Below are 121,896 nucleotides of genomic sequence, written 5' to 3'. Positions count from 1 at the left end.
TTGGAGCTGCCAGTTAAATCCTAACCTGAGGTGTCTGAAGGGATCAAACGTATACAGCACAATCATCATAGAAGCTATTGGGGAACATTTCAAAATCAATGATATTATTCTTGCTGATGGTAGCTACAAGCTAGGTAGTTGTAAAAATGATGTGACCTTATCATATTGAAACCCCATCGTGCACGTTTAACGCATAAGATGCTCACAGCTCTTGTACGTTTGAGAAGCGATATGTTGTTGCAGTGTGGAATGTCCAAATCATAGATATCATACTTAGTGTTACATAGTGGTGTGTGCATATTATCTTTAGCTACATTGTGAGTATGATAAATGTTTGTCAAGTAAAGTTTGTTAAATAAAAAAGCATTGTAAAGAAATTTCTGTATTATTTTATGCATATTCTTTGGATCCAGAGCCAATATTAAATATGTTCAATAGGATACAGTCATGCTACAATTAAATAAATCATTACTGCAGTATGTGGTGGAGGTGTGTTTCTGTTACCATTGTGTTTGACAAACCATTTATTACTTAGCTGAAAATATTTCTTCTTTAAAATATAAATATTTATAAATTATTTAAAATTAATGTGAAAATTTTAGGTATTTCTTTAGTCTTCAGTTTATGGGTTTTGAATTCTGATTCATAGTCAAGAATTGAACTTGTGCTTTTCTGTACTCAGATTTGAACATGGATTCGAGCATAAAACTGTTAAACACCAGTCAGCCATAACATTAAAACCAATGGTAGGTGAAGTGAATAACATTGATTATCTCATTACAGTGGAACCTCTCAAGGATGCTATTACACATTAGGCAAGTGAGCAGTCAGTTCTTGAGGTCATGCATTGGATGCAGGAAAAATGGGTACTCGTAAGAATCTGAGTGATTTTGACAAGAGCCAAATTGTGACGGCCAGACAACTGGATCAGAGCATCTCCAAACTGCCAGGTCTTGTGGGGTGTCCCCGGTATGCTGTAGACTTGTCAGAATGCATATACTGACCCCTGTCCACCACTGAAAGTGCCTCCAATGGGCACTTGAGCATCAGAACTGGACCATGGTTCAATGTAAGAAGGTGGCCTGGTTTGATTAGTCACATTTTCTGTCACATTATGTGGACGGCCATGTGTGTGTGCATCATCTATCTGGGGAGGAGATGGCACCAGGATGCACTACGGGAAGAAGGCAAGCTGGCGGAGGCATTGTGATGCTCTGGGCAATGTTCTGCTGGGAAACCTTGGGTCCTGGCATTCATATTGATGTTAATTTGACACATGCCACCTACCTAAAATGATGTCATGGAACTGGAAAGGATGGTGCATGAGATTGGAAAGTATGGTGGATGAGACTGGAAAGGATGGTGGACGTGGTATAAACAAATACGTTCGCCAGACTGCATTCAGGAAGAAACTTTAAAATAAATTTCACTACTGTGTCAAACAACCACTAGGTGGCGATAACTAACGTAAGATACTGTTCACTTTCGACATAATGTGTCACGTGAAAAATGCAATTTGATCTATGCAGCGTGGGTCTTGGTTTGTGTTCTTTGTATATGAAATAGAATATGTAACTCAAAACCCATTTTTTAAAACACTTTTGTATTGATCCTTATTAAGTTAATAGAAACTAATCTACATTTTTAACAGGTTTCCAATTATAGGTCTATTATTAACCAAGCTGTTTACTACCAGTGGGTTTATTGCACAACAGTTTATCCTTCAATAGGAATCCTGGGAGCTCCAGTAGGGGATACACTTTTCTATTTTGTTTTCTTTAAGTGAGAACAAGTCCTTGTCAGACATAAAAGTATGCTTGGAATAAAGCATTGTCACCCAATGACGATGTTATATTGGCCTAATATGGGTACTTCTCTCCTTGGGAACTGGATACTGCAGCCGCCCTGCCCTTTCTCTGTGCAAATGTCATAAGAACATAAGAAATTTAAAGCGAGAGGAGGCCATTCGGCCCATCAAGTTCGTTTGGGGAGAACTTAACTAATAGCTCAGAGTTGTTAAATCTTATCTAGCTCTGATTTAAAGGAACCCAGGGTTTTAGCTTGCTCTACACTAGCAGGAAAATTATTCCATACTCTAACTACACGCTGTGTAAAGAAGTGCTTTCTTAAGTTCAGTTTAAAATGTTCTCCCGCTAATTTCCATTTATGGCCACGAGTTCTAGTATATAAACTAATACTGAAGTAGCCATTTGGCTGAACAGCATCCAGACCTGTTAGAATCTTATATACCTGGATCATGTCCACCCTTAGTCTCCTTTGCTCGAGGCTAAACTGATTCAGCTCAGCTAACCTCTCCTCATAAGACATTCCTCATAAGACCAGGAATCATTTTCGTAGCCCTACATTGAACCTTTTCCAAGGCAGAAATGATATATATACATATATATATATATATATATATATATATATATATATATATATATATACACACAGTAAAACCTTGGATTGCGACCATAATTCGTTCTGAAAACGTGCTCATAATCCAAAGCACTTGTATATCAAAGCGAATTTTCCCATTATAAATAATGGAAATTCAGACGATTCGTTCCACAACCCAAAAATATTCATAAAAAAATTAATACAAAATATAAAGTAAAAATACATAAAATAAATTAACCTGCACTTTACCTTTGGAATGAATAGTGGATGGTGTGAGGGAGATGAGAGACAGAAGAGAAGGGTTATTCTGTAGGACGACTATCACAATAATTTACGGAATCACTACTATCTGTTGGCTCACTGGAATCTTTTTCTTTTTGTGTGACTTTAACAAGGAACTTATCCAATGACAGCCGCTTTTGCCTCCTTTTCGATTCCCCTGAAATGTGGATATTGCACCATCGTTAAAAGGTTTCACCGCTCGCAATGCTACGGCCTTATTCGGGTGGTGCCTTTCTACTAAATTTTGACTATATGAGTGAGGGACGCCGACTGAGACCCACTGTCGCCAACTCCTCAGCAAGGAAAGTCGCTATTGCCTGTCCCAAAAGTCGCTAAATGACGCCATTGCCTCATTTGCATATTGTGCATATAATTGTAATGGACATTGTAGGAAAGAATAATGTCGTGGGAGATACAAAAAGTGGTTAAAAAAACCATAAATACGTTTAGGACTACAAATGAACTTTATTCTGTTTTTTTTCTTGTTTATAAACAATTCCACTCTGGCTGAGCTTTTTATTATTATTTTTATTAATGCTACACTAGATATAAACATTTTACAAGCACATTTTAGGATATAGTTCACTATGTGTATCACAATATGATGTCATGGACTCCGGTAGTTCGGGCACGATGCGTCATGCAGGCGGAAATGAAAATGTGGACGACCCACTTGCGGCTCACTGGACAAACGGTTTATTAACTGAACTAAAAACACACGCACAAAACACTAGAAAACAAAGGAACCACGCGGGGTCAAAAGTAAATGGGAAAAACAAAGACTAATTATAACAAGTGGCAGGTGAGCAGGCAGGTAATAAAGAACAAAGCAAGATATAAAACAAACATCAATGACTCCAGCAAGAAGAGAACAGGATCAGGAACTTAAATACAAAACTAAACCGGGTAACGACACAACAGGAGTGAGAGACAATTAACCAATCCGGGAAGGAGAAAGAGCAACGAGCAATCAGGCAAACACAGAAGGGCAGGCACAAAAACAGGCAACAGCTGAAACTAATAATTAAACTCAGGGAACTCTAACAAAGAAACTAAGAAACAGAATCTACACTAGGGGAACAACAGATAGGAAAAAATAAGCACGGGGCACAAAACATAAAGCCAAAACCAAATACAATTCGTAAGACACAGAAACAAGAAAACTCATACAATGAAACACCAGGGAACAAAATCCAAAAACAGAGGAAGTGGGACTCGAACACGGGACAGAAGGGTTCACAGCCAACCGCATGCTCAATAAGGTGAGCTATGCAGTCCGCAAGCAGCGGGAGAAAACACAAAGACTGACAACACGAGGGACGGAATGACCAGCAACGCCTGCTGGCCAAACAGGGAAGGAACAGAGTGGGACAACAGGAGCTGACCTTGACAACGGAAGAAGAGAACTAAAACAATAACGACTGTGTTTATGTAATTACATCCAAAAGAACAAGACACATTTATATCTCTTTTAAATTTGGCAATCTTACAATTCACTGGATAACAACGGTGAAGAATCATTAAAGTTACCTCTCGCACCTTATTCGAAATAATGAAAGTCCTAGGTAACATCCAAGTACATTCTCAATCTATGTCACCGAACAGATTATTCCAGTAAAATACTGCAGCTGGCAAGAAACAATATACCTCTGAATTATATGTCTAGTGCTTTTGTTGGTCACTTCTTTGCTCAGAAGACACATGTTGCGTATAAACAGATCCTCAGGAACTAGATGAGGGAGAATGCAGTTTCTGCCCTTTACAGCCGATGATAGCAGGAGGACTGCCCCACTATATATCGCGTCAAAAACCATACAATATTCTTTAGTAGAAACAGGAATATACTCAGACAAAAACCTTTCATATGTAAACAACAGACGATCTTCATTCAATAATTGATTAAAATAAAATCATTTTCAATCCATCTTTCAATATAAAGTGTTTTGTGTTTGTAAGTTATGTCTTGATTACTCTGGCGGAGTTTCTTATTTTTGACAGCCAGGGCAGGATCAGCCACCGGAGGGTTCGCGCATGCGCGGTTCATTTGCAGTTGGACGTTGAGGGGTGACTCCTGCTCTGATTGCAGATGGGCGGGGCTGCTGCGCGACGACTGGCCGTCTATGAGCGTTTTGGGACGGGAGGGGAGACCACGGCAGCACCCGCTGTTCGGTGAGAAGAGAGAACGATACGTACTTTCACGTCAGAGTCTCCAAAAGTCTCCAATAACATAAGAAAAGGTCGCTAGATTTTTCGCTAGTCGCTTTTTTGAAAACGAGTCGTTAGATAGGTCTAAAAATTCTCTAAATATAGCGACAGAGTCGCTAAGTTGGCAACACTGCTGAGACCAAGCGTGGGAGACGCTGACTGATACCGAGCATGGGAGACGATTACCCACAATCCTGCAGCGAGGGAGAACCATCGGCTCAGTTGTGATCACGTGACGCTAGGCAGACAAAGCGTATACATAATACTAGTATTGCAAGACCTCGTTCGTTCATCAAGTTAAAATTCATTTAAAAAAAATTGCTCGTATTGCAAAATACTTGCAAACCAAGGTACTCGCAGTCCGGGGTTTGACTAGATATGAAAAATATAATCGCTTATAATGAACATCACAGAGCCTATTCATAATCTAGCTCATACTTTCTGGGAGTGTCGCCCGGTCATTTAACTCTGCTTGGTAAAGGCAGACAGTAAGCGGACACTTTCCGTAATTTACGGGAATCCGCAGTCATTCTGCGCCAGGCTCTCACGCTGCCTGATTAACCCGCCTGGTTAGGGTTAGTTGCCTGGTTTATGGATTAAACTACGACAGTGTTATTAAAGCATTACCATCTTTGCCCGTACATAACTGCAGTCGATACCCTACACTGATCGCGTTAACGCTACATCAACAAAGACGTTATGATGTAACGCTTCTGTTTGGGCGTGTTTCTGTTTTGTTGTTTTTCCATAAATACATTAAAAATGTAACAGTAGCGAATCGGCGCTCTGGTTTCATCGACATCTCAGTATATCGCACGCTGCTGTTGTGAAATGTTCAGTCACACGGGATCCTGGGGCGGAGCCGCTCAGTAGCTGTAGGGTTGCAGGCTTTATTGCACGTTAACAGCTTCTAAAGCGTCGATCTCTGCTAATATCAAGAGGCGATACTCTACTAAGCAAACAAGACAAGGAATAGAATAGTATAATGGGCAACTGCCACACCGTGGGACCAAATGAAGCCCTTGTCGTTTCAGGTACAGTGATTTGCCTCTTATTACTTGGCAGCTCCGTAACAAAGATGGCTCTTAACGGCGGAGAAGGCTTTCGGAGGGGCTCCGCATTAACAGGGATATATGTCCTACAACGCGAGCCGATCCAAAGAGATGCCCCGCACTTCCTCACAGTATAGTGCTTTTTTCATAATTTAATCTCGGCTAAATGCATGCGATTTGCGTGCAGTTAATCTCTTGCATGAAAAAAAACATTTATTTTGATGGTTTTAAATTGGGAACAAAATATGCCATCAGTTTCGTAATGCTTGCAAGATGCGCTCCTTTTACTGTATCGGTTAATGTGATTTTTTTTTTGTAGCCCGCTTCAGACTTATTTTTGCCAGCCACATTTTAATCGTAATTGTACGATGGGTCCGTGCGCAGTCGTCTTCCATTTGGGTGTGTATCATTGTCTCAGGAAATGGATAAATTAGTTCACCTAACGTGAATGAGGAGTGAATACGATAACCCAACACTACATGGATATTGCAGAATTTCCTAACACCATGACAGTAGCCTCACCGAAGGTGAAACGGCCAAGTCCCACTTTTTTATTGCGATTTATACGATTAAATGCAGCATCCCTCCTCGCTATGACGGGAGATTCTGTACTGGTTTATGGTGGAGGGATCAGGGATCCCATCCCCCCGTTGCTGGGGTCTCCTCGTACTTCCGCAGTCACATAAACCCATAGTTACCCCCCCCCCCCATTCACTTCACCGCACGGAAGGGAGAGCATGTGTGCCTACAACTAGCGATGAATTTTATACTCTGTATACCAGCGAGTGATATTTATTTTCGCTGAAAGTGAGCTTATATCCACGGCTCTGTTTAGGGTGGGCAGAGAGGACGCCCCTTTCTTCGCCCCTTTCTCGGCTGGCTGACGCCCTCCGTGCAGCGGGCGAACTTTCCCGTCGAAAGGGCAGCTTTTCCAAAGTCGTAGCAGAAAATTAAGACGAAGGTGAAAACATTTTTTGTAGATAAACTCAAACCAAAATCCAATCACTTAATACAGACACCAAGGTATGCATAAACACAGGCATACCGAACTGCACCTAAAGGTTAATCAATTAATATTGAAAATCGATTTAGAAAATAATCTCTGAATCCAAAGAACAGGATTACTGTTATTTATAATTGTCAAACGCAAATGTCATTAGTATGTAAAACTGAATAATAAATAAACAAAAATAATTTCTTGGCAACTGCTCTGACTCCAGTATATATATATATATGCTTTGATGCTGATATGCACATTATGATTATTTAACGATCGTTGTGTTTTTTTCCATCATTGCGTTGAGATTTCCTCTTCACAAACGGAAGCTTTCCAGCCGTTTCCCCAATATTAGATTTAGCTTTCACCCACATAATACAAGGAAGCACTTAAACATTCGAGCTTAGTGCTGGTGCAGTGAGGATATTCTAGATATCACAGGAATGTAGGCCTGTTTGTTTTTAGGATATAAACACATTAATCCTTAAACGGTAACTGAAAGTGTGTCAGTGTTAAAAAAAGTCCCAGTTTTTGTCTTTAGGTTTAGTTTAAGGGTTTAGAATTCATTCATTCAGAATTATAAATCTTTATCATTCATGATCTTTATCATTCATATATATATGAATGATAACAAAGCTATAAAGAGAAAATATGTTGTTATGCTGGCTCTAATACGATATATGGGCTCTTTAGATCAGCAGACAAGCCCCGTTACCACTAGTTTGTTACTGCCAGTAATGAAATTCCAGCATCCCCTGCTCTTCAGAGTGTGATATTCAGTTTTTCAGGGCATTTTTTTCAACAATAAATGCCTAGGAATGACCGCGGAAGTTCCTTAAGTAAAATGTATCGAGGTTTTTATTGAGGAAAAAAAAAACAGGAATGTGTGAAGAGCAGCTGCACCAGTAGGGCTGGCTGAAAATGACATCTCTCTTCCATCTAGGTTTAAATGCTGAGAGAATATGCACATACCTCTTTCGTGGTGGAGAAATCCTAAGTGAAAGTCTTTGCTAGAGATGGTTTATATACTTTAGGAATCACAAGACGACCAACATCCTGCAGTCAGAAAGTAGGGTTTATAAGGTGTATAAGAAATGCACAGGAACTGAACAGAGGAAGCTAAAACTCTGTTGTTTCATTTGCATTCTTTATGCATTCTCTGTTTTCCACTGGGTACACCACAGCGGTTTAGGGTTGTCGGTAGCTCAGCAACGGTGAAACTGTGATGGCTGACTGGTTAGTGAAAGATGCTTCTGGCCTTATTAAACCGGCGTGCTGCAGAAACGCAGCGGAGTCACTATACATGAGATTAGATGAGATCATACATTAAATAAGATTAGACGTCATTAGACTTGCTACCTGAGTACCTTCCATTAAGCTCATAATGCTCACTGACTGATGTTTAGTGGCAAATTAATTAAATGTGTAATAACATACATACAAACATATATCCGGAGCCTATCCCGGAAGCACGATGGCAGGAAACAACCCAGGATGGGGGGGCTAGCCCATTTCAGGGCACACTCACACACCATTGACCCACGCATGCACACCTATGGGCAATTTAGTGACTCCAATTAGCCTCAGCATGTTTTTGAACTGTGGGGGGAAACCAGACTTTTATTTATATATATATATATATATATATATATATATATATATATATATATATATATATATATATATATATATATATATATATATATATATATATATATAAAAATAAAAATAATATAGGTGATAGCTTTCAGGGGCAAAGTGTGTGATTTTCACTTGTTCTGTCCAGCACTGGAATACTGTCTGCCATGCATTCAAGCCTCTCCTCTGCTCCCTCAGGCGGCTGCTGTGGCTCAGACCAGAAGACCTACGTGGTGGGAGGTTGGGCTTGGGCCTGGTGGCTAATTTCGGACATTAAAAAGTAAGGCTCTCCCTGCCTGGCCTGCAGCTGGTCAGGTGACCTGGTGACGTGTCCACAGATTACCCCTGTTCACTCCGAGCTGCATGAGCATTACGACTGTATGAGTGTGGTGCTTATAACTGTGTAGTCCCTTTAGGTTATGAGTGGTCATTATGTCCATGTAGCCCTTTTTTGTTGTTACTGTGTGGGCTTTATGTCCTTCTATTGTCCTATTTAGACGTATAAGTGTGATCATTATGTTCATGTAGTCCTTTCCAGGCAAATTAGTGTAGTCTTTATGTGCATGTAGACCTTTTTTGTTGCATGAATGTGGTCTTTCTGTCCATCTAATCCTTTTTAGGAATATCATTGTGGTCCATATGTCCATGTTTTTTGTCATATAAATGTGGCCCTTATGTCCATGAAGTCCTCTTTTGTTTTTACAGTCTGAGCTTTAAGTCCACATAGAGTCCTATTTAGGTGTTCCAGCATGGCCCTTATGTCCTTGTAGTTCTGTTTAGGCATATCAGTGTTTTAGGGTTGGGTGATGATGGACCAAAAATCATATCTCGATATTTTTTAGCAAAACAGCAATATATGATATACATCTTGATATTTTTCCCCCATGGAGTAATGAGAAAAAGGCAGTTCCAAGTCAGAGCCAAATGTTCCCAATGTCACACAGCCAGTTTTATTAACAGGCAGCTGTACATGTACGTGAAAAAATAGCTCAGAAATAGACTACCAGCATATATAATTTTACCAACCAGCTGCTGCTCTTCGCTAGCTTGCCTTGTGTCTGTGTCTGTCTCCATGTTGTTGCTGCATGCAGGACTTGTGCGTGGGGGGGGGGGGGGGGGGAGGGAAGGGTGCACTTGTGCTAGAGACAGGAAGAAGAGAAATAGGCGAACTGGTGGCTCTAGGGGTATAATTTCAAAGCAATATAAACTATATTGATTTAAATAATATTGTCTCATCCTGTATCTCGTATGAAAATTTATCGATATATCTTAAAAACTCAATACATCCCAACAATGTGGTCATTATGTCCATGTAGTCCTTTTTGTTGCATGAGTGCGGTCCTTATATTCATGTAATCCTTTTTAGTCATATGAGTCCATGTAGTCCATTTTAGGCATACCAGTGTGGTCCCTATGTCCATGTAGTTCTTTGTTGGCATATCAGTGTGATCGTTATGTCCATGTAGTCCCTTTTTGTTATTTGAGTGTGATCCTTATGTCCATGTAGTCCTTTGTTGTTGCACGAGCGTTGTCCTTATATTCATGTAGTCTTGTGAGTTTCATGTGAGTGTGGTTCTTATGTCCATATACACTTTTTCAGTTGTATGTGTGATTTCTAACCTTCTGGAGAACACTACTAACACATTTTGGTGTATAGCATCATCCATGTGGTTTCTGTCAGACCTTTTACCCCCCCCCCCCCTCCACAAATGTTGCTTGTCGGGTCTCAAGCTGACGCATGTCTGTCACACTGCTTGGTGTTTTAAGGTGGTTGTACCCTTCAAATGATGTCCGGACAAAATGAAATCGAACACGTCAGCACAAACAATCGGTACCATATTTAAAATGATGCTGCTACCTTCTTTGTATTATGTGATGCCACAATCCTACAGGGCGCAGAGTTTTTATGATGCAGCAGACCCACATACAGAGTAAAAGTAAACATATTGTGGTGAGTACGTGAATCTATAAAGGGGATGACAGCTCTTTTAAAATGGAAGCTGCTCTCTTTATTAACAGCCTCTATTGATCTAATACTAGCAGCAACACAGACAGGGAAGCTACCAATTTATGTTCCACTCATGGTTACACTCTAACAAAACACGTTCATGGCAAACATTACACAGTTACAACATTTTATATTAACAGAAATGCACATATACACATTAATTTACACTATTTAGAGTAAGGTGCAGTGCACAGCATATTGGTAGTTGCATAATTAGTCCTGCTGACCAACCCTGCGGTGTCACATTTATGTCAGCCAATCATGGACAGCAGGCGGTATCAGAAGAAATGGAAAAGTTTACCTTGGGGACCCCACACTGGCGGTGCACAGGAACAGTGGTCACCACGGTGATTACAGCTCATACGACGTCATCCTGCTAAAACAACGTCATTCCATTGATTTCATTTGAAGTATATGGCCACCTTTAACTTCAGGTCTCGAACCCAAGGCACATTGCTGTTACTGGTGATGTGTAGAAGTCATTGCGCACTACAGACCGATAACTCACATATGTAATGGGGAGCTACAGTGGCATGCAAAAGTTTGGGCACCCTTGCTTGAAATGTCTGTCACTATGAATAGTTAAGTGAGCAGAAGATGAACTAATCATCAAAAGGTATAGTTAGAGATGACACATTTCTTTAATATTTCAAACAAGATTTCATTTTCATTTCCATCATTCACAGTTAAAAAAAATACCAAAAAATTAAAAGGAACTGAAACAAAAGTTTGGGCACCCATCATGGTCAGTACTTATTAACAGCCGCTGTGGCAGGTATCACAGCTTGTGAATGATTTTTGTAGCCAGCTAAGAGTCTTTCAATTCTTGCTTGGGGAATTTTTGCCCATTCCTCCTTGCAAAAGAGGAAATTCTGCAAGATTGTTGCGCCGTTTTGCATACACTGCTCTTTTGAGATCTATCCACAGATTTCCAATGATGTTTAGGTCAGGGGACCGTGAGGGCAACAGCAAAACCAGTGACATGTTCCCTGTGCCACTGGCTGTAACTCAAGCCCATGGCATGATCATTCCACCCCCTGCTTAATAGTTGTCCTTTTCCTGGAATTCACCCTTTTTTTCCAAAACAGACCTGTGAACATTTTGGCCAAAAAGTTTGATTTTGACTTCATCAGTCCACAAGACTTGTTTCCAAAATGCACCAGGCTTGTTTAGATGTTCATTTGCAAACTTCTGGCGCTGAATTTTGTGGCTAGGATGCAGGAAAGGTTTTCTTCTGCTTACTCAACCATGAACGTCATGTTTGTTCAGCTTTCATCTGGAGTTTCCTAACCATGATTGTGAACCAGCCATTGTCTTGAGGAGCAAATGAATGTCTTCGGACCTTGGTAATTGCCATCTGAGAGCTCAGATATCTTAGGGTGCTCAAATTTTTGCTTTCATTGTTTTGATATTTTGTACATATGAATGATGGAAATAAAAATGTAATCTTGCTTAAAATATTAAATAAAATAGTCTTTGACTATGAGAAGAAGATCACCAAAAGACACTTAACTATTCACAGTAATGGGCATTTTAAGCAAGGGTGCCCAAACGTTTGTATGCCACTCTGTTTTTCTGGATATTTAATCATAGATTTTTGATTTTCTTTTTCTGGCTGTAATAAAGCCTTGATGCTTGATAGATGAGTTTGTTTGTTTGAAGGAAAGCTAATTTACAGGTGGGTTATGCTCTGTATTCCCTATAATCCGAACAGCATGGGCAATTTATCTTGTATGTCGCTCTGCGATGGCAGTTTCCGTGGGGGGGCATAGCTTATTTGCACCGTCCCTTACGTCTTCTCCGCTTTGCAGCTGAGCTGTGAGGAGGCCCTGAGGAGAGGCCCTGCCCTTCAGAGCCTTTTCTGTATCTGTGGCTCGGGGGACCTCACGGGAGCCCCCCCCCCCCCCCACACATCCAGGCCGCCATGGCAGCAGTTCAGCGTAGGGCCGGTCAGTTTGTTCAGCTGCCTCTGTGCACAGTGGCTGTCCAAGATAAATGGGTGTGGCATCTGTTGCCTCGCTGGTGTCAGCTGTTGCTTCTGTGGCTGACGATTGACTGTGGGGTGTGGGGGGGCTGAAAGTTCCTGCAGCCCATAACTGGGTCTTGTTTTGGGCCTTGGATCTTTCCTCTACCCCATGGGGTATCTGCAAACCACTCAGATGTTTCTGCTCTGACTGTAAGACTGGAAAACTTGTACTGCCAAGGCCCTGGTGGCTATTTGATTTGGGGGACAGGTCCCAGTAAAAAACGAACAAAGATGGAACCGGATTGTTTATCAGCAGCTGTTCGTCAAGAGTCCCTGGTTAAAAGTTGCCATTATTTGCATAACACGACTTACCATCCATGATTTCTGGTCAACAGGGATGACCAAAAGGCTTATGAACTTTGAAATGGAGTCATGAATATTTCACTAATTTAGAGAGTAGATAATACGTGAGGCTTTAGAATAAAGTGCTTTTGCTATGCCCTGGGGACTGGTCGCTCTCAGAGAAAGATCAGAACAGCAGTAATACCAACAATAACACTCCTGGCTTTGAGATGGGGTGTAGTGTTTTGTTGAGTGGGATGTGTCATAGGTGATAGTCACTGATACTTATCGTAATACCACCACCGCTGCTTACTGAGTAGGAACCTCGCCTGCGTGCTGGGAACATCCGCTGGCCTGCACGGCCTCATGGGCCGTCTGCTTCCTTCTGAATGTGCGCCGTGCTCCCTTTCTATGTGACTAACAAAAGGCTTTATACGTCTGCTGTCCTGCCCCTTTTACGCCATCCCCTGCTGCGTAGACTCTCTCTGGAAGTTATGACCATCCTCTGTCGCTGCGAGAATATCGAAACGTCGGAGGGTGTCCCCTTGGACGTGACGGGGGTCGCTCAGGTAATGCACCGCTTTAGGACACACCTGGGGGGTCCGACACACACCGATCAGGACTCTAACCGTGTGCCTCTTCTTCCCCTCCCTTCTGTAGCAAAGGATTCTGGGAAATGCAGTCCCCTTCTCGCTCTGGCGCTGTCTGAGTGCTTTGGCAATAGGTCCCGTAATGACTGTTAAACTAATCCATGGTAAAAGGAAAGCGGAAAAAAATATGTGTCTGCTGGACTCTATCTGTCTGCTCCTGCATGTTAATTCCAACTAACAGATAATATCCAGCTGAGTATCCTAACTCTCAACAGCATTACATCACGCACTGTTGCCAACGCACTGGGAAGGTTGGGCTTCATTTTTGTTGGTGTTTGGGGTTACTTTGACCCCCCCCTCACCTTTTTTTTTCATTGCTTACCAAGAACGTGCCAAATTGTTTACGTTTTCCACAGGATTACCCTTGAGATTATGACCCTGCAGCCCAAGTGTGAGGATGTAGAGACAGCGGAGGGTGTAGCTCTTACTGTCACTGGGGTTGCACAGGTAAATGCTCACCTCCGGAGAATGCCTCTTCAGCTCACTTTTGGTCCAGCTTCACCCAGACCTCCAGGGATGTGCAGACGTGCAGCGAGTGAACAGAGTCACTCCACAAGCTATGTTGAAGGCCAGTCGCTCTCTTTGAAGTGTCTACACCCCCACTAGCTTTCCTGTTCCTTTCCACATATACCACACATACAGGCAGCCATTTTTAAGTAACCATTACATTTGTTAATTCCGAGATCCTATTCTAATTTTGAGAAGTAGTATATTGAAACAAAATTTTTCAAACCTAGACTCTACCTGATGTGGGGGGTGTATTCATTTCGCAGGGAATGATTGACCTTTAAAAAAAGAACAACATGTTTATCTTAATGTTTTGCTGTTTTACCTGAAATGCTAATCTGCATCCATACCTTCCCTTTCTGTAAGTTTTCTTATTTTGTTCTCTCTGTACAAAGATTAACAGTGTGTTTGCAATATTAGATGCTGTCAATGAAAGTTTGAAAATCACAGTCTTTCCTTCTTACAATCTTGGCCCATTGGTTCACCATAGCAAAACTGCAAAAACTTCTCTCCTCACTCATAGGTAATTCAGTAAAGCATCTGCTCTCGCCTGCAGCCAATCAGAAAAATTTCCATAGTGATCATACTCATTTGAACCTTGACTCGGTTACCAGTGTTTGGCTTCCCTTTTGGAGTGGCCCCTTTTAAAAATAACTTTGCTGTCCAGCCTCCCTGTGCTCGACCTCTGACGGGCCTATACTCCAGCCTCTGGGTTTTTATGGGCGGCATGTTTGTCCACCTGTAACAATTGTAAAGGCAGATTTGCGGGGTACAGCCTAAGCACTTCAAAGCCATACAGATGCATGGATTCACTTCTCATCCTCAGTGTCGATGGAGAAGATGTCATCTCCTCACCATGAATGTTGCCAGAGCACGCTATTTCAGTGCAGTTAGAACATATACCCTCCCCCGCACTTGCTTGGAAAGCTGACCTTGAGACCCTCAGCTGTTTGGGTGTACATTTCCTGTGCGCCACCCAGTCGTTGCCCTGGGAAATCATAGCCCCCCTGTGTGTGGGCGGGGCTGACGCAGCTATTGTCCCTCCTTAGGCAGCACCACCTGTGAACCCCCACTGCTGTCATTCTGTGGTGGCCCCCCTGCTATAGATGAATGTAATATGGTTTACGCACATTAAGTGTTCCTGAATTTATACGGGCCATGGGGCATGTAAAAAAAATTTGTTGCTGACTGGAAAGCTATGGTCAACGTATTTTGTTATCCAGAATTAGAGGTGGGCTCCACGTTTCAGAAGAGCATTGCATTGGTGGGATGTTGGTGTGGCAGTCCTGCTTTGGGGGGGCGGGGGGTTGCATTTTCAATCATCCTGAAACTTTCTGGCTGTGTGGCGAACGACTTTGTGGGCACAAACTTAATAGAGATGAAGAGGGACACATCTTCATCTTACTCATGCAGAGTAAGAATATATTTAGCAAGTGGTTTGCTAGCTAGCTAGCCTCAAAGACAACTCTGTTGCTTTAATGCTTGTTTGTCATTGTGGGCTACCAGAATGTGTATGCTAACTGAATGTGTCACATGGGAGTGTACAGCAAGGATCTTTGTTTAGTGTCCTTTGTCAGACCGGAGCCTCACAATGACAGAAACCTTCATTAATTGAAATGAGGGTGTCCTTAAATTTCTAAGGCTGTTTGTAACTAGATATCTAACTAAGTATACATTTTTAAGGCAAAATAAGCCAAAAGAGGCTTGGATTGTACTACATTTGGAAAGATCCTGAAATTGCTTTCATTAAACAATGACAAAGTATGAGGCTCCCATCTGACTCTTGGAATCACTGTCTCACTATGAGGAGGTTCAGGCACATTATACAGCTACACAGTGCTCTGATTATTGCTCTGATTCTTTCTGAACTGCTCTTTCTTAATCTTTTTGAAGCCTGCACTGAAGACCCCGGGATTTCCTGACATACTTCTCTGGATCGTCTCATTAATGCTGTTTTTTCTTCTTGCTAGGTGAAAGTCATGACTGAGAATGAGCTGCTGGCTGTAGCTTGTGAGCAGTTTTTGGGAAAGTCTGTGGTGGAGATCAAAAGCGTTGTACTGCAGACGTTAGAAGGCCACCTACGCTCCATTTTGGGTATGACTTGGTGGCGAATGGAGACATTTGCATGATTTTCGTACTGAAGCCCTGCCTTGGAGCACATTACAGGCGTCATTCCCAGTGACCCATGACCTTTCATTGCCAGGCACGCTGACCGTGGAGCAGATCTACCAGGATAGAGACCAGTTTGCCAAACTGGTGCGTGAGGTGGCCGCTCCTGACGTTGGTCGCATGGGCATTGAGATCCTCAGCTTCACAATCAAGGTCAGTAGGGCGGCTGGGCTTTCCTCGTCAAGCTTTGATGAAATTTGCTCTGCCTGCACTTTCCCTTGTTACATGACACGGACGTGTCAAACCCTTTGAGGTCTTCTCCCACAGGATGTCTATGACAAGGTGGACTATCTGAGCTCCTTGGGAAAGACCCAGACTGCCGCTGTGCAGAGAGATGCAGACATCGGTGTGGCGGAGGCTGAGAGAGATGCTGGGATCAGAGTAAGTTCACCAAGATATCCTTGCTGTGGTCGATATGGAGAAACAGCTGTTTCATGCAGTGATGCCTTTCTCTGGAGTGGTGTGATGAGGATTCGTTTTTCAGGAAGCCGAGTGCAAGAAGGAGATGATGGATGTCAAGTTCCAGGCTGACACTAAGATGGCGTATTCCAAGCGAGAGCTGGAGATGCAAAAGGCAGATTTCAACCAGGAAGTGAACACTAAGGTACCCGAGCCAGGCCCAATAAGGCTGAGACAGCAATGTGCCGCACTTGGGATGTTATTCTTGCTACTCATGTTGTTATTGATGGTGTTATTTTATTGCGCATGGCCCTTACCAAGATACGCAATTGGAGAATGGATGGATGATATTTTTATTATGTTCTGCATCTTCGCAGACATTCTCCATATTATGTATTGTGAATGTCAGTGTTGTAATGCCTAGAAACACACCGTATATTAGTTGCTGCAGTTACAGCATTGAATCTGAAACCCAGTGCATCGGGTACAATGTTTCCCGCGTTCAGAAAGCGGAGGCCCAGCTGGCGTATGAGCTGCAGGCCGCAAAGGAACAGCAGAAGATCCGGCTGGAGGAGATAGAGATTCAGGTGGTCCAGCGGAAGAAGCAGATCACTATTGAGGAGAAGGAGATTTCCAGGATGGACAAAGAGCTCATCGCTACGGTTAAGAGGCCCGCTGAGGCTGAGGCCTATAAAATGCAGCAGCTGGCAGAGGGACACAAGTAAGGTCACTTTTTCAGAAGATGTTCATGTCTGTGATTTCACTAACTGTCCCGCCTGTTCATGGCTTTCTGTTAGGCTGTTACCGATGAAGTTGCTCTTAGCGTTGGGCAGGTTCAGGTTAAATGGCGATCCAATTGAAGAACTCACAACTTCCCCATCCCACACCCAACAGGGTTAAGAAGGTGCTGACAGCCCAGGCTGAGGCTGAGAAGATCCGGCGGATAGGGGAGGCAGAGGCTGCCTCCATCGAGGCTGTGGGGAAGGCTGAGGCTGAGAAGATGAGGCTGAAGGCGGAAGCGTACCAGCAGTACGGAGATGCAGCGAAGACTGCCCTTGTGCTGGAGGCTCTTCCCAAGGTGAGAGCACAGCTTACCTAAAAATGGCAACGAAAGTACATCTGTACATCAGCTTTCTGTGCTGAGACATGAAATACACATCACCAAACACCTAATGTTTGAAACAGACAGATGCAAAAGGCCTTTTGTTCCAACTTCTTAAATAAGCCAGTTATGATCATCTGTAGGGGTGGCATGGTGGTGCAGTGGTTAGCACTGTTTCCTCACACCTCTGGGACCCAGGTTCGAGTCTCCGCCTGGGTCACATGTGTGCGGAGTTTGCATGTTCTCCCCATGTCGTCGTGGGGTTTCCTCCGGGTACTCCGGTTTCCCCCCATAGTCCAAAAACATGCTGAGGCTAATTGGAGTTGCCAAATTGCCCATAGGAGTGCATGTGTGAGTGAATGGTGTGTGAGTGTGCCCTGTGATGGGCTCGCCTCCCATACTGGGTTGTTCCCTGCCTCGTGCCCATTGCTTCCAGGATAGGCTCCGGACCCCCCGTGACCCAGTAGGATAAGCGGTTTGGAAAATGGTTGGATGGATGATCATCTGTTGGAGGAGATTAAAGCTATGAGCCTTGAGAGTAGCCAGACCACTGGTCCTGAGCCCCCTTCCGCAGAGAGCCACTTAAAGCCACACTTTTGCGTGTCCAGATTGCAGGGAAGGTAGCTGCCCCCCTCGCCCGGACCAATGAGATCGTGATCCTGAGCGGGGAGGGGAGCCGTGTGACTGGGGAGGTGAACCGCCTGCTGGCAGAGTTGCCCGTGACTGTGAACGCGCTGACGGGCGTGGACCTGTCGAAGGTGAGCAGGAAGAGGACTCATTCCGTGTCCTATCACTGACATACCCACGCAAACACGAATGCACCTTCATATCATCTGCCAGTCTGCCCATTATAGCTCATATTAAAAGGTGCACGTCAAACCCTTCTTAGTGATGATGATAATGTTGATGAGGCTTGTTTTGCCTTTTGCACTTGTATGAGTACAGATACATTGTGAAGCTTCTGTTTACATCTTAACATCTTAAACCCCACACACAAAAAACAAACAAACCAGCAAAGATCAGGAAGCTCTGAAAAACAGATTCTCAAACAAAATAAAGATTTGAAGGTGCGTGAGAAAAGGTGATGGCTTTGAGGGCACGCTGCTGCCCTTTACTACTTTAGAAACAACAAAGTTCATAGTCACACAGACAGTCACAGATGTGGTAATTCTTTCATGGTATGATGCAGAAGAATAAAAGGGTAAGTGAAAATGAAACGTATTACCACTTATTACTACCAGAATTCCCCTTTGCGCAAGGCGGAGTTGCGGATAGTTGACATCCTGCTCCGAGTTTAACATGCGTGTTTCCCTTTTTGCTCTACAGCTCCCTCTGCTGCAGAAGATGTCAAGCGCTCAGGCGTGAAAGCAGTTACAGAGACCTGAAAAAGTCTCTCTTATGCACTCATGTCGACTGCCTTCAAATGCAAACACTTGAAAGTTTTTTTTTAATTTTTTAATTTTTTTAAAAAAAGAAAAATGAGTGGATTTTTTTAAACCTCTGGTGCCTTAGTACAGTAGGACCAGATGACCACCTCTGTGTATCACCTCTCCTTTTAAATTTTATTTTATTATGAAGCCGGAATGAAAGACCATTTTCAATGCAGTGTGGAGTGCCTATATACTGTCATTTCATAATGCAATTCAATTGTTTTTCTTTTTACTTTTTTCTGTAAAATTATACATATTCGTAGGCCTTTAGAATCTTTTTGTGTTTTAAGTCCATACTATTTCTCTTACATATTTGTTGGGCAGCCTTGATTAAAGCTGGCCTTTGTTGTCTCATAGTTGCATGTGGTGAATCACCTGTATCCATCTGTTCCTGTGATTTAGACATTGTTAGACTGCTCTAGGCTGGAGTCGAGCCGTCGTTTCAGGTACAGTTGAAGGCGTCTGTGTTGATTTGTAGGATTGCATACTAAAGTGTAAGAATGGCTGTAGTGATTAGAGCTGTACTTCCCTCACTGCTGTGTGTTCACTCTTGCTTCCTCCAACTTCCATCCATGTGGCACATTTTTAAGGCATGCCAGATTCTGCGGCCCGGCATGTTTTAAATAGTCACCCCCTTTATCTTCGAAGGCATGGTGTTTGCTGAGATAGCCAGTCGCCACATGGCCCATCAGGAAGAAGGAATGACCAGGAGTTGCTGTTCTAGCACTCCACTCTGTTACATAGTGCCTACGTTGCGTCTAAATGATCGATCTGAACGGGGCGTCTCAGTACTGCTGTGAGGCGGGTCTGCCACTGTGTGTCCTCCTCTTGGTTTATTCCAGAAGTTTTGTGCTCTCGTCCGCCTCACCTATGATGCTCGACTCCGGGACCAGACCCTGTGTGCCAGCATGCAGAAGGCTCCGGTCAGTGACATAAAGAATGCAGAAACATGTGTGATCTTTATGTTTGTCCTGATTGTCTGAACATGGAAGTTATAAACATGACAGTTAGTGTCTGTAGTCCATGAATGTGCATTACTGTGTTTGTGCATCTCTTTGTACATATATACTGAGTCAAATGTAAACTTGTGCATGGATACATACCAACAAATTTTGCCGTTTAGAAATTAGCTATTACTGGATACTGTCACTCCTCCTAAGGCAGATAGGTTCCTCACGATGTATGCAATGGACTCATCATTTGCGAGACCAAAGATCTGACAACTGTAGATATTTACGCTCTGTATATTTGCACGGTTTTAGTCTAAGCTTTCCGTAGGTATCTGGGTCACTATGCTGTGATATCAATGTGAAAGTGCAACTTGAGTTTTTCACTTTGGGCTGGAAACATTTTCAGATGTTGTTTGCCATGCCGAGGTCAGTCATATGTGAAGAAGAGGTTCTTGTTGTTTTTTGTGTTGTTTTTATTTTTACACTTCTTGGCCAAAGTTTTGCTCATGTTTTCGTATAACCCAGGTTACTCTGAATGAGCTTAGTGATTTTGAAATCATTTTTGTATGTCTTTGTCAATGGGATATTTTAGCACCTGACCTATAATTTTTTTTTCCAACAAATAACATCAACTTAATACCTTATAAGAATAATAAGCTAATAGGAATATGCATGTTATAATGGCCAGCACGGCAGAAAGAAAATCCTTAAAGTAACACTTAATTTACACCTGTGCCTACAAGCATTTTGTTTCGTACATAGATGTACTCTTATACTGAAGTCAGATTTATTCTTGCTTGGAATACGCATCTTTTACGTTTGATCGGTGCAAATTTTTTTGTATTTTGTTAATGTATGATAATATGAATATTTCAATATTAATGTTTGCATTTATTTGATCAGTTCAGATTTCACTTCATCTTAAAGTTACACCTGTTTATAAATAAAAAAATATTTAAAAAGTGTCTATTTAAGATTACTGGGTGTAAATGAAATCCATATATCTGCACCGGACACTACTACTTGTGATGCTGTTTCATGAGGGCTGTCACATGTCCGGTGTGCCCATTCTTCTGGTTATCTCTGCGTCACTGTCGGCTGTGTCCTGAGGGCTGTCCCATGTCCCGTGAGCATGCTGCTGGGGTGGTGGTTTTGGGTGGGGGAGGGCCTTAAGTATATTTGATCAAGTAAATATATATATATGTGTGTGTGTGTGTGTGTGTGTGTGTGTGTGTGTGTGTGTGCGTGTGTGGGGGGGGGGGGGTTTACAGGGTGTGAGCCCAGGGCTGTACCCACTGTGCTGTTCTGCTGTTCTCCATCGAGGCACTCTGTGTTAGTAATAGTGTAATTGTGTGTGTGTGTGTGTGTGTGTGTGTGTACGTATATATATGTATATATGTATAACCCCGGAGGTCATAGGCTTCTGAACTCGTCATATTCGATCTTCGTCATCTTCGTCAACGACTGACAAGAAAATTTTGAATCGGAGTTCGTCCAGCTGCAGACGCCTGTAGAATGGACCTCCACCGGAAATACGTCACCTTGTATTAGGATTAATTCGCGGATGATTACGTCACCCACGTGGCATGGAATCAATCCTTTTACTGTAATATTATGGGAAATTGTGATTTTGTCGATTAATTCTGATCGTGTATGGACTAATCATCCTGAAATTCAGATACATCGCCCATGATTCACCCAGAATATTATTGAACTGCACAAACATATTATTTATATCAATCACCTGTACAACCTATTATTTTCACAAATAACTTGTGTCTCATAAAAAAACGGAATGCTTATCTTGTTTCAGGAGAGAGGGTCAGATCGGTGTACGGAATGTTTATCTCGTCCTCAGGGCAAGGGGTGGATCGGTATGCGGGACGTTTATCTTGCCTTCAGGAGGACGGGGAGGCATTGCGCAAGGACCAATTATCTTATTATTTCTATTATATTTCGCAAGCAGCATTACTCGGACAAAAGTGGGAATTGCAGAACACATTGCCCGAGGGAAGGGGTGTGCCTGGCTCATCCCCTGCCCGCACACAGCGCTAAATTTAGTATGAAGGAAGGGGGGATCCGGGCACTGACCGGAGCTCAGCCGTGGGACAGAGCGCGCATCGCCCGGCATTTCTCGGGACTCACGTGTTGATCTCCTGCCAGGACTGAAAAGGACTCCCCAGTCCGTGTGTGAAGGTGGGTGATGAGGGCACGTCTGAGTGTAAATAGTTTTGCAGCTGCTTATGCGTTTCATTGATTATGGGGATTATTTATCACCGCTCGTGATAATTCGCATTTTCTATATTTTACTGTTTCTTTTCTATATATATTTGTTCGTATGATATATTCTATTCAATATCCCTTGTAGTACAAGGTTATTTTGCATTGCTTTCGATATGGTGTATCTTGGTATTGATGTTAATGCGAGATTATTTTTTATCACTTATTAAAGTGTTTTTGAGTGAACCTAAGCGTGCCTGTTTGTTCCTTCGAGAGCTCTACATTCCTCTCACATCATTTCAATACACACCTCCACAGGTCACCTATTTCCGGTGGAACTCCACTCTACGGGCGTCTGCAGCTAGACCCTCTTGCGTAATTTCCTTTGTAAACAGTTGGCGTCTCACACGTTGCGTGAGTGTTGTGATCGCATTTTATAGTTTTTTGTGGCTTTTATAAGCTTTTTTGCTAATAAACATGGGTCCAAAGAAACCCAGTGCAGAGACGGCGAAAAGGAAATCAGTGCGAACCACAATTGAACTTGAAAAGCAGATTATTGAAGTTTGAAAGCAGCAGTATGAAGTGTGATTGATTTAGCCGCTCAGTATGAGATGCCCAGAACCACTATAAGTACATTTATAAGGCATAAAGAGGCAATTAAAAGTGCTCGTGTTGCTAAAGTGGTTACGAGTTTGAGAAAACAGAGGCCTTCAATTGTATAGATGAAATAGATAAATTGTCGTTAGAGGAGAAACGAAAAAGAGTTAGGTGGTGATTCTGATTGTCCTGACAGTGTTTCTGGGTTAATTTTCTTAACTTTTAATGTTCTGTTTCTTACTTAAATTATGTTATTTAACTCTGAACTTATTTAATTGTAATATCAGTTTAATGTTTTTGTATAAAAAGGCAAGGTTGGGGAAGGGATCGAAACGGGTCAATCTGTTTTCTGTTATTTCTTATGGGGAAAAAAAGATTCGGTGTTCATCAGATTCGCATATAGTCACTCCATCTGGAACGAATTACCGACGAACTACGGGGTTCTACTGTATATATAAAAACACAAGTGACTAGCTTTTTAAAGATCGAAGTCCAATTGCCGAAGTACAGACTTATTGGCTCTATTATTGGGGACATTAACAAGGTATCCCTCAGATGGACACACTCACTAAACTTTGTTTTAATTATGTCTCACTGTGTGCAATCGAGTAGCAGTTGAACAGCTGTGAGCATGGTCCACCCTGCAGACTACAGATGGGGACCTGCATCATGGTCCACCCCGTAGATTGCAATTGAGGATCTGCACCATGGTCCCCCGTAGACTGCGCTTGGGGATCTGCACCATGGTCCCCCGTAGACTGCGCTTGGGGATCTGCACCATGGTCCATCCCGTAGACTGCGCTTGGGGATCTGCCCTATGGTCCACCCCGTAGACTGCGCATGCTGAGACCCTGGGTTGAGGTTTTCCCCAGATTCCTTAGTGTGCTTTCAGACAGCTGGAGCCAGAGTGTAGTCCCGCAGCTGCTTGCTGCGTGGCTGCCTGCTACTCGGCGGTTTGATGCACGGCTACCTGCTGTGCAGTTGCATCGAAGTCCTGGAGTGGTGGGGGTTTGTTGCTGGAGGACAGGTGTGACTCAGTGATCCTACTGCTCTGGTTAAAGATGTCCTAATGGAGCTGCGGGAAGCTTTCACACCCCATAATCTTGGAAAAGGACTGTCCCATCTGGAGAGGGGTGCGGCCATGTTTGGGTTGCTGGAAGAACAGGCATCACAGAAAGAGCAGGACGCTCAGTGGGTTCAGCTGAAGTGTATAGCAGCGTGTGGACTGTTAGCTCTGTGATCTGTAACAATAACTGCAGTACAATATGAATGTGAAATGTCAAAAATAATTGATGGTAATTTACTAAACTAAAATGTCTTCCCGGTTGAGAAATTTGTGTCGATTTGGTTTCTTGAGAGGGGGGCGGCATGGTGGTGCAGTGGTTAGCACTGTTGCCTCACACCTCTGGGACCCGGGTTCGAGTCTCCGCCTGGGTCACATGTGTGTGGAGTTTGCATGTTCTCCCCGTGTCGTCGTGGGGTTTCCTCCGCGTACTCTGGTTTCCCCCCCCAGTCCAAAAACATGCTGAGGCTAATTGGAGTCGCTAAATTGTCCATAGGAGTGCATGTGTGAGTGCATGGTGTGTCAGTGTGCCCTGCGATGGGCTGGCCCCCCATCCTGGGTTATTCCCTGCCTCGTGCCCATTGCTTCCGGGATAGGCTCCGGACCCCCCGCGACCCAATAGGATAAGAGGTTTGGAAAATGGATGGATGGATAGTTGCTTGAGAAGTTGCCAGTGGTATCAGCAAGTCCCAGGTTCATGAATGGTGAGACCAGGGTGCCCTCTTGCCTGCATTTGATGGCAGTACTGGACACAGCCACTCTAGTGCCCACGTTCACCATGTCCAACACCGGGATTCAGCGGGCTGGTGTGGCAGGGTACATCTACCCATTTTGCTCAATTTCCCAAAACATGTCTCGACTGCTAGATTCCTGCTTGAGATATCCATCCATCCATTTTCCAAACCGCTTATCCTACTGGGTTGCGAGGGGTCCTGAGCCTATCCCGGAAGCAATGGGCATGAGGCAGGGAACCACCCAGGATGGGGGGCCAGCCCATCGCAGGGCACACTCACACACCATTCACTCACACCTACGGACAACTTAGCAACCTCAATTAGCCTCAGCATGTTTTTGGGCTGTGGGGAGAAACTGGAGTACCCGGAGGAAACCCCACGACGACATGGGAAGAACATGCAAACTCCACACACATGTAACCCAGGCGGAGACTCGAACCCTGGTCCCAGAGGTATGAGGCAACAGTGCTAACCACTGCACCACCATGCTGCCCCCTGCTTGAGATATGGATATAGATATTGATTTACTGTAAATACATGGTTAACATATGATTAATGTGATAACTACTTATACACTTGTACTACTGCATAACATATTACTTATGGCTTACTGCGATTACTACTACATCTCTCTGTGCACCAGTTGGGGCAGCTTCGAATCCCTTCCTGCAGGTGGCTCCCCCCCCCTTCTCTGCTGCCAGTCTCTCTAAGGTCTTCAGGGATTGCGGAACTAACCACGTGCAGGATACCGTGTGACGAGGACACACAGTATTCAAAACAATCTCTTTGTGCCTAAGGCCTATGACATTACAGACCCAATATGCCTCCCCTCCCAGGCCTATCGATGTCCAATTTTCTTTCCACACACCATTCGCCACAACTGTCCAAGGTATTAAATGTTATTGCATGCTACCCCACTTAGGCCATCACTTCATTTTAGTTTCAATTTCTGTTTCAGTTAAATCTATTCAAGCTACTTTTCATGTTTTATATTATCATTTTGCAGCAAGGACTATTATCACAGTTGGGAAGAATTTTTTACATCCATGCATGTATTTCTGTGTTGTACAGGTGGGGTTATTTAAACATTATTTAAATAATGACTGACAAAATTCGGCGAGTAATTCTGCCTGAAATGTCCATTCCTACTACAAATGAGACAGGCAGCTGTGCAGAGACGCTAACACAGTGTGTATGGAGGGGGAGTATGAGAGGGGCCATTCGATGTCACCCAGCAGTCACCTTTCATGGGCCGCTTGCAGGCTGATTTCCTTTTGCTCTGTACCTGCAGGCACAGAAAAGACGTTTTGATGTTGATCACTTAAACAGGAAAAAAGAACAACAGTGTACTTCAATAGAAAGCTGCTATTTCGTTACTTTGTTCCCATTATGCTTTAAATCAGCACCTCTATGTATCATTTCACATATTTGCCATAATTTCACCTTTTGTTGTCTAGCTCTTGATCTCGAAAGCTCTTGGCAAAAGGATTATAGTGTATCTTGAGTCTTTTTTTCATCTGTGAAAGACAAAAATACATTAAACCATTCAAAATTAAGTACACTGGAGGCAATAGTTTAATAGCGCAACACATTTTTAAAAATCCATTTAAATATTTGGCCACTAGATGGAAGTATAACACAACAAAATGCAAAGTTTGCTACTTGTGAAATCTTAACTACAAACTGTATAGATTTTTGTGCTGGAGCATTTGCAAATGCCAGGAGAGTGCTTGTTTCTGAGATTCTTGAAACGCCACGTTTTAAATTGCTCAGACCAGGTATCTGAGCCATTGTAACGTTCAGGCAAACCACGCGACCCTATCTGTATGTATTCATGTGCCCTCATGGTTCGCTTGTTAGGAGGGGTAGGCGCAGAGTGTATGAGCATAAGTGGACAAGAACATATAGGACACTGAATGAGGAGGAAGGTGACAGTTTCTGAGGTGGGTGAAGGGTGCCGGGTCGCGGCGGCCATGAAGGCGACTTCCGGGAACGTCACCCGTGCGTTCCCCCACGCTGAGTGTCTGGGTAACTCAGGACCACCTGGTGGACAGACATAGGCTGTGAGTAGGGGCCCAAACAGGCGGCACTGCTGGCCGCATGGCCACCACCTGTCTGTAATTCATCAGGTTCTTTATCATGATGATAAAGGAGTGGAGAGAGCCTGTAGGGTTGGGGTGGGGGGGGGGGGGGGGTTAATTAGAGGTGTGGAGGTGTGGCCAGGGCACACGCGAGTGCAGGTGTGGCTGCTGACCTCATCACGCCAAGTGGAGAGAGCCTGCAGGGTTGGGGGGAGTAAACAGTGTGGGGGTGTGGCGATTTGTTTTGTTGTGGCTGCAGGGGTCGCAAGGGACAGGAGCGTCACCGTGCATGTAGTACAGTGAAGTGCAGTAAAGCACAGTGAAGTGCAGTAAAGCACAGATCCCTCTTGGCTGCTCTGCTCGCCACCCTCTGCGGAGCTATGACAACCCAGACAGCCCAGCCTGGGCGAGCAGGAAGCCGGCGTGACAGACGCTGGCCCTCGGAACGCGCTCAGCCTTCTGTGACCTTGACATTTAGATTTACATGTCCTCCAAGATGGCATTTGAGCTGGTCTTCAGGAAGCCCACATGCCGCTTTGCCTTTGCCAAACCAACAGCAAGTTTGTGTCAGTTTCGGGTGGTGTTGATGGGGGTCTTATTTTGCTCACCGGGCCACTGCTGTTGAGGGTGTTATTGGTCATCTTGAGCTTGTGGAAGAATATCGGATACAGCAGCAGGAAAATAGAGGTGGATGCAGAAATGTTTGGGGGGAGGGTGTGGCTCTGCTATGCCAATCACCTCCCATCTGTCCTTGTTCCACTGCGGGACAACAAGAGCAAGGAGAGGCCAGAGAGACAGGGATCAGACATAAACGCTCCAGTCTAAAGCCGAAAACTCAAACATCACGTGTTACTACTGCCTCTCCTACTTGTACCTTAAGCCGTGTAGAACTTTGAATTTCAATCAGTACATGTGCCCTGCTCATTTTTCTAAGTTACTTAAATTTTAATTTCAGTACACAACGTGATGTTGACGAATATATAATTTAAATTGACTGAAGAAAATCGGAATGTTAATTAGAAAAAAACGTATTCACATTAAGACTCTTCAAGGATTTACCCTATTAAATAGAGGAAAAGCGCATTTGATTATGTTGTTTCTGGATATCTATCCATCACGTTCATGCGATATTTTTAGTGGTTTGTCACAACATGCATTAATCAGTGGCAGCTAAACTGAAATGATCCTGCCACGGGATTGTCACTGTGACGGATGCGAAGCCAAGGCGCTTAGGGGCGCTTAATTTATGCAGTTATTTATATGTATTTTACTTTGTATTTGCTGTCATCGAAAGACACCCTGTCCACAGCAGCACGTTCTTGACCTTGTGGTTCAGACCCGTGACGCTGACTTTGCAGCACTGAAACATCCCCCTGGGAAACACAGACATAAAGTGCCAATAAACATATTTAACGAAGGCAGACAGCAAATGCACACCTGGGTATATAAGTGGGATCATTTTAAAAGCGTTATTAACAATTTCCAAGGGAATTTTCTGTATTAACTATACTGTATATAAGAGTCCAGAACAGAAGCTGTATACTAGCGGATATTACTCACACAGCACCTGCAATTTTAATTTAATGCTACAGGCATCGTTTTTTTAAATCCATATGCGTTATATAATTGCTATAAATTATACAATTGTCCATCTACTTTTAAATAGAGTGCTACAATCCATACTAATAGCTTTTCTTTAACCAGATCGGGTCATTTTCCTTCATCCCCGCAGCTTACCTGCCGGATCTGGTAATCATCGTCTGGCAATCATCGTAATTTTGCCGGAAATTGTCCCGCAGTTCGCGCTTATGCAGCGAAGCCCGGACCTGCGGGCCTCTGGTTGCGGGCCCCGGCTCCATCCCGAGGAGGCGTCGCTCCACTCTGCCCCGCGGCACACAAATGGTGTTTTTAATGCCCACACCGTTTTAGCATCTATTACATAAGCAATTCCACCACAATATATAATTATATAAAACGATTATGCTGAAAACATATTTTTTTTGCAATCCATTACAGGACACAATATTGCCTTTACGAAGGAATAATGTAAAGAGATGAAGTGGTGCTTAAGGTCTGTTACTCATAATCCATACTTTGTAAAATGACATAACCATCCATGACAATGTTAATTAAATTAGAGAATGTGAAATACCTCTGTGTCCATTGGACACTATGTAGAGTCCTTTAGCTGAGCTCTTATGGGAAAGGGGTAGTTACTTTATGCCCTTTCCTGGGATAAAAACAAGGAGTGGCGCTTTCCTGCTGCGGATTATTAATTTCCACTTGGCATCTGATGGATGCAGGGATATGCTTAATCCCGTAAACCTTCTCTGGTGATGTGGGGGTGTGTGGGGGGGTGGGGGGGGGGGGGTGGGGGGGTGGGGGGGGGGGTGAGGTGATGCTGGTGTGGGAAGCTGGTCGGGGCGGCTGGCCTTCCTTTGATGCTCCGTTCCTGTTTCTCACAGTCTGGGATTGACTCGGGTCACATCAGAGACACTGCTGCACTTAAAAACCTCTCCTGTAGGCCTTAATCATCACCTGAGCAGCTGTCCTGCCATTACTACAGGAATCCGGGGTCTCAGACTGCTTTCCTGGCAGAGTTCACGTCTCTCCCTCAATGGAAGACTACTGCCTCATTTTATCAGTCCTGCTGGCCTGTTCCAGTCGATCGTAGCTCTTTCTGGCATGGGGTGATGGTGCTTCCCGATCTGGGATCTCCTCTGGGAAGGAGGAAGTGGAAATAAACAAGTGAATTCATTTCCTAAACCGCACCTAGCATATTGCTATACATACTATATACCATGGGTGTCGCCGCCATTAAATCTGAGGGGGACATGTCCCCCTCACATTTCATAATTATTCAGTTGGACCCCCCCGCATTTAACATAAAATATTAGTTTTATGCCAGTGTGTCCCCCCCACATTCAAAATGCTTCTGACGCCCCTGCTATATACATACATGCTATACAGGCAACTATGCTTAGAACAGGTCATTAAGCACACACTACCTTGGACTGACTGACATTGTACATTGTACTCAGATACTCATACTGTAATAGGATGGCTGTCTCTCTTTTTTTGTGTTGTTCTTATTTCTTATTTATTACTTATGTTTAGCAACTTACGTTATTAAACAGAGAGCTGCTAAACTGTTTTTCACTGTTTTTGTAATAGTGACAATAAAGATCTTTCTAATCTATCTAATCTAATATACATAATGATGCATTTTCTACTCGCTGAAATTTGCAGCTACATATCATGTTTAATTGCTATTCCCACATGATTCTCTAGGATTAACAGAAAGAATAATCGCATGTAGTAAAGTGGCTACCTGCTTAGCATCGGGGAGGTCCGCTATCAATCAGCACACACAGTTGTTTTCAGTAGAATATGCAGTGAAATGCATTTTTTTCTAGTTCAAGACTATGGGACAGGACTATAAAGGGACAGGACTATAAAGAGACATAACAATAGATATAAAACATTAAATTCTAATCAGAAATTGCTATAAATAGTGCACAGTTAGCATTTCAGTGTATTCTTTTATACATCAAAGACTTTACACTTCATCTGCCTGAGCTACAATGGGAATTAAAAAGTATGTTGCTAAATACTCTGAGGAATAGAAAGTGCACTTTGTCTGTTGGGATGGCGCCTTGGGTGTAGGAGAGGTCTTGAACGGCTGCTTTTAACTAGGGAGATCTACCAGCTGCGCTGCAGTTTGTGGTCATGCTTCAGATTCCAGTACGAAATGGAGAATTTCACCAGGAGAATTTCTGTACATTAACATGTAAATGGGCCATTTCAGGATAAGGTCTTGCTTTACTAAAAGTGCAGGAACAAGCCTGTTATGTCTCTCTGCCGTAATTTACGGCAGTTTCATTAAAAAGAATTAATGTGGATATTTTCTGCATTACATTTTTTTATATTTATCCATCTGTAGCAGTTTATATGTTTGTTGTGGATACCAAGAAATAAAATAATAATGATAAATAACATGGACAGCATTCAATCTCTCCCTCAAGTCTCACACTCAGACTCCCCACCCATGGCTGTGTCCTGTGCCCTTTGCTGTACTCCCTTTATACTGACAACGAGTAGGCCGACCTGGAGGAGGTGAAGAAGCTGTCACTTTGGTGCCAGGAAAACAGCCGCCTCCTCAATGAGAACAAGATAAAAGAGCTTGTTGTGGCCTTCTGGAAGAAACAGCAGAGGGACTACCATCACAACAGGGACTATGCTGCTTTAGTGTGAGAGTGGGCAGCTTCAGAGAGTCCGGTGTTCACATAGTCGAGGACCTGACCTGGTCCCTGCACACTGACTCCTCAGTCAGGAAGGCTCACTGACTCCTCTACCACCTTATGCATCTCAGGGACTTCAGGCTGCCCCCCTCAGTACTAAGAAACAGCACATACTGTAGCAGGACCACAGGGCTCAGAAGAGGTTTGTGCGGTCAGCCGAACACACAATCGGACATCACTCAACAGCTTCCGAACATTTACATAAAACTATGCAGAACCAGGGCCAAGAAGATAATTAAGGATCCCAGCCACGCCAGCATTGGCCTCTTCTCTGTGCCGAGGGTGGGGAAGTGCTACTGCCCCCTATAGGTCAGCAGAGGAAGAGCTTCATTCTGCAGGGAACTCTGGTCCTGAATGAACACGGTGTAGATCATTGCACTACCTGCCACTTTACTGCCAATTGCCCACAGCAGATATTAATGATAATTAATGTTTATTGTTTATTGTCTAATGTCAGGTCTCTTTATTTGTATGTCCCTTTCATTCTTATGTCCCTGATACGTATTTTCCCTCTTCACAGCCTGGAGTTCAGTACATAAGAACATAAGAACTATACAAACGAGAGGAGGCCATTCGGCCCATCAAGCTCGCTTGGGGAGAACTTAACTAATAGCTCAGAGTTGTTAAAATCTTATCTAGCTCTGATTTAAAGGAACCCAAGGATTCAGCTTGCACTACGTTATCAGGAAGACTATTCCATACTCTGACTACTCGCTGTGTAAAGAAGTGCTTCCTTAAATCCAGTTTGAAATGTTCTCCCGCTAATTTCCACCTATGGCCACGAGTTCGTGTATTTGAACTAATGCTGAAGTAACTATTTGGTTGAACAGCATCCAAACCTGTTAGAATCTTATATACCTGGATCATGTCCCCCTCAGTCTCCTTTGCTTGAGACTGAACAGATTTAGCTCAAGTAACCGTTCCTCGTATGACATTCCTCTAAGACCAGGAGTCATTTTTGTGGCCCTACGCTGCACCTTTTCTAAGGCCACAATGTCCTTTTTAAGATATGGTGACGAAACCTGCACACAATATTCTAGGTGAGGTCTCACCAAGGAATTGTATAATCTTAGCATTACCTCCCTTGACTTATACTCCACACACCTGGAGATATACCCCAACATCCTATTGGCCTTTTTTATTGCTTCCCCACACTGGCGAGAATGGGACATGGAAGCATCAACATACACACCAAGGTATTTTTCATGATCAGCTACCTTTATTTCAGTGGGACCCATAAAATACCTGTACTTTATATTTCTGCTCCCTACATAGAGTACCTTACATTTATCGACGTTAAATTTCATCTGGCAGGTATCGGCCCAGTCACTAATTAAATCAAGATCCCGCTGTAGCTGCTGAGCCGCTAATTCAGTATCTGCTACACCACCCACCTTGGTGTCATCTGCAAATTTCACCAGTTTACTGTATATATTGGTATCTATATCATTTATTAATTAGAAACATTAGTGGTCCTAAAATCGAACCCTGCGGTACCCCACTATGGATGAAGGCCCACTGTGATATTGTGCCTCTTATAACTACTCGCTGTTTCCTATCTGTTAACCAGTTATCAATCCAGGTCGCTACAGTACCTGAAATACCTGTCGCTTTGAGTTTAAGTAGGAGCCTCTTGTGGGGGACAACATCAAAAGCCTTTTGGAAATCTAAGTAGATGACATCATAGGCCTTCTTATCATCAACTTCCTGAGTAGCTTCCTCAAAAAACTCCAACAGATTCGTTAAACAGGATCTACCTCTCCTAAATCCATGCTGGCTATCCCGCAAAATGTTATTGGAGTCCAGGTAATCTACCATTTTCTCTTTGATTATAGCCTCCATAACTTTACCAGTTATACAAGTTAGACTGATTGGCCTATAGTTTGACAAATTACTTCTATCCCCTTTTTTGAAAATGGGCGTTATGTTGGCATGCTTCCAATCAGAAGGTACCACACCTTCAGATAAGGATTTTTGAAACAGTAAAGTTAACGGTCGGCAAATAATATCCCTCATCTTTTTTAACACTATAGGTAAGATGCCATCAGGGCCCTGTGATTTATTTATTTTGAGCTTAGCTAGGCTTTGCAAAACATCAGCTTCAGTTATATATATATTAGTTATAGACGATGCTGGATCAGTAATAAGAACTGGTAAATTACTAATGTCCTCAACAGTGAATACCCTTGCAAAACTATCATTGAACTCATTTACTATATCAATGTCGTTTACTATTATAAGACCCTTACTATCCTGCAGATTAGTAATTTCAGGTTTTAGAGCTCTTTTAGAGTTAAAATACTGGAAGAAACTTTTAACGTCATCCTTAGCTTCCAATGCAATCTTCCTTTCGAGCTTCCTTTTAGCTCGTCTAATATCATTTTTTAACTCAGCCTGTAGACTTAGATATTCCTGCTCCATTCTGTCATCATCAGTTATTTTCCATTGCTGGAACAAAGCCCTTTTCCTCCTTACTTTATACATTATTTCCCTAGTAAACCACCTAGGTTGCAATTTCCTAGATTTATTCTTGCTGGAAGCAGGAATGAAGTCCTCTTGCACTTGCAATAATGTGCTTTTAAAAAATTCCCAGGCCTCTTCAACAGTTTTGTTATTTAACTCCATCCAGTTCACAGTTTCTAGTTTTAGTCTCATACACTTAAAGTCAGCCTTCCTAACATTATATATTTTTGATTTGGACTTTGAACACTAAACTTAACCTCAAATTTGACCATGTTATGATCGCTACTGTCAAGTGGTTCTAAAACGTCTAATTTACCAATCCTGTCCTGGTTATTAGAGAGAACAAGATCAAGAATGGCATCTCCCCTGGTAGGGGTGTTAACAAACTGAGTAAAAAAACAATCCTGTACTAATTCCACCATCTCCAGTTCATTTTCAGAAGAGCCAGTGACAATGTCCCACTGCATCCCTGGTAGATTAAAATCTCCCATAACTACCACATCATTTTTATTGCTCATAATCCTAATATCACTGTATAAGAATCTGCTTTCCTCAGCAGCTACATTAGGTGTTCTGTAACAAACACCGACAATTAGGCTGTTTGAGTTTTTAGCATCTAATTTTACCCATATTGCTTCCGTAGTTTTATTTATATCAGTAAGTTCCCTTGCCTGCAAGTTTTCCTTTACATATACTGCAACACCACCTCCCTTTTTACCTATACGATTTTTACGGAACAACGTGTAACCATCCATATTATATTCTTGTCCATCCTTTTCTCTCAACCACGTTTCAGTTATTCCTATAATATCATAAGAGTCCGATGAGATAAAAGCCTCTAAATCATGAATTTTATTCCTAATACTCCTAGCGTTTAAATACAGACAACAAAGGGTAGGCCTGTTACGGTGCCCACTTACAATATGATTATTTGGGGCTTTCCCTTTCCCCCCAAAATTCACTTAGTAGTAACGCATTTCGCTGCACACTGTATAACTGCAGCTGTATAACTGCATATGTGACAAAGAACACTTTCGAAAAAATATTACAATGCAATACATTGCTTATTAGCTGCTCGTAAATGTGTCTGCTGGCGTAATGTGACTTGTGTTTAAATTTTGTTAAACAGGTCAGTCTCTGGCCTATTAAAACATAAGGTTATAGCCTCTGCTGCTCCGTCAAGTCAATCTATTTCAAAGTCAATATCCTTTATTTCAAGTCAAGTGAGAATGTTCCGGGGAGTTTGTGGGAAGCAATAATCCTAGGACTGTTGTTTTATTACTGTAATTTTAAACATAATACAATTCTAAACCTGCAGGTTAGTTTTATTGTGAATCTTCACTAAATTGTAGATCTTTGTTTTATGCGTAGTTTTTTTTTTTGTTCTATTTTAAATTCACGCAGTCTGCGTTTTCAGAGTCCTACTTCCCCGTATGTGACCTACGTTTCCCAGAACTTTCCATTTGGCTGTGATGCTGATAATGAAGCAGCGTGGCGTGCCCCTGCCGCGCGGCGCCCCCAGATAGCAGCACCTCCTCATTATCAGCAGACCCAACCCCAGCACCCGTGGGCCTGGTGCCGTCCCCACCCTGTCCAGAGAGCCTGTCTCCACGGCAACTGGAGAAGCCACGTTTGCATCATCTGCTTAAGCTGCACAGTTTGGGAATTTCATTTGTGGCTGCACAAACAAACAAACAACTTGATCCTTTTCGGGCTGTTTTATGGCCATTTACAGACAATCCGCATACGCTTACGGAACCGGCCCATGCAATTTCCTGGTCACAACAAAAACCATTGCGAAAAATCGTGTGACAGAGTCAGCTACAGATAAAATTTCTGTGAGCTGTTTTTAAATGCAGGTTGATTTTTAAACAAAACAAATGCTGCTGTTGATGCCTGTAAAATCTGATCTGTACTAAAAGTCTTGAAATATTGACATTCATAAATAGAGCAATTTAATATATGGACATGATACAAGTGAGTGCAAAGTTTTTTTAGTCTACCAGCATGCATTTCAGTGTGTATTGTTCAACATTTTAAATTCAAATATAAGAGCAAGATCATTCAAAATTCACTTAGATTTTATCCAAAGAAATCTACTAACAGTCATTCTCCTGTAACTATTCACAGTCTTCTGCAGCCTGCAATTACTAAGGTTTGAGATGTAATTGGCTGCTAGTGAATTGTATGTATACAGTAACAATATAATTTGGTGTATTTTTCTTAAGTTTATTTAAGTATTTATGTAAAATTTGATGATGGGTCAGCAGTTATAAACTGAAACCATTCAGAATTTGGCAGTCTTTCAAGTTTGTGTTAATCATCATGATAATGATGCTGTGTAGCTGTTTACTGTTTGATACTGGAAGGTAGTTTTATTGGCTAAGAAAAAATGTTTCAAGAGTGTTAGGAAAAACAGCTGTGAGGTCATCACAGTATGCAAATGAGGCATGGCCATTAAAAGCAGCGTTGGGAGAGACCTGCAGTCTCTCAGGGGACCGCAAGTGGCATGAAGACGTGGGACAATAAGGAGGCGTCATTAAACCTGTAATTAACACTTTCTCCCTGCGGAGTGCAGCCAGAAAGGTGAGCACTTGAAGCAATGAATTTTGCTTCTGAAACAGTCACAGGCTAGTATGAATATCTCTGTCATTTAGTCAGGATCTCTGCAAACATGGATGTAATTAATTCATTTATATTACTGTTAAAATCTAGATACATACATTTGTGAATTGTGATGAGTATAAATTCATCTGCTTGGAAAGGATGGTATATTGTCATGAATTGTAAATATTTAAACAAACATTATGTATGAAATTGCCTTGGCGTAACCTTTTGCATTTTTACAATTCCACATCCTTGACCTTTAAAAATCCTTCTGTTCCCTAAAAATTGTACAAGCGCCTCATTTTTACCAGAAAATGTGTTTAGTCTGGTTCTTGCATTCAAGCTACCACTATATGCATAGCAAACGTTCAAACATATGGATGTGATGCTATACAATGCTACGATGATTTTCTAATTTTCTAATATTTCTAATATTTTGTTCACAGTGTGGATCAGACGGAGAAATGCTCTCTTTGTAATATCTTGAGCCCTGGACAGGATATCATCATATACTGTAAGTTCGTTATAGAGACACTACAGTATAGATGATGTACTATCCAGGGTGTCAGTCAGCCGCCAGACTCAGGTCGACACGCAAAGACCCCCCCAGGGATTCCGTCTGAGGGTGGCGATTAAACCGTTACCATTACTGAGTTTTAGTAATGGTAAGGGTTCTACCGCTTCTCTTCACTGCCGTCTGCAGCTGATAAAAGCCCCCCCAGGCAAGCAGTGACTTGCAAAACTGGAAAGTGTGGAGAAAAAGACTTCTGAAAATTACGGACAATCAAGATTCGGTTGTGTAACCTTTAGTTTACAGTAAACAAATAAAAACATAAAACTCAGGAAAAAGAAGGAGACAATTTTGTAATTTTTTGGCATTTAGTAAAGTGTTTAGAATGGTGATTAAGCTGTATAATTTAACTCATAATATAAATATGAGTTTTGAGCTTTCTAAAATATAGCATTTAAAATATATTTTTATGTATTATATATATATGTATTTTATATTATTTTATTTATATTGTACAACACAACACGCAACATTAAAAAAAGGAACATTAAATGATGAATGAGCATATGGTTTTGGAAACGTTTGGAAATAAAAGATTCCATGTTCAACTGTTCGCTTCAAAGTTACTGACCAGCTTATGGGGGAGGGGGGCTGGGTGGGTTGGGGGAGACCACCTCTTCTCTGTGTTCCCTGTGTTTTGGGCATGCCTTGTCAAAGAGACTTGCAGAAAATAAAGCCTTGAGATAAAAGATGCCTTTCATATCACATTCAAGTACCATTTTCAAAGTTTACACCTAGGAAGGTCTTAACAGACAATATTATATTCTGGGGATCCAAGGTGATGTGGGGTTACAGCTGGGTGGTATGACTTAGTGGATGGACAGAGAAGGCACTGTGCCCACTGACTGGCAGCCCTGCTCGGGTGTGGTTACAGCTGGGTGGTATGACTGAGGGGATGGAGAAAGGAGAAGACACTGTGCCCACAGAATGGCAGCCCTGCTCGGGTGTGGTTACAGCTGGGTGGTATGACTGAGGGGATGGAGAAAGGAGAAGACACTGTGCCCACAGAATGGCAGCCCTGCTCGGGTGAGGTTACAGCTGGGTGGGATGACTGTGCTTCAGCCATCCATGTGTTTCAGGTGAATGTCCTGGGGTTCAGGTGCATCCCCATCTCCTTGTGGGGTTTCCTCGAGGTTCTCTAGTTTCTCCCCACAGTCCAAAAACATGCTAAAGTTAGTTGGAGCCAAATTCCTCAAAAGCCAAAATCGTGTGTGCCCTGTGATGGAGCGGCGCCTCATCCTGGGTAATTGCCATACAATTTTGATCAATCCACCAGGTCTGAAATATGATCCCAAGGCAATGTGACTGTGAAGTCTGTCTTAACTTTAGTCAGTCCGTCCGCATGTAGACCAGCAACTTGTTTTAATTAATTTGCACAAGAATGTACCTAGATTAAGCATGAAGAGCTGAAACTGAAATGAGCTGAAATGGTCTGAAATGGCAGTGGGAGTCTTGAATTCTGTTTGAGAGGAGGGTGGGATGAAGGGAAAATGCATCAGAAACTTCACTAAAAAGAAAGAGGGAAGCTGATCAACACCAAATGAGGCATCTGTCTGCCTCCACTTTCATACAGCTAAACTTGCGAATAAACAAACAATAAAAGCTCATGACTATTAGCCTCCAGTGCAATGCAATTACTCGCATGTCATTTTCCTGTTGTTTCAGGAAACAGACATGCAGTTTCAGACCTAACCACCCAGTCCTTGATAAGTACAGCTGTGAAATCATTCATGCGAAATTTCTCAACACTCCTTTTTTGATAATTCACCAGTCTCAGCAAAATCTAAGCAATGACATTAATTTAGTTTTTAAAAATTTAAATATAAAAGCCTCCCACCCCCATCTTTGACAGCAGGCTGCACTGGTCTGCCTTCAGTGGGAAGGGCGGTAGCTGTTAGAAATCAGCAGCCAACAGAGGTGGATAGTTCAGGTCCAGAAAGTAAAAATCCAGTCTGGGATTTTGTTTCAACCAATTCTTTATACTCAACTGGCTAAGTGACATTGCTAATGTCACAAAAGTTAAAACATGACCAATAAGGCACACAAACTAAAGCATTAAGAATGGGCACAGATATGTCTCAAGACAATTTTATAAAGAAAAGATGAGAGTGACTCGATGCAGCAGATGGATGGGACCATGGATGGACACCTTCTTCAAGCACCAACAAGGTGGTGGAGAAGTGATGATGGGCTGCAATTATCAGTGATGAACATGTCAGACCTTTGCGATTTGCTGATGGTGCAAAAATTAAGATCTACTGCCAATTTCTAGAAGATAGCTTCTTCAAACACTGAAAAGTCATAATATTCATACAGGACGATGTCCCTTGCCACACATCAAAGTATTCCATAGATTGGCCAGGAAGGGCCTGAAAATTGATTGAATTATGACCTGCCTCCTTCTTCACCTGACTTAACCCCCATAGAGAACTCCAGGGCCTTAATGAAGTGTGAGATTTACCAAAGTGGCAAGCAGTAAACTTCTCAGAGTAATGTCTGGGAGGGGGTCCTCGCTGCTTCAGCTAATATAGGATATAATCAAATGAAAAACTTGACTGGTTCAATGGACGAAAGGCTCATGATGGCCACTGAGAAGAAAGGTGGCTTTGCAGGACATTAAACTTGGTAAAGGGGGCTGCATAGAACAACCAGTAGTTTGTTATTCCTTATGTAGACGGCACAAAACTTTTTTATAACTTCTGTTATAAAAGAGAGAATAATTCTGATTGGCTAATAAGTGTGCACAGTGATAATCAAGTGTTTTGCTCTTATTTTTGTTCGTGACAGTCTAATGTAAAATTTCCTCTCTATATAAATTTACTTGGAATAAAAGAAAATTCACATTTATAAGTCTGGTCAACTTTTCCGCCGTCAATAGTACTTGGCTAATTATTCTGCAATGAATAGATACGCGGGGGGGGGGACAGTTTCAGCCCCCATTCGTTTATCTTCTGGGGTCCATGTTAGCAAGACCCTACTGCTAATGGGCTGATTCCAGACTGCATAGACAGATAAAAGCCACCTTTTCCACCCCCAGCACCCCCACGGCTCCTGGTGCTGCCCCGCCCTCTCTGCCCCCCCCTTCAAGCGGCTCCAGACTCACACCCCAGAGAGACGCAGCTTGATCTGCTGCCCCTCCCCCAGAGACAGTCAGTTTAGATGCATCTTTGCTGGTCGTCTGAACTCCAAGGATGAAAAAATTAATCAATGAGTCAATTATTTTAATACTGAACATGTCACAATGCTCCCACATAAAGTTCCATTATCTGTAAAGAGACAGGAGGCTGGGTTACTGCCCCCCCAGGTCTGGAATGACACCCTGGGGGGGAGCAGAGCTGGCAGCCCCACCCAGGTTCCAAGTGCAGGACGAGACATTCACCACGGCGCCCACAGCGCCTGCCAATCTGCCGTTGCTCTCCCCACATCCCTTCATTTCTTCACTTTTTCCATTTTCACAGAGAGCTTCAGCTTGACGACACGCTGGAACACATCCATCAGATCGTCAGCGGCCTCGTGAGCGATCCTGGCGATCATGTGACCTCCTTGGCCAATCAGCATTTTCTGTCAAGGGAAACACAAAACATTACTTCTCCTCCTTCTCCTGGTAACTCCCAGGGGATGACTTCTTGAGGGCATTTGTGAGACCCCCCCCAGGTAGGGTGAGTGATATAAAATATTAAAAAAGAAAATGAGAAACTATGATAAGCTTTTGACAAGTTACATTGATTGATAGCACAAATCGGCCTATCACATCACAGAAACAAATGTAATTCTAACCAATCAAAGGCAGTCAGACTATGCCTAAGAAACACAGAGCAAGGTTGGTCGAGTTAGCAAACCACAGCACATGCTACTGTTTATTTAATATCATGGAAAAGATTAACACTCCCTCAGAGTTAACTCTGGTGTCAGTGAAGAAATCCATAACCTCTTTTTAAAAAGGAGATTGTGGATAAACATAGTAAAAGGACGTCAGTGGTGCAGCAGTACTTTAGACCACGACACACGACAGACTGGTGCTGTGCGCTATAAACTCTGCCAAAAACATGTTCCACATAAAAATGGAAATAGAGTCACCCCCTCACATTTGCGAGACTTGGAGGTGGAAGCTCCCCATGAATGAGAAAATCTGCAAATAACACTTGGGTTTATTATTAAAAAGGAAAAGTTTAAAAGTTTAAAGAAAAGCTAGATTCCATGGTCACAGAGACAGCCATCGCATGAGTGAGGCTGGTTTCTGAGATAAAGATCAGTTTACACCCAAGCCGAGATCCCACTAGTCAGTTTTTTTCTTATTTTACCAAAGATACTATCAAATATCACGACACCATTAACTAACACTAATAATTATATATACACGATGATTTTATGTAGTCCAAATCATTTTGAGTATTGTTTATATATTTTTGGCTTGGAAGAAATATATGATTAACCGCATCCTGTACTGGTTAAAAATGGGAGTGTTTTATTTTTCATTAACTCTACTAGCAATGACAAACCTGGAACAAGCATCAAGTCAGTCAGAGAAATAAAACCCAGCAACAAATTATATTGCTGGCTCATCCTACTGTTACCGTCTGCGACAAAAATGTTTATTCTTGTTTGATTTATTTAATAATATTAGACTGCATTTTGCAGTCTATTGAATTTGTCATCTTTCATGTTCTTGATCTGTTTAAGGGAAAATCCTAAGGGAATTTTAAGCAGAAATTGAGCCTCGTCAACCAGCCCTATTCCCATCAGTATTTACTTTCAGTCATAAATGTTTAAAAAGTTTTTCAAATGTTTAAAACAAAACCATTGTGCTTCTGGTCATAAAATGCAGACCCTAAGTACATCCTCAGCCCAGCCGGTGAAACGGATGAAGTGGGTGTTGGTGACACAAAGCGAACTTGACTGTACAGTTTTATTGTTATAGTCCATCCTGAATTTGGAGGGGGACTGGTGACTGAAGGACAGAGCTGAGAGTGACTCTCGGGGCTTGTGTGTCGTTAGCTTTCAGGCATCACTGTTGTCAGTCAGTCAGTCAGTCAGTCAGTCAGACAGACAGACAGACAGACAGACAGACAATTAATCTGCAACTTTACTTTAGTATGGTGTTTTGAGAGGGTTTTTTAGAGTGCAATAAACAGTAACAATAAATAATAAATTACAAAAAAGGATCCCCGGTGTCCCCATCAGGGGCCTTGCTGCCATCTCGGCCTCCTAACTGCAAATGGGTGCCCAAACGGCGGTAGCTCCCTCACCATGTAGTTCTCTTTCCTGACACAGAGTTTGACGATGATGTCCAGTTCACCGGCCTCTGTCTCGTGCCACATCTCGATTGTCTGCAAATTTAACAGATGTGCTAGATTTACACATCCATCCTGTTATCACATCCATTTTCTGTATCCACTTGTCTTATTCATAGTTGCTGGAGATTTACACATTTACTTTTTTAATTAGCAAATCAAATTGACACTTTGGATAAAAGTGACATGCATTTTTTTTTTTTTATGAAAGCAGGGTCCGCTAGTCCCTGGAAAAATTGGGGATTAGTGCCCCTGACTGGAAGGTCGCTGGTTTAAATCAGAGTGCAGAGTGGTTTCAGTGTTGGGCCCTTGAGTAAAGCCCTTAACCCCCAATTGCTATAGGGTCTGACTGACCTGGTTTTCTCAAAATGTACTTCAATTTGGATTAAAGCATCTACTAATTAAATAAAAATGTTACTGTAATGTTAAGGTACTTGCATTCTTCCTACAGACCACCTGACCAAATAAATACAGCACAATAAATTTCCCCGTGTTGGGCAAATCTCATCTCACCTGGGATATGTTGTAAGGCACTTCCTGGGGCAGGTATTCCAGAAGCTTCTCCCTGATGGCATTGGTGCACATCTCCTCTGGGCTCTGGTCAGTGAGCACTCCGCTGTGGAACTGCCACGAACCGGGCTTGGCCCCCATCACCAAGTACCTCTACAGGACACAGAGGGAAATCCACCTGACCATTAGTGCCCCGCTGCCACAATGGCCCTACATTCCGTGAGGATCAGCAGAAAAGGCACCCAAACCTGTATGGAGCTGAAATGAAACTACCAAGGGAGACAAGGGATACACAGAGGCTATGGGGGCTGCAGACAAAGGGCAGAGAGGTATGTGGTTTGTAGTGATACCTTCAGTGCTTCCACTTCCTCCGAGACAATGGCGGAAAGCATGAACACGTCCTGGAAATGCGGCCAGCCCTGCCGGGTACGGAGTCTCCTCAGCTCCTCAACACCAAGCTGCCCCTTGGAGGTTCTGGACAGGCCGCTGGCGGGAACTCCATCCACCTGTTCTCTAGCCGGCTCCACCTCCGGGGTCCCGCTCCTCAGCTCTGACGGTGCTCTGACTGTGGGTCTGACTTGGAGTTTCTTACCATTGACGATTCCCTCCGTCAGTCCGGCCGTGATGTCCAACAACGTCGTCTTCTCCTTCACCAGATCCACCTGGAAAACAATGGCAATGTTGCTGCCAGCTTCTCCAAACCTTAGACTCCTGTTTTCATAGGCACAGCACAGCACAACACGGGGGGTAACCGCGAGCATGACAAGCCGTCAAGGATGGATGTAGGAACAAAAAGACACAGCGGCCTTATGGGAAAATGGGCAACTCTGATTTTCTGGTACCTTATTGAGGACGAGGACAGCAGGGATGTCTGGGTTGCAGGCAAGACATTTCAACACCTCAAAGCCCAGTTTACTACGAGCCCATTTGTCCGACACGTCCACGACAACCAGGACTGTCAAAAAATTAGAAAGCATGGTAAACCTCCCTGGTGTGATTCTGCTTAAATCAAGGCTATTGTGTTCTTCTGCTGGGAGGCAGTGGGAAACATACCCAGGTCAGCCTCATGAACAGAGCTGCTGGGGTCCACGAGGAGTGATTTCTCCAGGCGGTGCCTGCGGAGTATAGGAAACAGGCTCTTTTTTTTTTAGCATGCCCTGTCTTATGGCTTAAACATCAAGTCATGCGGTGCTCTGAACTGAACGCAACCTTATTGCTCAAATGACCTTTTCGCTTTTGACGGAGTGGTGAGCCCAGGAGTGTCCAAAATGACCTAGAGACAAGGATGAAAAAAAGGCAGAAATTAGACAGCACCTCGAGAAGCTTCTTATGAATTAGGAAAATTACAGGGCAACGCTCCATTTAACAAACTGCCATGCTCGTTTGATACACTGTTCAGGTACAACACATATAGCACATGATATTAAACGAAGCACTTACAATCTGGGCAGCATCTTCGATAAGGAGGCCTTGTGCGCGAGACCTAGTTGTGTGTACTTTCTTTGATACTGCAAATACCTATAAAATTCATTATTAATTTTGGTCAATTTCCCCATCACTTTAATTGTAGCATAATCTGATATGTAGCATATACAGCATAGAGTGACCAGTACCTTTCTGCCGATGATCTGATTGGACAAAGATGACTTCCCTGCGTTTGGAGCACCAATGATGGCCACTTTCAATATTTTGGAGTTTTCAGGTTGATCGGGATCTCTGACTAATACAGACACGTGCTCATCTGAAAGAAACGTCAACAATACAAATTTTCCATGCAAAATCACGTTAAGTACTTGTAGATTTTCATTACTACAATATATACAAAAAAAACTGCACAGCGTATTTTGATTTGCTAAACTATATTTTACTATTACAATATCAATTCTAAATCAAGATAACGAGAAAAAAAACTTTTAGCGAAAATGGGAAAAAGACAACTGAAAAAATAAAGGGGAAAGCAGAGGCAGCAGCAGCGGAGCTTATCGTTCTCGCTTTGAATAGGCCGAGATTACCGCTGTTAGGGTGAACAGGGGCCGCATAATGACAAGGGCCGTCATGTGTTTCTGTCGTTTTCCCTTTTGCTAGCCCCCTCAAAGGCGCCTTTGGAGCAATAAAGGAGGCAGGAGCGAAGCACGCAGCGGTCTGTCCACTGGCCTTGGGACAGCGGACATCACCTGAAACGAGGCATTGCAGACGGTGGTGCTGATGACAGGTATCTGCGGAAGCCATCCTAGCAGAAAACTGTTATTTATGCATTGTTTTAGAAGATAGCTGGCTAACTGAATGGCGTTAATGTAAGACATTTATTTTTCTCAGTTCGGGAAGTTGGCAAATATTAGGCGGTTAGCAGTCTGCATATGTCCCAGAAAATAAATTATAAGGCCAGATTACCAGAATGCTAACTGTAATGAGATTGTATGATACTGAAGCAAATTAATTTTAGTAGTTAGTAGCTTATGTTATACCAGCTGTATCGCTTGTATATCGGTATATAGCTTTGTTTCGTCGTGAATTTCTATATCGTCCGGCTACATTGTTCAGCTGGATCATTATTAGAGTCGAACCATTTTATTGAAAATCGTCGTATTCAGATTTTCAGACGCATTATGCTGTTTAATACAGCAGCATACGAACCCGTTTCGAGAAAGGGTGACGCAGTTTGAAACGCCACAGTCAGACGAGCACTTCCAGAAAAACACCGAGATTTTGCCAAAAACGACCTGCAGATTCGCAGAGCCATGACGGACGGTCTGCTATATGGAGTTTGCGGCGGCTTTGCCTTTATGCACATTAACCTCAGTTACCATGCACAAGGTTACAGCAGACCGTCTGTTTATTTACATGCACATTTTCCACAGGGCGCAGACATGATGCTTCTGCTAAGGAAAGCAAGGCTCGGCCAAGAGTGTCCCTGAAGGCTTTAAAGTGCAGATCGAATCTCTGCTGACACCCAGAGGACGAGCTGTGAATTGCACAATCTAACCGCCCCTTTTGCAGGTCTTATAACTACGCCTAGTTACTAATACAGCGGAGTTCAAAGTCTCCGACATGGAAAAGCATTGCATGGAGGGAGGGATGGATAACGGAGTGGAGTTATTTGTAAAAGGTTTTCTCTAATGATTCAATATTTTCATTTAAAGTGATAACAGGAGGCGATTTTATGGTTACCACATGACTGGTTAATCAAGAAGTTTCAAATTAGCCGGTTTTGGAATTACAATAGGTTACGCAATAGCTTAATTCCAACCCCAAAATGGAAAACAATAGAGTTTGCGTCCTTTTAGCCAGGTTAAAAATACGGAAGTGACCTGGCTAGGGTGCTGGGTAAACAAAGTATTAATTTAAATGTATTAAATTCATATATATATATTTTTTTTTAAATGCACCATTCCATCGGCAATAATTGTGACCTTGTCTTCAAACAATAATAAGTCAAATAAGATTTCAAGTATTTGCATATACTTAACCTGGCCTGAATGTTAGGAACATCAAAATATAACGCGAACATAATGTAACAAAAAGATTTACTCTTGGGAGGTATTTATTTCGAACTGTAAAACTTAGGTCTGTTTGTACCTTATTTAAATTGAATTCGTGATTGCCCAAGAGCGTTTATTGTATAACAGTAAACGATGTTTAACTAGGCCGCCTATCTGGGAAAATAAAATATTCGGATAGGGCAGGACACATGATGCATAGGCAACTTTACTCCGTTCCACAGCAAAATTCATCTAAAAAGGTTTGCCGCTAATACCAGACACAGCACTTATGTACATACCGTGGTAAGAAACAGTTGATTAGTCAGCTAAGTTTTTCTTTGCCTCAAACATCTGTGATGAACTACTTAATCAAACTAATGGCTTTTATGCTGCTGGCACAGACTCACTTAGAACAGGGTTGACAACGCGCATTTCCCTGCTTGGAGGTTCGGGAAGCTACGGGGAGGTTCGGCACTATGCGGTCCGGCTCCCCACTGACAGCCTGCAAACCGCCTTCGGCAGGATGGGCTTAGTGCTGAAAAGGCACCGGGGAGAAGATGCCAGCAAAATACGTTTAAAAGCATTAAGTGACAGTTCACTTTCATTTGGGAACAATTTCTAACCTTTATCACTTAACTCCATGTTTAGGAGTATGTACGCCGTTTCCGGGTTAGATATGTAGGCCTATAACCCCCATACATGATACCATATTTCCATTCACGGAAGTTAGTTGAGAGCGGCTTGTGAATGGTGAAGTACAATGGAGACCCCGTTAAATGGATGTCCAAAAATAATTAGAAAATAGCCTACATTTATATAACGCATCAATACAAATTATCGGTCATGTCGTATAGTTCACCAAAACTTGCTGAACCGATATATTTATAAGCACTAGGCTAATAAGTCGGCAAGTAGAACAGAACACCTCCACGTACAGCGCTGATGCCCTGGGGGGTCAGTACAGGTGCGTCTCTGACTCCAGCCTGGAAACTGCGGACAAGCACACGATCCATGCTGGGAAAACACGGACTTTGCCGGTCGAGATAAACAGCGATATGGGAAAACAAACAAACCAGAAAGTTTTAGTGTAGCGTAAAAAGGATAAGCGGCAGATGTTTCTCCCCGAGCGTCCCTGCGGCCCCGAACTCAGCCGGCGGGGATCAGGCGGCGGCCGCAGAGCACATCCGAAACAAACCTATCCAGTTAACTGGCTTTAAAATATCACTGAAAATAAGGTACAGAATAAAGGACACTTAAATGGATTTTAAGACTCTGGGATGTAGCTTTAAGAAATATAAAACTATATTTAACCTGAATAATTAGGGAATCGACCGGAAGATGCGGCGGTGGAACACTTAATCAGCCCGTTTTATTCCTAGAGCACATGAAGGAGTCGGATTAAAAATACTTAACAAAAAAGCCACGCCCAGTCGTGTTCCTGACTATAGAATGAATTTAAGCTCTTAAAAGTCATGCTGCAGTATTGCTCAAATTAAGTAAAAGAGCATCTCAGGATTTCTTATGATAAAATGAAAACTTGTGGCACGCCTTAAAACGATTACCGGTGGCATTCCCTTTGTGCGGAGCATGTTGGTACTCTCCAGAACATGTCAGGCCTCTTTTTCAGCAATCCTTATATGACCAAACAGCTGCCGCTGCATCATATCAACCCCGCCGGCGCGGAATAACAAAGTTAATCAAATGATAAGGTCTGGACATGAGGATGGCAGACACGGGTAGTTATTCTACACAGGACACTCGTTAATCTATAACAGACGACTGCTTCTCATAACACACACCGTACAGCGGTACATCCTTTACCATGTCTACAGAAAAAGGTTTTTTTTTTAAGAAGGAGAAGCAGACAAAGGGGGAAAATGCACAGCACACATTTGTCATGCTGATTCTCAGCCCCCCCATCAGAAAATAAAAGGGGGAGTTATGCTCAATCCAGTCATGCAATCAATATGACTTGTCTGTGAAGTGGATCAATAATGCTTTCCTCTAAAATCATCCATCACGGCCGCGTTGAATATAAAAAGCATAATTAGGAACGCTGTTCTTAAACATCCCGTATTGACTTCTTTCAGGGATGAAGAAAGACGCCATTCTGCATCATTAACTTTGTATTATTGCCTGATGGAGCCGCTGCAGTGCACTTCCCCTGGTTTCCCTTATGCTCTGATTGGCATTTCAGGCTGATTTTCTTTTTCTTTTCACGTAGAGGAGGTCAAATGATGCTCAGAGATACAATATGACTCCAGGCTCTTTTTAAAGAGCTTGGTTTGGAGCAAAGCCACAACGTGGCTTATTTAGTGAGGTGCATATATCCATGGGGACCAGGATTATACACACATGTGCCTAGTGTCACTTAGCATCGTTGATATTAAATATTTAAAGTGAGGCAGACTAAAGTATACTCAGATATAACTGCATGAATTGAAACCGTGTTCCTATATGAGCTTGTACAATACTATGCCTGATGTTTCAGATGTGTAGTAAATCAGTTAAAGAAAACTATGCTCAACTTTCCATCACACTCCATATTTCTGTTCTTCAGAGTGGATGGCAAAAATGTTAATGAATTATTCTAGATGTGATGTATGGAACAGTGATGCAGATGAATTTCAGATTATTAATTTGCTATACATAGACGTACATTTTAGAAAGAACTGTAATAATTGTTTTAAAATAATTTTAAGTTTTCCTTTTCGCAAAGCATTTTAATAATGTTCAGTATCCCGGTAGATTGATAAAGTATAACATTAAATGATAGGCTAATTCTATGAAACAGAGACAATTCTAACAATTTGATCCCTCTGCTCAGCCCAAGCAGGGTCTAGAATCACCCACAAGTATGAAGCAGGCATATAGCCACATAGTAAAAGTAGCCAGGTAGAAGGTCTGAACCCCCCTCCAAACCTATGGCTCAGGTTGCCAGACAACTTCCAAAATTTATTTATAGCCATGGGCCTGGTATAAGGTACAAAGTCGTTATTGCTGATAAAAGACCTGGTAACTGGACTTAACATCTCAGTCTCCCATGACAGCAACATGTACTTAGTCAAAGGCAGTAGACTGCTATAAAAAGCATCCCAGGAAAAGCATTCAGTCTTCATACCTTCATATACATTCCACTCTTTTCATAACAGTTATTTAGATAAAGCAAAACACAGTCCTGTGGAATGCTGAATTTATTCCACCTACACATTTCAGCTACAGAATTAATCAATACAGAGAAAGGAGCAGGTGTGTTGTTGTAATCGTGTCATTTATATTGGTTGTCAGAAAAACATAAATAGTTGACCAGATATAGGTAGATCAGACTCTACAATCGAGCACTGAATCAAATTACGTGTCCTAGGATAGTATTGAATTCAGTCTGATCTGAGACAGACACTACAAAGTGAAACTGGATAATGATTTATTTCAGACTTTATTACTTAGAAAGTCACATAATGAATTATACATTGGGGTTGCGCATTCTAGAACAGTCATAAATGCTCTCCAATGGTGTTCAATTAATTTTACCGAAGTGGCAACTTCTTTCTACTGATTTTGTAGAACAATGTCAAATTAATACCGTGTTGACTGGAAACAAACTTATGAAGTTCAGTCAGGTGCGCGCACACACGCACACACACACACACACACACACACACACATATATATATATATATACATATATATATATATATATATACACATATATACACACACACACACATATATATATATATACACATATACACACACACACACACACATATATATATATATATATATATATATGATTCATTTATATATATATAAATGAAGAAAAAAAAACACTCTAAGGGTTACTGTTGTTACGGCGACTGTACTTGTGCATATCGTTTTGATTTTTTCAAAGGTTCTTCAGTTTGTTGAAGTAGTAATAAAATAACATTCAATTAACCTTCTTAATCAGCTAAATAAGCACGGTTCTGGTGATATAGTGTGAAACCGCATAATAATTTTAGTATCGATACTTTAATATGAATTAATCTAATACAATGTGACACATTCTCAGTAATACAGATAGAAATATCACTCACTCATAGTTGGTAACTGCACATTTAAATCGTTATTTTCCTGGAAGCAGCAGACAGTGTATGGGATTTATTTAGTTGCCTACAGAAAATGATAAATAGCTCATTGCATAATGTATGAGGCACTAATTTAAAGATTGAATGCCAAGCTCAATTAGTTATTTTCAATCAGGCGTTGTATAGACGCCTCGTTTTTCTGGGGGAGGCCTACCTCGTGCCTGACTCTTTCTGCACTTGTTTTGACTACGCATGCGCCGGAAGTTGCTGCCGCAGACAGCAGCAGTGATTCGGCGACTGATAGCAGCGAAGCTAAAAATACAGCGTCTAAATAACAAATCATAATGCAGCTGTAAGAATTGTCTGTCGCCGAGCTTTATGGAGAGTAAGTGTGTTCCTTCAGGATGTAATTAATAGCATTGCTTTTAGATACGATTGTCACTTCCAATTGTAAAGCTGCTGATACAACAAAGAGGGGGATCCAACCCTTCGGTATTAACTAGGTCCCTAGCGAACATAATGGCAACTTCAGCCATGCAGTTAGCTATGTTAACTACTGCTGTTTTTCCTTATTTAAAACGAACTGGCTTCAATACCAGTAACTGCTGCTTTTACGTTAGAAAATTCGTGCATATTTTATGTGGAAATTTATTGCTGTATACGTTTTTTAATCGGGTAATATACAGCTGTATAAGTAAGATCCTTAAATCGAATATATTTGCAGAATTCTGCTGTTCGTCCAAAACACGCGTTTTCTGGTTTATGGAGTACGGAACGGAGCATAATGCAATTGTTTTGACAGCTTATTGGATAGTTAAACTTGGCTGACTTACAAACGGATGAATTATTGTTTTGGTTAAATGTTTTTTTATATATATATATATATTCTTTGCGTTGTTTCCTTTTATGTAATGTTTTTTTGTCAAATGTGTTACTGATTAATTACCACTGAAACTCATTCATGTATGGTTATGTTCATGATCTTAGTGGGCTTCTGCAGCAGCCTATTTTAAATGTGAGGAAGATGTAACGCAGTGTTGCAACCCAACTTTATTGCAGTCAAGTTTGCTATAAGCGTGAAGCATTTGGAAGTGTCCATTCTTGTGTTTGGGAAATACGGACTTTTTATAAGATCTCGTTGACAGCAGTGCATCAGTGGTTTGACATTTGCAAAATGTTGCACTGTAACTGTCTTAGGTCGAATGTGTACAGTTCTGTTGAAAAGGCTTGATTTACGGTTGAAAGGGTCGCAGAAATGTTTATGCTTTGGTTTTTGACCGGCAACATTTAATCAACTTTAATTATAGATAATTATTTCAATGAATGGCCTGACAGGGTAATTTCTTCCAATTAATGCGAGTACATGGTTTCGTGTATTTGTTGTGACTTCTGAGATTTTAAAGATGATCTATGCCTTGCCTGTCTGCATTATGAACTAATTATTTAGTTTTTTCTTCCATTTGAAAACAAGTATTACAGATATGTCTAATGATATCGAAAAGATGCACATGCAGGTTGAGATTTATATGCATTATTAAATAATGGCATGTATTTAAATGCAGATGTTGTGCGTTTGCGCAAATGCTCTACAGTCGTTCCTGTTAATTTCTTTAGAAACCTCTCCTACAAACTCCATTGAGAGGGTCGGCAAGGTAACAAAGGGGTGACGTCATTCTGTATATCCGGCTTTGTGACCTCGTGTGCAGAATCCCCGCCTCTTTCACTCGGGCTTGGCTTATTGATAGGTGACTATTTTCCCGATGACGCTTCCGGTTCCATAAGGAGCCAATCGAAAAATGTTTAGGTGGAACTTCCGGGTCGATTTATTTATTTATTTTTTTAAATGTGGGCTGAGTCTTTTGGCTGTGGGAGGAGTAAAGGGCTTCGGGTAGTGTGGCTGGAGCGGGGTAGGTCCGCTGGCTGCGTTTCTCTTCGGGTGGATTTCTAATGTGGCTGAGATACTGAAAAACTGGAACCATGTATTTTTGTAAGCTAGAGGGTCACTGATAATTGCGCCCCTTTCTGGGAAGAGCCCCAATGCAGCATTTATTTAAAGCAGCAACCTGGGGTAAGGATGCACAGTATTTTCCTGCCTAATGCTTTTTGACATTGTATTCCTCTGTACTGTATCCCAGAAAGAAAATGCAACTCGCTTTTATACGCTTTTCTTGTTCACGTCTTCTTAATGTGCGTCTTTAGTTTTAAGTTCGCTCCTGTTTGAAATTTCCGACAAGGAAAAGATTTTTTTATCGACATGTCTAGGTAATTAGCCGTTGTATAACGTGCATACATTTTGATTATATATATATTTGCGTATCGTAATTAAATTGTAAAAAATATTATATATATATCTTACACGTTTCCGCTTCTGTATTTTTTTCTAAATGGGATTGACTAGTCGCCTGTACGGTATATATAAATATACAGATATATATACATTGCGCCTTCCAGCTGCCTGGTAAACATTGCGTATGAGTGTGGATGTTTTTTTGTGGCCTTTCTTGTGCTGCTTTTGCTGTGGACGTGGTTTTCCTGTGCTGAAAAGGGCCCTGACCCTTTTCCCCAGATAAAGAGCAGCCTCTCTGTTATTTGGCTGTAATAGTTGTCATATGCCAGTTTGTAAACGGGAAGCGCTGATTCATGTTATGTATGTTCCACGTATTAACAAAGACCCGATAATAAAATTTACTTCGGCTCTCATTCCCAGTACTTTTATCGGCGATCGCATTTCCCCCCTCTGGACCTAACAGCGAGATTTAACGATGAAATTGCTAAAAGGACTTTAAACTGTTTCTGAATGAGCAGCTTAATACCTTACGCCTTCCCCGCTATTGTAATGTAGCGAATGCCGGTGTATTTTCCATTCGATTTCTATAAAGCCTGATGTTTTTTGTTGCGATTTACTTTTCAGATTCCATGTGTGTGGAGAAGTGCTATGTATCTAAATATACCTCTGTGGCTGGGGTGGACTGGAGATTATTAGTTTGGCACCTTGTCTAGTATAACTTTAGTTATGTATTTGCTAATTAACTCAGTGGGATTCCGTCTGAAGGCAAAGGGGGTTGCAGAAGGGGGAGGGGGGTGAGGATCTCCTCGCCTTAACGCTTGTTAATAACGCCGCTCCTCTCATTATAACAGGAGATGACGGGTAACTTTGCAGGAATGCGGTAGATACAATAGCGGCTTGAATATTTGCCCTTTATCCTGCAAATAATCTGTCTAAAGAGAGGAGTGCCGGTGTGGTTGGGGCCAGAGGACAAGCACGCTAAACATGCCTCGCTCAGCCTTGGGTCTGCTGTGCGCTAATTAGCTACTGTTCAGATTATAAGGTCCTTACTGTTTAGAGTTCCGCTTATGCTTCATTGATTATCAATAGCAAAGTAACATTATAGCTAAACGCAAATGAAAGCATAATAGCAGTATGCATTTCATTAATATCTTTTGTATGTATTATAGGGTTAGGATGGTAGTGTGTGGTTTCAGAGAATAGTGATTGTGTGTGTGTGTGTACATAGTACACCGCTTCTGAGAAGGTCGTTGTGACAACGTAATAGTTATGCGTGTCAGAATCAATAAGCCTTTGTGTTATAATGTCACCCCCCATGACACAGACAGGACTGTCATTGCCTTTTGACAGCGACTGGTGATAATCGGCGGTCGTGCATACAGGCCGTCAGTAGCACTGGATTCCTTCATTCGTACCAGGGTGGCTCTGATCTCACTGGCAGCTTTTTGCTCCCTGGCTCGTCTTGCAAGTACAGGTTACTGCTAATAATTTAGCACCTTGGGAACTGACTTCAAATCACAAAGTCAAATGAAAGAAGCTGTGAGGGGAGGCGCGGAAGCCCTTACACTTCTGATGCTCTGCAGTGATTCAGAATCACAATTCGCTGAGTTAATCTAATAGCAGCTTTTTCAAATTATTGACTGTTTCACCCTTTGAATGGGGGAAAAGGTTGCTGCCTGAAAATAAAGCTACAGAACTTGAACTCTGAGCAGCTGCTCAGTGCTGGTTCCGATCCTGATCTGTCATCCCGTCCCTCATTCGTGATGCCACAGGTCTTGCTGAAAGCCGAGTTGTTTGCTGTCCCGTGAAGCCGTTTTGTTTTGGCTGACTGTACGCCCCCCATATTATGCAAATGTCTGGCATACCTTCTCTTTATCAGATCACCTGTGTGGCTTTCTGGGGGCGCACCGCCTGCTTGGTGACTGGCGCATCGTTACGTCGGAGGCCCCAGTGTCGTTTACTGCCGTCATAGATGGTGGGATTAAAAAACGTGGCTTAGTGGTGGACAGTGTGTTTGCTATGTTGAAGCCAACCTGGAAGAGCATTCAGGCCCGATGGTATCATTCATTAGTCTGTGCTGTTTTCATCCCACACAGTCCATCCTGGAGTGTCTGGAGCAGAGCACAGCAGAGACTTCTCTGTTTCTGATGTGTGGTAAGGGGCCTAGACAGATGCCCCTCGGGGGCTCCCTTGTGGTCCCCATTTGATGAAAGGCTGCACTCTAAGCAGTCCGGCCTCTTAGGCTTGCAGGAATTAGGGGTTTGAGGTGGTGGGGGGTGGGATGGCGGGCAAAGCAGTGCTGAAATAGCACTTGTACTACTGAAATGGTACGTGTAGAGCTGGTTCAACTGGGGGCCCAATCAGCCTCAGTACCCTGGGTCTCGGGACCACTGTTCTACACAGTTATGCTCTCTCATAGACCAGCTGATATGGGATCCAGAACTCCTTTGTCCTGGGTGTTAGACACTCTGTTATCTCACAGCACGGCGGGGAACCGCTGCTGTTAGGAAATGGCTGCACTGCCGGATACGCCGCCGACCCGTTTCCGAAAGGTGAAGAATCAATCATTCATGACGCGCGTTCCCTGCCCAGCCTGGGCGTCCCGAAATGGAAGAATGACCACGAATAATTTAGCGGCTGACCTGAGTGAGTCAGTGCAGCACTGACCGAGTCCGTATCCGCATGCGGCCTTTTGCAATTGACCCCCCCCCCCTTGTGGAGTTGTGGTGAAAGGTCACTTACGTGGAGTGTCAGGACGGTCCGCTGTATTATTAACCTCCACCCCTTTGCTAGTTGGATCTGCGTTGGGAATGGCATCCCCTTGTGTTTGTGTGTGGCAGGGGTGCATACGATTAATCATTTTTTATGGGGATGTGGGATATGGTCGCATGTTTATAGTGGGGCTACCTGCTGGAGTTTGATGGCTGTTTCGGGGAGGGGAAGATGTGTCCACCTGATTTCGCTGCATTGAAACACCCTAAGAGGTTAAACACTGCTTCAGTGATGAGTGTTCCGACTGTCAAATATAATTTGATCACACAAGAAGGTACAGTTTTATTTATGCTTGGTGTTTAAAAATGTAATTTGCATATCTTCCTGTCAGGAAGGGTGTGAATCTTCACGGGATGCTGTCAGAATATCGCTTTTCTCCCTCCCCTGCCTTTGAGGGTCTGCTATCATTTTCAGGGCCTAAATGCATACTATTTCACCTCTTATTTCCAGCCTTCTGTCTGGTCACACTAAAGAAGCACGTGCTTGACCCAAAGTGCCAGGAAGCGATCAGGCGGGGGTGGGTGGGGGGGGATTTAAGCCGGCTGGTCTTTCTGACAAATGCAGCTGTTTGCTTCCTGGGTGTTTCTCTGCCTCTTTTCCTGTACAGGGTGCTATTCATACATTGACTTGAGGTGTTTTGGTTCCAATTATTTGGCATAAAGACTTTAGTCGGCCAAGAGTTCCAAACAGAATGAATAAATTGCAAGTCTTGCCCATTACATAACTGTAAGTGGGCCTACTCCTTTTGCTGTCTAAGCCCGATTTGTAGATGTTCATAGGCTCCATGCAAAGCCTGCATCATATGCAAGTGGCCTGCACCATTGCGAGCATTTATACATGTACACTGGTGTACAGTGGTAACATTTTTGGGGAGGGTACGTGGCTACACCATACAATAATGTGTGCAATAACGAAGAGGAGAGCTACTTCAAAGATAATCCACCCTCCCTAGACACAAGTCCTGTAGATCGGTGGAAAATCAAATCAACGCAACAAGATTTCTGAGGCTGGTAAAATTGACACGCTGCTATTAGTGCGCACCTCGGACATCGGTACTGGCTGAATAGGTATATTTGCAGCTGGACTTGCAGTAATTAGGTTGCAAATACGCCTGACCCCACTGCGTGTAGATATGTTGATCTTTTGATTTAACAGCTGTTGTGTTTTAATTTTATATCGGAATTGGTGTGTTGCCTAAATAGCCAATTAGAGTAATCTTCACAAGCAAGATATTATGTAAGCCTATTGCCAAATTATGCATGTAGGTGTACAAACATGATCATTGTTTATATGCTTAAAAGTTTTATCGAAAAACATTTGTTCAATAAAGTCCTTTATTGAGGAATGAACAACTTGTTGATTCAGTACCAAAATCTTGTGTGTGTGCGTCTGGTGTCGGGGCTTAATGAATAACTGGTTGATTGTCTATTATATGTTAGTGACTGTCGATCAAGAAACGCCAGCTGTAGTTGAAATTTCCGTCCAAATACCCCTTATAAATTTGACTCAGGCTTGGTCCCGTGGCAAAGATCCAAACTGGTGCGAGTTTCCACTGATCGCTGCCGTCTCTGACACCACTTTTCTTGTTTTCCTGCTCTCTGAAGCTGGTATCCTTTCCTTTCTTTTTTGTAAAAGATAAGAGCTCTGGAAAGTTCACCGCAGATGGAAGACAAGCGTACTGCCTGCCAGCCTATCTGTCTGTTGAGACACTGGAGTGTTTGTCCTGTTTTCAGTCTTTTATTTTCTTTTGAATGTTAGTGCTGTTATCTGAGACGACTGAGCTGCATTGTTTCGGGGTGTGCTGGTTGTGGGGGTGGAGGGTGTTTGGGTGCTGCTGAGGTGAGCCCTACTGTTTGGCCGCTGGTCTTTCTGACCTGGTCTGTCTGTCTCTGTCTGTCTCCCTCCTCGCACCAAGCCCCGTCCTTGCTGATTGTCTTTGCCGTCTGCCGTCTTCAGGCAGAACCCACCTTCTGCCCCCACAATGGGGCATTCCAAGGTTGGACACCCAGGGCTCTGGCTGCCCTGATTGTGACTGGAAGCCCATCACCTGCTTCTGTGCCTCCCTACCCTTTTGTCACTCCCCACGGCGGTCTCCCAGCTGTATGTGGAGTGCCCCCACTCTGCTGGCTGAAGTGTGAGCTGTGGGCTTATAAACAAGGACACATGACTTTCTGAAACTGCCTGTCTCCTTCCATCCCATGCAGACGAGGTGGTGTAGCTGCCTTGTTTGCGTTATCGCTTAAAGATCGCTGTTTGTTTAGTGTCAGGCACACAGGTGTCTTACTGGGCTGCTTTTAAGGCAGTCTGGGATTTTAGCCACATCTCTCCCCCCCGCCCCCACCCTGTCTGCTGCTCCCGTCAGACACCCCTCCCCCACCCTGCTGCGGCACCTACCACGTGGATGTGGGACCCGTTGATATTCTGTTTGACCGGGGCTCCCTTACATGCGATGGCTGTTACAAGATCTCTGGCTTCCCTTTGTGACACCATAAAGGCCTCGTTTACGGGGGAGAATGTCAGCCTTTATCTTGCAGGCCACTGTCCCGTATCGCTTGCTGAACAAATGTGTCCCTGATGTGCTGTGCTGGGGGAGGGGGGTTTTGTACCAGACAATCCCGTGCAGATTGTGGCTGCGAGAGTCCCCTGGTGGTCACACAGGGGGTGGTGTATGGATGCTGCTGGGTCTCCTCAGGACGTGCCTGCTGGGGAGGGGGGAATTATAGCCTGATATTACCCCCTGGATGAAAATGAATCTGCTGTCACCCTCTGTTTGGCTTCTCCTGCCTCCTTACTCTAGTTACGACTCTCCTCCTGTTCCCCTGGCGTGATTATTGCTTGGCTCGAACCTGGGTGGTAGAAGTACTGTCAGCGTAACCTCTACTCCGAGGCCTCGTTGGATGACAACGATTCTGAGATTCAATCGTTCAGCAGCTGTAGTTGTAATCATGGTGCACGGCTGCGTTTCTCTGCAGGAACCTATGGATCGGCACTGGCTCCCATCCTCGGCTATGCACACAGAGCTTTATGTACAGCATGATGTGTTGCTTTCTTAGGTCCCTGTGCCTTGTGATGGGCAGCCAGATTGTCTCTCAAACAATGTATAGGATTCAAATGGGACTGGGCTTTAATACATTAAGCTGTAGATCCAGGATGGTTGTGAAAGGAAATGAAATGCATAAGCATGACCAGGGTCTGGTGTTCGGGGGAGTTGCTCCTGTGAGATGGAGCTGCATACAGACAGGTGAGGCCTTTTTCACCATGTGGCATGATGGCAGGTCACCCGAAGGGGAACATCCTAGAATGCTTCAGTTGGTAGTGGGGTTTCCTCAGGTACTCACAAAGTGACATTGCTGATAGAGACAGGGAGGCAGTGCCAGTATGGACCTACCTCAAGTGCAGACTTTGGCAAGACCCTGCCAAGTGCCACAGAGAGTCCTCACTGAGACCTTCTCCAAAACTGGTCCAAGCTCTGTTTGTGGATGGGATGGGACCGGCTCTGTTTAATTGAGAACAGGATGTATTTGAATTTAATCTGAGACAGACACGTAGAATCAGTATACTTTGTTGTAGGGCCAGTCAGTCTTATTTGTAACACAGGTGGCCTCCTCGGACACCAATGTCTGCGGGGCGCCGACTTGGTACACAGCCACATTCACTAGGGGGCAGTGTGCACAGTCTGAGATAGTGAAATTAGCTGGTTGTCAGTGCGCCCTGCAGTGCTGGCACAGAACAGCCACACGATGTGTGGGGCACCTAGACGTACTCGCACTTAGGGTTAGGCATCGCTCATATTTTGAAAGATTACGCTCACATTTCAAAAAGTATAATTTCAGTTGTAAAAATGGTCATACATCTCAGTTTCGACATTTTGCTATTTATTTACATTTTACACACCGCACAAAATAAAACCCCTCTCTACCTCGCGCTTCCTCCCTAAAACTGTCCCGCCTGTTGCTGGGGTGATTTCAGATGGCCTCCCTTTTTCTCTCTTGCTCGGACGTGCACTTTAGTGATAGGAATTTCAGTTCTTTTTAGTGAGCCAGTTTACTTGGCTTGGCTCAGCAAAAGGAGTCTGCTCTTTCGCCTCCCAAACAGGTTTTCGGTTAGTATCAGTTTTGGCTTTTATGATCCAGCAAAATTTACCATTGTTTTGATCTATGATTTATTCAGTGCAATTATACTAAATATTATAATTTCGGGAATACCATTATTTTACATTGTTTGGTATAAAGGTATAATGTAAAAACATCAAACGCTATTGTCTGTGTATTGAAAGGAGTGTATTGAGTTTTCCGTTACCATTTTGTTACAAACGCTTAGCACAGTTCATTTGGTCCTTGTGATTAAATGTATGTTGCAATTCTAATGCTGCGGCGATGTCCATATAAAATAAAATAATAAAATTATCCAAAATACAAACCGTTGCAAACAAATTGCACTCAAAATATAACAGTGTGCAACATAAATAAAAAATTGCAATATGCCAAACTGCCACATCATTCAGTTGCATGGAGTGCCTGTGGCCTCGCAGTGTGGTGAAAAGGTCGTCCTGTTATTGTCTTGTGTTAATTTCTACCTTTTTGTTAATTAATTGGCTCCAACTTGTACATCATTAATATATGTTACACTCTCATCCAAATGTGCTCTCTGGTACTGAAATTTTGGCATCGATTGATTTAATTTGAATCGGTCCTTGGTAGTACTGATGTATTCTGGATGATGCCCTGAAAAGTACCGAGGTTGGTACCCAGCCATACTTCTGTCCCCCATGGTGTCAGCACAAAACAGCTATTCAATGTGGTGTGCCACTTCTGAGGGGGTCTGATTTGCAAGCCTGTTTTACTTTGTCTTTGACAAATTTTGAGGTGGATTATCCCAGAATTGAAGCAGCACTACATAGCGATAGCAAAAAAATAACACGTGCTGGTGGGGTGAAGATCTGAGAGTGATCAAATTTCAAGACCAATCCTACCGAAACCGAAGCTACGTCGCTAGTAGCAGTAAAAAAGGGATGAAAAATAAGAGGCTTAACCTTGCAAAGAGGATGGCTCTATTTGTTATTCTTGCTCTATTTACTCTATTTGATATTTGATGGATCTTATAATGTTTTTATTAAGTGGTGATATGGTTGATGGTCTGCACCTTACCAGACCCCAAGTCACCCCAAAATTGGAATTGCAATGACAAATGCCAGCCAAGTGTGAATATAGAGCCTCCAGCCACCATCCAGTACACACAGCCATCTGCCATCTAGATGTATTCCCTGGATCTTTTTGCAAACCTTCCAAGACCATTGTACAGGTCAGTGAGTCTCAAACTGCAGCGCATAGGGCTGGTTACTGACCTTCGGGACTTTTGTGGTACTGACTGAAATGCTTCAATTTATGCCAGAATATACCCCCCACATCATCGTATATCACATGAAACACCCGGAGAGAGCGAGAATCGGTGTGTATGTGTGTGCATATGTGTGTGAGCATCGTCATCGGAACTCAGTCCGATTCAATTCCTTGGAGGCACTATTGAGGAGGTGCTAACAGTGATTACTTGGTGACTGCTTAACCACAAGCACCGGTGCCGACATGGAAGTTACACAGAAGTGCAGAAAAAAAGACTGAGTAGATGTATCGAGGTACAAAAATAATGGCAATTGAATACTTTTTGCCTGCGTCTCCAGCCGGTGCCAGCGCTGAAATGTGCCAGTGCTTATTAGCGGGATAACGTTACATCGTGTTTTATTCTGTGGAAAAAGAAAGATTGATCTGCTGGCCAGATTTATTTATATGATCCGCGAGATGTGTATAATCAATAAGTCGTCAGGGTTCTCAAGTCACATGCATTGACCGTGAGAGACGCATTTCAACCAGCTCACATGCCGCATCTTCTGTTTCTCACTCTGAGGAGTAAGGGATGACGCTAACTGAGATGTCCCTATATTCTGAATTAATGGATGAGTTCATAGCTGTCCCGATCGAGTTAATAGCCACCTATCAGCCAGTCAGAAATGGTCCTGCTGTAAGCACATTATTACATAGATGGACATGCACACGAATTTCAGACAGGGTAGAAGTGGAAGAGCAAGATCCGATGAATGCAGCAGTAGGCAAGGCTCTAAAGTGTCACACATTGACCGTGAGGAACATGCTGCATCCTCAATAGATGTAATCTCATTCCAAACTTTTGATGAAACTTGAGAGCCCTGGTAAAATATAAAAAAAACAGGCTGTGTCCTGTTTATGATCGCGATCGATCCCCCCAGTGACTAACCAGTAACTTCACATTGTAATATGTTCAAATAAAAGATTAGTGCTGTAATGTTTAATGCATTCTTACTGTTGCTGAAATTGATTTAAAAACGTATTGGTATTGGAACCAGTATGAAAATCAAGGTATTGTTCTGGTACTGGCATCAATTTTTTGAACGATGCCCAGCCCTAGCAGCATGATATGATTTTTGGAATATACTATAATAAAGTTAAAAATATTCCTTTGGTCTTCCTGCTTAGCACATTTTATCTGTGGTGTTCTGGTAGCTGGTTGGAAAATTGTATCGCAGGGATCTTGGCAAATTGAGAGCACAATTACATGAGCTCTAGTGTTTTGTGGGAATGTGCACACAATTTAACAATCTAACGCCCTCCATGGCCTCTTTTATGCCATTAGTGTATTAGTTACAATACTTACTGTTACGTCACAGAAAATGAAGGTCATAGTGCATATGAGAAATTTAGACGTATGTAAAGTATAAATAATATAATTGACACCTTAAGACATGGACATTAGGGCAGGTGACAGGGCTGTCCGGGGAATGCCGTGCTATAGTTCTCACAGCCCCCCTTTCTGGTTTAGTTATTACAAATTTTTCATTTGTTTCTTTATATTTAAATATTACATAATGACATTCAACATGGAACAATCTTTATTTCTTCACTGTCATCATTTGGGTTGAGGTGGGGGGGAGGTTGGATTATGCTCACCCTTTGCTCTTTGCGTGTTCATTTTTATGGGAGTTTTTTTTTAACATTGGAAGCACATCCATCTAGCATTGTCCATGAGCTTCTCCAGAGTAATAGTGGAAAATGGAGTCATATGGGGAGAAGTGCGAGTCCATCCAGGTCTGTGTCCGGGGTGGAGTTTGCATAAGGTCACATCTCCAGGAACAGCAGATGTTCATATTGGCTCACTGTTGTCAGATGTTTACTGTGGAGGTGGCCCCCTTAGTCGGCGCCTGACGGGTGTTGGGGGGGGGTGGCATGATGCATGATGCATGCCCCACTTTTTGGCCTGGACTGCCACATAAAGGAAAAAAATGTGAACGAGAAGATCAGAAGCTTAGCCGCAGGTGGGCTCCTGTCGGGAGGTTGCTCTCCTGCGCACTCACTCACTCACTCACTCACTCACTCACTCACAGACACACTTGCTCTCACTCAATACATTCGCAGAGACTGTCTGTCATACACACACACACCATATGGTTCGTGCTCAGGTACACAATCCTCTCTGTCTGGATATTTTGGTGACCCTCTGGGTAGATATGATCTTCATAAATGAATCATTAACCCATCCTGCACGGGGAGACCTGACATGGCTACCATTTTGGGGAATTTTGCCCAGGCGGCTGGACCTGTTAAAGCTGCACTGCACAGAGCTGAACTGGGCCACCTGCATGGAGGGGGGGCCAGCTGGATGTTATTCGAAAACACTTAATTGTGGCACTGATTTGGAGAGATGGAGAAATGTAAATGGGTGATCCTGTCAGAGATTTAAATGCACAATGCGCCTATTCCAACGCCATGTAATTATTCCAGCGCTGTGCCTTAGCTGTAGTGAGTTGGAGTGACCCCTGTGCTGTGTAATTATACCAGAGCTGTGCCTTAGCCACAGAGACGGTGTGACCCCTGTGCTGTGTAATTATACCAGAGCTGTGCCTTAGCCACAGAGACGGTGTGACCCCTGTGCTGTGTAATTATACCAGAGCTGTGCCTTGGCTACAGAGACGGTGTGACCCCTGTGCTGTGTAATTATACCAGAGCTGTGCTTTAGCCACAGAGACGGTGTGACCCCTGTGCTGTGTAATTATACCAGAGCTGTGCCTTAGCCACAGAGACGGTGTGACCCCTGTGCTGTGTAATTATACCAGAGCTGTGCCTTAGCCACAGAGACGGTGTGACCCCTGTGCTGTGTAATTATACCAGAGCTGTGCCTTAGCCACAGAGACGGTGTGACCCCTGTGCTGTGTAATTATACCAGAGCTGTGCCTTAGCCACAGAGACGGTGTGACCCCTGTGCTGTGTAATTATACCAGAGCTGTGCCTTGGCTACAGAGACGGCGCGACCCAGACGCTGTGTAATTATACCAGAGCTGTGCCTTAGCCTCAGGGAGACGGCGCGACCCAGACGCTGTGTAATTATACCAGAGCTGTGCCTTAGCCTCAGGGAGACGGCGCGACCCAGACGCTGTGTAATTATACCAGAGCTGTGCCTTAGCCTCAGGGAGACGGCGCGACCCAGACGCTGTGTAATTATACCAGAGCTGTGCCTTGGCCACAGAGACGGTGTGACCCAGACGCTGTGTAATTATACCAGAGTTGTGCCTTGGCCACAGAGACGGCGCGACCCAGACGCTGTGTAATTATACCAGAGCTGTGCCTTGGCCACAGAGACGGGACGACCCAGACGCTGTGTAATTATACCAGAGCTGTGCCTTGGCCACAGAGACGGGACGACCCAGACGCTGTGTAATTATACCAGAGCTGTGCCTTGGCCACAGAGACGGGACGACCCAGACGCTGTGTAATTATACCAGAGCTGTGCCTTGGCCACAGAGAGACCGTGTGACCCTGACACTGTGTATATTTAACGCATCATAGTGTAAAATTCTAAGCCAGGGGACCGGCCCCACCAGGGTGGGGTTAGGGTCTCGCCTCAGAGAAGTGGGTCCCTCTTTGGATTGATCTGGAAACCTGCAAAACAACCGAGTGCCTCCTGTAAATGTGTTTTGGAGCCACCGCTGGTCTAATGCTGTATCCCATTTACCTTGGAGGTCAGAAGTCGGAGCTGGGAATGACGTCTCAGTCGAATTAAACACGTTCCAGTAACAACAAGTTGGAAAGACATTCAGCAATACCATGGACCGATTTTTCAAAAAGTCAGGTTTCTTGCTTAGCCCGACAGCATGACAGATTTAAGGTACTGCAGTTTATATGTCCTGTTTCCCCATACTACCTTAAATCTGACAGGTTATCCAGCTAGCAAGAAATCCTGCTATCTGAAGCAGGCCCCAGTTCTATCCAGGTTCATTGTTGGCTCTTGTTAGCAATATCAGTTGATAGCAACACATAATGCAGTGTTTTGCACATATAAACACTGCAACAAGATGTCCATAGATAGCGGTTGGATAATACTGTGTGTATGGCTGATGTAATGAAACACAAATAAGATATAATTGCTAATGAACAGTGTAAAACTACAGCTTTCACTTCTGTTGACAAAAGGAGCAGCCATCTTGAAGTCTGATGTAGGGGTTGCAGAAGTTCCTCCAACTTTCCAAGTTGGAATTCTGATTTTCCAGGGGTGTTCCAGATAAAATTTTCAACTAGAAACTCAGAATTTCAGACTTCCGACTTCAAATGGAATGTGGCATAAATCAAAGCAAATCAAAGTTGTTCCTTTGAAATGGCCACTGCCCCACCCCCCCCCCCCATGACATGGCACCAGACGAAAGAGGCAGGACAAACTGAAGGTACCAGACTGGTGAGATTTAAGGCTGATGGGTGGAGCTGGCGCCTCCTTTAGGTTGTCAGCTGACCCGCATGTCGTCTCTGACATTTTGGCCAGACGGTGCCAACGCTGTTTTCTAGCAACTGTTTTTCATCCCACCTTTAATTAAAAGGCCCCGCCGCCATTGCCTCGCCCTCCTCGGCCCCCGCTCCGCTCAGGTCTAATCCAGACACAGCAAGAGCTCCTCGCTGACGCTCTCCCATTCCTGGGCGAGAAAACGATTTCCTCAGTTGATGGCTTTATTCCTCACCTCCCTTTGTGTTGTGTGTTTGGATATACTCCCCTTCCGTTTCATCCACACACTAACTCCTGTTTAAAAATAACATTCCTGACAGATGAGGGTTCCTATGTTGAATTGTCATGGTTATTCCCGTGGCTTTGGGCTTCTGCTGATGTCATCACGCTCTTTGTTGCGGAATCTCGCCAGTGACAGCTTTGCATCCCTGTGTCCCTCCCAGTAACCGTACCCCCTGATGAATCCTCTCCTTATTTGTGTGGATTTATTGTGTCGTAAAGGCTTGGTGGACATGGGAATTTATGGAGGCTGTTGTCCAGGATCACTTCATTTCAGAAGAATATTTACCCAGTTTTTATTTGAGTGGGGGCTGTGTGCCCTTTGCTTTCTCAGAGGCATAGAGAAGTGGGCAATCTCATGCTGCGGCCACATTGCGCATAGCTGTTGTGTCTCCAGCCTCAGGGCAGACGTGATTAAATAATGTCAGTGTCACAAACAATGTTTATTACGATTTGTCTTTAACAATGGGTGGGGCTATTACTGCTGTGGTAATTTGGGAGGGGGGGCGCTCTTTCTCTGCCCCGATCAGTCGTAAAAATTTTTAGTGTGACTCCAGGTGTCTAGGGCCGATGCCTCTCGCACTCCGGAACATGTTATCACCCCCCCCCCCCAACTGAATCATGGGTCTGGTTCTGGTCTGGTGCGCCGTGTGGCCTGGGACTGATACCCTGCCTAGGGTATGGTGAGTTGAATGTGTGACCCCCCCGCTTATATTGTGTGTTCGTTAACCGATACCTCAAGGCAAAAAAGTTATCGCCATCACCACCACTTGACCTTCCCCCCCCCCCCCCCCAAGTCTCTGACAATCACAGGCCATTTCGGGGGGGGGGGGGGCAGGGGAAGCCATGGTGGGTGGCCCATCAGGAAAGCTATGGGACCTGCCAAAGCGCTGTGTAGCCCCACCCCTGTGAGAGACTGGTCTTATTTGTTATATGATAAATGTTTTCATTAAAGATGAAAATCAAAATTAAAAAACAAGTGACATTGGTGGGTGCTCTTTGGGGGTGCACACTGGCACTCTTGGGGGTGGGGGCATGGCCTGTGAATGCCACATGGGTCATTGAGGGCAGTAAATGAGGGCTGGCACTGAGCCCCATTCCTCTGGCCTTATCATGCCCCTCCCCCAGTGGCTGGGTCATTGCCTTTCATTGTAACCCCCACAGGTGAGTGGTTTGAGAGTAATGAATTAGCTGCATGCTTTTATTTTCTGTGATAAATGTGATTTCCCCCGCAGAGCTCTTTGCCCCCATCGCTAAGGGGTCACCGATGCACCCAGGCCCCCCCACCTGCCTTGTCCATCACCTCATCATGTCTCCCCCCCCCCCCCCGGTGTGTGTGCTGACCCTCTCCCTCTCTCTGCAGTGTGACACCCAGCCGACCTCCATGCAGCATTAGTGCCGTGTGAAATGCTGGTCTGTCTGCTGGGACCAGGTGACTTCTGCTCTCAGCTTCCCCCCCACACGCAGATGAACACTGGACTTCAGAAATGTGAGTGCCCCCATCTTTTCTCCCCGTTGTCCCCTCTTCCCCCATTCGTATTTTTAAATGTGCCCTGACCTACATTCCTGCATTTCCTCTCAGCCTCTCAGTGCCTTATCAAGACTGTCATTAAAGGCCCCTTGTAATCAGCCCCCCCGACCGCACTTTGGTGTTACCGGCGCTCACGGCCACGCTTTCTTCTTCCTTCTTTTCTTCTGGGTCTTTCTGCCAGTTCTGTCATTTCTTCTGCGACGCATTTCTGTAGTGTCATGCATCCCGGGTGGAAGCCGTTTAATGAGTTGCCTCCCTGCTGCCCCCTGCTGAAAGCAGCCGGCGAACTTTAGCATCAAAGGAGCCATCAAAGCCTGATGCTGTTCTCCAGTTCGCTTTTTTTTCTTTAAATGTCATACTTTATTTCTAGCACAATTCAGTTTGATTAAATGGTTATTTGATTTGCCAACCCACATTTTAAGCCTTTTTAAACTTCATTGAAACAATTTCAGAAATATAACCATGGGAATCTATTATGCATCATTAATGGGCTACAAAGAAAGTAGAATCTCAGAACATTAATTTTCATTGGCTTGCACTCCCTGTTTAATATAAAAAACAATGTAAGTTAACAGAAAGGCAAACTACTGAACTGTACAGAACAAAAACACAAAAAGGAAGTGCCCCCTGATTGGTCAGCCTACTGAAAGCAGCCAATGTGAAAATTTTGGCTGACCAGTGATAAATTTGTCTACAATCTCCAATAACGATAACCAGTTCACTTTTGAGCCACTCTCAGCATGCGGGATAAATTATGAACAGGTTGCGGGCTGGTACTTGTTACAAATCGATGCAGTCGAATATCACCACCTTAATTTGTGCCAGTGCATTATTGGATTCAAGTCAGAAAAATCATGTGGCCTAACACAGCGGCCTGAGATCTGCCCACTCGGTGTATTAGTGCGCCATAATGTAACGAGAGACCGTGTCTGGGCGTGCCCCCATCAGACCTGGCCAGGGCCCCCACCTTATTTGGGGACGGCCTTCTGTCCGGCCTGCAGAGCTGGACACACACCAACCCCTGATGTCCCTCTTATTGCATCTGTCCTCCTCCTGCTTCTGTTGTATGCTTTCAGCACCCCCTGGTGGATTTCGCTTGCAACTTAACCCCTCCATTTCCCTATTAAAATGTTTATTTTCCTTTCCGCACATCTTCCCACCTCTTTTGGGAGTCTAAGGAAATGCAAATGGCTGGCATTTAAGGTTCACGGGGCAGCCCTGATGTGCACTGGAAGCTCCATCCTCCATCTTCTGATAGGAGCCATCTTTTATTTAAAGAGGCGAAGGTCATGCGGAAATGTCGGCCAGTTTATGGTATTATATTATAGATGTACTGCTTCACTGGGCTCCTCACCTCCGGGGCGCCCCCTGGAGGCCTGATCCCACTCATGGGTCATGTATGTCTGCATGCTTGTACCCCCCTTCAGAAGTGACATGCACAGCTCAGACCTTCCCTACCAAACACTGCCAGGCTTCGCCCTCCCCCCAAATGAAGATGATGTTAATTTGCTTGCTAGTGCCGCATCACCAAGTCCCCCCCCCCCCCCCCCAAGTACATTATCAGTCAAAAGATTTTGTATATACTAAAGTTTGCATGTTACTTATTGAACATTTACTAAAGATGCACTTAATATTCTTTGCTGACAAAAATTTACAGTCTTTTCACAATCTGAGTACCTTTATTAGCAATAAAATGTCATATCTGACTCATTAAAGTCCAGCAGTTATAACAGCGCAGAAAATCTGAGGCATTCTTTCTGCAAGAGACATTAAATACTGCTCTGTTTCATGTGACGAAACCATTAACTAGTGCGTCTCTCCCTCCTCCCTGTTCCTCAAGTTGCCTGCCCGCTTGTGTTTCTTTGTGGGTTCCTCCCAACTCTTTTTGACTCTCTCCTTGACCCTCGCAGGGGACACTACACAGAAGATGAGATCTGCACAGTATCCAACCCCAGCAGAACTGGATGCTTATGCTAAGAAAGTTGCCAACAACCCGCTGACCATAAAGATCTTCCCCAACAGCGTCAAGGTTCCTCAGAGGAACCACGTCCGGCACACCGTCAACGGCCTGGATACGTCCGGTCATCGCTACAGCCCTTATCCCTGCCCGGCCAGCACTAAGGCAGGGCTCCTCGCCATTGTCAAGCTGCCTGTCAAGGGGATCCTCAAGGACATCGACGGCAGCCGGGCTCGCCTGCTTCCAGAGATCATCATGAACCACCCAGGGGGACCCTATGTCGCGGCAAGCACTTTAAACCCCCCCCAAACTGTCCCTGTGCCCCACCCGCAGGGTATCTCACGAGCCCAGGCCTTACCACAGCAGAGTCTGCCCCACCCACAGCAGCAGCAGCAGCAGCAGCAGCAGCAGCAGCAGCCCCCACAGGGCCTGCGGCACCCCCCAGGCATGGCCCAGCCCTCCGTGCCACCGCACTCACAGGGCCTTCCCCCCCGTGCTCAGACTCTCTGCCACGGCCCTGCCAGTGTCTTGCTGCAGCAGCAGCAACAGGCTCCGCCCCCCGGACTGCTTGGCAGCAGGAAGATGGCAGACGGTGATGCCCCGCCCAACGTGACCGTGTCTACCTCAACCATTCCGCTCTCGATGGCCGCCAGCCTGCACCAGAACCGGCCGGCTGACCTCAGCAGCATCGTGCACCAGATCAGTCAATTCTGCCAGGCTCGTGCCGGCGTCAGCTCTACCTCGGTGTGCGAGGGGCAGATTGCCAATCCCAGCCCCATCAGCCGCAACTTGCTCATCAACGCCAGCTCCCGGGTGTCCATGCACAACCCGGGCCCCAACCTCCTGCCTTCCTGTGTGCTCGGCCCTGCCGACAAGGCCGCTGCTGCGGGCCCGGTTCCGCCGCCAGCCGGGTTGCCCCCCGGTGGGCCCACCATGAATCGCATCCCGGTGTACCCTGTAGACCCCAAGCAGCAGCCGCAGCATCTGCGGCCTTGGAGCCAGCACCCGCTGGGCCACCTACAGCACGCCCCGGAGAGCGGCCCCGCGGCCCCCCCCGGCTTCCCCTGCAAGAGTCTGAGCTACGCATCGGAGCTGTGCATGGGTCAGCCCTACAGCCTGAAGCCCCCAGTGGACAAGCCCACCCCCTCCCCACCTGTCAATGGGGCCCCGGGGTCGGTGGCCTACACCAATGGCTACTACTTTCAGCCCGCTTGGAGCAGCATTCTGCCGACGCCGAACAGCGACAGCTCGGGCTCCCAGGACCTGGTCGCGCCGTTCCATGCGGGTCCCCCGGGTGCCCCTGTAGACTGTGCCCCAGGGGTACATTACAGGGCCGGAGCTGGCTCCTCCAGCCAGACTAATCTGATGCAAACGGTGGATTACATGGGTGGGGACTTCCAGGCCCCATGCTTCCGAGATCAGAATCTGGCCATGATGGGCAAGATGCAGCGGCCCCCGGCGAGCCGGGCCCCCGAGGCGGGGGACAGCAGGAATAGTCATATTCAGCATCCAGGGTACAGATAAGCTTTAGCCTTATCTCTGCTGTTATTGATCTCTTTTAGTCTTAAATTAAAGGAATTAAATTAATAAATTAAGTAAATGGCCACTAAACTTTAAAAAAGATTATATTTAATAAAGAACAGTGTTTTTTTTCCCTTTTGTTGAAGACCTTGCAAGTGATCAATTGAACTCTTTTAAAACAAGCAACTTTAGGGGAACATTCTCTCTTTTTATGCTTTTCAAATGATGCCATTCCCTCATTCTTTTTATGTGTTTGGAGCTGACTTTTGCTTTTTCTTCTGTCACGTTCAGTCCTGTAACCTTCTTCCTTTTAGTTCCCTGTGTTTTTAGTTCAAACCCGTATAAGTGTTTCCTCTTTTTAAAGCTAGAGATTTGTTCTAGATTAGCTGTATGGACAGAGTGATCTGGTCCACTGGGAGGCTCTGCTTTCCTTCTCTGTCCCTTTGAAAGCTCCTTCAGATCATCTGCTCAGACTACCAGGCTCGCTCAGGTTCTTCTACAGTTTTTTTTTTTGTCTTTTAAATAGGGACGTCGATTTAATTTTGGGGGATGTGTAGGTGTCATCTTTCAGCCAAGTGAGCAAAAGCGCCTTTTATTTTGGGATATTTTTATTTTTTATAATAGATTAAACTCAGTCCTGTTTTTCAAGTTGGTTCTCTGAATTACTCTCTGATTTTGGTATCTAAACTTTATATTTAATCTCATGGGGATCAGTAGAGGTGACCAACCCGGTTTTCAGATGAAGGGATCAGTTTGGCCCGGTGGTATCTCTGGAACCAATGGCATTTGGCGATTAAAAAAAAAATAAATAAAATAAAAAAAAAAACCGGAATATAATCCCGGCGATAAAGTCTAGTGCCATGCTGCTATTATTGTCGTTAATATAAAGTTGGTCTTGACACAGCTGTAATGTGACAGACCCTGCAGGCAGCCGAATTGGGGGGCGGCGGCGGCGGGGGGGGGGGGATTTAACATGCATCTTCTCATCCGTTCAAGGAAACGACTTGCCTGGTTGCTGCTGATTCTGAGAATTGTGTGTGTGATGAGAGACAGGAAATTGATCACTTGCAAGTTTGGAATTAAAAGTACTTTGAAAATCCATCTGAGCAAACGCATCATTTATTTTATTGTACACTGGCTTCACTGCTGTACTACTGTAAGTTGAAGTGTAATGATTGTGTGTCTGGGTTGTGTGCGTGTGTGCGCGCGTCTATGGCTGTGTTTACCCCCCCCCAACTCCCCCTACTTTCCAGTCAGCTCTTTAAAAAGCCTTAAGTAATTTAGTCCTTATAAGCATGATCTGAGAGGACAGGAATTAAATATAGGGTGAGGATTACAGCTGTCACAGATTACAGATGAACAGCAGTCCTTTTTTTAATGAAAGTATAGTTAAATAGGAAAAGTGATTCTTAGAATTTCATAAAATGACATGTAATGACATTTGTAGTGTAGTACTGGGCTGTAACAAATGTCTTCAGACTTTCAAAGCTTCAGTTTTGCTAATTTGTCACTATTTAATTGCTTGATTTGCTTATTTAATTTTGTCCCCCCTCCCCTTTATTTTTGCTATTGCTACATAAATAGGACATATACCCCCTCACACTCTGTCAGTATGGCTGTATGGCAGACAGGATGGCTGCGAGTTGTATTACATCCTTTTCTAATAATGTAATAAAAAAATAAAGTTCTAATTTATGCTTTGAAGGCCAGGCTGCATGCGTTGTCTTTGTGCATCACGGCACCCCCTTCTGGAAGTGCAGGGATTTGCGGTTGCAGTGTCTGGCCTGAGTTACCCGTTTCACTCAAACTGGCACTTTCCCCCTATATTCAAGACATTTTCAGCATGTCTCATTTTATAATTTTTTTTTTTTAATGATTTGTTACAGCCCGGGTGGGATGGGGGTGTTGATGTTAAAAGTAGCTCTGACTGTAATGCAAAGTGCCTCCTCTTAAATGAAAAATATTGGGATTATGTGTATGCATGTGCATCTGTGTGCGTGTGTGTGTGCGTAGCGCGTGCACGTGCCCTTGGTGGTGCTCGCCGATGCACCTTGTCGAAGCCTGCACGCCAACTGCCGCAGGGGCCAAGTTATTGCCGGCACTGGATGTGCTCGTCAGCCGCGTTCCCAGAGACCTTTCTGGGGAAATGGCAAATGAAACTGGTGCCAGAGGCTGTAAGCAGTCACAGTTCCTGTGAGAGGACGACAAAACTGACGATTAACAAAAGGTCAATGGCCTGGTTCCACCTGGGTCGCAGTCCTGCTTCAGTGAACCCACTAGTGCCCCTGGATCTGCCCCAACCCCGCTGGCCGGCCCCCGCAGTGTTTGTGTGCACAGGCCCTACCGTTTTTGAGAGGACAGGCTTTTATCCTCTGTGAGTGTGTGTGAGTACCATTTTTTTTCGTCAGGAGGCTTTCTAATATCCTCCTATCTATCTGGTTCTTTATTTCTTGAAAAATAATGTGTGTTGCACAAACATTCTCGACTTAAAAAAATAAAGCCTGACTTGCGTTTCTTACTCTCTCTGTGTTTTTTTCCATCCTTGTTCCATTCTCTCTCAGGAGACCCGTCAAGGTCCTGGCCCAGGCTGGGCTTTTAAAACATTCACTGTCGCGCTTAAACAGAAAGGAAACGTTGCATTAAAGGCATTTAAATTTCATTTTTGTGCAATTACCGCTAAGTGCATTGCTTAAACACCAATCCTCCATTAGAACGTGGATTTAGCTACAAATTTAGTTGTTTTCCGTCTCGTTCAGGCTGAGCCACAGACTAAATGAAGCTCCGGGCTGCATTGGATCTGCCAGATCGACTTGCTTTTGTTGTTGTAAAAACGCTTTTGGTGCCCTTGCAAATGGGTGTCGGTTGCCGTTTGTTTCCAGCAAAAAAAAAAAAAAAAGCTTGTAAGTGCCGCTGGTTGGGTTTGTTGCCGTGGCGAGAGAAGAGCCTTTGTCAGTAAACAAACACCATGGCAGCACGACTGGCAATAACAGCTCATGAAAAGCAATAAATGAAACGCAGGATGTCACGTTGGGTGTGAGTGGGTGTTCTGAGAGAGAAGATACCATAACGTCCGTTAAATTACTGATGCCACCAACCTTCAGAGCCACATTATATAAATAGTAGAAGTGCTTATTCACTGTTTCCAGCATGAAGCTCTTGGAGGTGGGTAATCTGCCGTAAATGTTGCTGATTTGCCCGAATCAGCTGCTTGAAATCCTGCATGTGCTCTGTCCTCGCGCTGCTGACCGATTGCATATTTTTTTATTGGTGCAACATATTGTATGTAGAACATTATACACTATGATGCTGATCTGGTAAAAAGAACAAGCCTTTATATGTGCCCTCCCTACCCCAGCAGATACCTTAAAAGGCTTGGTATTCAATGGCAGAAACCGACTGAAGGTGATGCGGGTTGGATTCCCCAGCCTCCTGACACGACCCTGTCGCTCCCTCCCTTCTTGACCAGCACCCACAGAAATGCCAGCGGCTCTTAAATGGCTTAATGGCTCCTGCTCACCCTCCCTCGTCTCCCCTCTGCCTTTAAAGCCTGGTCATTGCAGCCTACTGCATTCATGCAGACTCTGGCTGGGTCAGATGTTCCACTTCCACACCATGAGAGTTAAACACAAGAGTATTTTTATAAACTTGACAAACAGATAAAGTGTAACGTGAACACCACTCCCAAACCATAAAATAAGTACGGTGACAAGAATACCAAATGAGACTGAAGTTTTTATGGTTGATTCCGTTTTACACACATGGGCTTACAAGGCAGATTATTAAGTAGAATTCCTTGTTATTGCAGACAGTCGATCATTTGGCTAAACCTGAATAAATACAGAATTGCACAGACATGGTCAGGAAGTTAAGGACTAAGGGATAGTAAAGCTAAGATGTGTGAATCAAGCTGCTGAAAACACCGTATCAATGAGAGGGGTCAGAAGAGAATGACCAGACAGCTAGCAGGTGCAAAAAGTGCAGAGATAGCAATGGTGTGCAGAAGGGCATCTCCATTTTGTCCATCGTAGATATGGTCATATGATGAGACAAATTGGGAGCTAAGTAAATCTCACTTGCATGTTGGGGGGGGAATATTGATACACGCTATCGTTACCAGCTCAGGTGGGTGATTGTGATTGGTGGTGCGATCTGAGCACATAGTGACAATAGTAACAGATGTAGCTACAGCAGCACAGTGTACTCCAGCACAAGCTCATCTTCCTGCATAAGGGGAGGCGAGTGCTTGAAGAAGAAGTGGGTGTTAATTGCTGACCTTAAAGAAGTTCATATAGGAAGTTGAGTGGCACTTGCTAATTTTACATTCAGGGCAAAATATCATAATTAATGCGTCTACATTAGTCAGGGAGTATAGGAGTGTTGCTGTTGCTACATGCTAATCGCTCAGTTTTGAGTTTTATTAAGCTTTGAAATTAGTGATGTAGTCAAGACCAGCTAAACTGAGACCAAGTTGTTACCAAGGTCCAGGCAGATCTAGACCAAGTCAAAATCATAAACAGATTAATGTGTGAGTCCACATAACACGACACACTATAAAATGTGGCGCATAGACACCATCTTGGGTCTAGGCATTATGGCCTAAAATGTGCGTCACAGTATAATTTGAACTATGGACATTTTTTCTTAAAATCTCAGTATAAATGCTTATGTACAAATATCTTTTTTTTTTTTCTTCAAATAAGTTGCACCTTATTGTTTGCATTTGAACGTTTTACACCCAATCACAGAACTGTGTTAAACAGAAGAACATTAAGCCATTGTGATAAATACTGAGGCATTTTAATGAGTGGTCTTGACTGGTCTTGAAATAAAAACTCGGGTCCTCTATGTCGAGTCAAAATAAAGTTGATTCCAAAGCAAGACCAAGGCTGGTCTTGAGTATTACAACACTATTTGAAACCCCACCTCCAATACAGACGCATTTATGCATGACGCTACTTCAGACCACTAGGAAATGAGCTGTTAGTGAAGGTGTGTGGAGAACCATCTAAAAGGGTTGTTTTCTGTCCCCACTAAACCAGATGGAATTTTAAAGATCAAAGGCAAACTGCTACCATTGAAGTGGTGGTGCTTTGTAATGATTCATCCACAAGGTGGCAGCATGGTTCACAGAGAAAGTTTGGGAAAAACAAAAATCTTATTGAAAAAAAGGTAAGAATTATTGTGACACAGAATAATTAATGGCCAGAAGGTTTTTAATCCAGAAAATTGTTAGGAAAACATCATTGTTTAGCAAGGATTTAGAATAGCAAAGTATTTTAATTTGCCATGACTATTGGCAATATATGACTATATTGGTCAAAATATTCCAGGGTAACACAGAAGACTTTTTCCAAATCATTTTTGAATAAAATATTTCCATTTTTATTCAGTGTTTCTGGGTTATAGATGCACTGTAACAATGTAATATTGGTTTCAACATTATTCTTAAAAACTGATTTACAATAATATATGGTGAAATGCATACTATTTATAAAAGGATTTATTAGAGTAATGAATATTTATGTAAAGACTGTATTATAGTATGAATATTTTAGGAATATACTTCAGTATATATTTGCTTCAGTCATATCTCATCTGGGATGGTTGTAAAGTTTCTTACATTTTTACCTGAACCTCAGAGCTCTTTTATGAAATCGCATTCAAAATTTGATACAAACCACCTGCATGTGTTGTCTATTACAATTTACCCCAAGGTCAGGGATAGTTGTAACACAGCCCTGGCTTAAATGTAACATATAAATGGCAGTTTTTTAATTTTTTTTCTTGGTTCAGCAAAATTTGTGGGTATGTATGCATATGAGTACAATGTATGTTAACCACAACTAAGATAATAAAACCAAACATAATTTGGAGCCAATTTTAATAATGGAATAATTGTGTGTCTGTGTATATATGTGTGAGTGTGTGAGTGTTCTGACAGGTGTATTGAACTCCCCCTGGTTTACAGACTTGATGGGCCCACCATGGACAGTCTGTGGCAGGGGTGGGGGACCTGACCCATGGAGTGTTAGTGTGGGTGCGGGTTTTTGGGATTATCTCTCAATCAGCCAATAATGAAACAATCAGTCTTTGGGGACGATTGTTATTGGCTGATCACCCCAAAAACTTGCACTAGTTGAAAGGGTTAAAAGGAAGGTTTTGTAAAAGAGAGATGCTTTTTGGGGGACACTGCCCTCCAGAGGCCAGAATGAGAAGGTGCCACTTTCACACTCTGCTGGTCATCATGGGCGTTGTCTCCGGTTCTTCTACAGGTTGTGCGAGCCGCCTGTGACTCAGCAGGCGATACCAGCTGCTTCCTGTAGACACATGGTGACTGGAGTCTCACAGTAACACTCAATTAAAATGTTTCACACCTAGATCTAAATTATTTTAGTCCAAGCTGATCAAAGCCACGTGTCACAAATTCTGAAGCAGCCTTGCACACCACTACCTTTATTTATGTGGTCTTAACTGGCTTGATACATTCCAAGTAAAACTGAGATCAGAGGATCTCTAACTTCACACAGATCTGATGCGTGAAAGCCATTCCTTACAGTTCTGTTTCTCTCTCTCCTGCTGCTTCTGCTCTGCGTACCTTCAGCCATGGGCACCTTGGATATAACTTGCAATGCACTGATCTCTGAAATACCGTTGGCAAGGGGGCAGGGCCCAGAAATTGTTGTCTTAATGGAAGAAACCCCCCCCCCCCCCCAAAAAAATAAAAATAAAAATACCAGCAGCCGTCAGCCTGCTGCTTGACCTCTAGTGGCCCATACCTCTGTCCCTCCTGGTGGGAGCCGTAGGCACTGGCACGTTCTCCTGGTTCCCTGGTTCTTCCTTTATAATGCTGAGGTTGCTGCTCCACTTGTCCCAGTTGACCTCCTCCATGCTAAAATGACAACAGATGTGTTCCAGTTGTGAAATGTGAAGCTGTCATGCAAGGTATGCAGGTGCTGCTTTGAAGAAAGACTGCAGGTGCTGTAGCGAAGTCTGTCCATGTAAAGAATTATGGACACCCGTAAAGTAAGTAAATGCAATTTACCGTGCTCTCGGGTCCTCTACAGCAGTGTGTCACAGCCCGATCTTTAGGGCCCCCTGGACAGTCCAAGTTTTTACAACAATGTGGACTATCCGGGGTCCCTGGGAACTGGGAACTGGGTTGCAAACCACTGCTCTTCAGTGGCTTTAAGCCAATTTAAGGTAAAACAAGAGACAATTTTTGAAAATGAATCCCTCTTAACTTGAAGCCAGGTTGATTGAAAATATGTTAAAATTGTTAACTGATAAATACACGTAACATTATTAGCACATAATTTCATGTAAAAAATACTGAATACTGATACGAAATACTACAGTTATAGCCAAAGTATTATGCAAGTATGTGGTCTCGATCAAAGAGATCGATTCCACTGATATTTCTACTGTTTAGCAGTTGGTCCATTCAGTAACTATTTACAGTATATAGAAGCTGTCATTTTGTGGTTCAGGCTATAGGAGATGATAATGAAAGACCACAGAGGAAGTCAGTCTCCCTGAGATGAGACTTGCAGTGCACTGGCCGCTACTCTGAGGCATCTGAGATTCATTTGGAAATGCTGACCACAGTATGCAGCAGCTCATTTGCATTCCAGCACAGTCAAGAGCTATGTCTTTTGTTTTCATTGCTCCACTGTAAAGATCTCTGCATCTCCATTCATGTGGGAACTGTCCCAGCACCAGTTATCTGGTTCACCTGAGGCACCAGCGCTTGTCTGAATCAGGCTTCCTGCCGAGGTCTTTCTCCATCCCTGAGCGCAATCTCTTCCTCAGGCAGGAGGGCAGAGTCCTCTCTATGTCCAGGATGGTGATTGCTCTCTGTGGAGACAAACCTGTCAGCCCCTGGTCCATGTTAATGAGGCCAATCAACAGTGAGGAAGTGCTGAAGATGCCAGCCAATAGTTTTTTGGTCATAGATCTGTTTTCTGTAGCTGCTTACAGGCATGACAGAAGCGTTCGGGTTTTCCTGGAGACTGAATTCCTCAGCACATTCTCATTAATATGAAATCATCGAGGTAACTAAAGTCATACATCATACGAGGTGAAATAAAGGTTAAACGGAGTGAGTTTAACCAAAGACATTATTTAATAGATAATTTTATGAGGCTTTCAGTCCTTCTATGTTGGTGTCAAGGACTGAGATTGAGGCATAAATAACATAAAAATATCATGGTAACTATATTTTTTAATACTTTATATCTATTACTAGATGGCCTCTTATTTACTGTATAATAAAACTTATAAATAAACAACAAGTGTCCAGTTATGCATAATGCTTCTCGATTTTCCTCTTGTGGTTAATGCTTGACTCAGCACACGGAATAACTACAAAGAAACATCTAGTCAAAATGACCCACCTTGGCCATGAGTTACACATCAAGAATGAAGAGCTTCTATGAACTATGTTGGAATTATTCATAATTCACATTTTTGCTTCTTTTAGTGTAAGAAAAAAAACAAATGCTGTCCACTCTGCATAATTATGGAGTAGTCAAGGCACTATTTTGTAAATGTTTGGATTGCGGTGCGTCTTTGTACCTGAAGCTTCCAGATGTTGAAGCTCTTTTCAGAGATGTTCTCCACAGTCTTACTCATAAGTGCGATGATCATGTTGAGCAGTAGGATGTAGGTGAGCACGATATAGGAGATCAGCAAAATGTAGAAAACCTCCTGGTACTGGACCTGGTCGGTGAACTCCAGGTCACCCATTCCAATGGTGAACTTGAAGAGCTCCAGGATGGTGAATTGTATGTTTCTGTAGGTGAGGTTTTTGCAGTTGGCGTTATCTTCTGGGTCGCCGCTCTCCGTCATATTGGTAGAAGAGTCCTTAATCAGTGTCACCAAAGCTGTGGTTGCAACGTTTTATGTTAATTACATAAACTAGACCATAAATAAAACATGACTGTACATTAGACAGTATGGAAACAGAAAGGAAGGAAAGGACACAAAAAGTTAGAATAGGTATGAAAAACAACTGATACCTGCAGAAAATCCGAAGAGGTAGACAATGTAGACAAAAATAAAGCATAAAATATCACCAAGGATCATCTGAAGTAAAGAAAAAAAATATGTGATTTTGAGGCAGCTGTCAGTTCCTGTCAGTGCTGATTCTTTCATGTCAGTGCTCTCAGTGCTAAAGTAACACCCGCCATCTTTTCACCAGCCTGAAGCCATTCTGCTCAGACTTGTACCTTTTGTATTATGACAGTATAGATGCCCAAATGTCTGGAACCTCGGGAGAAGTAGAGCAGATTGACCCAGCTGAGGGCAAGACAGATCACCAGGAAGCCCAAGTATGCATGCATTCCACAAAGGTACAAGACTGCCGAGATGATGAAGAGGATGCCCTGTATGAAACTAGGAGCAGAGCACTTTATCAAAGTCCGCAAAGAAAGAGTGCCAGTGTGAGTTTGGAAATGACGTGAGGTTATCAAGTCATGCTTTATGGCTTTCTGCATGCAGTAGGAAGAATCATAACATTTTGCTGTAACTAATTAATATCTCATAATTAGTATCGCAAGCAGTTTAATGCTCATATAAAGTGTCTGATTTCTAGTTGCAGATTTTCAGTTGGCAAAGATACGACAAACTGACTCACAAAAGAAGTTCGTCGTAGCCGTCCACCAGCAAAGACTGTGGCGTGGGACACTTCCTCCACATATCTGATATCTTAATGAGAAATGCTGACGATTTGTATACTCACAACAAATAACAATATCATGTGACATCACAACATATGGGTACCATTTCAAAAAGAAAAGCATTTGTTTTGTTAGCGTGTATGTGATTTAAACATCACCTAATCAGGAGGTGAAAAGCTATGAATATGTTCTTAAACTTTATTAACTAAAAATACATTTTGGGAAAATTAATTGTACTGCATTGACTTTTAAGAATTGCTACACATTTTATATCTAATTTGTCAAATAATAAGCAAAAGCACCTGTACAACAATATTAATGTTTCAATCATGATATAATTGTAGCTGGATTTCAATATTGGTTTAATTATTTTTTTTTTTTTTGATAAACGTGGCTGTGGGTGGTGTGGTGGTGCAGTGGTTAGCACTGCTGCCTCACAACAAGAAGGTCCTGGGTTTGTTCCTGTGTCCTTTTTGTGTGGTGTTCGCCTGTTCTCCCCTGTTTGCGTGGGTTTCCGCTGGGTGCTCTGATGTCCTTCCATGGTCCAAAAGCATGCAGGATAGGCTGGTTGGTGAGTCTAAGTTGGCTCTGTGTGAGTGTGTGTGCTGGTGACTGCCCTGGGTTGCTTCCCGTTGTACCCAGGATAGCCTCTGGTGATCCTGGTTGGGATTCATTGGTTTCAGAAAATGGATGGTAAATCCTACTGGGTTGCAGGGGGTCTGGAGCCTATCCCGGAAGCAATGGGCACAAGGCAGGGAACAACCCAGGATGGGGGGCCAGCCCATCGCAGGGCACACTCACACACCATTCACTCACACACCATTCACTCACACATGCACACCTACGGGCAATTTAGCAACTCCAATTAGCCTCAGCACGATGACATGGGGAGAACATGCAAACTCCACACACATGTGAACCAGGCGGAGACTCGAACCCGGGTCCCAGAAGCGTGAGGCAACAGTGCTAAACACTGCACCACCATGCCACCCCTGGCTGATAAATGTTTGTTGTTATTATTATGAAATGTGATGTATGGTGCAGCCAATAGTGCAAACACAATTACATATATTTTACTTTATGAATTGTTTGATACAAGTTTCAGTAGTGCTTTATTATACTGAAATATTTTGGGGCGATTAACTGGGGCTTCTTGTATGATATGAACAAATAATATTTTTCCCCTGAAGAAATGATGGAAGATTTTTAATTTTTTTCGCTATTTGAGTGTAACTGAAACCACTCAAACAGCGAAAAAATAGGTATAGGTATGCAGAGTATATAATCAGCCTATTTTTACATTAATACAGAATATTTTAACTTTTTGTCTCTTACCCCTCTGATAAAGAAGTGGAGCGCCCCAACAGTGCTGATCATCAGGCCCATGAGGTACAGATAATCCGCAGACGGTCGCTCTGGAGAAGGCAGCTGTAATTCAAAGGACAAGATTAGGCCCAGACAGACCATGAAGAGTAGCGGGAGATTTCCCCGCCGTCTGGCTTGCCGTTAAAAGCAAAGCATTAAATAATCAGATGGTGATACAAACTAAATGTTTTAGTGCAAAATGAGTATGCAGTGTGGGCCCACCCCGTGTCTCTCATTTTGTGGTCTGTTATGAATCCACAGCTAAGAGACTCATGTATCAATGTCATGTCAGCATTGTATATAGAAAAATAAAGGAATTAACCGGGCAGGGGGTAGCATGGTAGTACAGTGGTTAGTCGAACCTTGAAGCAGATGGACTACAGCAGCAGAAGACCACACTGGGTGCCACTCCTGTCAGCTAAGAACAGGAAGCTGCAGTGGGCATGGGCTCAGCAAAATTGGACAATGGAAGATCATAAAAACCTGCTTGGTCAGATGAGTATCGATTTCTACTGTGACATTTTGATGACAGGATCAGATTTTAATATAAACAACAAGAAAGCATGGACCTATCCTAACTAACCATTTCTAGTCAAAAAATACACATAAGTATCCAGTACAAAAATACAATGTAACGCAGATAAAACCTTTAAGTAGTAATTAACCAACCTTTAGAAAGAATACAAGTGCAAAGACATCTAGTTTGTATAAATGTTACTGTGTTCAGACATTAAAAAACATGGCACAGCTGATACAACAGTTCTGACTCACATGCACTGAACAACTAATCACCACATGACCCTCACTTCTGTTTACTGCATGTTGCCCTAAAGCTGCAGGAATTTTGACGGCTTTTTGAGGCTAGACCTATCTCTGATTGAAAATCCCAGTATTTCTTGATAGCGAGGGTGGATATCATATCAGTGTCATCTCTAGGGGTGAAAAAGATCATCAAGGATCAAATTGAGTAAGCAGAGTAATAATATCATAGGTCACCAGGTCAAGCATCTTATCTAAGTCAGCTATCCCTTTGCTGTCACTAAGTGCCATAGTTTCAGTTTTTGAGCAGTATGTTTCAAAATTTCATCACTTTCAGTTTGTCACCCATGCAATATGGCTGTGCTTTCTTTCATATATGCTGCCACATAGTACTGAGGTGATTTGTCTCAAAATTCGACCAGTTTCAGTTGTTCACACAGACAATGGGCCTGCGATTTTTGCAAAAGATCTGTCAAAGACTTTTTGAGCTATTGTGTTAACAAATATCTGCAGCGGTGGATTGGCTCCAAAGACGTGTGTATTCCTCATCTGAGGAATGCAATTAATCAACACCCTTCATATCTGAGAATTCACCAGTGCCATGGTATAAGTCCTGTAAGTGATTTGGTGAGGTGCCTGTCAAACAAATGATGTGGCGTTTCATTGGTAAATATCGCATGCCTGATTATGCTAATTATTCAGTTCCCTACCCATATTTTATTTGTTTTATTTGTTTAATTCAGAGTGGTCTGAAGAACACGTCATTTCGAAGAGTAGTAAAGATGATGTTGATGTGATGTGGATGTAAGCAGAAATGGAAATGGTTCAAATATGACTAGCAGGTATGATTACATGAGTGTTATACGTGAGTGGTAAATAAAAAAGTCATATATCTTGCCAGTTTTGCTACATAAAAAAGGCTTTCAGTGTAGAGGAAGTACAGTGGGAACACATGCTTAAAATACTGTGACGCTTTCTGTGCTTGTGTACTTTACGTTACTCCAATAAATGTATCAATCAATACCATAAATGAATGAAAATACATTAACTCATGTATAACTGCTCACATTTTATGCACATAAACTGACTGGCTCTCATGTCAAATCAATAGCCTCCAAGACCCTGTGTGACAGAAACCTTCTTTCATGATCTGTAGCACTGTTACTGTTCATCCATCCATCCATTTTCCAAACTGCTTGTCCTATTGGGTCGCGGGGGGTCCGGAGCCTATCCCAGAAGCAATGGGCACGAGGCAGGGAACAACCCAGGATGGGGGGCCAGCCCATCGCAGGGCACACTCACACACCATTCACTCACACATGCACACCTATGGGCAATTTAGCGACTCCAATTAGCCTCAGCATGTATTTGGACTGTGGGGGGAAACCGGAGTACCCAGAGGAAACCCCACGACGACATGAGGAGAACATGCAAACTCCACACACTTGCGACCCAGGCGTAGACTCGAACCCGGGTCCCAGAGGTGTGAGGCAACAGTGCTAACCACTGCACCACCATGCCACCCCTGTTACTGTTCATTAGAGCACATATTTCTTATGACTTCTAAAAAGCATCAATACTTCCAGCCATTTTACAATATATTTGTAGAATAAGCAAGAATTAATTTCCCAGCTTTTTTGCTTTCGTTTCAGTGTCAACTAAAGAAAAACATATGAATGACAAAACATCTTATAATTTCAATGTTTTTCAGGAAGAAAACATTGGTGCATTATTGGAATAAAATGCAAGAGTACCAAATATGTCTGGTCTTGTATATAGGTATGGTGAAGAATTTGCATGGAAATACTATGATGTCATTTTCAAGGACTCACCATGCTCCTTTCATGAATGTAGTATGCAACCACCGTAAAAATGCTCAAATATGTAAGATAGCAAATGAAGTTGAAGAGAAATATCCATTTGGCAAACTTGTCCCATTTGTCATTAAGCAAGCAATTGAGAGGCTCAACTTGTAGCATCTCAAGTCGATTCTGAAACATAATTGACATAATTTCAATCGATGAACATATGCATGAAGATATCAGATAAAGACAAAGATTGCAGCATCATGATATGTGAGGAGGATTCCTACATAGGCAGTAGTTTGAGAAAAGAGAATTACATTGTGGTCATGGTCTTACCGGAATCCTGTTGTTATAGATAATGACATCCATCACAGAATTATTCTCATAGGAATCAAGTGAAGTCACATCATACAGAGATGATTGCACGGGGCCATAGACCCACTCTGTGAACTTTCGGGAAAGATGATGAAATTCCACATTTTGGAACTCGCGGTGCACCATGTGTTCAAACACCTGGAAGTGAAGTTGACGGAGCTTTAGAACACGTATCCAAGAAGAGGTGAAAGCAACCAAAACCTTGGAGTAGGTCCTTGCTAACTTCTTATGAATACTGAGCTTAGGGATAGAACCAGTGCACAGAAAATAAAAGCAATTAAGGACTGACAAAAGATGCACCTATGGTACAAACCTCAATTTTTCCTTTCTTAGCTGCCAGCTTTAGTGGCGTCAACAGTTGATGGTTCTCAATGTCCTCCAGCTTAATCATTGGGTACAGTTTTGCTGCTGTAGTGAGGATATGATCATACATCCTTACGATAAAGTTATTGTTGGTGTTCTCTTTGTCTGCGACCAGGACCAGAGCATGTAGCACCGTGTTGCCCTGGGAATCCGTCTTTGTGATGTCCACCTTCTGGTACGGATTATCGATGAGAAAATCAACAACGGCCGGCTGATTGGTACAGGCTGCCAGTGATAGTGGCAGCTCACCTGTGTGGCAGAAGGTCATGAATAATCTTTAGGCCAAACCCCCACATTGTCAGAAAAAAAGAGTACCAATTTGTACCTTCTCACTGGGGCTATACCATCAAGGGCCAGTTGTACTCTATCTGAAGGCAAATGTACTTTTTAATCAAATTTAAGGTACAGTACTCAAGTTTAAGACCCAGAGGAACATCCCCAAGGTATAAACATCATTAATGTACCCCTAATAGTACAAAAATGTTGCTCATAGTCAATGTCTGTATCTTCAAAGGTACAAGACCTTCGAGGGTACAGCCCCATTGACAAGCAAAGGTACAAACTGGTACTCTTTTTTTCTGACAGTGCAGACGCTTGCATTATATGTGAAACTCAACAAATCTCATGGAGTTTTTATACCTCTGATCATCCCTCATCATGGTGCCCCACATACCAAAGTAGAAATTTGGTCCATCGTGTTCCTGGAAGAATTTCCCACAGGCTCTGGCATGAACATCAGCTCCTTTTTGCACCAGCAGCTTGACATAGGACTCACTCCTTCTCTCTATGGCAACGTGAAGTGCAGTTTGTCCTGTATCAGTCGAAGACACAACATATAGTGAAAATACAATGTACAGCATCACAAAGGGTTTAAGGAAATACTGCGAAGGTCATGTTTGATCTCACCTTTATAGTTGCTGTCTGTGTACGCTGCATTGACAAATTTCTTCAAGTCTCCCATTTTCTCTGCAATGTCAAGGAGAAACTCTATGGTGTCATTTTTACCATCCTTTAGATTTAGGAGCCCTTTAATAAGGGCATTTTTACCATGTCTTTGATCTGTAAAAAGAAATATATCGATATAATGAACTTTTGTTTTTACATATTTTACATTTATACAGTTACAACGAACACCATGGGTGATATTGATGGGCAGTGGTGGCTTAATGGTTAGGGACATGCAGTCGTAATTAAAAGATTACAGGTTCGAATCCCTGACCAGCAAGGCACCACTGGGATACCCTGAGCAAGGTGTTGCCCCCAAGCACTGCTCCCCAGGTACTGAATTAGCTGCCCCTGCTATGTCATGATGTCACATATGGGTTAAATGCAGAGAACACATTTCATTGTTGTGTGACAACAATGACAACTGATCTCTAAGTTCTATATTTCTGGTAGTCATGTTATCATGAATCAGTACAGCTTCTATAATTTTTGTCATACATGTATTCAGAACTATGTGTTTCTTGATTATGCAAATCAGTTATTTAGCAAACAAGAGCATTCATGTATTTGTAGGTCACAGATAGATCCTGAAGAGGCGGCAGCTCACACTCAGTATTGGTCAGGTGTTTCAGTGTGTGCACCAGGTACTGATGAAGCCCGTTCAGTCGGGTGGCATCCCCACTGGACACTGCCGCGAACAGGGTCTCCATGCCAAATCTTTCCTCCTGATTGTTGCTTCCCTCTGACTCTGTAACCATTCTGTTGAGAAATAACTGTGATGCGTTTTCAGATTAACCACAGCAGATACGTGGTGCATGGTATTAAAATCAGGGCAACATACCTATTAAACTCAAGATTAAATTTAACTTTTGGCTTAGCGGTCTCCTTATCCTCAAATAGGGTGGTGTCCATCGGCACATTACGTTCCTTTGATCTACTGTCCTGTTTGGCTCTTTTACCTCGAGCACTTGCATCTTCACTCCCATCATAAGTCTCCAGGGAGAACTGCTTAATTACTGGGTCATTTGAGTGACTCATGCCTCCTGTCTGTGAAGGCCTAGGCGAGGAAAGTACATGAGAGGCTGTTAAAATGACAAATCCTTTATTAGCTATTTGCACAAGTACAGGTACATTGCAATTCTTCTCTTATCCTACCTCATCTTGGTCTTCCTAGCTTGGGGGGCACAGTGCAGGGTCAGCCAACGAGTGGTACCCCTGCAGCTGGGGTTATGGGCCTCGCTGAAGGCCCCTTAGACACATGACTGTTCTGCAAAGCTAGGACTTGAACCAATAATCTTCCGATCATGGGCAGAATGACTTAGCCTGCTGAGCCACTCTCCGCCCACTTTTTTTTTTTTTAAATGATAAAAAAAATGTATGGCTGCCCTACTCTGAATGAATAATGAATGACTATCTTTGATGTAAGATATTACCTGGCACACTGTCTTCTCCACATACTTCACCAGGTCTTTACCAGATTCAGGACTATCGCTAACCCTAACCCCAACTGTAACACTAACCATAGTCCTAACCCTAACTATGACACTAATCCCTAGCCTTAATCCTTACTGTAACACTAACCCTTGGGGCAACTGTTGTGAAACGTACTATATAAAAATAAAACGAATTGAGTAACGGGGTGTCACAGTACTGCTATGATTAGCACTGTTGCCTCCCACCTCTGGAAGTGGGGGTCTCTGCCCCCTGCCCCATCCTACTACATGTCTCTGGAGTTTGCTTAAATTGTTAAAAGTTTGGAGGTGCATTAAAGTTGCCAATTTCTCCATGTTTGAGTGAATGGTGTGTGACTGTGCCCTGTGATGGACTGACGCCTCATCTGGAGTTATTCTCTGCCTTGCACCCATAGCTTCTGGGCTAAGTCCTGATCCCTGTATAGGACTAGTGGGCACAGATGGATGAATTGAATAACCCTGCCATAACAACTTCACAGAGAGGTTCTCTGATATATCGTAAACAAGGCTGCATCCTGACAAATGACTTTTTCCACATCTCTGAAACCAGATGACCAGATTCTCCGACCTATCCTATTATCTATATAGGTTTTTATATTATGACTGCTAAAAAGTTTCTGTGTGTTCATTTCCCTCTTTGCACGATATACCTTAACGGGAACACTTTACAATACGGGTCAACCAATAAGCATATATTAATAAATGAACTAATGCCAAAGTAAGTTATGAGTTAATGTGTTTATTAATAATGTACACTTCGGGACATCCTGAAGCATGCACCTTAAAACCCAATGAAGTCATATGAGATTAAGCATTACTAAATGTCTTTCTTACCTACTAACACATTTCTGATGAAATTAATCAATTAATTAGTAATTAATACAATATTGTCTATTGCTCTGATATTTTACCTAAAGATGGGGCTGCCGCGGTGACCTTATAGGAAAACTTATGTATCATTATTATTATCACTGCTACTACTTAATAGGCTTCTGCTAAGCAGGTAAATTTATGTGGGCTTGGACTTTTCATATTAAGGCACATTAATACCAACTAGTTTTAAGAATAGTGGAATGTTACACTTTTTTTCTTCCTCCGTTTGTGCCGCCCCCTGGATGGATGGCGCCTTTAGCATTTGCCTATATTGCCTATGTCACAGGCCGACCCTGACTTTAGCCAAAGAGTGCCTCTTCTCATTTTGAGTCTATACATACATCCATCCATTTTCCAAACCGCTTATCCTTCTGGGTCGCGGGGGGTCTGAAATCCTGTGAGCTATGGGCATGAGGCAGGGAACAACCCAGGATGGGGGGCCAGCCCATTGCAGGGCACACTCACACACCATTCACTCACACATGCATTCCTACGGGCAATTTAGCAAGTCCAATTAGCCTCAGCATGTTTTTGGGGGGAAACCGTACTAACCTGTACTAACACATCAAAGCTGCTCTGCACCCTCACAGAGGCTTAAGGTATGATATCTGCAGAAAATCCATCCATCCATCCATTTTCCAAACTGCTTATCCTTCTGGGTCACGGGGGGTCTGGAGCCTATCCTGGAACCTACGGGCACGAGGAAGGGAACAACCCAGGACAGGGGACCAGCCTATCTCAGAGCACACTCACACACCATTCACTCACACATGCACTCCTACGGCACCTATTTGGATAAGCGGTTTGGAAAATGGATGGATGGATGGATGTCTTTGGACTGTGGGGGGAAAATCTCCCTGGAAAAGTTGATCACCAATTTAGGGCACTGTCTTATTATTTAATTTCGGTTTATATTTGCAGCATTTAACAGATGCTTTTATCCAAAATGATTTTTATTTCTTAACTACAGGGGACAGTCTCCATGGAGCCACTCAGGGTTATGGGTCTTTGCTCAGGGACCCAATGGTGGTAGTGCTAGACATAGGTTTTAAACCCACCACCTCTTGGTCCAGAGTGAGTATCCTACCACTAGGCCGCCACCATCTTCAGGTGAAACACCAGAGCAATAGACAATATTCTATTAATTACTAATTAATTAATTTGGGCAGTAATGTGTTAGTAGGTAAGAAAGGCATTTAGTGATGCTTAATCTTGTATGACTTCAATGGGTGTTAAGGTGCATGCTTCAGGATGTCCTGATGTGTACATTGTTAATAAATGCATTAACTCATGGTTACTTTGGCATTAGTTCATTTATTTATATATGCTTATTTGTTGACCCGTATTGTAAAGTGTTACCAATTTCACAGTATAATACAAAGTGACCCACCAATGTCACTGTCTACCTTAACAGCAGTGGCTACTAAGAACTTACTAAGACAGACCTGTGACTCATAATGAAACTTCGTGGCAACATTTCAGCTTTTTTTATGTGGGGAATTTGGAGGGTGGCGAGGGGGGAGGAAAATCATTTGTACAGTTATTTATATTTCCTAGTTACTAGTCACATAGCAACGATAGAACATGTGACACAATAACAAAAATCACTTGGTGAGCCGATACCTCAATTTTTGCTGACACGGTAACTTGAACAGAAAACACAAGTCGTGGTGTATAATAGATTATCATTATCCAGTAGTATTATTTTATCTTATGAGAAAGCTCACAACCCTGAAACATGTGGTTGAAAGACAGATGGGTGGGAAAAGCACACTTTTATAAATGTAAATGACATTTATATCACATAAATAGTATAATATGTAATATAGTAATTATGTAATAATAGTAAATAACTATATTATAATAAGAAACCTTTTTAGATATTGTCTTCTCTGTGTGAAACATTTTAAGTTCCTTTTTCTGAAAATACACATCCCTAATTTCATTGCCATTGAAGTTAGTTGACCTAATTGGGTATTACGTTTACTGTGATCTTTGAAGAAGCAAACATCAGTCATTGCTTAATGTTGGAGATGAGCAGAAAGTCACAGAAACAAGCTGCAGGCTTCACACACAGGAAGTACGCAAAGGTACACTAACAACATATCACAGCATTCTATTTTTGACAAACTGTGCCTAGTTTACTTAAGATGCAATTGAAAGCCTTCATTATATGTATGTTTTTTTTCAATTTTTTTATTTTCAAAAGTGCCAAGTGTCTATTAAAAGCACAGGCGGTATTATCTTTAATCTTACTCACTCGATTTTAAAATTGTAAAAAAATTGTTAACAGATACAGACCCTGTTGTGCAGTCTGGGGCCAATTCCTAGTTAACTCCGTACTCGCTTGGGTCTTAGTTGTCCTCAGGTCTCTGTCTCTTGGCTCGTACTCCTTAGCTTCTTTGTCACGATCTCCTTGGTGCTGTTAACCCCCCTGAATTTCGTCTTCACAGTGCTTCCTTTAATCATTCTTCCGGTTTTGCATCTGCTGAAGTGAAATGCCTTAGACTGACTTCCTGCATGTGACAAACGTTGAGATTCTGGTGAAGACTACAAACGAGATTGACTCCTTATTTTAAAGGTTCATAACTGCGGTGCTTCTGTGATAACATGGTTCACTCAGTGCACTATATGTGCATCTTATGAGTATGTAAACCCAAACTGATCATCAGGTACCCCAAATGAACATGAGACATTTTGCCTTGCATCCTCATTTCCACAGTATCATCCTCCAAATACTGGAACAGTATGGAGATCGTATCTCCTTGTCTTTTGGCCACATTTTCTGCTTAAGCATAAGGCAAAGCACACGAGAGGCTGATCAAATGATAAATCCTTTATTTTCCATTCGCACAAGTACAGGTACATTGCAATTATTCTCTTTTCCTACCCTATCTTGCTTAACATAGCTTGGAGGTCACAATGCAGGGTCAGTCTATGTGCGGTGCCCCCGGTGCTGGGGGTTAGGAGCCTTGTGTGCTTTTGCCTAGGCCTGCTTAAGAAAAATCTACAATTCTGAAATCAGAAATATGAGAATACAAATTCATATGATAGTTCTAACTATGATCTTTATCAGGGGTCTTTAAAATCAAGCAGAACGGTAAATATCATGGATGGGAACAAATCATTCCTCCGAGTCAAGTTTCGAGTCAAAACATTGCAGTCTGAGTTAAGTCTCGAGTCATTTGCCCTTCTTTAATGAGAAAGACCTTGGTGTGTATGTTGATGCTTCCATGTCCCATTCTCGCCAGTGTGGGGAAGCAATAAAAAAGGCCAATAGGATGTTGGGGTATATCTCCAGGTGTGTGGAGTTTAAGTCAAGGGAGGTAATGCTAAGATTATACAATTCCTTGGTGAGACCTCACCTAGAATATTGTGTGCAGGTTTGGTCACCATATCTTAAAAAGGACATTGTGGCCTTAGAAAAGGTGCAGCGTAGGGCCACAAAAATGATTCCTGGTCTTAGAGGAATGTCATACGAGGAACGGTTACTTGAGCTAAATCTGTTCAGTCTCAAGCAAAGGAGACTGAGGGGGGACATGATCCAGGTATATAAGATTCTAACAGGTTTGGATGCTGTTCAACCAAATAGTTACTTCAGCATTAGTTTAAATACACGGACTCGTGGCCATAGGTGGAAATTAGCGGGAGAACATTTCAAGCTGGATTTAAGGAAGCACTTCTTTAAACAGCGTGTAGTCAGAGTATGGAATAGCCTTCCTGATAATGTAGTGCAAGCTGAATCCTTGGGTTCCTTTAAATCAGAGCTAGATAAGATTTTAACGACTCTGAGCTATTAGTTTAGTTCTCGCCAAGCGAGCTTGATGGGCCGAATGGCCTCCTCTCGTTTGTATAGTTCTTATGTTCTTACACTGAACAAAAATATAAACGCAACACTTTTGTTTTTGCTCCCATTTTTCATGAGATGGACTTAAAGATCTACAATTCATTCCAGATACACAATATTACCATTTCTCTCAAACATTTCTCACAAATCAGTCTAAATGTGTGATAGTGAGCACTTCTGCTTTGCTGAGATAATCCATCCCACCTCACAGGTGTGCCACATCAAGATGCTGATCTGACATCATGGGTAGTGCACAGGTGTACCTTATACTGCCCACAATAAAAGGCCACCCTGGAATGTGCAGTTTTGTCTCACAGCAAAATGCCACAGATGCCACAAGCATTGAGGGAGCGTGCAATTGGCATGCGGACAGCAGGAATGTCAACCAGATCTGTTGCTCGTGCATTGAATGTTCATTTCTCAACCATAAGCCGTCTCCAAAGGCGTTTCAGAGAATATGGCAGTACATCCAACCGGCCTCACAACCGCAGACCACGTGTAACCACACCAGCCCAGGACCTCCACATCCAGCAGGTTCACCTCCAAGATCGTCTGAGACCAGCCACTCAGACAGATAATGCACGGCCCCATGTTGCAAGGATCTGTACACAGTTCTTGGAAGCTGAAAATGTCCCAGTTCTTGCATGGCCAGCATACTCACCGGACATGTCACCCGTTGAGCATGTTTGGGATGTGCTTGACCAGCGTATACGACAGCGTGTACCAGTTCCCACTAATATCCAACAACTTCGCACAGCCATTGAAGAGGAGTGGACCAACATTCCACAGGCCACAATTGACAACCTGATAAACTCTATGCGAAGAAGATGTGTTGCATTGCATGAGGCAAATGGTGGTCACACCAGATACTGACCGGTTCTGAGTCCCCAGACCCCCAATAAAGCAAAAAACTGCTCATTCCAGGGTGGCCTTTTATTGTGGGCAGTATAAGGTACACCTGTGCACTACCCATGATGTCAGATCAGCATCTTGATGTGGCACACCTGTGAGGTGGGATGGATTATCTCAGCAAAGCAGAAGTGCTCACTATCACACATTTAGACTGATTTGTGAGAAATGTTTGAGAGAAATGGTAATATTGTGTATCTGGAATGAATTGTAGATCTTTAAGTCCATCTCATGAAAAATGGGAGCAGAAACAAGAGTGTTGCGTTTATATTTTTGTTCAGTATAAGTACAAGTTGAGTCTTTCCATTGTTTTTGCTGTCTGAGTCAAGTTGTGAGTCATGTAATTTCAGTCCCTACTTATGTCAGTTTTTTTTTACCTATAGTGATTAAAACTTGCTGCAGCAAAAGCCCCCCACAGTAAGGGTACATTCTTTATAGGCAGAGAAAGATTGAAAAAAGTCTCCACTCTGTCACGGTTTTTACATCGTGTACATGCAGGGAGTGATGAATCTGTCCAACAAACTCTCAGGAGACCTTGCATTCAGCTAACTGAAAATGCAGACAGAAGAGAATTATAATACACTGAAATTATAAAATTAACATTATAGTATCCAGAGAAGGACTATAACTTAAAGTCTTTTTGAGTCATGGGGTCCAAATAGGGTCCAAGTCTCAAGTGTTTGCTCTCAAGTCCAAGGCAAGTCCAAGTTTTTCCATCAATTTTGCTAAGTCGACTTCAAAATTTGTGACTTGAATCTTAGTCAAGTCACAAGTAAATGACTTGAGTCCCCACCTCTGGTAAATATCAATTATACATCGATAACATTACCCTGGTGAACAGGTCGTTTGCCTTCTGCTTGAGCGCGATAGTAGATAAGTACATTTCCTGTTCCTATGGTCTGTTGGCTGATCATAGCTGCAGAAAGATGAATGTGCTCTCTGGGATTCACTGCTTGGGAGAGGTCGGTGACTGAGGTGTAGGACACCATGCCAAAGCATGTATTTATGTGCTCCCCAGTCTCAAGTTCCCCAGTTTAGTCATTGTTGTTTGTTTCCACTTCTGAACCTGTGTTACTCATTATACAACCGACCCAGTGACTGTTGGAGATCCCTTAAGGTGATTAGGGTGTGTAATCTCACTCCAACTTTGAAACTGCTCCTGAAACCTACTGCTTCAGTTCCCCGCTACTCCACAGATGACCTGCTCCTCCATGAGCTGTTGGACAATGACATGAAGGTGTCATAGAGCCAGAGGAGTCTTTTATTTGGAGAGGAGATTTGTCTCTTATGCTGACTGGCTCCAGATGACAGGAGTGGATGATGACCTGTCAGACATTATTGAATGTGAGTACAACTCACAGTCCTGCCTGCTCGCCTGCGGCCGTCTCCTGGATGGTAGCTAATGCTTGCCGGCTCATGGCTGTCCCGTCCCCTGCGGCTCCTGCCTTCCTGCCCACAGCCGTTGCAATGATGACTCCTGCCTCGTCTGCCTTGCCTGCGGCCACTGACTCCTTGGCTACTGCTTCGTCTTCTGCGGAAGCCCCATCTCTGGTCCTCCTGTCAGCTCTTGCCCTGATTCCAGATATCACCTAGACATGTGCTTTAGCCTTGGCCATCCTCTTGGGGCCTTTCCAGCCTCCTGACACCATCCAAATCTTTTGTCCCCTCCCAGCCTGCCTTTCCACTCACTGGATCGTCTTTAAGCTTTCCTGTCACTACCTGGTCAGCTTTCCATTCCCAGGCTGCCTCTAGCCTAGGGGAGGGGGACCTGAAGGACTCCACATCACATGATCTGGAATGGGACCCTCTGGGCTTTGCCTTTGGTCCCACTCCGTGGGGTACGCCTGATGGTCAGCGGTTTCTTCAGCCAGGGAGATGATGACTATGAAAAAGTCGAGGGAAAGCAGAGGTTCACCTTCAGGAGGAGAAAACGTAGACATGCTACCCGGGCCCACAGCCTCAACCTGGGCCAGTTCAGAAATGTCTGTCTGGTTGCCCCATCAGTTGGTTCCCAGGATGGGTCATCTATGGTCTCCTCTAGCACTGTCACCTACCTATGCTTGTGTTCTGTAGGTTTCACAGCACAGTCCCTCTCCTGTCCTGCCTGCCTCTCAGTGCCCTCTGGCCCTGCCTGCCCTCCCTGCATCTCAGCACCCTGCCCCTTGGCATCTATTCACTCTGTCTGTTCCATTACCACGGCCCTATCGCAGCACCCCAGAGTCCGTCAGATCCCCATGACTGTTATTTCTGCTCCCATAATGCCTGGATGTTTGCCCCTACTTGCTACACGGTTATTGTTTCCTGTCTGGTTTTTTTCCCTCCTTTCCCTTTGCTTCTGGTTTATTCTGTACCCATGTTTTGTTGTAAGTCAAGTCGTAGTCCTTATGAGCAAACATGGCATGGCTACTATGTAACGGTACACAGTCCCTGCTGTGCCTCTGTGTCACTCACAACCTCAGGTCTGCATTCATGTCTTAAACAGGAATGTCTTCTATAACTAGTACTATAACCATCCATCCATCCATCCATCCATTTAATCCTGGAGTCACGGGGGGGACCAGAGGCTATCGTGGGAATAATGGGCCCAGACGGGAACCAACTCCGGGCAGTCGCTTACACATCACAGGACGCACACACTCACACTCACACTCACGCACACACTCACAATCACACTCACAATCACACTCACACTCACACACATACTCACACTCACACTCACAATCACACTCACACAACTACAGGGCCAATTTAGACTCACCAATCAACCTATCCTACATGCTTTTGGACCGTGGGAGGAAACCGGAGCCCCCGATGAAAACTCATGCAAACATGAGGAGAGCATGTGAAATCCACACAGAAAAGACACGGGACAGTAGTACTATAACATATAATACAAATATTATGGTTCTTAAACTAGTGACTAGTTCTCAGATGATGATAGACTGTTAAATGATGAATACAAAAGTGACATATGAACAGTTAAAACTGCACTGTTTTGCCCTTGTGTTTGTGCCCTATTTTTCTTATGAAAAAAGGTGGTTAAAGAGGAAGTGATTAGTGACCATATGCAGCTCATTGTGATGAAACTCAAAACTACTCAAAAGTAGTAATAATATGAGAGAAACAAGCAACTTCAAGCGTTTTAACGCAAAATTATATTTTTCATTTTCACAGAAGATACACAATTGAGAAACATTTTTGGTCATGGTAGTCCCATAGAATGTGAGAAGATACCAGGTAGCTGTGATTCATACCTTGGCTTCCTCTAAATTGAGGTTTTTTCACCTTTCCGACCACAAAGACCAGCTACTCATCATTTATCATGTCTGCAGTCAGCTGACTTATTGGTATATTTCACTGACTTTGGGGGGTTTCATAAATTTCACCCACCCATTGACAGACAGACAAACAGACAGACAGACAGATAGATAGATAGATAGATAGATAGATAGATAGATAGATAGATAGATAGATTTCCCTTTATTTTCATCTTACAAAGTACAATGAAATTTGAAGAAGCAGTCCAAATGGTGCATTCACACATAAAATAGTATATTTAATTTTTTCCAGGCAGTGATTGGATGGGATCTGTGTGATGGCTCATTATGGATTGGACCATGTTTACTTGTCACAGTTCGCAAAAGAAGCTGCAGGCCAGGAACTGAGAAATATGGCTCTAAAGCACGTGTGTTGCTGCCCTCTGCTGGCCAACAGAGAATTACATACCAAAGTTACTAACTTTCTCAGCAATTCAGATATACAATATAATATATATCCATCCCCAAAGCCTTTATTAACTGCTTCAGTAACCTCATCCTTAGTGATGGGTAAGTCCTCCTCTGAGTCTTTCTGCTCAACAATATAATATACAATAAACCAGGCAACTTGTTGTCTGCCTTTGCAGGGGGACATCGGCCCAGTGTCACTTCCTGGAGACACAATCCTTTTGCTGGAGAGTTTCACCACTTTCCAAGTAAAACTCCACCACCTCCATCTTTGGACAAATGCTGACCCAGTGCTGTCAGAAGTAATGGTGTTTGTCCATTCTGCTTGGCCCAAGCTGGTCACTAATAATGCCTTGAAGCACTTCAGGAGACAACCTGAATTAAGGATGATGTGGTGTAATGTGGTGGCCAAACTCAGATGAGGATATCATAGCAAATGGAAAGCAGTGTGCTTGCTGTCAGAGTATATGCCATCTGCCAGTGGCTGCACCTCTGCGACCTTGGGAGTGGCCCAGAGTAGCCAGGTCTCCATTTGATGTTGATTTTTCAGATGCTTTTGATCCTGATAGAGACCCAAAATGGATGGACTTACACATTATGCCCTCTACACCTGCCCAGGTTACTGTGGAGTATCTATGCTGCTCTTTAGCAACATGCTATGACATGATATGTTGGTTTCTGATAATGGCCCATCTTTGCTTACCACAAGTTCATGGTGTGGTGAGGTGCATGTTTATGAATGTATTGCTCCCACACTCTTTGAGTTATTTTTTATTCTCAGCTGAGCCCGCTGTATTGTCCCTCCTGTTAATCTATATCAAAATCTACTCCTTGCTCATTTTTAGCCACTTTCCATTCCTGTTCATCCCACCCTTTCAATAATTTTGTTAACCGTTCCAGCACTTTCATATAGTGTTCCTGTAGGACGCCTCAGTATGTTTATTTTCATCCATCCATCCATCCATCCTTCCATCATCCATCCATCCATCCATCCATCCATCCATCCATCCATCCATCCATACACTGTCTATCACTTATCCAGGGCTAGGTTATGGGGGCAGTACCCTAAGCAGGATGCCCAGACCTCCCTCTCCCCAGCCACCTCCTTCAGGTCCACCGGGGAGATACCAAGGCATTCCCAGGCCAGCCAAGAGATATAATCTCTCCAGTGTGTCCTGGGTCTGCCCCAAGGCCTCCTCCTGGTTGGACATGCCCAAAACACCTCACTAGGGAGCTGTACAGGAGGCATCCTAGACAGAACACCGAATCACCTCAACTGGCTCCTTTTGATGCGTCGGTTCTGCTGTGAGTTCCTACTGAACACCTGAGCTCCTCACCCTATCTCTAAAGCTGAACCCAGACATACTGCAAAGGAAACTCTTTTCTGCTGCTAGCATTACATTGCGGCAGCAATGGAGGCATGGTACATGGTCCATTCAGGTCCAGCCTCCCTCGGGATACAAGAGAAGTTCAGTCGGAGGTGCGAGTTGAAGATCTCTGTCTTAGGTCCACCAGGTCATTCCCGCATCTTCCTCCATAATTTGATCCATTTCACCACCAGATAGTGGTAACAACTCCAGTGGTGTCCAAAACATGATACGACTTAAGAATTCTGACTTCTTAAGATACGACTACAAAATCAATTAGTCAGTTAATCAAATATTAATTATATAAGTGCTTGATGAATTTTTGATCCGTGATCTTAGTGTTACAAAGCCAGCACTGTAGTTGTCTTCATGCTTGGCCTTATTTAGGAAATGTCAGTCTTGATTTTACTTTTACTTTAGTGTTTGGAGAAAAGTGGGTGTTTTCTTTGGGAGTTGATGCTTCTTTGTCTTTGCTTCGGTGCTGGCTCCTTTGGCTGTGAGAATGAAAGTTCCATGAAAGCCATAATTAACAATTTGCTTGTTTTGAAGTGTATCCTACACCCAAATTTATTATACCCAGTTGTAAAAATATGTATTACTGTAAGCAAAAAGTAATTAGCTTTGAATAAAGTGTTTGCCAAGCGAGGAGTAATAAATCAATCTGACAGCTCTGCAGCTTCTGGAAGCATTGTTGTATTGTCTAACATCCAGAAGAGGGCACTGTTTCATTCCTGACCAATTTAATAGGCAAGCTCTTTGGGAAATACGGTGTTAAAGGCCTGGTTGGCACTACAGATGCATCACTTTACCTCATGCTGCTGTCTGGTAGTGCATGTTCACTAAGCATGCATCTCTGACATGTGGTTATATGGTTATATACACTGAAACTTGGTACATCCTAATCCTCTGATACATTTCTTTGAACAGGTGCCAGGTAAAAAATAAATGTTATTCATACATATACCCAGGGGAGTTGTTAGGCCTATTTTAACCCCACCAAATAGATGTGTATTTATTGGCTTAAGTCATGAATAGTTTGCCATCAGCCCCTCCTAGTAAAGATTCAGAGCCCCACATCCATTCAGCTCTAACTACTCTCCTGCATATACCCAAGCAATGTACAGAAATATTGCATCTCATTGTTCCTCAGTGAAATTCAGAGTTTCCTTCCGTAAGGGCAGGAATTCATGTTTTAAACATCGACAGTGAGCCCTGTGTTCTGTGTGGTGCATTCAGATGGCACCCAGCACTGGCTTTGCCAGGATTGACCAGATAGCCCCTTTCACCTGAGGGCATTGAGGCAAAGTCCCCAATCGTTTGTCTGCAGTACATCACATGTTTAAAGAAATGCTCAATCTCTGTCTGTATAGCTCCTGTTTCCAATATATAACTCCTGCATTCTCTGCATTTTAATGTCACTTTAAAGTAAAACCTTCTTGTAAGAGCTAATTGGTGAATTAAAAGAGGTCAGTCTGGCCTGGTCTGAGGAAAGATGACTGAGCAGAATTGTTTATGGTGAAAAGGAACATATGGGCTGTAATCTGTCATTGAGAAAAAGTATGCAATTAAATTGCAGTAACTAATCAAAATATTGCTGATCACAACAGGGTTACATCCAAATATATTCTTTTCAGTAAAATGCTTACATGTAGAGTATAGCATTCATTTTGCTACTTTGTATCTTTTTGACATGCTGAAATTCCTTCCTATGGTATATCTTCAGACAACGGTAATCAGCAAAGCCATTGGGACAAATGTGACTTTTCAGCTTTATTGCCCTGTTTAAAGCGTCCACCCATTCTTTGAAACCGCTTATCCTGTTCAGGGTCATAGAGGGTCCAGAGCCTATCCCAGATGGTAAGGGCGCAAGGCAGGGCAGGGACGGATTACGGACCGGGCCAGCAGGGCCGCTGCCCAGGGGCCCTTGGGGTGCAGAGGGCCCGTGGGGCCCCTAGCCCAAAACAATTTGCAATGCTTATCAACAATGTATTTTCGTCTGTCTATTTTAGAGGGCCTACATTCTTTGATCCTCTGCCTACAAGGGCCCCTGATCCTATAGGGAGGGCGTTTGGCTGCCAAGGGCCCTTGAATTGTTATGGTTGTGGTGCTGGTGATGATTGTGGTGGGGGGACCCTCGCGAACGTTTTGCCCAGGGGCCCACACAACCCATAATCCGTCCCTGAGGCAGGGAACTATCCCTGCGATGGGATGCTATCCCATCGTGAGGCACGCTCACACTTTTGGGTAATTTGATATTGTCAATTAGCCTCAGCATGTTTTTGGACTGTGGGGAGGGGAACTGGAGCACCTGGAGAAAATCCCACGACCACATGAGGAGAACATGCAAACTCCACACACATGTGACCCAGGCGGAGACTCCAACCCAGTTCCCAAATGTGTGTGGTAACAGTGTTAACCACCACATCTCTGTGCCACCAAATTTAATTTGTTAGAAAAGTAATAATTAAGCAATGAAATGTAATAAGTTATATTAGTTTGATGGAATAATCACAATAGTTGCATTACTTATTACATGTTTAACAGGGAAACTAGTAATCTGTAATCTATTTCACTTCAAAAGTAACCTTCCCAACACTGTTGGCCAAAGACAAAAGCTCAATTATGAAGAGGTACAGGCAAATCAACATAATCACAAGCGCCCATTGCCGTCATCTGCATTGGAAGCACTAGTCCCCCAGGAACATCACCTTAAATAGAGGGGACAAGCTCACGGGCCGAAATATGCTATCACAGGAAGCGAGAAGAGTTAGAGGCAAGGAATTTATTGTGGGCATTATTGTTTCCTCTGTTTCAGCGGAGGCTGGCTTTATAGAGTGTACACAGCCCACTCCCTTGACATTAATCTCAGTGCCTCTCCCTGTCAGCTCACATGCCAAGTGATTCATTATGAGTCCGTGACATAACATCTTTACATCTTGCACTCCCTTCCTGGTTACAGCAATCGTCTATTTAACAGGTTGCCTTCCTTGATAGTCCAACTGTCCATCCCCAAGGAAAATGAATATAAACAAAAAAAAGAGACAACAGTATACTCGTAAATATTGGTCAGTGGCTGGGCTGCCCTTCACATTACAAAACAGAACAGGTGAGACACAACTTTTTAGGACAGGTGACCCATCTGCTGTTGCCCCAAGCTGTTCCCTCAAGACTTTTACTGGCTAGCAGTTTGATTTGGCTAGAGTAGCTTTCAAAAAACTGAAACGTCATAGTCAAGCCATAGTTTAAGCCTTAGTGTTTAAGGAAACTGACAGAGATGACTACTTCAGGTCCAGAATGTAAAAATCCAGACCAAGATTTTATTTCAACCAACCAGTTAAATATAAAGAGTTACAGTCACAGAGTACTCGACTGGTTGGTTGGGCTGGAATTTTACTTTCTGCGCCTCAACTTTCCACCTCTGGTAACTGAAAATTGCAATTCAAATGCTTGTTGTTGATTTGTGGTAACCCACTCCGTATCTGCCCGATTTGTGGCAACCCTCTCTGTATCTGCCCGATCTGAGGTAACCCTCTCCGTATCTGCCCGATCTGAGGTAACCCTCTCCGTATCTGCCCTATTTGTGGCAACCCTCTCCATATCTGCCCGATTTGTGGCAACCCTCTCCGTATCTGCCCGATTTGTGGTTGCCCTCTCCGTATCTGCCCGATTTGTGGTAACCCTCTCCGTATCTACCTGATCTGTGGCAACCCTCTCCATATCTGCCCAATCTGTGGTAACCCTCTCCGTATCTACCTGATCTGTGGCAACCCTCTCCGTATCTGCCCGATTTGTGGCAATCCTCTCCATATCTGCCCGATTTGTGGCAATCCTCTCCATATCTGCCCGATTTGTGGTAACCCTCTCAGTATCTGCCCGATTTGTGGTAACCCTCTCCGTATCTACCTGATCTGTGGCAACCCTCTCCATATCTGCCCAATCTGTGGTAACCCTCTCCGTATCTACCTGATCTGTGGCAACCCTCTCCGTATCTGCCCGATTTGTGGCAATCCTCTCCATATCTGCCCGATTTGTGGCAATCCTCTCCATATCTGCCCGATTTGTGGTAACCCTCTCCGTATCTGCCCGATTTGTGGTAACCCTCTCCGTATCTGCCCGATTTGTGGTAACCCTCTCCGTATTTACCTGATTTGTGGTAACCCTCTCCGTATTTACCTGATTTGTGGTAACCCTCTCCGTATTTACCTGATTTGTGGTAACCCTCTCCGTATCGGCCCGATTTGTGGTAACCCTCTCCGTATCTACCTGATCTGTGGCAACCCTCTCCATATCTGCCCAATCTGTGGTAACCCTCTCCGTATCTACCTGATCTGTGGCAACCCTCTCCGTATCTGCCCGATTTGTGGCAATCCTCTCCATATCTGCCCGATTTGTGGTTACCCTCTCCGTATCTGCCCGATCTGTGGTAACCCTCTCCGTATCTACCTGATTTGTGGCAATCCTCTCCATATCTGCCCGATTTGTGGTAACCCTCTCCGTATCTGCCCGATTTGTGGTAACCCTCTCCGTATTTACCTGATTTGTGGTAACCCTCTCCGTATTTACCTGATTTGTGGTAACCCTCTCCGTATCTACCTGATCTGTGGCAACCCTCTCCGTATCTGCCCGATTTGTGGTAACCCTCTCCGTATCTGCCCGATTTGTGGTAACCCTCTCCGTATCTGCCTGATTTGTGGTAACCCTCTCTGTATCTTCTTGCTCCTATTCATAGAAAATGAGGTGATCCAGAATGATATTACTGAGATTTCAAGTGTGATCAAAACTGCTCTTTTAATTATTTTTTAAGCTAATTTTAAGCTAAGTCTGTGAACCTGTACTGGATAAGTGGTTATGAAAAATGGGTGAGTCGGTGAATCATGTTGGCTGACAAATTCTTTATGCTTTTCATGGGGTTCCCTTTCTGCTTATTATGAACACATCCTAGACTGCAGTTGCAGAAGCTGCAACTACTTTCCATCTTCTATACTGTAGTGTACTGTTGTCATATCTATCTATCTATCTATCTATCTATCTATCTATCTATCTATCTATCTATCTATCTATCTATCTATCTATCTATCTATCTATCTATCTATCTAATATTATTTGAAAATGACAATAAGGTTCATTTTAAAGATGGCCATGTGCTATGGTGTATTATCACATCTGCCAGCATCGACCTTCTTAAACTACACAATGTTACATTTCTCTAATTTAATTAATGTGTAATTGAATGTTTTGTGGGGCGGCATGGTGGTGCAGTGGTTAGCACTGTCGCCTCACACCTCTGGGACCCGGGTTCGAGTCTCCGCCTGGGTCACATGTGTGCGGAGTTTGCATGTTCTCCCCGTGTCGTCGTGGGGTTTCCTCCGGGTACTCCGGTTTCCCCCCACAGTCCAAAAACATGCTGAGGCTAATTGGAGTTGCTGAATTGCCCGTAGGTGTGAATGGTGTGTGAGTGTGCCCTGCGATGGGCTGGCCCCCCATCCTGGGTTGTTCCCTGCCTCGTGCCCATTGATTCCGGGATAGGCTCCGGACCCCCCGCGACCCAATAGGATAAGCGGTTTGGAAAATGGATGGATGGATGGATGGATGAATGTTTTGTATGTAATTGTGTAATTGGTATGTATTTATAGAAAACCAGGTGATACACATACCTAACTTTAAAGGCTAAATATAAATGTTAATATATATAAAAATGTACCTTTTGAGTTTGAGAATATCATGCAAATATTCTAATGAGGATCAACCATTCAGTTACAGTGCAATGATTAAATACTTGGTATTTTTGCTTTTATGTTTAAGCATGTTTAAGCAATTCACAATAAGGAGACTTATTTAAACTGTTTAAATGCAAGGAAATATATTTACAATAGTAGGATAAACAGTTTCACTTCATATACAACAGAGTGGATTCTCAATGTACTAACAGTTGGAAATTTTTCAATTAAATTGTAATCATATCAATAATAATCATATCTGATTGTATGTACTTTTAGTGCTGATACTGCACAAAACTTTCTGTACATTCTTGGTTTACGAAATACATTGTGTAATCACTGCTTTTTAAAAGCCTTTGCATTAATAACAGTTCTTAGGTTGCTATTAGAATACATTCTGTTACGAATGGAATATGCAAACTCATCTCGATATAAATAAGGGAATTAGATTAGCCAGCGTACAGTTTCCCAGGCCTTTTCACTGACTAACTCGAAGGCTTCTTTTATTGTTGTGCCGCATAGGAATGATTTTCCTAAGCATGTCAAATGAATTCCGTGGCTGCTGACATCAATGGCTGTCTGGATTTTCTTTTTTCTAACCTAAACCATTGCATCATGTTTGGTAAAAGTTTATCTTGGGCTTTTTGATTCAAGATGGAACATTTTTGTCATGCAATTTAGCTTTTAGAACCTGTTGTATACAGTGTCTCCTACAAATGGTGGATTTCAATGCGCTTTCAAATGCATTCTGAAGGACTTCATTCCATCTTCAGAACTTTAGGCTTTTGAGAAGCATGTCAGCTAGCCTCCTTTCTGCACTTGCTGAACAACATCACAGGAAGGTATTTCATGTGCCAATAAAAAGTTAAGCAGCAGTGATATAAGGTAGACCGAAGAGCATTTTCTGCAGTGCTCGGGGAACACAGGCATATCGCCAAAGATTTTTTCAGCTTTGATAAGTTATATTCAATAAACACATGTATTGCTGTGCTGTTGTCTTGTTTTTCCAAACATATTCCTTTTACTAACCTTGAATATAAGATCCTTTTGCCCACAGAATTATCAAAATTCAAGGTAAAAATCCCAGGTAATACTTCACAGTAAGTTTAACTTCACTTTTCTTGGTTGCGTGGAAAAAAGCTGGTGCAAAAGAGAGATTTTAGATAATATAGCGTGAGACTTCTGTTTCAAAATAAGAGTGAATAACTAATTACCTGTAGTCTTAAATAACTGTTATTAAAAGCGAACAGTTGAATCATTTCCATCCATCCATCCATCCATCCATCCATCCATTATCCTCCGCTTATCTGAGGTCGGGTTGAGGGGGCAGCAGGGAGAGGGAAGTCTGGGTCTCCCTGCTGAGACTGAATCATTTCCAATAGATGAATAATGATGAATAATGGTTGGTTGGTTTGTAATTATTTGTTCTTTAACAGCGACTACAAGAAAAAAAAAAAACAGATTAAAGTATGGAGTATCAACTTCAGGAATGCGGCTGGACTGTTGAGTCTTTCAATGTCTTAAACAAAAAAAAATATGTTGGTGGAAAGTGTCATGCACGGCTCGTACGATCCTCGTGTGTGCCACGCCCCCCTGATTATTCATGTGTGCTTCCATAATTGTACCCAGCTGTACCCTGTTGTTTTGCCATGTCTCTTTCAGTCCACATCTTGCCCCGCTTTTGGTCCGTCATTGATGTTAGTCGATGTCAGATGTTTCCTGGTCTCCGCTTCCCAGTTTCCCCCGACTTTCGCCTCCTTGCCTGTTTCCTGCCCGCTTGCCTGCCCGTTCACTTAACCGCAAACCTGACAGAAAGTTTTGTGAAAGTATGATTTACATTATACATTTCCAGCACCTTTTTTCAGTGCCTTTATTCTGCATGAGGCTTGAGCCTGTAGCACACCTGCCAGTGTCTGGGTTAAAGTGCATGTTTCAGAAGAACCCCTACAGTGGTCACTGAGAGCAGGGAGCTCTCACGCCATCTGACGATCTTGTGCCATGAATTAGCAGCTCCTGAATCGTCATCCAGTTGTCAAAGATTTCCTTGCACCTCTTCCTCATCGTCCTTCTGTGACTGAGCTGGATGATGATCATCTCCCGGTTTGCTCCCCTCCAGCCCAGTCTTAGGCAGTCCCTGCGGTTCTGCTTCATGGCCTCTCTCCACCCGTGTTCCTCTCGCTCAGGAGCCCATCCCGACTGGGCCCACGGGCTCACCTGGCTCTAACCGTATCTCACGGCTGACCTCCGCTGAATCCACTGCATGTAGCTCTGGTAGTGCTGGGCGTGTCCAGGGATGCCAGCGTGCTTGTATGGGGAGCGCAACTGGGAGGTCAGAGATCCTTTCCTCTGTTCATCCAGGCCCTTACTTTCTGTATCCCTGGGAGATAAGACCCTTTCAGCAGTGGGAGAGTTCCGGCAACAGCACAGGGGAGACCCTATGACCTCAGGGATTCCTTTAATAACTGTGCCCTGGGTCTATGTGTGCTGGGACTTAGATGTTAAGCTGTGGCAGGCCTTTCATCACAGCTGCTGCGCTTTATCCTTGTCCACCATCTCAGGTAATCTTCTGGAACCAATGACCTGCGATGGTGGAGAACATGGCCCAGGGCTCGCTGAGCCGCTGCATCTGGTGGACCCGTGCGATGACCAGGCAGCCCCGCTCTCAGCAGCTCCAGCCCCCGGCCTGTGTCCTGATGCTCCTCGCCTGGCACTTCAACTCCAGGAGCTCCTGGAAGACCTTGCACTCGTCAGTGGGGACACCCTTAGAGTCTGTGTCCCCGCACTCGCCTCAAGCTGAGGACTCGCTGCTGAATAGCCTGTCGCTGCTACCCAGAGAATCCTGGTTGTAGGCTTGAGTGACGGAGGGCATGACTCTGCCATCCACCATATTCTCCTGCTCTGAGCTCGGGTTCTTGCGTGTCGTCTCTTTATACAGCTCCACCGTACTTCTCATGGTGGCTGGACAATGTTACCACTGAATCTGTGGTCCCATCATATTTTTACTTAAAACAAAATTAACAAAATAAATTTAAAGGTCTCTCCAGTTCATTAATCATTAGTTCATTATTGATTATAGTGATCGATGTATCAAAAGCAAGCATAAATTTCTTTGTGACCAGGTATTGTTTTAATAACCAGCACAGAAATAGGACTATATTACCAACAAAACAACACTTGGTGACTGGAAACATCATCATTTCATAGTTAATCAGTTGTTAAGAAACTAGGCTAAATTTAACATTTAGAAGCTAGGAGAGACACTAATTACTGTTTTTGTAAACAAGGATGACAATGACATGATAACATATAAGCTTATCACACCGACTAAAGCTGGGAAGTTGGTCTGCAGGGAGGATCATGAATAAGAGGATCATTATTGGTACCAGGAGACTCCTTCATGTTGCAAATGCAATTTCTATTTAAGTAGAGCAGTAAAATATGGAGCATAGAGACAAACCTGCAAGTCTAACTTTGCCACATTGAGTAATTTCTGTCTCGTTGAAGTAGCTCCTTATATGGCCCTGTGATGGACTGGCCCAGTATAAGTCATCTCTGTCTATACTTCAGTAACCGGACATGCCAAGACTTGCTGATAACAATCACATTCCCTTTAGCCCCTTCTCTGTGCCATATTTGGTTATACCCGTTACATAAGTGATAGACTCACCTGCTGAGATGGGGAGTGGGGGGGGGGGGGGGGGGCAGGTTGATGAGCAGGTAATGGAGGAAGCAATTCCAAGTGCTGTCCACCTATCCCCTCAAACTGAGCAGACAGCATGTGACTATTACAATAAAGGTCCATCAGTGCTGCTCAAAGGCCAACCAAACTCTCGTCAGTTCGTTACTGTCAGTGGCAGTTCCCTCTAGGCTTCTGAGGAGCTCATGTTTGTATTACAGGTACATGATTTGGGATGGCTGAGCAGGCTGTGTGCTGAATTCTCAGGTCAGGCAACTAGCAAATAGACACTCTTGATCTCCTTGCTTGTAAGCAAACCCACTCCCTCATTGTGGTGTTGGATTTCGATACCAATGAATTGCAGTATAGAAGTGGGAATAAGATACAGCCAGCCCAATGATACAGGATAAGACATTTGGTGAGTAGTGCAGTAGTGGTGAGTTTGAATTGTACCTGTACAGTTTGAACTCCTTCTTGGAGTTGGCCGTCTTTGGTTGTGATGCTGTCTGGATCAATCTAAAAAATAACTGCGATTGTCAAAAAATATGCACATAATGTCAAATAAATGTTGTGAAGCCGTCAACTTCCGCAGCATTTTAATATTAATGTAAAGGACCCAAAGAATACAGCTCTCCAATCCTCCTGTGCCCATTCTTTTGTTTTTAAAAAAGGGAATTTTAAAGGTTTTAGAGCAGTTAATCTTACTTCATACATTATACTGTAATAACTGGCAGACCATGGCATTGTGGTGACAGCAAATGAGGAGGAAGCTTCATGCAGGGAGGAAAGCAGCTTTTATTAGAGCCCTTAAAAGGACTAACACAGTCACTTAACAAGCACCAGAACCCAACAGAACAGGGGAAACCAAAGGCGGGCAGACAACAGACTATAAGATACACACACACAGTGGGAGATATATACAGGGCTACAGACATATGAGGATCAGACAGCCTTCATGCATGACACGGGCAAACATACACGTCACAAAGGGAAATAAATATTGACTATAACAGTTACAAACAGGGCTGTGTACACGGCCCGTGAACAAGCTGGGATATGCAAATCTCACCAGCGCTACAATATATAGAATACTTCTTTTTCTTCTTCTTTTAATAATAATAATAATAATAATAATAATAATGTTAAAGAATTCAGACCTTTGAGAAAATCACACATTTTACTGGTTAAAAAATGATGCTTTACAGCTTTACAGGTCTATTTTAATTCAAAATAATGATATGCTCTATTTTAAGTCAACATGAGTTTTACACCACAACATAAACAAACTGAAATATTACATTGGCTCAATGATTTAGACATTTTCATTGCGACAAACCTTAATTTAGCTGCACAAAACTACCATAATGAGCTATGAAATTAGCTGAGGGGCCTGTGTCACTGTGCAATGAAAGTGTCTCACAACAAAAGTTCACAAGATGAAAACACCTGTTAAGTTCCTCATGTTAGTAATAAAATCTTTAGTAAAAACACTATGAAGAACATCCATCCATCCATCCATCCATCCATCCATCCATCCATCCATCCATCCATCCATCCATCCATCCATCCATCCATTATCTTCCGCTGAATCCGAGGTCGGGTTGCGGGGGCAGCAGTCTCAGCAGAGAAACCCAGACTTCCCTCTCCCCGGCCACTTCATCCAGCTCCTCTGGGGGAATTCCGAGGCGTTCCCAGGTCAGCCAAGAGACATAGTCCCTCCAGCGTGCCCTGGGTCTTCCATGCCCGGAACGTCTCACCAGGGAGGCGTTCAGGAGGCATCCTAAGCAAATGCCTGAGCCACCTCATTTGGCTCCTCTCAATGCAGAGGGGCAGCGGCTCTACTCTCCCGAATGACCGAGCTGTTAACCAGTAGAACAAGAGAGTCCCCGGGAGAAGCGCTCTCCAACACCCCTTACAAAAAGGGTGGGTATTCTGAAGTTGGGTATTCTGCTGTTTGGTGCATAAGCGCAAACAACAGTCAGGACCCTTCCCCCCACCCGAAGGCGAAGGGAGGCTATTCTTTCATCCACCGTGGTAAACCTCAATGTACAGGCGCCCAGCCACGGGGCAATAAATATGCCCACACCTGCTCAGCGCCTCTCCCCGTGAGCAACTCCAGAGTGGAAGAGGGTCCAACCCCCTGCGAGGAGACTGGTTCCAGAGCCCAAGCCGTGTGTCGAGGTGAGCCCGACTACATCTAGTCGTAACCTCACAGCCTCGTGCACCAGCTCAGGCTCCTTCCCCACCAGAGAGGTCACATTCCATGTCCCTAGGGCTAGCTTCTGCAGCCGAGGATCAGACCGCCAAGGTCCCCGCCTTTGGCTGCTGCCCAACTCACATTGCACCCGACCCCTTTGGCCCCTCATACAGGTGGTGAGCCCATTGGAGGGGGCTATGAAGAACAAGAAACTCTCAAAGCAAGTCAGAGATCATGTTCCGACAAACCACAGAGAAGGGTACAAAAATCCCAGAGTCTCCTTCAGCGCTATCTACTCCATCATCAACAGGTGGAAGAAGTATCAGGCAGGACAGATACCACCTAGATCAGACCAACCGTCCAAACGGAGGACCATTAGTTAGTTACTACTCATCCCATGATTGTTCATCATTAATCAATCATGACAGTTCATGTATTTTATGGGGAAACCTATATTAGTTTATGATTTGTTCCTGAGAATTAAATGAGTTATGTCATTTTAGGCCCTCAAGTGAAGTCTTACCATTATTAACTAATTACTTAACTGTTAACTAATATGGTTCCTGACTGGAATACATGAACTGTCATGATTGATTAATGATGAACAAGTATGGGATCAGTATGTAACTAATACTTAGTTACTGGTTAATTAATGCATTAAGTGTGTACTACTACATTATTCATGAAATGTAAAGTGTGACCCAAAAATGTTGAATATGTTTGGCACAGACCCAACCCAGCCCATCACACAGGTAACACAATCAATATACAGGCTATCACACTGAGGCTGTCCAATCCTGTCATTTCCATGAATGAGGTTAGGTTTCCGGTATTCATCTGCATTAGCATCATGCTGTCAAGGAAATATCAAAGCATCCTTTTGTTTTCCAGTAACATATGTGATTTTGTCAAGGATCTGCATATGTTTACAAGGCACTGTAACTAAACCTCTGAGGAACAGCATTGAATGAGTCCATGTAACAAAAAGGAAAACTAACTCGCTTACGGTGAAAAAACGTTTATTACACATTAAATCTATCATCAGTTTAGCACACTGGATATATCAGTGCACATTTCTGTTTTCTGCATTAATTCCTCCTGCTCACTGACAAACACCTTTGCTGGAAACAGACTGAAGGTGTTAAGTATTTAGCTAATTTGGGATATATAATTTCCTGGTTGGCTTCCAAGACAAATGCTTTGTAATAAATGCTCCATAGGAAGCAAAGGGTGGATAGTAAAACATGTCTGCAGACCCGGGAAAAATGACAAAATCTCATTAAATTAAATGCTTTTACAAACGATATAAAGACCTGAACATCTCAAACTACTGTCACAGTATCTATCCATAACCATAAACACGAGAAGACTCTACTATTGAGAACCTGATATTTTCTTCAATTATATTTATAACCTCAAGTCTACAATCTGACATTGACTTTAAGTAATAGACAAGGTTTTCTTACTTCTACCAACTCAGATGAAAAAAGCACCTTTGCTACATACAGTGGATGCTACATATGGTGCATTTTCAGTGCACACAATGCATTGCCTGATATTTATCTCGCTAATATAGATTTCCATATCACTTTCATCGACAGTATGCTAAGAAACTTAGTTAGTCAGTTACTACTCAAGAGCAAAAAATGAATATTGAATATAATGAACATGAAATACATGAACAATCATGAATGATTAACGAAGAACAAACATGGGAATAGTGTGCAATTAATACTTAGTTACTGGTTAATTAATGCATTAAGTGTACATTATTTGTGCCCCCTCAAGTAAACTGTCACCAAAAGTTACTAATATCTTACTGCATTTTTGGACTAGTTTGCTCTTCAGCAGTATTTAAATATTTTTATTATTGACTTTCAGAAAAAAATTCCTTAAGAAAGGAGCCAAAATGAATTTACATATAGTTGCATATAGCTAATTTTGTGTTAAAAATGCAACCTTCTCAGCTGTCTGAATATAGTGTCACATATCACAACAAGAAATTGCTTACTGCTTGGTGTTCAGATTGGTGCATTAATCCATGCATGTGCTTTTTTGTATTGCCAACTACTTTCCTCTGGTAAGCAAGTAGTGCAGCTGTGTTTTGTACTTTTGGTCTTAAGATGAACATCATAGCATTCTTCCTTCTTTGCATATGTACTGAACTATGTTCTGAAAAATAATATGAAACTAATTTATGAAGTAATTGTACGTGTTTTAAACCATCTTGGAAGAGGGATTAGAGGGCAATAATGACATCTGCCTGGAGTTCTGCACTAGACCTGTGGATTTAATTAGTAGCACGGCAGTATAAAATAAACTGCATCAGAGCCAATAGGTTACAGGAGGAAAAGCTGGGAGAAAAACTGCAAAAAAACAACGTGTGGTCTTTGGTGTTGCGCTGGTTATTAACTTGATAATGTCCTTGTGTGTGCCAAAAAACACCTATTCCTTCAGGCAGTTACTTGGCACCCAAAAGCATTGCATCCTGTGCAATGTCATCTGTGCAATGTCACCTGATGCTGGCTACCGCTCAACATCTTTCACACCCTCCTTGGCTTAATGGCATCCCAAGTGAGAGACTTGACAGCAGTACACCAGGTAATCTGTACCAGCTGATCATGCTGAGATGATCGCAGAAGACACACCTCCCTGGGATGAAGGATCTTTAAGTTTGTCGTTTTTTTCCCATTTCCGCTCCTTTAATGCTCACCTCTCTGTTTTAAATGTGTATCACCCCCCCACCCCATACTCATGTACACCCAAGGGTATATCTGCTTTAGCTCACTTAAAATCACTGAGACACACCTAATATGATGTCATTTCCTAGTCTTGGGTATATGATTGTCTATGTATTAATGTATGTTTTGAGGAAAAACTGATTCCGACTGTAAACTGACGATTGAGATATTTTGAGTTTTCTCCTTAGAGATCTGTCACGGCCTGTATTCCTTTCCCCTCGTTCTCTCCATTGTGTGGCTCTGATGAGCCACATCAGTTATTTGTTTAATCTTTCCTCTCATTACAGCCATTGTGTGGATCACCCCAGCTGCCTCTCGTCTGTTCCCTTGTCAGTGGTGTATATAGTGCCTCCCTGGTTCGAGCTCCCCAGTCCAGTCATTGATGTTGCCTCCTGCGTGTGCTCCCCAGTGTGCCCTGTGTGCTCGCCTGATCCTCCCTACCCAATTTTCACCCATTGTGGCCCATTTCCTTTTGCCTTGTCTGTAGTTTCATTTAGTAAAGCCCCTTTAGGTTTTCCCCACGCCTTCTTGCATCTCTGTCCTTGCCTTTGACATGTCAAGACTGATGTAAGATTTCTGCAAATTTCAAATGCTGCATTAAAAAAAACTCTTTGCAAAATGTGGTGGTCCACATAAAAAGTTCAGCCCCACATTAGTGAAGAAACAAAGATTTGAACTGAATTAGGGATGGCATTTTTTACTTCCAATGTGACCCTGTACTCAATAAGCCTTATAGAAGATGGATGGATGGATGGAAGTACATATTCCAAACAATAAGGATGATTAATGCTTGCAGGAATTAACAATGAAACAGCACACTGTTCAGCTCTTGTTTTTGCCTTGGGATCAGCGTTGCCAGCTGTACAGTAAATGCGTCTGATCTCAGGGCAGTCACATCAGAAAGCACCACTTATGAGGTAATTTTCGGAGTTTTCCATTCTCAAGGAGGGGCCTAGCCTCATTTTTACCGCAGCTAAGTAGACGCAAGCAGTAAGTAAACAACATCCTTGGCTCCAGACAGGTTATGACCCTCACAGCAGGTTCAAACGGGTTGAACTAGCTAAGTGTCACTCATCTAACCTGAAGCAGATATTGGTCTATGCCCACGGGATTCTCAGGGACTAGCATCTTGGTGAGGGCCACGAGGAGCTTGCTTGTGATGTCTGTTTGTGTCCCTCCTTCCATCCGCTGGGTCTTGGGTTCAAGCCACTAGCTGCCAAAGTGAGGTGGACTTGCCTTGAGATTTGAACCACTATAGGCTGCTGACTGTGTGGCAGGCCTGCATGGCCTGCTGATGAGTGTCTCTGAAAACATCCCTCCCGTTCACCTGCACAGGCAACACCTGTAGTTACTGTAGTACATTGCTGTAGTACATTGGAACATGACAAGATATGCTGGTCAGTCCCCTTTTACCAGACACGCTAGCTGGTGAGGGTCCAGTTAACAGGTTACCAGGTATATCCTGATCAGCTTACTTCTATAGTGCCAAGTGTGTGGAATCTGTGCTGTTTAATTATCCCATGCAGATAGAGACACATGCTTCACCCAATCCCTACACCCTCCATATCGGCTTCATTTTCCCGGCATGTTTTCTGTATTCCAATATTCTCTACAGTTTCTTTCATCTGATTATCCTCACCCTATCTCTAATGGAGAGTCCAGCCACCCTGTGGAGGAAACTCATTTCGGCCGCTTGCACTTGCGATCTCGTTCTATCGGTCACTACCCACAGCTCGTGACCATAGGTGAGGGTAGGAACGTAGATCGACAGGTAAATCAAGAGCTTTGTCTTTTGGCTCAGCTCTTTCTTCACCATGACAGACTGATGCAGCGCCCGCATCACTGCTGACGCCGCACCGATCCGCCTGTCGATCTCCCGTTCCATCATTCCCTCACTTGTGAACAAGACCCCGAGATACTTGAACTCCTCCACTTGGGGGAGGACCCCATTCCTGACTCGGAGAGATCATTCTACCCTTTTCCGACTGAGGACCATGGTCTCGGATTTGGAAGTACTGATTCTCATCCCAGTCGCTTCACACTCGGCTGCAAATTGTCCCAGTGAGAGTCGAAGGTCATGGTCCGATGAAGCCAACAGAACAACATCATCTACAAAAAGCAGAGACCTAATCCTGAGATCACCAAACTGGACACCCTCAACTCCTTGGCTGCGCCTAGAAATTCTGTCCATAAAAGTTATGAACAGAATCAGTGACAAAGGGCAGCCCTGGCAGAGTCCAACCCTCACCAGAAACGAGTCCAACTTATTGCCGTCCATGCAGACCAGGCTCTGGCACCAGTTATACAGGGACCGAACTGCCCTTAAAAGGAAGCCTGGCACCCCATACTCCAAGAGCACCCCCTACAGGACTCCCTGAGAGACACGGTCGAATGCCTTCTCCAAGTCCACAAAACACATGTAGACTGGTTGGGCAAACTCCCATGAACCCTACAAAACCCTGCGTAGAGTATAGAGCTAGTCCACTGTTCCACGGCCAGGGCGAAAACCACACTGCTCCTCCTGAATCCGACGTTCGACAATCTGGCGGACCCTCCTCTCCAGAACCCCCGAATAGACCTTACCAGGAAGGTTGAGGAGTGTGATCCCCCTATTCTTAAAGAGGGGGACCACCACCCTGGTCTGCCAGTCCAGAGGCACTGCCCCCGATGTCCACGCCATGCTGCAGATGCGTGTCAACCAGGACAGCCCTGCAACATCCAGAGCCTTAAGGAACTCTGGGCGAATCTTACCCACCCCCGGGGCCCGGCCACTGAGGAGCTTTTTAACCACCTTAGTGACCTCTGCCCCAGAGAGAGGAGAGCCCACACCCAAGTCCCCATACTCTGCTTCCACGTTGGAAGGTGTGTCAGTGGGATTGAGGAGGTCTTCAAAGTACTCCCTCCACTGACCCAAAACGTCCCGAGTTGAGGTCAGCAGCACCCCATCCCCACCATAAACATTGTTGATCTTGTACCGCTTTCTCACCCTGAGCCACCGGATGGTCGATTAGAATCTCCTTGAAGACGTCTGGAAGTCGTTTTCCATGACCTCGCCAAACTCCTCCCACACCCGAGTTTTTGCCTCAGCAACCGCATTCCGCTTAGCCTGCTGGTAGCTGTCAGCTGCCTCTGGAGTCCCACAGGCCAAAAAGGCCTGATAGGACTCCTTCTTTAGCTTGACAGCATCCCTCACTGCCGGTGTCCACCAGTGGGTTCGGGGATTGCCGCCGCGACAGTCACCGACTAACTTACGACCACAGCTCCCGTCAGCTGCCTCCACAATGGAGGCGCAGAACTTGGCCCATTCGGACTCAATGTCCCCCACCTCCCCCGGGATATGGGAGAAGTTCTGCCGGAGGTAGGAGTTGAAACTGACAGGGGATTCCGTCAGGCGTTCCCAGCAGACCCGCACTATACGCTTGCCGGCTTCCTCCCCCACCAGCGGAGCCAACCCACCACCAGGTAGTGATCAGTTGACAGCTCCGCCCCTCTCTTCACCTAAGTGTCCAAGACAAGAGGCTGCAAGTCCGCCGACACGACTACAAAGTTGATCATCGAACTGCGGCCTAGCTAGCTTCTGCAGCCGAGGATCGGACCGCCAAGGTCCCCACCTTTGGCCACTGCCGAACTCACATCGCACGCGACCCCTATGGCCTCTCCCATAGGTGGTGAGCACATCAGAGGGGGGACCCACTTGCCTTATTCGAGCTGTATCCAACCAGGCCCCATGGGTGCAGGCCTGGCCACCAAGCACTCGCCATCGAGCCCCACCCCCAGGCCTGGCTCCAGGGTAGAAGTTTATGAACATAAACGTGTAATATATAAGTATTTATGTATCTAAAGCTGCTGCAACTCATTTTCTGTCCTCTCAGAGTCTAGATACACTTTCTGATTTGTTCAGTAGTTACATCATTGTTAACTGGGTGTTGGTCGCTTAGTTATATTCTTTTTTTACTGGGTGTGTATGTTCTCCCAGTGAATCAGCGCAGGACCTCTGAACTGCTGCTCATAAGACATTGTCTTAGTGAGTGAATATATAAATAACTAAAAACAATCCCATGTGCACTGATGTTTTTTTTCACTCTTGAACTCCAAGATGGCCAAAGTGTTAAAATGTACTTTGTAGAATTTGCATTTTTCTGAACAGCCGACTTGCACATCTCCTGTGTGTTCCTCAGTGTGTGTGCTGGAAGGCAATGCAGACACATCATTCATTTGCACATTGTATAATACCCACTGTGAATACTACAATCTGACATTATTTGCACGGTTTATTGTGGTCTGATATTTATTGTCACTGTCTAAATGTCTTTTTACTTTCTAAATGTGTGTGTGGAGCAACTGTAAACCTTTAGGATTAATAAAGTATCTATCTATCTATCTATCTATCTATCTATCTATCTGTCTGTCTGTCTGTCTGTCTGTCTGTCTGTCTGAAAAATTACGAAACTGTAGACATACTTTCAAATTTAATTCATGCATTTTTATGGAGTTTGCTGCTTCGTGCTCATGAACCGTAAGTTCAAAGGATACAGCAAACATCTACCTCTGCACCCCTTCTGCAGACATATGCTAAAATTTTCCCTTCCAGGAGTGTCTGCTTTAAACTCCTCTGGCTGCAATTTTCTCAGTCCGGTTTTGAGGTTACCAAGGATATGGCATTCCGTTATTCGCTAGGAATCGCCATGGTGTCAGTCATACCCAGCTTCATAAATTTCAGATCTGGGTGGATTCCTGGACTTGTATGTTTACCATAATTTATATTCATAAATCTTGACAGACATAAACAGTTCAGCAGATTACAATGCAAATGCAAGGGGCTCTTCTTACTGAAAGTAATTCATCCCCCACTCATATCACCGAAAATTTCGTACTAGGTAGATATTCAGAAATCGCACCATTGCATTGAGGTAATGCATTTACTAATATTCAAAAGAGATTAAAGCTCACCCCAGACTGTGAAGATTTTTTTTTTTGTAAAACTTAATTATTTCTGTTACAAATCTGCCACCTGATTCATTAATTCCACTTTGTTAATTACAACTCTGTCACCATAAGACCAGTAGTGCACACAAATTTTTCACACCTAAAGTGGCAGATATGAAAATGATGTGAAAATGAATGCAAGAATGTCTAAGCTGGCGAAAGCTTGAGTTCTTCAATGTTCTCGGGGGATTCCCATGATGCATGAGGCTTTACAGGTATGTGCTGGGAAACCAGCAAGCCAGGAGAATCATAACTGCCACAACTAACCGAGGACAGGGACAGCAGTGCCTTCACTGATGCGATTCTGGCTTAACTAGACAGTTTTAAGGCAGCTAAACTCACACCTCATATGGAACAGTGCTGCCATGAAGGACATAAGTGCCCCAATAAAAGGCAGACTCTGCCCCCACCCTGGCTAATGAATAAGAAATTGACACAAGTAGGTTGTGCTCTTTCATTATCTTGTTTCATCCAGGGAAATCAGTTGCACATGCATTTTTTTTAACCTGAACGTTCATGATTATTTTTCACCTTCTTAATAAAACATTTCCCCCAGGTGCTCATTAAGGAAGTGCTTCTATAATTTTTTTTTTTTGCGTATGCTGAAAATAATATTGGAAATTAATGCAAAGAAGCAGGGGATATCACCCCCCCATATTTTTGCAACACAAACACATAAACAGTTTTAGATGGATATTTATTGTAGCACTTTAGTTAAATATCCTAATCAAGGCTAAGTACATTCACAAGTCATAGGTTATTCGTAGATGATGATATGGACACCAGTGCTGTAACTCCCACACACTTGCATATATGTGATTTAGTCCCTTCTGAATAGTCTGAGGCAAATCTACATATTTACATCCATCCACGCTTTAGATGACAGTTTCATGTGAAGGACTTCACCTAGATGTACCTAATAAAGGCTTCTACTAACTGTGGCACAATGGCATCACTCTGCTGCTGATACGTTATATCTCTAAAAGCCAGAATTAAGCTGACTGCATAGCATTTTGCCGCCATAATCCAGATGTAGGCCTTAAGAAGATGGAAACGTTGCAGGGGCTCCATCCACCTCTGAGGAACTTTCCTGTAGTCCTCATTTCTTCAGCCTATTGCCCCTTTTTCCAGTGTTATCATTTCAAATGACCCCCCTGTTTGCCTTATTTTTAGTGTATTTTGAGTTAAAGCTGACTGTCACAATATTAAGTACGACTAAGCATCTGAATTTTGCATCAGTGCCCTGGTCGTTGACAACAACGCACACAACATTTTACTCAGTTTGTAAAACTTAATCCAGTTAAAAATGCATAATTTGTATGATAATTTTGGTCCGGTTATTGGTTTATTGGAACCCCATCATGGTCAACCTTGCTCTAGACAGACTCCTTACTTTCACAACTTGGCATCAAAACACAGGTCAGCGAGGAGCCCCTTGCCATTCTCAGGAGATCATTCTCTTTTTTTTTAAATCTTGCTTATCCTTCATATGATAGGGCTGTGCAACCTCATGATCTAATTGTCACGAAACGCCATGATACGCTCGCGATCGCAGGGCGAGCGGGTGGGCAGGCGAGCGAGCAGGAACAGGCAGGCAGGCAAAAGACGGGGAAATGGGGTTTATTCTCAGGACAGGGTCCAGGAAACATCAAACACTGGCTGACATCAATGACGGACAAGGGAAACCGGGACTTAAATACACAGGACTAAATCAAAGTAACTAGACAAAGCTGGAGACGATCAGGGAAATACACGTGGGTAATCAGGGGGCGTGGCACACACGAGGAGCGGACGAGCTGGGCATGACAGAACCCCCCCCCAAAGGCGTGCTTCTCCGGGCGCGCCAAGGAAGGGGGCGACGGACGAGACGAGGCAAAACAGGACCTGAAAAACAAAAACAGAATCAACAACGCGGGACCGGGAACAAGACAGAGACACAGAACACAGCGAGGGACAAGACAAAGGACAAAACCTGACAGAGGGTTGGGAAAGCAGACAGACAGACGAGAAAGGGCGAAACAGAGGGCACAGGCGGGACACAAGGGCCAGGAGTGAACGGAGGGAACACAGGAGGACGAGGAGCAGAGACAGGCGGGACAAAGAAAGGGGAAGCAAACGAAGGAGGGACCAGGGCAGGAGAGAAGGGAGAGAAGGCGGGGGAACAAAGGGGAGCCCGAGGGAGACCCAGCGGGCGACGGGCGGCAGCTGGAGGGGCCGCAGACGGCTGGGAGGCCGGAGCCGGAGGGGACCTCGGAGGGGCCGAGGAGGCAGGGCGAGGGACCCGCGGAGGGGCCAGGGAGGGAGCAGGAGGGAGCACCGGGGAAGGGGACGAGGGAGCTGAAAGGGGCCTGGGCGAAGGCAAGGCGAGGGGGGGAGCCGCCACAGGCGGCGACGTCCTCCGAAGGGCCGAAGGTGGGGGCCCCGCAGGCGACCGAGGAGCCGCCGTCGGGGAGCCCCCCGGCGACCGACCAGGCACCGGAGGGGGGAGCGAGGCAGGGCGACGAGGCACCGGAGGGGGACCCGCAGGCGACAGCCGACCCGGAGGGCCAGGACCCGTGGGCGCCAACCGCAGACGAGGCAGGGCGAGCCAGGGGGCAGGGCGGGCAGGACCCCAGCCCTGCATCTGTGCCCCCTCCCCCTGCGGGACACAGACATGCCGACCCCAGGTCGGGGTCGACGTCGCCGGGGTGCCGGTACTGGGGTTACCAATTCCATCCGAGGGGTCCCATTCCAGCTCCTCCACCTCCAGAGAGGGAGGAGCTGCGGTGGAGTCCTTGGGGACCTCCTCGGGAACTGAGGCCAAGGGAAGTGGAGCGGGGCCAGGAACGGGGCCAGAAATCAGAGTCAGACGTGGAGTCACAGGAAACGCCCTGGGGAAGGGTGTAGGAGCTGCTGCAGGGAGAGGGGGCGCCTCTGGAGCTGCTGCAGGCGGAGGGGGCGCCTCTGGAGCTGCTGCAGGCGGAGGGGGCGCCTCTGGAGCTGCTGCAGGTGGAGGGGGCACCTCTGAAGCTGCTGCAGGCGGAGGGGGCGCTTCAGGCGTGGCCGCAGAAGCTCCTCTCCGGAGCAGGATCAGCCTCCGGAGATCCTCGGCCAACTTCTCGAGGTCGCTCAGAGGTGAGGCAGGGGAGAACGCGGCGAAATCCTGCCCCAGCTGCGCGGCAAGTTGTTCCCCCTCTGGGGAGCCCCGTGTGGCCGGTTCCCCCATCACCCCCCAGTAAAGCCCATGGAGGGTGAAGAACCGATTGGCGAAGGCCAGGGGCTCACCCGGGACCTCCAGCTGGGGCGCAGTGCATGGGGAAGGCAGCGGTGAAGGGGGCGCCTTGGGCTTGGGGGCTGCAGCCGGCAGAGGCAAATGGATCACCTCCGGAGTTGCTGCTGCAGAGACCAGCGTGGCTCCTTTAAGACGCCGGGGTACACGCGGGATGGTGTCCCTCACCGCTCTACTCCCTCCCTCCGTTGTCAGCTGCTCGGGCCGGTAATCGCACCGGTCGAGGGGCGGCAGCTGTTCCGCAGGGAGGGGCTCTAGGTTCGGGAAGACGAAGGGCTCGTCCTCTTCATCGTCGCTCGGAGCCCAGAGCCTCGCCAGGGAGCAGGGTCCCAGACCGTACGGCCCCAGGTTGGGACCCAGGACGAGCTCCTCCTCCTCTTCCTCCTGAGGGAGCCAGGGGCTGGAGAGCGAGCAGGCGCCCAGATAGATCGGAGGCGCCTCCGGGATGCGCCTTCCTCTGCGTCTCCTCTTCTTTGTTCGGTCCGTCATTCTGTCACGAAACGCCATGATACACTCGTGATCGCAGGGCGAGCGGGTGGGCAGGCGAGCGAGCAGGAACAGGCAGGCAGGCAAAAGACGGGGAAACGGGGTTTATTCTCAGGACAGGGTCCAGGAAACATCAAACGCTGACTGACATCAATGACGGACAAGGGAAACCGGGGAGACCAGGACTTAAATACACAAAGACTAATCAAAGTAAGTAGACGAAGCTGGAGATGATCAGGGAAATACACGTGGGTAATCAGGGGGCGTGGCACACACGAGGAGCGGACGAGCCGGGCATGACACTAATACTGTATGATTTAGATAATTTGATATCCCGATAATGATACATATCGCGATAAAGCACATTTTCTGTAAGTTCAACGAATAAATGGTTATATTAAATGACCACATGGAAAGGCCTATTTCTTACTATATTCTGAATTATATACTCAACAAATAAAAGGTACTTAATCATGTTTGATTATTTTTCTCCTTTATTTTGAACCCTTAATGTATAAAATATTAAAAGCTGCACTTGTGTCTGAATACGTGATTATGGGTCTTGTTAGATGCTCCATTCACAATGGGGGGACTGTTTATGTCCTTGATGGCTGCCACTATTTATCCTGCAGCGACTACCCTACCCCTACCTATCGACTACCCTTCCCCTAACATAACACATACAACATACAACAGGCTTTTGGAAAATAGGAAATATGCTACTAAAGCATGCTATACTGTAGCTTTCTATCCCACGGAGGAGCATAACTGTCATAAAAACACATTTTGATGCCTGAAAATGGCATACTTTTTCTAACCCTAACCCTAGGCTCAGTTTGCTAACCCTAACCCTAATTTGGGACCTTAGGGTGAAACTACAGGCTGTTGGAAACTACAGAATATGCCACTAAAACATGCTAAACTGTGGATTCCTATCCTACGCTTTTCTGCATATCCTCAGAAATGTAACTTGAAAGCTGCTTCCCTCCTTGACTTTGGCCAGTGATGGCCAGTGAGGCATATAAGACCATGCTGTAAGCGAGCATATGATTGGCTGTAAACTAAAACTGTGACTGAACGTATATGCTTGCTGTCTTGTTTATCCACTCACTCATCAACT

The 121,896-nt window shown here is 43.8% G+C and overlaps 4 protein-coding genes and 2 long non-coding RNA genes across 12 annotated transcripts; 3 read left to right on the top strand and 3 right to left on the bottom strand.

The window, feature by feature from the left end:
- The first annotated feature begins 4,740 nt into the window (after window positions 1-4,740).
- Window positions 4,741-21,062, top strand: LOC125744630 (flotillin-2a). Of its 5 annotated transcripts, none has more exons than XM_049016649.1 (11): window positions 4,741-4,851; window positions 8,773-8,854; window positions 13,369-13,459; window positions 16,018-16,141; window positions 16,251-16,369; window positions 16,484-16,597; window positions 16,701-16,820; window positions 17,122-17,336; window positions 17,510-17,693; window positions 18,326-18,475; window positions 19,044-21,062. In XM_049016649.1, the coding sequence occupies exons 1-11, from the start codon at window positions 4,803-4,805 to the stop codon at window positions 19,080-19,082; spliced, it is 1,287 nt and encodes a 428-aa protein (XP_048872606.1). In that variant the 5' UTR covers window positions 4,741-4,802; the 3' UTR covers window positions 19,083-21,062. The 5 variants fall into 5 exon arrangements, with proteins under 5 accessions (XP_048872606.1, XP_048872605.1, XP_048872604.1 ...); XM_049016648.1 differs by lacking the exon at window positions 13,369-13,459 and adding an exon at window positions 13,897-13,987 and having other exon boundaries at window positions 4,744-4,851; XM_049016647.1 differs by lacking the exon at window positions 4,741-4,851 and adding an exon at window positions 5,617-5,921.
- A 2,885-nt stretch (window positions 21,063-23,947) lies between these two features.
- On the bottom strand, window positions 23,948-28,674 carry LOC125744938 (uncharacterized). Its single transcript, XR_007398527.1, has 6 exons — window positions 28,530-28,674; window positions 28,064-28,165; window positions 27,401-27,551; window positions 26,155-26,228; window positions 25,954-25,996; window positions 23,948-24,067 (listed from the first exon to the last, which is right to left on the bottom strand). It is a non-coding gene; the product is annotated as an uncharacterized LOC125744938 (long non-coding RNA).
- Window positions 28,675-36,014: 7,340 nt separating this feature from the next.
- On the top strand, window positions 36,015-37,282 carry LOC125744499 (uncharacterized). Its single transcript, XR_007398400.1, has 2 exons — window positions 36,015-36,142; window positions 36,610-37,282. It is a non-coding gene; the product is annotated as an uncharacterized LOC125744499 (long non-coding RNA).
- A 2,656-nt stretch (window positions 37,283-39,938) lies between these two features.
- On the bottom strand, window positions 39,939-47,383 carry eral1 (Era-like 12S mitochondrial rRNA chaperone 1; the record flags this gene model as incomplete). Its single annotated transcript, XM_049017190.1, has 11 exons — window positions 39,939-40,295; window positions 41,981-42,061; window positions 42,539-42,688; window positions 42,886-43,197; window positions 43,378-43,490; window positions 43,589-43,650; window positions 43,762-43,808; window positions 43,976-44,053; window positions 44,149-44,276; window positions 44,548-44,709; window positions 47,326-47,383. Coding segments are annotated over 11 exons (1,323 nt in total), but the record flags the coding sequence as incomplete, so codon positions are not given.
- LOC125744498 (protein FAM222B-like) lies at window positions 44,611-71,927 on the top strand. Of its 3 annotated transcripts, none has more exons than XM_049016372.1 (3): window positions 44,611-44,747; window positions 66,578-66,703; window positions 68,656-71,927. In XM_049016372.1, exons 2-3 carry the CDS (start codon window positions 66,622-66,624, stop codon window positions 70,224-70,226), a joined length of 1,653 nt encoding a protein of 550 aa, XP_048872329.1. In that variant the 5' UTR covers window positions 44,611-44,747; window positions 66,578-66,621; the 3' UTR covers window positions 70,227-71,927. The 3 variants fall into 3 exon arrangements, with proteins under 3 accessions (XP_048872329.1, XP_048872327.1, XP_048872328.1); XM_049016370.1 differs by lacking the exon at window positions 44,611-44,747 and adding an exon at window positions 49,949-50,466; XM_049016371.1 differs by lacking the exon at window positions 44,611-44,747 and adding an exon at window positions 51,006-52,149.
- Window positions 71,928-75,418: 3,491 nt separating this feature from the next.
- Window positions 75,419-90,332, bottom strand: LOC125744497 (transient receptor potential cation channel subfamily V member 1-like). The gene is made up of 16 exons (XM_049016368.1): window positions 90,159-90,332; window positions 86,354-86,569; window positions 86,120-86,271; window positions 85,474-85,626; window positions 85,241-85,378; window positions 84,518-84,816; window positions 84,166-84,342; window positions 83,857-84,015; window positions 81,236-81,328; window positions 79,858-79,928; window positions 79,451-79,616; window positions 79,241-79,307; window positions 78,798-79,105; window positions 77,956-78,077; window positions 77,000-77,112; window positions 75,419-76,540 (listed from the first exon to the last, which is right to left on the bottom strand). The coding sequence occupies exons 2-16, from the start codon at window positions 86,548-86,550 to the stop codon at window positions 76,449-76,451; spliced, it is 2,307 nt and encodes a 768-aa protein (XP_048872325.1). The 5' UTR covers window positions 86,551-86,569; window positions 90,159-90,332; the 3' UTR covers window positions 75,419-76,448.
- Between the last annotated feature and the right edge of the window lie 31,564 nt (window positions 90,333-121,896).

Source organism: Brienomyrus brachyistius, chromosome 6, assembly GCF_023856365.1.
Source record: "Brienomyrus brachyistius isolate T26 chromosome 6, BBRACH_0.4, whole genome shotgun sequence".
NCBI lineage: Eukaryota > Metazoa > Chordata > Actinopteri > Osteoglossiformes > Mormyridae > Brienomyrus > Brienomyrus brachyistius.
This window is presented reverse-complemented; position numbering and strand designations above follow the sequence as displayed.

Coding starts and splice junctions, on each gene's coding strand:
- LOC125744630 (XM_049016649.1), top strand. CDS start 4,803: ATGAGCGTTTTGGGACGGGAGGGGAGACCACGGCAGCACCCGCTGTTC. Junction 16,370..16,483: donor TCCTCAGCTTCACAATCAAG/GTCAGTAGGGCG, acceptor CTTCTCCCACAG/GATGTCTATGACAAGGTGGA. Junction 17,694..18,325: donor TGCTGGAGGCTCTTCCCAAG/GTGAGAGCACAG, acceptor TTGCGTGTCCAG/ATTGCAGGGAAGGTAGCTGC.
- LOC125744498 (XM_049016372.1), top strand. CDS start 66,622: ATGCTGGTCTGTCTGCTGGGACCAGGTGACTTCTGCTCTCAGCTTCCC. Junction 66,704..68,655: donor GAACACTGGACTTCAGAAAT/GTGAGTGCCCCC, acceptor TGACCCTCGCAG/GGGACACTACACAGAAGATG.
- LOC125744497 (XM_049016368.1), bottom strand. CDS start 86,550: ATGAGTCACTCAAATGACCCAGTAATTAAGCAGTTCTCCCTGGAGACT. Junction 85,627..86,119: donor ACACCTGACCAATACTGAGT/GTGAGCTGCCGC, acceptor TTCTTTTTACAG/ATCAAAGACATGGTAAAAAT. Junction 79,308..79,450: donor ATACTGTCATAATACAAAAG/GTACAAGTCTGA, acceptor TCTTTACTTCAG/ATGATCCTTGGTGATATTTT.